Source organism: Quercus lobata, chromosome 2 (genome assembly GCF_001633185.2).
Source record: "Quercus lobata isolate SW786 chromosome 2, ValleyOak3.0 Primary Assembly, whole genome shotgun sequence".
NCBI lineage: Eukaryota > Viridiplantae > Streptophyta > Magnoliopsida > Fagales > Fagaceae > Quercus > Quercus lobata.
Genome location: NC_044905.1, coordinates 79,116,233 through 79,260,411, shown reverse-complemented (window position 1 = coordinate 79,260,411; position 144,179 = coordinate 79,116,233). Strand labels below are relative to the sequence as shown.

The window sequence follows — 144,179 nt, the reverse complement described above, 5'->3', positions numbered from 1 at the left end:
ACAGTTTGGAGAATATTCCATGCAGTATGAGCAACTTCAACATTTGAGATCCTCTTGAATTCTTCTATAGAAACAGCATTAAAAATAGCATTCATGACTTTGCTATTAAAAGAGGCTGCCTTTTTTTGAGAAGTTGACCACTCGCTTACATGAGTAGTCGGTTTCTCCTATCCGTATTCAACGAAATTCCAAACTCTCTCATTAATAGATTTTAGGAATGCTTTCATTCTTACTTTCTAGTAGACATAGTTGTTCTCATCAAAGTGAGGTGGGATCATAAGAGAGTGACTGTGTTCCATGATAATAGGGGCCAAGGATCAACTCTTAGATCAAAGGATTTAAATATAAGAGCTAACTTGCTCTGATACCACTTGTACGTTTTTAAACCTCTTAAAACACAAGTTGTTTAACCTAGTTATTTAGCCAAGTGATTATTTAGATAAATTATTTAGATCTAGGTTAACACAATCAAATCATATCATATAAATAATGTGGAAATATAAAGAACACACGATATAATAATCTAGGAAAACCAAACCGGTAAAAAATCTAGAGAGGATTTAACCTAACTATCCTCAAAGTAAAACAGATCCATTATGAAAGAATTGAAGTTTTTACAATAGAACTTAGACCACTAACATCTTATTGCTACCTCGTGTAGAAAACTTACTACCACGACTACGTGATAACTCCGAGTTCACGGACTACTTTCCTTGATCCACTGCAACCACGAGTACTCCCATTTGTGACTTTGAGACTCTACTCAAAGGTTTCAGATCTTCTTTAAATTCTTTATGTAGCAACTGAAGCGATCAACAAGTTCTTGACATAATCTTGATCTTGATAACCCTAAGTGTGTATAAAGGTGAACACCTCTAGATCTCACAAGAGATTCAACACACATCACTTTAAAGACCTCTAAAACGTAGTTAGAGTTTTTTTCTTTTATACTTGGAGTAAAACATAAAACCCTACACGTCAAACCGGGCTTGGGCTAAGTTGGAAACTTTGCAAAAAAAATAATCTGCACGAGGTTCGATCGATCGAGTTTAATTTTCGATCGATCGAGCCTTGCAGATTTAGTCCAATAAATCCTGACACGTCAAACCGAGCTTGGGCTAAGTTGGAAATTTTGCAAAAAAAATAATCTGCACGAGGTTCGATCGATCGAGTCTAATTTTCGATCGATCGAGCCTTGCAGATTTAGTCTAATAAATCCTGCAATCATTTGATTCCAACTTTACAAATAAACACACTTTGAATAGCTTAAATCTAGACTCTAAATTTTGATCATGATTTGCCAACATATTACAAATTGAAGTTCTAATACATTTAGTTCTTAAAGTCTTAGAACCTAACACATAAGACGAGATTAAATCAATACACACGTAGAATACTTCAAAATTCTTTTTGTTGTTTGGTGTTGGGGAATCATTATTGGAACAATCCCAAAATCTCTAAGAGGCCTTGGAGTGGCCAAGGAAACTTGGTTTTACAATTGGTGGCTCAAGTCATGGATGATGGAACCGGTGACTAGTAAGGAGAAAAGATTCATGTAATTAGTTGCTAGAAGGAGCAAGGAGTTTTGAGTACATAGCCATTATTAGCGTGGAGGGTTTTGTAAGTAATATGTATCGCGACTATTCTTTTTAATACATTGGTTGGTGCTATTGGCATCAGAGAGTTTGGGGGGCTTGTATTGTGACTGTGATTAGCTTCTTTTGCTTGTTTATCCATGCACGTGTTGATTGGCTAATAAATTAAACAATTGGAATTAAATTTATAATTAACTGAAAATTGACATAAGCCGTAAAATCAGGGTCTAAATGGGAAACTCTCAACGTGTGTTTACCTCTTGAAGCACATATACTGCATATTGCAGTACTTATATGGATTTGTGCTGTATGTAATGAAGTAATGGTGTTTTCTTAATACAAGCTACAAGTTGTCTCCCAACCACAAGTTTGGTGATTGCAATTAGTTGAAGTGCGCATTTCCAACTAGGTTTAGTCGCCTAGTTTTCTTTCTTGCACTTAGGCCTGGACTTAGCCACTGCAAAGCTAGTTGATCTTGACGTACGGATTTCCAAAGAAAGATTGTAAATCCGATTCCCATCTTAAAGAAAATTAATTTGCAACCAGCTACTAATTAGCTATATATGAACAAATCAAATCAAGTTTGAACATAAATCCTAAAGCAAAACTTTTTTTTCTCTTCTTTATTGCTAAACTAGCTAAAATTTATTGGAACCAATTATTTTTGGTAGAATATATTAGGGTTTTGCATTGAAAGTATGTACTGTCAGACCGAACCATGTAAACGTTTATTCCACTTTCTCTCGTTACGTCATTCGGAAAATCCTCTTTCTGTTTAACAAACTCCACCAAAATGCTTGTAGAAGAAAGAACTCCGAAGCTGTGACAAGAGGACAAAGTTGATAAAAGGATGATAAATAGTTCAATCTCCCTGCTCCTGCTGACCCCAGAAAAGGGACTGAGAGAAGTAGTTGTGTTCGTCATCTATAAATGACTTGTGGGCCTTTACAGCACCCCAAGTAAAACTATTCACTCGCACACTCCTCTTAGGTGCTTCAATATAATTCAGTTAAAGTGCTCGTAGGGGTCCCCTCATGCCACCCAACTACAAAGACAAGACTAGACTTGCAGTTGAGCTAGTGCCATGCATATCAAAAGATGGATCATTGCTTTACACAGTTCAAATCCATAAGAACAGCCCTCTCATCCTTGAGCAGAATCCTTCCCAGATATGGAAAAAACCACTTTAATTTCCCTGGGGAGAGAATGAAAAGCTTTGAGGGTCCATTATAGCACCATCTACCGCCATTCCCACCACCAACAAAACGACTGCAAGAACAGCAAAATTAAGAAGCTGATTTAACAGATTTAAACACTAAACAGTCCTTTCAATTTGATGATTTTCTTGATATGACCTTATGATCAGGGTCTTTGAGCAAAAGGGTAATGAATTAAATTGAAAGATGTTGGTGCATTTTAATTTTATTTGATAAATAAAGTAATAATTATGTTATTTATTTAGATAGAAGTGGGTTGGTAAAAGAAAATGTGTAAGAGTTTCAATTTGTTAACGGAGAGATAGTGACTTGTGTTGTAACTCTCAATCTTTAATTTTAGAAAGAACATTGCTACAATCACAAATTTTTTACAACATTTTTTATAATCACAAATCTTTAATCTTTAATAAACAATTTGTAAAAAAATTTGTAAAATAGTTTGTGACTTTAACATTTTCCTAAAATAGAAACTCTTACCATGTCATAATTGGTTATGAGGCTTTGTTTTGTTTTGTTTATGAGTGTCGCTTTGTTTTGTGCCGCAAATTATTTTGTGAGAAGCTTTCTTTCAGTGGTGCGACAACAATTTATATTTGATTTGAGTAATTTGTAAGTGGTGTGGTAATTTGTTATTTGGTTTGGCTTTGTATTGGCTTGTTGGCTGGAGTTAGAGAGAAATCTCTTTTAGGGTATTGTGCAAATATAAATAAAATTTTCCTTTTGTTTTAGGTGCAGGCCTTATCATTGTATTTGTGAAAGATAACAATTTTTTTTTTTTTGGGTGTATTGGTGTTTTGGGTTATGTGAGTGTCTTCACTCTATCTTTGTATTTTCCCAAAATTTATAGTAAAATTTTCACTTCATTGTCTGTGGAAGTAAGCTATTAGATCAAACCAGGTAAATTCTTAGGATTATTTTTTGGGTTTCCTTCATTCTTTTTATCTAGTTGGAGATCTTTCTCAAACCCATAATATTTTTTAGAATCAATTTTGATATTTGAGTTTCCACTTTTATCCACTCAAAAGAAAAAAAAAAGATATCCTTTTTCGCGTACTTTTTATCTATTCAAACTTACAAACAATAAGGATCCTCGTAAATTTTCTACACTACGTTGTATTGCCTCACACGAATAGAATATTGATGAGATTCACACAATAGTGTTTGTTTTATGAACAGAACACATTATATCCAAAATCTACATGCACTAATGGAAATTGATGGGAAAGAAAGTAATCTTCGTTTGTGTGTTTGATGTTCTCTACAACGCCACGATAAATAATAATAAGAAGAAGAAAGAAAGAAGAGGGTATGTGAAAAAATAGTCATTCCCCCTTTGGGCCCTTTCTATAGATAAGACCAAGGGATACTACTCTTGGTAAGGGGTAGAAAACCAAGGGAAACAACTTTCGAAAATGGGTTGAGCCAATGAGGTTAAGTTCCACCCACACTAGCTCTACCATACTATAGTTAATATTTTTCAATGGTTAAAAAGACCAAAAAAAAAAAAAAAATGTCGAGTTAATTTGAGAATGTAATAATGTGGCTTCATTAGTGTCTATTTCCTTCTAAATTTCACAAGATTATCAGTCATAGACCTAATGATATTTCTGATCAAGAGTGAGATTGGCCCTAACAAGACCTCGATGGTACATGTGATATTATTTATTGACATCACATGATGTGAGATCTATAAATCTATACCAAGAGACCACTATTTTATTCAAAAAAAAAAAAAAAAAAAATTCAAGAAAGTGATTAATTCCAATTTTCAATGACAGTTCTAACCCACTTTAATTCATGTATATATCTGGGGATCTAAGTTTGATTCGAGGGGGTCTCCTTGTCATCAGTCCATTTTCCCAATTGGGTTCCTGCTAATACCAACTAATATTTTTGATAGCTCGGAGAGCCACTCATGACCTATTTCGACAATAGCCTCACTCATTTTATGAGAGAGAAAGGGATATGTAATCAATCCACTAATGATATTTCTGGTGGTCATATTGATGGTAGAACGAAATTTCGTATCATCGTGTCAAATGGATAATAATCACAGCTGCTCTTTTTGAAGAATATCTGCTATACTACAGTTAAGTCCACCAAGTAGTAAATCAAGTGAAACAGATCTATACCACACAATGAGGAAGCTCATCACTCCTTCAAATAATTTTGGGTTAGCACAGACATGAAAATCTTTTTAGAGTTTAATATATAGCCAAATGACATCATACGAGGAAAAAACAAAAAAAAGCACTTATCTTGATATTTTCTTATAGAAAATTTTGATTTAGAATCTAAGATTTTCTTAGCGCTCACCCTTGTCGTGATGATCATATCACAACTATAAGTTCTTGTAGGGTAAAGAGGGTAAGGGTTAGGGTTCAGGGTTCAAATTTTCAAGAGAGAGTTTCACACCTATACATTTAGATTATGCTAAAGTATAATTTCAATATCAGGTTAAAAAAAAAAAAAATTGACGGATTAATTTGTAGTTATCATAACCAATTAATAGGAAGGGAAATTTAAATCCACCCCTCATACCCCAAATGGGGCAGGTTTTACCCGTCTCACATATTAAATGAGATGGACTGCCCAAATTAGGTTTAAGGTAGGGACAAGGATTGGGGACCCGACCTCATTTGTATATAAAAATCAAAGATATTTTTATAAATTCTTTAAAGGTTTTATTTTGTAAGACACACAGACATGTATATTGAATTTAAATTTATGATGTCATATTGGTGTTATATTTTAAATTTATATTTTTATGTATAAGATTTAACTTACTTGAATTGTTTTGTTTTGTTTTTTTTAAAGAAATTCGATAGTAAGGAAGAGGATTTGAATTTGAGATGTCTTCTTTGGAAAAATCCAAGAGATGCCAATTGAATTACAAGACTCTTGGTATATTGTTATGCTTTTCAATGGTTTTGTAATGTTAAAACTTGATTTTTGGTGTTTTATGAGTTTTAATTTAATGTATGATATATTTTTTAATCAAATTTTAATAAATTATAGAAAAAAAAAAGAGTGGATCGAAGCTGGTGGAAAAAAAAAAAAAATGGCCCCATAATAAGTCTCCAAAATCCAAAAATAATAAATCAAAGTAATAAAAAGCACACATGAAATTGGTGATGAAATAGAAACTTTTTTTTAAAAAAATTTTCAAAATAAAAAGCATTAGGGAATACACAATCCATAGGAAATTCATTACAGAAGAATCAATTACAATAATCTAGACCTAAAAATATTTGTATAATGGGCTTTCTATGCAACCTCAACAAACAACCCTGGTCCCATAACTTTTGATTCTGAATCCTTCCATAGAACTTCTTCCATGAACGAACTCCTTTGCATCAATTGGAATTTTGGTACTTTAAATAAATCTCTACAGATTTTCTACCAATAAAATCATTGGCAGAGGTTTGAGATTTCTGTACTTTGGATGAACAACACACACAGTGTATTAAAACTTAAGGACAATCTCATAGGAAAGGCAAATAGAGAGACATCATTAGAGAGAAACTCCTAGGGAGAGGTTTTTTTTTGTCAGTTTAGGGTCAAGGAATTAAATCTCTCTCAACAGGTTTAGAGTGGTTGCATGTTTTTAAATTTGTCGATTGTACTTAAAACTTCTTATTCTGATACCGTATTAAATTATCAATTGTCCCAAAAGTTTAAGCTATTGAGATATGGTAAATTTAATAATTTAACCACATACTTTTAACAAATGCCTCTCCCAAAAAATATCATGCAACATGGGTCCTTCTAATATAGGAAAATTTAGGAGAAAATGGCATTTGCCCCTTTCGCCAAAACTTTTCAGCAAAATGCCCCATATCTGAAACTATTTAAGAAAATGTCCCTATATTGAAACTCGATTTTCTAAAAATAAATTTTCAATTTATAACTTGATTTTTAGACAATCGAGTTATAGCGAATTGAAAATTAAAAAAAAAAAAAAAAAATTTCTGGAACTCGAGCTCCATGTGAAGTACTTGAGTTCATGGAACTTGAGTTCCTTGAAAAAATTCAAGTGGAACTTGAGTTCCCAAAAAAAAAAAAAAAAAAAATTCTAAGTCCATGCTTGCTATAACTTGATGTTCCAAAAATCGAGTTTTACATTTGAAACTCGATTTTTAGAAAATTGAGTTTCAAAATAGGAATATTTCTCTAATTAGTTTCAGATATGGGGCATTTTGTTGGAAAGTTTGTGAGAAAGGGGTAAAAGCCCATTTTGGCCGGAAAATTTAGGATAAAACGTTAGGCCAAAATGGGGTTTTACCCTTTTCTCACAAACTTTCTAGTAAAATGCCCCCGGTTTGAAACTATTTAAAGATATGGGGGGCAATTTCAAAACAGGGGTATTTCCTTAAATAGTTTCAGATAGAGGACATTTTGTTAGAAAGTTTGTGAGAAATGAGCATTTTGCCATTTTGGCCTAAAACGTTAGGTCATCAAATTTAGTTTGCTAGTTTTGCAATCTCAGTTGAATGAACATATATAGTGTTTGAGTTTCAGTTAAGATAACTTTTGGAAGCATAGTTAAACTATGAACCCTGAAAAATTGTTTTCAGTTGTAATTCATTTGTTGGTTGGGGCTTTGTTGGTAGCTTTTATTGCCAATTATGGGCCCCTGCCAATTTAAGGTTTTACTATTGATCGTGTGTTTTTCTAAATTTATATAACGATGTTTACTGAATTTAACATAAAAATGTAGTTCAATAGTACTAGGGATGGCCATACCTATTTGGTAATGAATATCCAACCCTACCCGATCCAAATGTTTCGGGTAATACCCGGTTCTTAATGGGTAGAGCTTAACCGGGTAGGGTATGGATATTACTCGAATTGTTCGGGTAGGGTATGGATATTATCCATACCCGACCCTTAAAAAAAAAAAAAAAAAACCTAAACCTCTCTCACCGTCACTCAGTCTCACACTCTCTCTGCCTCTCCTCAGCCCTCACTGTCACTCTCTCTCTCTCAGAGCTTTCCAGTCTCCGCCTCTCCTCACCGTCACTCTCTCCAGTCTCCTTCTCTCCCAAACTCAACCGTTAGAAGTGGTTGTGAAGTTTCCCGCGTTGCCTAACCATACAAAAACATTCAGATGAATCCAATAATGCCCCAACATGCGAGTCCTCACCCAAATCCACGCTCGCCTCCTTCTCCTAAATCATAGCCTTCTGTGCTTTCTCACCCTTCGGTGACATCGATTATGAGCGCCGAGTTTCTCTCAGATCCCAAACCCAAACATATTCTCTTCGAATTCCATGATTAGGGATTGTTCCCAAATCCAAATGCCATCAAGGGAACCCATTAATCAATTCAAAAGATTGGTTAAAAGAGGGTACCCTTGTCCAAACTCGTTTACCTTAGCCTTTATTTCTCAAGAGGATCGGCAGGTTCGTATGTGTATTTTGTGATCTGGGTTTGGCTCCAACCCGTTTGTTCAGACCGCATTGGTGAATTTCTATGCAAAATGCGAAGACATTGGGTTTGCTAATAAAGTGTTTGATGAAATTTTTGTGAGGAACTTGGTTTTCTGGACTGTGCAGTGCGATCATAAGTGGGTGTGCAAAGGTTCGATTGGTCAATGAGGCTTTGGATCTATTAAGAGAAATGCTGAAGATGGGTGTTGAACCTGATAAGGGATTGTTAGCGTGATTTCAGCTTGTGCCATAACAGGGTCTCTAGATATTGGTAAGTGAGTTCATGCATATATGGAGAAGTAGATGATTGATACTGATCTTGAACTTAAGAGCAAAAAAGGTTTTTCATGAAATACTGGTGAAAGATATAAAAAAAAAAAAATAAATGGGTTTTGGGTAGGGTATGTATATCTATGGATAATATATTCGGGTAAGATTCGGGTATGGATATTAACGGGTATTAATAATCGGGTATCCATGGGTAAACTTTTCGGGTCAGGTATGGGTATACCCGATCCATACCCTACCCATGGCCATCCCTAAATAGTACTATGAAACAGAAACAGTGAATTGTTAATGAATTATTTTCTAAGATAAAGGTACAAATTTAATTCGCCTGTACATATAAAAGTTTTGAATTTCCACCAGCCGTGTGTTGAAAATGAAACATTATTTTTAGAGAGAATTTCAACTTATAGCGTCTACTAATGATGATAGCTCTTTATCATCAACTAGACCAAGACATTAATAAGTTTTTTGTGTAGGCGGAGATGGAACCCATTATGTTAAAAATAAAACCTAGAGCAAATGTTGAAAAAAAAAAAAACAACTTTATTATTATTATTATTATTATATAAAAAGTAACAACAACACCAACTTTTTTATTATTGTAAAAAGGGTGTTGTTAATGGGTGCTGTACAGCACCCGTTAATGTGATAAAATTTGAAATAAATTATTCAAGTTTTTTTTAGAGATGTGGAAAAAATTGAATATATATTAAATGTGTGTCAGTTTAAATGGAGAAAGTCAAATAATTTTGTGATAAACTACAGCTGAAAAGTAAAATTTGGCCAATTTCCTATGCAGTGAGATTTGTGATAGATCATAAATGAACCACAGCTAGTTCATTAACAGGTGCTGACTGACACCTATTAACAAAGTCCTTGTAAAAAAAAGTAACAACAATAACATTTTATTATTATTATTAGGGTCATGCTAACGAGTGCCCTTAAGGCATTTATTAAGAATCCAGTTAAAGAAAATTTTTATGAAAAAAGAAAAAAAAGTAATTAATGTTTTGATAGCTTTTTTCATTTTTCATAAAAGTGACGTTAAAACTTTCCTAAAATGGATTGTTAACTAATGCCCTAAGGTCACTCATTAGCATTTCTCTTATTATTATATATAAAAAAGGGTAACAACAACAACTCTAGGTTTCATGAGATCATTAATTAGGGTAGAGACCCTAATTTCCAAACATTTATAAGTGCATACTTTGTCATAAATATCGATCCTTGTCTACTCACATAAAGGCAGTGAACGGGTTATCATCTACCTTTAATAAGTAGCACGGGTGCAACTCGTACTGCCCCATAATGTACTCTGATTGTTCAAATAATATTCTTTTATTTTCCTTTAGCTTCTCCATGGCAAGCTAGAACTACTGCATGCACAAAGTTGCTATAGTAGGAGACATATGTGACATCTAAAGTGGCATAGAGGCTTTCCTAATTATTATCTTCTTTTTGTTAGTCAATTTTTCACGCTAAGTCTTTTTTTTTGGGTATCAAATAATTGAACAGCTTTACACCATATATTGTTGGAGTTGAGCATAAGCATGACCTAGAGGCAATCTTGCTGCTTGCAATATTAAATGTCCCTTATTTCATGGGTTAATTTAAGGAGTCATCAAGAATTAGGGTATGGTTTCTGAAATAGATATAAACCTAGACATTGTAACAAACAATATGCATTACGAAAATGCTAGTTATTTTATGATGAATTGATGATTAAGTTTTCATCCAATATATATATATATATATATATATATATTGATTGGCTTTAATACTCTAGAGAGATTGTGTTCAGAACCGGCTCCATGTATTTTGAGAATTAAGGTAAAAACTTTAAGTAGTGTCTTTTTTTTAATATTATATTTAAATATTGATTAAACAATATTATCAATATTTATCTAATTTTTTTCTAATGAGCTTTGGATTATACTAATGAATTTCCTTGGAAGAAGACTCCCTGTTAGTACATTTTAAATTAAATATGTTGAAACTCAAAATAATTGAAGATGAATAAAGAGATAAGTTATAATTTGTTAAAGAAAGAGTTACTTGTATGTAAGTTAGATTAAATAAATTAAGAGAAGTTTTCTAAATTAATAAATAACATGTAGGTTATGTGAAGGGTTGGAAGACTATATATACAGTTATGCTATGGACTAATTTCATATCAAGAGTGAATGAAGAAAATAGTTAAAAGTAAAGAGTATTGTGTGAGCGAGTGAATTCAATAATATTCCTAAATACTTGAGAGATTTCGGGCCAAAGAAAAGTGTTCTTTTGGTGGAGTTTTGGACTTGAACACTTTGTGTAGAAGCTGTTCTAGCCATACAACATTTGTTGGGCTGTTGTATCTTGGGGGAGACAAGTCAGAGAAGGTCTGCACCGGTTACAAAATTTAGCCAACCAAGGGCTTGAATCTTCTTAAAGAAAGCGAGTGTCACGCCTCAGTCCAAATAGTGTTGTGTAATTTTTCTCATTGATTAATAATATTTAGAAGTACTATTCAGTTTCTCATTGTGTTGTTTCCATTATTATTGTGTTTGTACCAACACTTCCTATTTTCTAATGGTGCTCTGTTTGAGGAGGAAGGGGAAGCTGGTATTGGAGTTGTGGTTTGCAATCATCGAGGTGAAGTTATGGCCTCTCTCTCTGAAAAAATACAAAAACCCTCCTCAGTGGTTACTTTGGAAATGTTGGCAACAAGAAGAATAGTACTATTTACTCAAGAATTTGGTATTGGTAAGTCTATTTTTGAAGGTGACTTGGAGATTGTCATAAATGCCCTACAGAGAGGTGATATGTTTAACTTCGCTTTTGGTCACTTGATAAAAGACAATATGTCCTTTATAAACTCTTTTTTGAGTTGGTCTTTTGCTCGTACTTATAGGTAAGGCAATGGAGTAACTCATGCTTTAGTTAGAAGAGTTAAGTTTTCTTTTTATTTTTTAGTCTGGATGAAGTCTGTTCCTCCAGATATTAATAATCTTGTATTAGCTGATTTTCTAGGTTATTTTCAATAAGATGATAAGCACGTTTCTAAAAAAAAAAAAAAGTGTTGGCAATTAGCTAGGTAATGAACATTTGATTTATTAATGAATATGTTCGGAAAATTATTGATTTGGATTTTAATTTTGAACCCTAAATGTCTTCATTAAAAATATTAAGAAGAGTCAGTTGAGTTATAAGACACTTAGCATAAATTTCTACACTCTAAAACTATTGCAAATAGAGTAAAATGCATGATCAAAGTGAACATCATTCAAATAAATAATATTTAAAAAAAAAAAAATTCATTGATTAAAATTTTTACATTGTGAAAAAAATATTCTCTTGGCCAATAGAGTAATCTTAAATTTTTTTTGTCCATCTAAAAGGTCTTTTTTTCGCAATATTATTATAAGAAAATATTTATATAATGTTATTCTATTTTTTGGGATAAATTCAGACCTTGATTGTGCCTAACAAATTTTAAACTGAGTTGAATTAATTAATCAATTATGTTCATATGATTCCAATCTTGATTAAACAATGCGCTCCATATCACAGATAATAAGCAACATAAATAAATGATACAAGCGATACGGTGACCAAGAGAGAAAAGCTCTCTGATGGCTCAACAACCAACTACAAAGAAAAACAAATCTATTAACATAAAATGGAAGTTTTACAATATATTTAACTCTAAATTTATTACTATCTAATGTAGTACTTATTAATGTGACTCCACACAACTCGAACTCCTTGGACTCTTCCATCTATAGTAATTATCGAATATGAACACTTGTTCATGTCTTCAAGAACCCTATTAAAAATTCTCTCCAACATCTTGTTTGTGTACTGGATGCAACAAATTCAATTGGATTATCGGATCTTCAGTAATCTTCAACTTGATATCTAGATGATGCTTTGAGAAAGATTGGTTAACACTAACCCTAGTTGTGTAGTCTATGGCTCTCAAAATTTTCTTTTCAGCATCCCTCAGGTTTTCTTTTATAGCTTGACTTTGGAGGCACGAAACCCTAGAATCTTGGACATGGATTGTGCTGGATCTAGATTCTATCAACATGATTCTTAATCCATCAAGATAAGTGGCATGTATTGTATTTCTCGTTTGATCAACATGTATCAAGACAAACGTACAAGACATGTATTCAAATTTCAAATACACTTGAAACACACTCACAAGTCACTTCTTTTGTTCACAGTGTGCAGGCCCTGATCATGTGTATAAATTATGTCTACCCTTCAAAGAATATTCTTATATTAAGTTTTTACATGTATATCACTCGCTACAATTTTCACTAACATGAATTATTAAAATTATAGATCATGACAGAGAGGAGACACCAATTTTATATATTGTATTTAATTTATGTTAAGATGGTTGTGTGTGTATAATAATAATAATAATAATAATAATAATAATAATAATTGTATAGACTGGATTTTTAGACCTCCAACTTATGAACAGCTGAAGATGGCCCAATTAGCCCAACATAATGTATTTGTTAGAGAGTGGATCTTACAAGAGAGAACATTTCAACAAATCAAATATGGGTCTTAATTAAAAAGGGTTAAACCAGTTAGAAAAACACCACAATGTGAGAATGACACTCCTTGATCAAGTCTGAGGATGAGTTGTTCTTATATTGACTCAAGCTTTTTCTAAGTACAAGGTGTTTGTTCTTTTTTCTCAGAGATTACATGCTCCATTTTTCATGAAGTCCATTCCCTTATATAGTCTTACTCTTTTCGATTCCAACCTTCCACTTGTTGATTATGTAGGTGATCTCTCGAATGCTTGTCCCATTAGAACCCTCCTGGAAACTTTGTATGTAGCCATAAGACTAAACATCACTATCCAGGCATCATTTCCACATAAATGTGGCCAATTGGTTAGGTGCAGAATATTTAATGCGGCGGTAGCAACATTCTTCTCAAATATTTCTTAGTTTAGTATTAACTCCTTTCTTTGAAACTTATCCTCAGAAGTATGGTTGCCTTTTGCATGATATTCTCTAGGCGGCTGGGTTCCAACCTTCCACAACACTTCCTGAAGAAGTTTGACTCCTTGGGAGGCACCACTTGTTCGTTATTATCTGTCATTGTCCTCGACCCATTAACCCACATACTTGTTTTACTGTTCGACCATCTTCGAGCTCCCTTATATCCTCAGGCATGACCCACAGCCCAATACTTCTACTCGGTTCTTTTATCCCCATAATAATTGTAAGGACTCAATTTGTAACGACCACAAAATGATATTGGGTTCGCAATTTAAAAGGCACAAACAATATAATTTGTAGAGCGTGGGCTTGAAAGGCTAGGCCTTGGTCGCCAGACGGTGGTTAGTCATGGTGTTCATACAGAACTAAACCATGTTCGCTCAAGAAGTCTATCTCCTCGATACGGTCTGGGAGGCTCTGGTTTTTGACCTTTTTTCCCAGCCTCTATTTCTGGACTGCTTATTTTTCCTTTTATATTAGCTTTCACTCCCCTTTCAACGTCCATGTGTAGGTTCAACTTTTCAGGGCTGATACTTGTCCCATCAGTCTATACCCAGAGTGGTTGGGGGTGGTTGTAAAAGCTGAAAAGTATTGCTCTGTCTAGCGCAGAGTATTTCATGGCAGTAATGGCAGCCTTTCTTTTGTCCTTTGTCGCCATACTGTCCAGGGCTCCTTTATCTATCAATGCAGATGTGTTCGGCTCTTCCCAAAACTGTTCCTATGCCGTTCTTGTCATTTCTTTTAGGTATGCCGTGGGGATGCCGAGGATAGAATCATCCTTGGCTATGTATCAAAGCTACTTGGACTTTCATTGTGTGTCCTCGGCAATTACTCTCCTCAGCTCGGGCCTTGCGCCCTAATGTAAAGTGGGCCAGGGTCACAAATTCTCTGGCCCCACAATAATAATAATAATAATAATAATAATAAGAATAATAATAATAATAATAATAATAATAATGTCATTTTTATTAATATTACACAACTTGGATTTTTTATTTTTTTATTTTATTTTTATTTTTATGAGAAACATACAAAACTTGGACTTATTAGCGTCCAAATTAAAATATGTCATTTTCCTTACAATCCAGAAATAACACTCACAACAGTATTAGTTAAGTGGGTGATTATCTGAATCATTTTATTTATTTCGTGACTCCTCGAGTACAACTAAAACCTATAAAAATTTAACATCCTAACAAATTAGGGATTCATATTTAACTTAAAAAAATTAATAAGGACGAACATCCCAATTTGATTAAGAATATATATAAAAAGAACATAATATATATAATCAACCTAAGTACATTTCACAAGATTAAATCAATTGTACCTCCGGGTTAGTTAATGCACGCACATACATAATCAATTCACTTTCAAGTTCAATTGCTTCAGTGAATGCTAAACTCATAGTTCAACAGAAATATCTAGGGTTCATATCCCCTATTCACAACTATTTTTGTATCAAAAACTACTTCAATTACTTTATCTCAATATGTGTATAAATAAATCTTTGACAACTCCACACCCTTTAAACAAAATTACTATCTCTTTATTTTTATAAACTTGAGTTTTTTTATTTTTAAATAAAATATCAAATATACCTTAACTTATATTTTTAAGATACTCATTAATAAAATTGATTGGCATTGAAAAACAAAATTTGTACTAAATATTTTAAATAAGTGATATTATAGGGGTTTTTAATAAAAATTTAAGTGAGCATTTGGTTTCAGCTGAAACCAATGTTCACGTTTTCATTTCCGCGTTTCTGTCTTTTTTTTTTTTTTTTTTTTTTTTTCAGCGCATGAACAATAAATTTACTGTGCAGAGACAAAAATTATTGTTTATGTACTGTAGCAGTACTGTTTACGTACTGTAGCAGCACTGTTCACGCATTAAAAATATTAAAAATGGGTCCCACGGTACTTTTCACACATTTAAAAATTATTTTGCTACAATGTTTTCAGTTTTCAGTTTCAGGAACAATAAGCTTAATCTAAACGGACCCTAAATGTTATTTAAATATGATAAAAACTTCGTGGTTTAGGGATAATAATTTAGTATTTTGGAAGCAATACTCCCTTCTATCATATAATAATGAACATCCATGATTTACACCTATAAATAATTTTAAATCTTTATCCCTCCTGATCTTTCTTTTGGGAAAACCTAAGTTAAAATTTTCCCTCAACAATTCACTTGGTGTAAGAAAAATGAAAAATGAACATGAGTTCAGGCATACATCAAATCTAACATAAACGTCATGGCATGCGTTTATATTGTTATGGATGGCTTGGAAAGATGGCGAGTTGGCGACAGAGTATCTTTATACACTCCAAGAAAGTTTGCAGCAAAAAAAGGGAATATATATATATATATATATATATATATATATATAGACACACACATATCTGACTCTCTCTCTCTCTGAGAAAGTCAGACATGACTCAAATGTCTGAAAGAGATTTGAGAGGTTTACATTAAAATATGTATCTGATCAATGCTTGATCTCCTCATCAGTATAGAGTGTGAGAGAAATGCTTTTCCTTTTTAATTTTTCTCTCGTAACAGGACAAGTATGTTTTAAGAACTCATGGGCAGGGACGGAGCCACACTAGGGTCCATGAGGGCCTTGGTCCCGTGAGTTGGAGGAAAAAAAATTGTATATATATTACAGTCTAATTTGAATTGGGCATAAAGAAAATAAAAGTTGACTATCCTTCACAGATCAACCCAAACAACCACATATTATCAGCTCAAAAAAAAATTTACAAAAATTTATTACAAAAATAAAATAAAATAATTGACAACAAATCATCAGTTTTATACTTTGCCTCCCTTCCTTCCCTACTCGAAATTCTGACTTTATCACTGCTCATGGGTACACTAGATGGAGGCTAATACATTATCTTTGAATGGCTTTTGGTTTTTTCTTTTCCAACCTTGTAAAAATCATGCTTAATACTGATGATGCTTGCAAATCAGTAGACTGAATGCTCTGAGGTTCAACGGCGGTTGGATGACATGAAGAGAAAGAAAAAGACTATTGAATGTGATATTCGCCATAGTCAATTGGACGGGAGAAAAATTGATTGAGTGTGGTTGTGCCTATTCTTTAATCTATACTATATAAGAAGATTTTCCTATTTGAACTAGACTTTTATATGATTCAAAAATACCCTTAGACTCTAGGTTAAGCAAGGACTTAGGGACAACCTGGTAAAAATATAACTCAAACTCCATTTAAAATGTATACAAAATAGGATACTCTCCTACTAATCCGTGTTTTCAAAACAAACTTATCCAAAAATTTGATAAAAAAAAAAAAAAAAAATCTCAATCCACTTTGAAAAACAGTCTAAATAGATTAATCTCTCTAAATGAGAGCTTTAAGGCTTTTTTTTTTTTTTTTTTTGGTTGTGTCATAATCTAAAAATTGAAATGAATGAAAAATTATGACACTAGACAAAAAAAAAAAAAAAAAGAACCTCATTGCATACACAAAACGCGTGTGATAAGATTAATATGTAATATGATGATGTGACATATTGGAATTACAAGGATAAAACCTGGGTTTTATACTACATCCTTATAGAATTTAATCTCATAATTATATACATACTTCTTGCATTCTTGGTTTAAATAAGAGGTTCAAAACTGTTGGTGTCATCCAGTGGCGGAGCCAAGATTTTAGTTTAGAGGGGGCAAGATTGAAAAAAAAATACTAAAAACAAAAGTAATATAAAAATATTAATAGATAATAAAAACAAAATAAATAAAGAATTGTAACTACAAGTATATATTTCATATTATTAAAACAAAGAAACAAAAATGATCAATCATAATTACTAACAATCAAAGTGAGAAATTAATTTAAATACATAAAATTTAGACATAATTTGATTGCTTAAAATAAATTAAAAAAATAAATCAATCTACAAAAGTTAACTAGGGAACCTATTAATTGAATTGTCATACAAAAATAACTTTTTCATAATAAATTTTACGATTGTTAAAATAGTGGACTGTGACTTGTGAAGGAAATAAAGTAGTGGGTTTATTAATATAAGTTGTTCATCATTTACAGTTAACTATTTTCATAATTGTAAAATTTATTGTGAAAAATGTTATGTGTATAGCATTATAATTATAATAAGAAAAGAAAAGAAAAATTAGAATAAGAAAGAAAAGTACTGTAAATAGTAGAATGGATGGGACAAGATCAAGACTACTTGAAATAAATACTACTTAAGAATAGTAAAATAGGTGAAAGTGTGATGGCAGGAGAGAATTGAGGAGCATTTTTTTCTTTTCTTTCTTTCAGGTGTCAGGGCTGTTTCATAATGGTAGGAGTGCTTTTTCCATTTTTTTTCACTGACAGAGAGCAAACTACTTAAATACACTTAGTATAGCAGGTACCAAGACATTTTTTAGAGGAGTCAGGGGGGGCAGTTGCCCCCTCTCGCCCCCCCCTGGCTCCGCCCCTGGTGTCATCAACGGGCCAAATTCATTTGAAATAATTTATATTTTTTAAAACGAATATTATATGGGTGAGGTTCTGTTAATTCAATTGGTGTGTATTCAATTAATTGTGTATATATATATATATATATATATATAATATACATAGATTTTTATTTTTATTTTTTATTTTAAGTTAGTACACGTTTTTAAAGTTTTAGTACAAAATGAGAACTTTCATATAATATACATAGATTTTTTTTATTTTTTTATTTTATTTTTATGGGACATAGACTTGACTTTTATTATATATATAAATAATAAAATTTAAATCTATGTATATTATATGATAGTTCTCATTTTGTACTTATACAAAATGAGAACTTTCATATAATAACATAGATTAATGTTTTTTTTTTTTGGTGGGACATAGATTTAAATTTTATTATATATATATATATATATAAATAATACAATTTAAATCTATATATATATATATATATATATTATATGATAGTTCTCATTTTGTTCTTAAAAGAAAAGGTAAAACTCTAAAAACTTGCACTAACTATATAGTACTCCTAACTACCAATAGATAGGGTTGAAGTTGAAACTTAAAACTTAAAACTTAAAACTATCCCAAACAAGTATTTGTGAAAACTCACATCTCTCTCATATCAAGGCAATAAAAAATGTTTAAAAAAAAATAATGATAAAGAGGAAAAAGAAGAATCTTCTAATAGAAATTTTAATTGTTTACGGAAAAGCTACACCTAGCTACCGTAAGAACTGAGGAAGAGAACAACTAATTAGCTGACCGTCCAACAAGTTATGAGCGTATGCAAGTACGTCATCCTCTTTTCCTTGAGCGTATGCAAGTACCTCAAACGATGTCAAAGGAAAAGAGAATCCGTCACTATTCTTTGTCAGCATCAAATAATTAATCAATGTAAATGTTATTAAATTATTTCAATTTCAATTGAAACTTGTCAAAATTTAATATGTTATGGAAAGGTCTAAAACGATTTGCGGAAAAAATTATTAAAATATCTAGGAATAATTTTACCAATTTGACTACAGAAGTCCTATGAGATAACAATAAATGTAATTGGTTCTATAAAACATTATAAATAAATGATGATATATTATATTATCATATATATTGTATAATATAATTAGTTGTAACCTTAGGTTATAACCTTATTCAATATTTTTTTATTAGAGATGAATTTCGACAAATCCACCGTTGGATTATATCTTTTTTTTATATCCTCCATACTTGCAAAATTTCTAGAAAATTAAAGATCAATAACTAAGTCATTAATAAATTGCTTAAATTGCAAGTTTTTGTAATTTCAAAATTATGCATAAAATATAAGCTTATAGATTATATAATAAATAATATCTGATTGACACAAAATTCGATATATGTATTATGAGCATAAAAAATATGCAATTCAACGGTTAGATTTTCAAAATATGTTGTAATATTTATTTTATTGAGTAACGTTGTAGTCTTAGGTTATAACTAATTTTGTAGTTAAACTTTATCCTTATAAGTTATAGTTACGTCAAATAGCTATTCTCACTAATTAATAAACTAATTTTATATTATTTGATAGAAAATATATTTCCTCAAATTAAGGGATAAATTTAATAACTGTTTAATTTAAGTAAAACTTTATCATTTAAATTTCATCAAAATTAAATTCTATTCAATTAAAAGTCTATTATAAAAAATTTCTAAACTTAAATATCACACAATAGCCCACGTTTTCTTTCTACAATTTTGACTATGGATAAAACTTTATCATTTAAGTTTTAGAAATTTAAATTATACTCCAATTAAAAGTCTATCATCAACATTTAAGAACAATTAATTAGTAAATTAATTATATTATTTGTTAGAATATATTTTCTCAAATTAAATTATAATATTTAGTAACTATTTAATTTAGATAAAACTTTATCATTAAAATTTCAACAAATTTAAATTCTATTCAGACTAAAAGTCTATTATCAAAAATTTCTAAACTTAAATCCCACACAACTCATTATTTTATTTTTGTTTTTTTCCTTAGGTTGCATCTTATTAAATTAATATTTTATTAGGATATTAAGCCACAAGGCTATTAACTAAGGGATAAGATTTAACAATTAAACTTTTTGAGAGGAGAAATAATTTAATTTAGATAAAAGGTTGTCTCTAAGTTTTAGATATTTAAATTCTACCCCAACTAAAAGTCTATATTTCTCTAAAAAAAAAAAAAAAAAACTAAAAGTTTACTCCAACCCTATAATTAAATCATATACAATACACCCCATGTTTTTGTATTTTTTTTTCACTTTTTTTTTTTTTCCTGTGATGGATGCAACTTACACTTATGTTTTAATATAATAAATTTATTTTACTTATTATTCTTTGCTTCTAAATTTACGTGCAGGATATTATGCCAAATGAAGTTTACCATAAAGAAGCAAAGCAATGGATACTTATATAAGTTTTTGGTTCTCTTATGTAAGTTCTTAATTTTTTTTTAATTCTCAATTTCTGAACTCTTTTGTATATGTTTTGATTTTGGGTTTTGGTTATTGTATTTAATTTTTGAGTGTGTTGATTTTTTTTAATTCAACAACCTCTCAATGGTAAAAACTACTTTTAATGCTTTTTTCCCTCATCATAATTATCATAATTATTAATATTTTTTATAACAAAACCGTAATGCACTTACAAAATTCATGACCAAAACCTTCAATTAGTTTTAATAATAATAATTCTATGACAAAAAAATTTCCCACAACTAGCATATGTAGCTAATTGTAAGTGGTATAAAAAATGTGGTGGGTTCATATGAAAGTGAAAGGCGGTCTCCTACATAGAATAATTGTGAGAAATTGTGAGATAAAAGTCATGGTATTAAAATAAATCTTTTAGTAATGGATCTGGTTAACGGATGGACATTTGTTAATGAATTATTTTATGAAAATTTTAATACCACTTTCATGGGAAATATAATAAGCTGTCAAAAAAGTATAAAAAATGTGGTGGGTTCATATGAAAGTGAAATCCTACATAGAATAATTGTGAGAAATTGTGAGATAAAAGTCATGGTATTTAAATCTTTTAGTAATGGATCTGGTTAACGGATGGACATTTGTTAATGAATTATTTTATGAAAATTTTAATACCACTTTCATGGGAAATATAATAAGCTGTCAAAAAAGTCAATTATTTTTTCTTTTCCCATAAAAAATTCTTGAAAATGTTTTTTTAACTAATAACCTTAAAGCATTCGTTAACTTTTTCCTTAATATATATATATATATATATATATAAACCTATTACAAGCTTTTTTGTTTTTTTTTTTTTTTGTTTTGAGAAAGAAAAACCTTACAAATTGATGTGTTATACTAATCATGAAAAAGTAATTCAAGTATTTATTTAATATGTTACACAAATTATCCTGCCATTGCCTCCCATATATTTGTGAAATGACCATCACTCCAAGAGTGTGAGGTGGTCAAATTTATAATATCTTTAACATTATACATAAAATAATAAAATTCAAACATTGCCTCTTTCGGTGTTCTTTATCTCTTGCTTCGGTGCTCTTCCTTATCCTTGCAAAAGGATAAAATAATGGTTTTGGTGCAACTTGTGATCATCAGTTTACTGTTGTAAGTGCCATATATTATATCTCTCACACACTATAAGTGACTTGAAGAAAACGTAAATATACACATATGGACCATAATACATACCCTTGCGTACACGAGTTTGACACTTTCTTTACAATCTCTGAGTTGAAGAACAACAAATATATTGTATAAAAAAGAAAAATAATAATAATGAGGTTGCCACTCAAGGTATTCATGGCCGACATGTGCTTAAATTTAATAACTTTATATATACTATCATTTTCTCAGTAGAATATATGTTTTGCTCTTCCCAACCCAAATCCTCATCCTTGTGGAAGTTTGATGTATTTAATGATTTTTGGCATTTCTTTCTTCCTTCTAGACTTATCTCATTGTATATATCATGTGGGCATAATGTTGGTGGGTCTTAATTAGAATACACAATTTCCATAGCTGGTATGCTTTGAATTTTACAATGATTTTAATATTCTCTCTCACAAAGTTGGAGTGGGTTTATTTAATTGAAATAATTAAGATACTATAATTAGGCAAAAGTGTAGGGTATATGAAAACACAACTGGTTCTAGTTCTTCATCAAAAAGGAAAAAAAAAAAAAATACACAACTGGTTAATTATTAGGTGTGCCACGTGCATGACATGAAGGAAATTTGAACATATCAGCAACAGACAATCTCCATGTCTTCTTCTTGACACTTACGCTGTTCGACTTCGTTACATGGTGGGATTGATAATGATCATAATAACAATAATTGTTTTACACCTGGATGCAAGATATATTCCTACATAATTGAAAAGGACATAAAAGAGCTTTCTCATCGGATTATGCAGGAAAAAAAAATACAGTTGAACTCACCAAAAACAGACCGAGTTAGGTCAAGACCAACAATAGACCAACACAGGTCAAGAACAAAAGCTCCATCACCGTCGAGCAATCCTTTGAGCGACACTCAGTAAGAGCAAATCCACCAACAAATTACATTTTCTCTTTATAATACTCTCCATGGTTGCAAAATTTTAGAATCAGTAAGGATCAATAACTATTTAAATTTCAAGATTTCAAAACTTTAAAATTATATACAAAACATGAGATTATTAATCCAACAGTAAATAACACTTAATTCACATAGAATTTGGTATTCATGTTACTAACAAAATGAACATGTAACCCAACTAATGGTGAGATTCTTAAAATTAGATTATTCAATAAATAGTTATTAATGGTGTAATATTGATAATTAGTTATATCAAGTGTAACTTGATAGGGATACACTTATATATAGCTAAATTTAGTGTCAATTATATGTTGTTTATTTATTTATTTTTATAAATTCATGTACTAATATAATTTTAATCTTTGGAAAACTTGAAACATAAATTTTTTTTATAGATAAAATAGTTATTTATCTCTATTTAGTTAGAAGTTTTGCAAGTATGGAAGGTAGAAGGAGAAAATCTAATCCAATAAGAAATTGGCAAAATTAATATACGTTGAATAGAAATTATTGAGTGGTATAATATTGACAAAAATCACAGTAGTGTATATCTTTGGTCTTGTTAAAAAGTTATGAAAATTAGTACACACTTCTAAAAAAAAGACTACTTATTAATATACAATAATTCATCGGTTTGCATGCACAAATTTATTGTAATTAAAAGTACATTTTTCATTTTTCCATTTGTGCACAAAATTTGACTTTATTTTTTCACATTTTTATTAACCAATGCCCGAAATGCACATATTAAGGAATGGTTAAAATTCAATTATAAGTTTTGATGCTCATTTTTTTGTAAAGAAATTTCTATTCGTTAATAATCATTGATTTATCCACACATAGTTATTGTGGTGGTATGTAATTCTCTTGATATTTGTAAACAGTTTGAGTTTACTATGTGAAAACGTATTTAAATCCTACCTACAACAAAAGGGCCGGAAACTTGTTGGCGTTTAGGTTTGATAATAAATAGTAATTATCATGAAGCAAATGTCATAAACTTCAAATCCTATTTTATTTATAGAAAATATTAAGTACTAAATACATCTTAACTTTTTTTTTTTTAAGAAACAAACACACACATAGGAGAGAGAGAGAGAGAGAGGAGTTCTAACACAAAAACACACCACAATTTCACTCAAAAACCATAGTAAATACACCTTGTGTCCTCATTAATAAGAACTTTGAAAAAAAAATTCCCCTAATCTCCTATGCTATTTCAAGACCTCTTTAAATATATTCATTTTTGAAAGTCAATGGACACCATGTTTATAACTTTTCTAATTTACCTTTAATTTATTTAAGAAGCTAGTCAATACCCCTATTTCATGAGAATCTATATATATTATTAAAACCAAAGTTTAGAGAACATTCAATTAGATTCCAAATCAAAATTCAATTGAGGGCTAATTTTGTGCCATGTGTATTTGTATCAACTTAAATTTTTAAATTTTTGTGCTAAGTGAGTTAATGAGTGCAAAATACTAAGAGTTTAACATTAATGAACTATAATTTTTTTTTTTTTAAAATTACATATACTCAATAAAAATCAGCACAAAATAAAGGCCACTGCACGTTCTATTTTTATTAAAAATTAGAAAACAATTATCATAAGTAGTATTAAAGCTAGGTAAGAATTTTAACATGTGTGTAGACACTTCGTTTTGTACCCGTTTATAAATTTTGGTCATCGGCCCCAAAGATGAGCTTAAAATATGTCAACCAAGGCTAATTAAAGAATTCACGATAATTTGGAAGTAATCATAACTCAAAAGTGCTCAAATCGCTTTGAAAACGATGTTGAAAAATAACATTTGCTCACTGTTTTGATCATAACGTTTGATCCATAAAGAAATTTTGAGTAAGGTTTGTTTCATTGGAAAGTAGACATCTCGGGCTTCAAATTGAACACAAATTTTGCCTAATGTGGATTTGTATTGAGTGAGGTATGACTATTTCAAGTTGGATCATCAAAGCTGTCAGGAATTAGGGTATGCGTATGCATGAATCAAGTGTGTGTGCACACACTCGAAAGATCTGTACACACACTCGTTTTTTGGACAGTGGAACTTCATTTTTAATGGCCCAAAACATCATTCTTTGATGTGGGCCAGCCCCGAGACCCTTGGGAACATCCAAAGACCTCTAAAAAGCTCTAAAAACCATAATTTTAACTTATAAATACTCACCTTATATCTCTATTTAAAACTCTAGCTAGAAACTTTGCTTTCTAAACCCTATTTTCTCTCTTCAAAACCCTAGGACAGTAGCTAGCATGTTTTTTCTAGAGATTCAAATTTTTTTCCTAGCACAAAACTTAGGCAAAAACTTATTCTTAATTGGATTTCTCAAAACCTTTTGTTCTTGAGTTGTGATTACTAACTATTGTTATGTTCTTTAATTATTCTTGTTCCCTCAATCTAATCTTTGTGTTGTAGGCACTGAGGGGTCAGTTAAATAATCTCAAACTCATAATCATAAGTAAGTTGAGTGTTCTTCCCATGAATTCTTTCCTTGTTTAATAGGATTCACATGAGTTTCTAAACATAATTTTTATATTTGTTGATCTTAATTCTTTTGATATGTGTTAATATGATTTTGGGCTAATTATAATATGTTTTTGTTGTTCTTGTTTTATTATTTTGGTTTTATGTAAAGTTTAACATGTTTATTTATTTTATGTTAGTTTAGTATACTTATTTGATTTTGTTTCATATTTATTCATTTATATTGATGTTTGTTTTATTTGCTTCATGTTAGTTTAGTGTTTATGGTTTCTAACATGCTTATTTGATCTCACATGCTATATCTTTGTTTCATTAAATCTATAAAAATGTGATTTATCGTTTCTATGCTAAAGGATGTGTATGCATCATTGAGTATATGTGTGCATGGTTTCGACCATGCGTACACATAGTTGAGTATGCGTAAGCACCCTGAACTCATATTTGACAAAAATATTGTTTTTATTGTTTTAATAATTTTTTACATGTTCTTTGATTCTGTTTAGTTTAGTTAATTGTGTTTAATTATTTTCCATGTTTGTTTGAGTCTTTTTGCCATTTTTTGTTTATCTATGATATTTTTCCTTTTGTGTTTGTTTATTTGTTATCTTTTCCTTTTTAAATATATTTGTTTGATTGTGTTTTATTTGTTTCCTTTTATATTGTGATGTGGTCTTTAACATGTGTGTGTTATTTCATTTATGTGTATGATGTATGTTTAGGTTAAGGATTAGGACTCTTTTAGTAAATTATTTATTTAAATATGGCTTAGTAACATATAATGGAGGCCGGCTTACAAGCCGGACGATCTTAGGTGCCTAACACTTTCCCAAGCTGTATCCAAATTTTGGACCCATAATCTAGTATGCAGACCTATGTATATAAGTGAATGGCCCAAATGGCCCAATATGGTTCCTAAACCTAATCTAGGTGGTGACTCCATTTTTCACCCTCCGCCACGGTCCACTCTAAGGTCGAGGCGTACTCCCTTGTGCCTACAATGTGACTAATTACGTTTACTTTTTTTTTTTTTAAATAATAATAATTTGACTAGTAATTTATATTTTTATGATAAAAAATGTGTTTAATTTTAAATGAATTCATGTAGTTATACGCTAGTTTAAATCAAGGAAGATGGTTTGGATTCTTGTACCTTTTTATTTGAAAAATAATGCATTCAGTGATGTTTCCTTAAAATATCATTTAAGGAAGCATTAAATTCAACTTAATGCAAGAGAGATAATGGGTTAGGAGCAAGTTATACTTGGTGTAACTCTTTATTTATATTAGTAAGTTACTTGTGCAATGCACAAATAATGTTGTAATGTTTTATATAAGATGGTTTTGGATAATGTTGTATATTTATTATAGCATAATTGTTATAGAAATTTATTAGTAATGAGTTCATCATAAAAAGAAACAATTATAAATTGCACACATATCCACACACACATATCCATTATAATTATTTAATTGAAGTAATGAGAAAGAAACAAAAAAACAACTTTGGAGGAATAATATAGAATAAAAGTTGATATAGAATGTGTCTTTCTTCTTCTCTTTAATTCTAAAACAAAATACACATTACAAACACCTACGGTCAATCACATCATTTATAAAACCTACAAATCCACAACGTCTGGTCTTAACATCAAAATCGTAATTGCCGTTGGCATTCAATAAAAAATGCAAACCCCCCTTCATTAGTTGTAGCCAATTCATACTTGTTAGGATTAGATAAACAACAATGTTAGAGATAGGTATGTGTCATTGAAAGATTGAAAGTAAATGACATTGTTGTTAGTTTATGTTTATTTTACGTAGGATGACATAAAGAGCTATGAGTAGGTATATATAAAGGGACATATTTATCTCACTATAACTACTATACAATTACAAATTACTTTAGTTACAAGATTCAAATTGAAGTTGTTAATGCAACTAACAAAACAACTTTTATGATATTTGATTGAGATGCTAAGAAAATCCTATATAAATTTACAAGAGATCTTATTAAAAAAAAAAACGGTGGTATAACTTATTTAAACTGTTAAATTATTGGAAAACTATTGATCATAATATATATTAAATTTCTCATAAGCAAATTGATAATGGGAAGTTAAACACTCAGTGGAAATATTAATATCCTACTAATATAATTTTATTATGATCCAAAATATGTAAAGAAGTTGAGGTGGAAAGTTAAATGAAAAATTACTCTGACAATGCGCCATATGACAAAATTGTATAATTTCCCACGTAAGGTTTTTACTTTCTTATATAATTCTTTAAAAAAAATTAAAATACTTATATATATATATATGTATATATATTACACAATCCAATATAAAGTTGATAGAAACATATGAAAATGGACTCTCTCCTAAACCAGCCCTAGTTGAATACTAGATATTGACATTGGGAAATCATAACGTAATTTTATTTGAATTTGTTTGGTAATACTTACTAGTTTGGTTTAGTCCAAATTGCAAAATATCAAAGTCATTGAAGGTTAAAACTATCTCATATTTAATATAAAAAAATCATAATTTTATATAGTATTATAAAATAATGCTATAAATATAAGGTTGAAAATAATAATAAATAGGACAAGACTTAGATACAGTACTTAAGAATTAACATCTCCCCATGCACAAAGTGCTTGAGGGTCTAGGGGAGAAAGGGATCGAGCTGTGAGGTTAGCAGCATGTTGTAATTATTTCTAAAAAAGGAAAAAAAAAAAAAAGAACTGTTCCTAAATAAGGCAAGAATTTTTTCTCACAAGATGAAAATGTATTTTTTAATTAAGTTGTCACATGACTGAATTTTAAGATGGTAACCTGATGAACTTTAGATACTGGACATAAGTTTCTTTATAATAAATAATATACCATTGAAGTAAAATTAGGCACTTGTGATAATTAGGTAGCTAGAGTAAATTTATTATAATAAAAAAAGGTTAGTAAGTAATGTAACATGGGTATCAATAAGTTAATATCTTATTGTATATATATAGAGTTGGGTTCAAGTTACGTCTAGTGTAACTCTAAGCAATGTTACACCACCTAATAACTTGTTATAGAATTTATATTTTGAAAATCCTACCATTGAATTACATGTTCTATATGTTCTTAATATTTATGCCAATTGTTATGTTAATTGCATATTATTTACCATTCAATCAATAAATTTATCTTTTATGCATTATTTTAAACTACAAAAACTTGAATTTAAACAATTGATTGATGACATAACTATTAATTTTTTATCACCTTGAAATTTTGCAAACATAGAGAATATACGCAGATAATGTAATCTAGTAGTGGATTTGTCAAAATTCACATTCAATTAAAAAATATTGAGTGATATAATATTGCTTATAGTTACACTAGGTGTAACTTGAACCTAATTCATATATATATATATATAAAAGTTAAAATATTGTTTCTTTTTTAAAATTTTGCATGAATTTCATTTTTTGTCCATAAATTCTAAAAAACTTATTTTTCGTCCTTAACCTTATTAAAGAGTTTTGTTTTATAAGTTTAAGGACAAAAAGAACTTTTTTTTCATCTATAGTTTAAAGATAAAGATCTGTTTTTTAGAAATTTAGAGATAGAATTGTAGCATTCAATAATTTAAAGGGTTTAAAAAAAAAAAAATCATTTAAAGGGGAAAGGGCTGAAAAATGAAAGTCGGGTGGGAGCAATATTTTAGAAAATTTTTTTTTGAGTGTACTGCCTGAAATGTACGTATAAACAATTTTGAGTATAAAAACATACCCTATCGTGGCGCTAGATTCTCTGAATGAGCTGAAACAGGAAAGCAACAGAGACCACTAGACAGTTTTTTATGAAGAAAATGGCTTAATAAAAATTGTCCCAGATACCCACTGGTCGTCATTAATGACGCTAATTGCAGAGAGAGCTAGCATTTAAAGTCAACCATGATCGAGTCTCTCAGAACATGTTAATCTCCATTACTAACTTTTATTATACTAGACCCGTCCACATGCAATATCAATCACTGGCTGACCTGACCACCACTTCTTTGGTCCACCAATTCTGGCTTTATTCACACGCACACACCTATATATATGCGATCTAATTAATTTCAGTCCATAACCAAGTAATGTAAAGGTTCAGGCTTTAACTTTAAGAGCCCATATTTAAAGAGAAGTGGGGTTTGGGATTTGAGAATCTTTACTACTGTTGTTCTTTTTGTTTCCCAATAAAAGATTATTGGGAAACATGGAACAAGAAAAAAGCAGTGTGGTCACGATGAAGAAGAATAGTAGGAAGGGTTCTATAAGCTCCATGTTCATGCATGCCGATGGTGTGGACTTGTTGTTGATGATTTTTGGGTTCTTTGGGTCCGTTGGTGATGGGCTTATTACGCCTTTGGTGTTATTTATCGCTAGCCACTTGATGAACAATATTGGCACTGGTTCTTCAGCAGTTTCTTTAGCAGACAGCTTTTCGAATAGCATCAATAAGGTCCCCTCTCTCTCTCTCTCTCTCTCTCTCTCTCACTCTCATACACACACGTGGATACACGCATGCACACAACAGAAAAAAAAAATCTAACTGGGTTTGGTTTTTGTGGGTGACAGAATGCATTGGCTCTAGTGTACTTGGCTTGTGGGTCATTTGTAGCTTGTTTCCTAGGTGGGTTTCACTGTGATAATTATTTTTTTGTTTGAATTTATCATAGATTAAATTGTGATTGGTTATGAATTTTTTTTTTTTCAGAGGGGTATTGTTGGACAAGAACAGGTGAGAGACAAGCTGCAAGAATGAGAGCTAGATATTTGAAAGCAGTGCTAAGGCAAGATGTGGGTTACTTTGATTTGCATGTGACAAGCACATCGGAGGTCATCACAAGTGTCTCTAATGACAGCCTTGTAATCCAAGATGTTCTAGGCGAAAAGGTCTTCGATTAAATTCCAAGTCATACTATAATTTTTATAAACTTATTTTAAGACTAAGACTTAGTGTTTTTATTATTATTTATATTATTAGGTTCCGAACTTTGTGATGAATGCGTCTATGTTCTTTGGAAGCTACATAGCAGCGTTCTTATTGCTATGGAGATTAGCTATTGTGGGGTTTCCTTTTATTGTGCTTTTGGTAATACCTGGTTTGATGTATGGGAGGACTCTAACTGGACTGGCTAGGAAGATCAGGAAAGAGTATAATCAAGCTGGTACAGTAGCTGAGCAAGCAGTATCTTCTATTAGAACCGTCTATGCCTTTGTTGGTGAAAGCAAGACAATAGAAACATTCTCGTCAGCTTTACAAGGGTCAGTTGAGTTGGGATTAAGGCAAGGCTTGGCTAAAGGCTTGGCCATAGGAAGCAACGGTGTTGTTTTTGCTATTTGGTCTTTCATGGCTTACTATGGTAGCAGACTTGTTATGTACCATAACGCCAAAGGTGGAACTGTTTTCGTTGTTGGCGCTGCCATTGCTGTTGGTGGATTGTAAGAATACACGAGCTTTTCAGCTTATTTGTTTATTTACACCTTTTTAAAACTTTACATTTTAATACGATTCAACTTTAAGTATAATTTAACTTCTTAACTTATCTATTTATGTATAACTTTCTAAAATTTTATGTTTTTTAATCCAAACTGTACAAATGCATGGTAAATATGACACCAAATTATATGATTTTTTTCTTCAATTTTTAATTTAAGTGTAACATATTTTGTTTGTGATTGTCTTGTTGAATAGGGCATTTGGTTCTGGATTATCCAACGTGAAGTACTTTTCTGAAGCATCTGCAGCAGGAGAACGAATAATGGAAGTAATAAAAAGGGTCCCTAAGATTGATTCTGACAACATGGAAGGTGAAATTATAGAAAACGTTTCAGGCAACGTGGAATTCAAGCATGTAGAATTTTCATACCCTTCAAGGCCAGAGAGCATTATCTTCAAAGACTTCTGCTTAGAGATTCCAGCAGGAAAAACTGTGGCCTTAGTGGGTGGGAGTGGCTCAGGAAAATCCACTGTGATATCACTGCTGCAGAGGTTTTATGACCCACTTTCCGGAGATATACTTCTTGATGGGGTTGCCATTAATAAGTTGCAGCTCAAGTGGCTAAGGTCACAGATGGGCTTGGTGAGCCAAGAGCCTGCACTGTTTGCAACCACAATTAAGGAAAACATACTCTTTGGTAAAGAAAATGCTACAATAGAAGAGATTGAAGAGGCTGCCAAAGCTTCTAATGCTCATAATTTCATTAGTCAGCTGCCTCAGGGATATGATACACAGGTTAGTTCTGCTTATTTGTCAGAGCTTACCCATTTTGACATTAATATCATCATTATTAATGCCTTCTTCTTACCATTCTTCAGAGCTTGCCCATTTTGACATTACTTATTTATTTTTCTGTTTGTTGGTAGTTATCAACATATAAGTTATAACATCTAGAATTATTATTTGGTGCCCCACTGTGCATATACTCTTTGACAAATGTAATTTAAAGTTTTAAACCAATTTTATCTAATAGAGAAAATACACCATGCATCGGATATATGTTTCCCCCCTCTCACATGGAGGTGGACGCCACACACTTCCATGTGAGAGGGAGGAAACATGCATCTACCATCTCTATTTAAAGTCGATAACTCATGAGCACCAAGATATCCTAAGTAAATCTGTAAAGAAAATATTAAAGTTATCCTTATTTATCTCTTTTTTATTATTAAAAAAAATTTAAAAACTATGAATATGAGTGATGTCTCATCAATAACAACTCAATGAAGTTTTAAATTATTTTTCGTGTGTTAAAATTGACTAATGATGCTAGAGATGCTTATAATTGTTATTGCATAGTATTTACAATGACATATCACTAGTCACAAAAGGCATTATTTTAGATAATTATTTATTATGTTATTGAAATCCAACCATTACATTTTTGTCAATTTATGAAATTTATGTAGTAAAATCTATAATATTTTCAACTATTTCAAAACTAACCAATCAATTTACGCTTTTTTTAATAAAATTTATAATGGATTTTGATTGTTTCATATCCAGTAGTGTCCACACTTTTTTACATTATATCCATATTATTTTATATCATGCGTAAAATGTGAATATTTGATACGAAAATGTAGAGATCATGTGAAATAATATTTACCTTTATAATACGCAAGGCTTCTCTTTTGTGGAAAAGAGTGCAAGATGGGACATAGGACATTATGGTGTCCCCTCAAGTGCTCAAAACCACTTGAAGGAAGCCAAACCATTTGTAATTGCATTCTATATGGGATAAACAAACAAACAAATAAACAAACAAAATGATGTAATTCATGTAAAAGACTATTTTCAGTCTTTCGTACCTTAGAACTTCAAAATAATTATGACCACTCATGAAAAGGCTGGTAATTACAAGGATAAAAATGACCTAACAACAGATCATATGCAAGAATGTTTTCACTCACACGAATGGGTGTGACATTGAGAGGGAAAGAATATGATCCAGGAATCGTTGAAAATTACAGTAAAAATAAAGGATCCTAATCCAAAAGAAAAAATAGAATAGCTAAAAGGAAGACATAGAACATGTTAGTGGATTTAATTATTTGTGGACTATTATTCCTCCACTTGCTTTATGAGTAGTATTACATCATAGAGTGGCATGAGAGACTTCCTCAATGTTTCCTACAATGATTGTCTTCCTAATAAATAAATTGTTTACCGTTGAGTAAGTGGAACTGATACTATACTACCTAACTCAAGTTTTTATTAATAGAGTTGGCAAAACATCACAAATATTTATTATTAAATCCAAGATACAAAAATTTTCATAATTCTTTTAAGTAGTTATTGATGTAAGTTCTTGTAATTTACATTAAAAAAAATGGTATATGTGATGTGAGCTTATATGAAAGTTACTTAACTGCAATCATAACTTAGTATATTAACAAAATGTTCAAGTATATTAGTCTAATGGTACTAACACTCTTTGTAATATACGGTAATTGGGGTTTGAACCTGCCTCACCTCTTTCCCTATTTACCTAGTTAGTGCCTGTTTGCTTTTAACATATCAATGAATCAACAAAGTGCTCATAAGGAACATCTAGAAATAAAAACTTGTTGATTTAATATATAAGTTGCGTCAAGAGTTGTGTCTTTAATATTACTTCATATCTATGGTGTTTCCTCAGTATAACTAATGAAAAATGATAAACACATGGACAGGTTGGTGAGAGGGGTGTTCAAATGTCAGGAGGACAAAAGCAAAGAATAGCCATTGCACGAGCAATAATCAAGAAACCAAGAATCCTACTCCTAGACGAGGCCACAAGTGCACTAGACTCAGAATCCGAACGAGTTGTCCAAGAAGCTCTTGACAAGGCCTCAGTTGGGCGCACCACAATTGTCATTGCTCACCGATTATCCACCATTCGAAATGCTGATGTGATTGCTGTTGTCCAAAATGGCCAAGTCATGGAAACAGGTTCACACAACGAGTTAATCGAAAACGAACATGGCCTTTACAACGCACTTGTACACCTTCAACAGAGAGAACCAGAAGAGAACACTCATGCTTCATCTTCTATATCAAACATGGACATCAACAACACAAGCAGTCGTAGACTCTCAGTAGTGAGTAGGTCTAGTTCAGCTAACTCAATAGCTGGGCTAAGCCGTGGTGGTTCACTAGGTGATCAAGAAGATGGAATAGTAGAAGAAAAAAAATTCCCAGTTCCATCTTTTCGAAGATTGTTGGCTTTGAATCTCCCAGAGTGGAAACAAGCTAGCTTAGGTTGTTTAGCTGCTACAGTGTTTGGTGCGGTTCAACCATTGTATGCATTTGCAATGGGGTCAATGATATCGGTGTATTTTTTGACGAGTCATCAGGAGATTAAGGATAAGACAAGGATTTACTCATTGTGTTTTCTTGGGTTGGCTGTGTTATCGATGGTTGTTAATATTACACAGCATTATAATTTTGCTTACATGGGAGAGTACTTGACCAAGAGGATCAGGGAAAGGATGCTTTCAAAGATTCTCACTTTTGAAGTTGGTTGGTTTGATCAGGATGAGAATTCTAGCGGTGCCATTTGCTCTAGACTTGCCAAAGATGCCAATGTGGTACGTACGCTTCTCTACTATATAAAAATTATGTGGTTTTGATGATGACAGAAACTAATCTTGACAAAAAATGATTAATTAAAATATAATTAACAAATTAGCAAACACTAGGGAATGATGCCAGCAACTAATCTTGACACAAAAAATGATTAATAAAAAAAAAAAAAAAAAAACACTAGTGAATGCTGCCAATAACTAATCTTGAAAAAAAAAAAAAAAAAAAGTAAAAAAAAGAAAAGAAAAGAGAAATTAATAGTTAATAAACAAACACTAGTGAATGATGTGTTTGGAAGTTCTGGACATGATTATAAAATCCTCTTTATGCATCATGGGGCATGGAATTCTTAACAAAAATCTTATCCATCTATTTTGAAAGGTGTTGATTATATTTTATCATATTGTTAATCTTTAAACAAAAAATTGATTATTACAATTTTTTTTTTTTTAATTTTTGATGAAATGATAAAATACAATCCATTCATTTTAAATAAAAAAATAAATTGATAGAATTTTGGGACACCCTATGAAGTATGAACATCTTAATCCCCTCTATTCCCTTTTAAACACTATATAGGAGAGAGGTTGTTGTAGAACAATATATGAGCATGAGCTTTGCTAATATTCTTTGTATAGTTTCCAAAAATAAAAGAATTTGCCAAGTTATTGAGATAGTGAGCTCTTGCGGTTGTGATGCTCCTTTGTTCTACCATATAAGAACCAAATTGCACGAGAGTCCAAAAGTTTAGCCCTAATTATTAGCTGTATAAATTATAAAGTATCTGATATTCCAACTTTAAGTCTACTCTAATGTGAAAGTTTGGAAGCCGTCTTTAGGTTAAGTGGAGGTTAGGTTTTATCAAAAAAAAAAAAAAAAAAAAAGTGGAGGTTAGGTGGGAGGTCATGTGGCTCGTTAAAATTATGTTCTCCTTAAGAGAGAATCATTGCTTTTTACTTTTCTTTTTTTCCTTTTTTTTTTTTTTTTTAAAAAAAAATTTTCTTTTTAGAATTGATAAGGAATCATTGGTAAAATTGTAATGAAATGTAATGGGGAGCTTGTTTGTATTCCTGCCGACAATGGACAAAGTCACAAAGCATTAACAATAATCATTGGACAATAACAGCAGTCTAAGTAGTCACTTCAATAATTGGAACAGTTGCTTTTGCCTTAATTATTTATTTAGCTTTGTCAATGCATTGTTTTCAAGAGAAATTAAAAACTATTACTCTATTACTACAACTAATTTAACTTCTAATCTTTAATTCTATATGACGTTAAAGACAAATTTTGATCTTGTCATGACATAAGTTCGAATATACATTGCATCATAACTGTGCATCGATCCATAACAGAAAACATTAAACTAAGCTAGTTCCCTAATCATGATCTTAATTATTAATAGGCTAGCATTAGTTGAGATTTAGATGGTCCAAGAATGACACGTTTGCTGATTTGTTACTGTATGAAATATGAATAACAGCTCATATTTAGCCAATGACCGTGTTAGTCTAATGACACCTCTTTAGGTATTAGTACCTAAGAGTTGTTGAGGATCTTAAGTTCGAGACTGGGGGTTAGGGTATACTTAGTACTATATATATATATATATATATATTTCTAAACCAAGCTAAAAATAAAATAAAATAATAACAGCTCATATTTATTCTCCCGAAAATAAATAAATAAAAGAATACATCTCATAAAGCTAGCTATATTGGTTGAGTTGGTTGTACACTTGTAGTGTTTTTGACACAATATCATAAGTCTAGCCCTATATCGACTAGAGAAAGACTCTATCCATTTGAATCGAATACATTTCATAGTTCATTTAAACATTATTTTTATTTTAAAAGTGTATGTAGTGTCAAATTATCAAAAGTTTTAAATGATGTCGTATTTTGTACATTATTATTAGACACTGAAATAAACTCTTAACAATGAGATGGAGAAGATCCTCAACAAGTAAAGACTAGACATCACCCTAATAAAACCAATTGAAGACAATCATTATAGAACTTGCATATATTGTAACTCTTATATAGCAATTTTTTAGCATACCGAATGCTAATGCGTGGACTATTCTGGCAGGTGAGATCTTTAGTGGGTGACAGAGCAGCCCTTGTTGTACAAACCATCTCAGCTATAGTTGTAGCCTTCACAATGGGCTTGGTCATTGCATGGAGGCTCGCTATTGTCATGATAGCAGTCCAACCACTCATCATAATATGCTTCTACACAAGGCGTGTACTACTCAAAAACATGTCTCAAAAGGCCATTAAAGCCCAAGATGAAAGCAGCAAACTCGCTGCTGAAGCTGTTACCAACCTCAGAACTGTCACTGCCTTCTCTTCCCAAGAAAGAATTCTTCAAATGCTTGAAAAAGCCCAAGAAGGCCCACGCCGCGAGAGCATAAGACAATCATGGTTTGCTGGCATTGGGCTAGCTTTGTCTCAAAGCCTCTCAACTGCTAGTTGGGCTTTAGACTTTTGGTATGGTGGGAAGCTTATAGCCAAAAGTTACATCTCAGCTAAAGCTCTCTTTGAGACCTTTATGATTTTGGTAAGTACAGGCCGTGTTATTGCTGATGCTGGAAGTATGACTACAGACCTTGCAAAGGGTTCTGATTCTGTTGGGTCAGTCTTTGCTGTTTTGGACCGATACACAAGAATTGAGCCTGAAGACTCAGAAGGTTTCCAGCCTGAAAAAATAACAGGCCATGTTGAAATTCGTGATGTGTACTTTGCATACCCAGCTAGGCCTGATGTGATCATATTCCAAGGCTTCTCAATCAACATAGAAGCTGGGAAATCAACAGCATTGGTGGGACAAAGTGGGTCTGGAAAATCAACCATCATAGGATTAATTGAGAGATTCTACGACCCATATAAAGGTATGGTGAAAATTGATGGTAAAGATATAAGGTCATACCATTTAAGGTCACTAAGGAAACACATTGCACTTGTTAGCCAAGAACCAACACTATTTTCTGGCACAATTAGGCAAAACATTGCTTATGGAGCATCCGATAAAGTTGATGAAACAGAAATCATTGAGGCAGCTAAGTTAGCCAATGCTCATGATTTTATCTCAGGATTAAAAGAAGGGTATGAAACATCATGCGGGGATAGAGGTGTGCAATTATCTGGGGGTCAGAAGCAACGTATTGCAATAGCCAGGGCTATACTGAAAAACCCATCAGTGTTATTGCTAGACGAGGCAACTAGTGCACTCGATAGTCAATCAGAGAAAGTAGTGCAGGATGCACTGGAGAAAGTCATGGTTGGGAGGACTAGTGTGGTTGTGGCACACAGGTTAAGCACCATCCAAAACTGTGATATGATTGCTGTGTTGGATAAAGGAAAAGTGGTGGAGAAAGGGACCCACTCATCTTTGTTAGCAAAGGGACCCAACGGAGCTTACTACTCACTAGTTAGTCTCCAAAGGAGAGCACCCCAGAATAGCAACTCATTCAACTAATTAATATTAAGTTGTTTGGAAGTGAATGGGGATTGAAACTAAAGATTTTGGTTGCCATGAAAATAGATTGGATTGGTGAAATTGACACTACCATATCGAATGGCACTCCATGTTGCATGAGCTTTGAGCTTTTTATTTTTAGTAATGATCTAATCTTTAATCAAGTGTAAAGGTATAGACCTTGCCCGCAGAAGGGGACTATTAACTATTAATTATTTTCCTTTCCAAAATGAAAACCTTGCTTCTAGTTAATTTATTCTGCAATGATTTATATCCATATATATATACACAATCTTTGTTTCTTTTTTCGTTAACTTGGAAGCTACTATCTTGAATAAATTAAATTAAAACCTGATTAAATTATGTAAGTTTAATTAATCAATAGAATACTATCTTGAATAAATTAAACTAACTCCACTATCTCGAGTCATATAGCTAGTGAATTAAACTATGTCCATATTCTGGCAGTCTAATATATATATATATATATATATATATATATATTAGACTGCCAGAATGGAAAAAGCCAAATTTTGAATGTTTGAGTGGTATGTAGATTTTTTTTTAATATTTAATTCTAACAAGTAGTCTTGCAATTTTAGAAAGTGTGAAACCTAATTCAGAATATATGAGATAGGAGCAATAGAAAATGGAAGCAGAGAAGATAGGAACAATAAATCTACGTGGAAAAATTAAGACTATATCTATGAGTATTTTTTATTTTTATTTTTAATTTTAATATAACTAGTTTTGTATTGATATTTTATTTTTTGTTTAGTAAAAATTGTAGTGCTTCTTCCAACCACATAAAGAAAGTTATCAACATAAAGAGCTAGCTTTGTGCGGTATTGTTTTTTCATATTAACTATTTTGCGTGCTTGTATGAAAAAATATATATATATATATATATATATGAATATGATTATTCTTGTTAAAGAATGGAGATGACAATAAATTTATTTATAAAGGAATTTATTATGTCATGATATGTTAAATAACTTATACATTGCAAAATGAACTTTACATGTCAATAGAAAAAACCTTTCATATGCTCAAGTGAATCATTTAAAAGCTTAGGAAAACCATTGTTATAGCAATCTTCTAATTTCTATCTGACTTAGAAATGGGTCTTCAAATTCAAATTATATCATATCAAAATATTAAAATTGTGTTATTCATTCAAAAACAAAAACACTAATATCAACAAAGGGAGAAAAAAAGAACATAAAGAAAGATAATATCACAAATCATTAAATTAAAATATTGAAAATATTAATATTAATATTTTAATTTATATTTTTTAATAAATTCAGATTTAAAATAGATACTCTAAACCCAAACTTGTATTTCCTATTTGGTGCATCGAAATGGACAGACCAAACTAACTGAAATAGACCGAAATGGACCAAAAAAGACCGACGTGGACCGTACTGGACCAACTGGGCACTGAATGGATTGAAGTGGACCGAATTGGAACTAAATGGACCGAAGTAACAGAAATGGACTGAACGGACTGAAGTGGACCAAATTAACCGAAGTGGACAGAATGGACCGAATTGATCAAATTGGACAGTGGACCAAATTGGACCGCAATTTACCAAATGGACTGAAGTGGACCAAAATGGATTGAAGTGGACTAAATCATTGGCCACATCACCATTTTTTTTTTTCTAATTTTTTGATAATATTAAATATACAAAAAATAAATATATCTTCCAGTTTTATATATTAATTTTTTGATATTATATGTAAGCATCTTCATAGGTCTTGAGGATGTATTTTCGATCAATAGTAAAAATTAATAGTTTATCTAAAACTTTTTAAATGTACAAAACTAAACTTTGAACTTTTGAAAAGTAACAAATTAAATCTCGTTGAAATTGGGGTAACAATGTTTTGAAAATTCAATAAGTAGGGGTGGGAAACTTGAATCCTAAATCTCTTTATTGAATCTCTGTTTAAAGGAAACACCCAAAATGTGTCAACCAATTTAGCTACAATATCACAACTTAAGGCAACACTCATGGCAAGTGTTGTCCACATCCTAATGGCCTAGACCCAAGTGGGTTCATATAAGTAGACATTAACATCAAAATGGGAGGGAAAAAGAAGAAGAAGAAGAAGAAGAAGAAGAAGCCATGTGGAAAGACAGCAATAAAGAGAGATAGAGAGAAACACCCTCCACTACTGACGCCTCATTCCGTTGCATCGGCGGCCACCCCATCTGTAAGTTTTACTTCTTTTTTCTATTTGTTTCTCTAAATTTTGGATATTGATTTGGTTAGAAAAATTTAACCAAAAACAAATATGATTCCTATTTCCAATAGCAAGATTTCACTCCCAAAATCCTTTTTTTTTTTTTTTTCCCCTAGTGCTTATACTATAGTTTCTTGCATCTCTTATCTAATAAATAATTCATGCAACTTTGCTACATCCCCTGAAACTCTTTTTCTTTCATGGGAGATATGTTCTTTTTAAGTTTCTTTGTTTCTTGGTTAGTGTTTTGAGATTAGAGAATTTCATGGTGATATGTGCTAACTGGAGTTCTCTTGATTCTACATGCTCTACAACCAATAAGGGGAAGTAGCTAGTGTTCTCACAACTACTGCAACCTTTGGGTATCAAGAAGGTTACTAGTGGTAGTAGTTAGCAAAAGGCCGAAGTAACAGTTTTTACAAGACAACAGGGAGCTAATGCTAATCCCAATGCCAATCCAACTGGGGATAAGTGTTACAGGTGTGGTGAACCAAGGCATCGGTCTCACTCATGTCCTAAGCTAGCCATTGTGAATTTAGTAGAGCAAGTGGAGGAGAAGGCTGAATTAGAGAATGAAGATGTAGGAATTGAAAGTGCAGATCCCTATTCGTTTACCCCTAATGAGATCCAAGACGATGAAGAGGGTGTGCCCTTAGGGAGGTCCCTAGTCATTCAGAGGCTATTGCTCACACCAAGAAGGGAGTTGGACAATCAGTGACAAGAGATCTTTCGGGCACGATGTACCATCAACAAGAGGGTTTGTGACCTCATTATTGATAGTGGTAGTGTGGAGAATATCACTTCCAAGAGTTTGGTTGCCAAATTGGGGTTGAAGACAGAGAAACACCCCTCTTTATACAAAATAGGTTGGATTAAGAAAGGTATGTAAACTCTTATTACTCATTAATGTCGAATTAATTTTTCTATGGGTAAGAATTATGTAGATGAGGTGCTATGTGATGTTGTTGAGATGGATACATGTCATTTAATTTTGGGAAGGCCATGGGTGTGGGATGTAGATGTTACTCATAGATGTAGAGACAACGTGTATGTATTCTTTAAGAATAACAGGAAAATTTTCCTTGGTCCTATCAAGGAGGGCGGTGTACCCAAAGCTTCTAAAGTGGAGGGGAAGTCGTTGCTTCTTCTGGGTAACAATGAGGATGCATTTGACAAGGAAGCTAGGGAATCAAAGCAGGTATTTGCAGTTGTGGTGACTGATGGTAGACCCAAAGTAGTGCTTGAAATACCAGTAGTAGTGCAACCATTACTTAAGGATTTTGGGGAACTATTTCCAGATGAGCTGCTTTTAGGATTGCCATTGATGTGTGACATTCAACACCAAATTGATTTGGTAGCCAGCCTACCAAACTTGCCACATTACCAGATGAATTCGCAGGAGAGCCATATCATGCAAGGTCAGGTGGATGAATTGCTTAGTAAAGGACAGATTAGAGAAAGCATGAGTCCACGTGCAATACTTGCCCTATTGACACCCAAGAAAGATGGAAGCTGGCGCATGTGTGTGGATAGTCAAGCCATCAACAAGATTATAGTCATGTATTGATTCCCTATCCCTCGATTGGATGATATGTTTGACATGCTAAGTGGGTCCGAGTGTTACACCAAATTGGATCTGAAGAGTGGGTACAGCCAGATTCATAACTGAATCGGTGATGAGTGGAAGACAACTTTCATGACAAAAGAGGAGCTTTATGAGCGGATGGTTATGCCATTTGGCTTATCAAATGCTCCTAGCATATTCATGCAACCTATGAATAAGGTTTTGAAACTATTTATTAGGAAGTTTATAGTTGTCTATTTTGATGATATCCTAATATACAGTAAGACAGAAGCTACTCATTACAATCATGTGCATGAGGTGCTAAAGGTTTTATTGGCCAACAAGTTGTATGTCAACTTGAAGAAGTGCAGTTTCTTCACAAATAGGTTGTTGTTTTTCTGGTATGTAGTAAGTGTTGAGGGGATCCATGTCGATGAGGAAAAGGTCCGTACTATTTAGGAGTGTCCAACCCCAAAGGCAATGAGTGATGTGCGGAGTTTTCATGGCCTAGCAACCTTTTATCGGAGGTTTGTTCGGAATTTTAGTAGCATTGTAGCCCTTATCACAGCATGCTTGAAGAAGAGGAAATTCTTTTGGGGTGAGGCAGCAGAACAGAGCTTTGCACTGATCAAGGAAAAACTGAGTACCACCCCAATTTTAGCCCTGCCTAATTTTGAAGCATTGTTTCAAGTGGAGTGTGATGCATAAGTTGTTGGAATTAGTGCTATATAATCTCAGGAAGGTATACCAGTGGCTTTCTTTAGTGAAAAAATTTCTAAGTCATGAAGCAAGTGGTCTACATATGAGTTGGAGTTATATGCTTTGGTGTGGACTTTAAAGCACTGAGAGCACTACTTAGTACTGAGAGAGTTTATGTTGTATATAGATCATCAGGCTCTACAATTTATTAATAATCAGACTATCTTTAACAGAATGCATGCCAGGTGGGTTGCATACATACAACACTCTTCATTCTCCTTAAAGCACAAATCCGATGTTACTAACAAGGTAGCAGATGCACTTAGTTGACGAGCTTCTTTGCTGGTCACATTGTGTATAGAGGTTACCAGGTTTGATTATCTGAAGGAGCTATATAAGGAAGATGAGGATTTTGAAAATGTTTGGAGTCAATGTTAGCAGACTCAATTTTTGTGGATGGCATACACCTGCAAGATAGTTTTCTCTTTCAAAGGAATTAGCTATGTATTCCTCAAAGTTCTTTAAGGGAGCAAGTTGTTCGGGAGTTGCAAGGTGGAGGTTTGGGTGGTCATATAGGGTGAGACAAGACAATAGCACTTGTGGAGGAGTGATACTATTGGCCCAAGCTCAAACGAGATGTTGGCAATCATGTGAGGAAGTGCCCTATATGCTAGACAGTTAAGGGGCAATCTCAAAACACTGGTTTGTACGTGTCACTACCAGTTCCCTAGGCACCTTGGGAGGATCTGTCTATAGACTTTATACTGGGTCTCCCTCGAACCTTGCAACAAGGTATGGATTTTGTTTTTGTTGTGGTTGACAAGTATTCGAAGATGTCTTATTTCATAGCCTGTAGAAAGACCTCAGATGCCATTCAAGTAGCCAATTTGTTCTTCAAAGAGGTAGTGTGTTTTTATGGAGTGCCCAAGTCCATCACCTCTGACCATGTACCAAGTTCCTCAGTCACTTTGGAAGACTCTGTCGAGGCAGTTTGACTCATCCCTTAATTACAGTAGCACTAGTCATCCTCAGACTGATGGTCAGATAGAAGTTGTCAACCGAACCTTAGGTAATATGATCTAGTGTATTTATGGAAAGAAGCCTAAATAGTGGGATCTTGCCTTGTCTCAAGCCGAGTTTGCTTACAATAGCACTATTAGCAGTAGCACGGGTAAGTCCTCTTTTGCCATTGTCTATTGCATGCCTCCAAAACATGCTTTGGACTTGATACCCTTACTTGAGCTTCTAAGAGTGAGCTAAGCTGCAAGAGATATGGTTAACTGCATTCAGACTATACAAGAAGAAGTTAGGCAGTAACTTGAAGCTTCGAATGCTAAGTACAAGGAAGTTGTTGATAAGAAGAGCATGAGAAGATATTTAATGTTGGAGATTTGATACTGGTCTACCTTTGGAAGGAGCGGTTTCCTATTGGTACTTACAATAAATTGATGGACAAGAAGTATGGGCCATTTCAGATTACTAAGAAGATCAACAGCAATGCCTATGTGGTTGCTTTTCCACCAGACATAAAGATTTCTTTTACCTTTAATATTGCTGACTTGTATGATTACTATCCTCCTGATGAGACTTATAATGGTAACTCGAGGTCGAGTTCTTTCCAGGTGGGGGAGATTGATGTAGAATAAATAGCACATGTCTTCCTAGTACAGCAAGGGCTCCGAAAGTCACAGCATAAGATCAAGGGGGGTGCCAATAGATGCCATCAAGGCGACAACGTCAAAATTGCATGATATTTGTCAAGTTGAAGGGAAACGACATTCTGATCCAGACTCAAAAGCATTGAGCATCACCTAAATTTAGACAAATTCCTTCGTTAAGGCCCCAAAAAGAGTGTTTTTGCTATTTATAGTAATATTTGTTTTTCCTTAATAAATTTTAGTTTAAAAGTCAGAATAAGGTCCCATCTATTTTGAGACGACCCTTAAGGTCAGTAGGTTCAATTTCCGCCATTATTTCAATTTTGCTATTTTTGGCAAAATCACTATTTTGCCACCTAATTATGTGATTAGCGTGAATTAGGGTTTTTGGGCATTACCCTAGCCGCCTTAGGGTTTCTTTTACTATTTAAACATATTGTAACCTGTAGGGCAATTCAGTTTTCAAATTTACAAAAATACAAACTTTGTCTATTTCTCTTTGGTGGATTTCAAAACCCTATCACCTTGTGAATTCAAGGAACCCCTCATGGATTCGAGGTTTTCATTTAGAAGCTAACGTATTTATTTTATTTTTCCATTCAGAAAGCAACTTTTTTGTTTTCTTGTAGCTTCCACTACATCATAAAACTTGAAACATAAACATTTTTATAGATAAAATAGTTAATTATTAGTATTTAGTTGGAAGATTTGCAAGTATGGAAGGTAGAAGGAGAAAATTTAATCAAATAAGAAATTGTTCAAAATTAATATATGTTGAATAGAAATTATTGAGTGGTATAATATTGACAAAAATCACAGTAGTGTATATCTATGGTCTTGTTAAAAAGTGATGAAATATAGTACACACTTCTAAAAAAAAGACTACTTATTAATATACAATAATTTATTGGTTTGCATAATTAAAAGTACATTTTCCATTTGTGTACAATTTCACTTTATTTTTTCACGGTTTTATTAAAAAATGCCCAAAATGCACATATTAAGGAATGATTGAAATTCAAGTTGTGATGGACATTTTTTGTAAAGAAAACTCTATTTGTTAATAATCATTAATTTATCAACACATAGTTATTGTGGTAGTATGTGACTCTCTTGATATTTGTAAATAGTTTCAGTTTACTATGTGAAAAATGTATAAAAAGCATCATTATCTAAGTATAAATGCATTCAAATCCTGCCTACAAGAAAAGGGAACCTTTTTTTTTTTTTTTTTTTTTTTTTTTTTTTTTTTTAAGGATATGAATGATGAAATTTTATTAATGATACAAAAAAGATATTACATCATGGATAAGTGTGGGCACAATGAGCTTTGGAGGGGAGTACACCTCGGCAAATTGGATCGAGGTGGAGAAAAGAAACGGAGTCCCTACCTAGATTAGGTCTAGGAACCATATATATAATGCCTTTACAGGGAAGGATTGATCTTTATGAGTTTAGAGTTTAGGTATAGGGATGGGAGGGTGTTAGGCACCCAACCCCACCCGACCTGTGGGTCAGCTTCCACTTATTATGTCTTACATCTTAATCTCAATAAAGGCATATTCAATATTTCATCTTAAACTCACACACACACACACTAACATTCATCTGACTATCAACATGGCATCAATCATCCCAAAAACCCTAACATATATCTATCATGACAACTCACACCAAGCCTAGCATACATCTATCATGCTTTTCATCTCATATTTCATCCAAGGTAGCATCACAAAGGCAGAAACATAAGCATGTCAAGATCGAGCAATCATGTTATCATATCTAAAACAAATCTAGGTTACACATCCAATGTATACCATATTCATCACATCCATAACCAAATGCATGTTCATGTGAATGCATGACTTACCTCATTTACCTCACTGTAGCACAACACCTATACATCAATGCATGATCATATGAATGCATGTTCATGGTATATCAAAGATTTAAATGAAAGGAAACCCTAATCTAAAATGTGAAGAACAAACAAACACATAAATAGAGAAACAGAGAATTAAGAAGCATATTATATAAAACAGAATAAAGAAATAGAAGTAGAAAAGGTTGAATTAGGGTTTCTAGGCTTGAGTATGCGTATGCAGCCCAGTCGTATGCATACACATACTCAAAGTATGTGTTTGCTTGCAGGAAGCATGCATACGCATACATGCCCAAAACCCTAACCCAGAAACAACAAGAACAAAAACAGAGCAGAAACTAAAAACAATAAATCTAACAACCTAACATGCTTTAAATGATAAAACAAAGAAAACCTAAGCTAAGCAGGCATATTATAACATAAATAAACAAGAAAAAACAAAGAAGACAGAAAGACTAAAACAAGAAAAAGCAAAGAAATGCAAAAGAAAGTTTATAACTTATACCTCAAAACAAAATCTCTTTGGCTTGATTTTGACCGTTCCCTTCAGTCAAATCTATTCACAATCAAAGAAAATTGATTAGTAAACTTCAAAACCCAATCTTGCACACGTATAGTGATTTCTAGAAACTATACAAGGCAAGTTTTTTGCATTTATGTTGAGGTTTGGAATGAATCCCACATTGTTTGGGGATCATTCCAAACCCCTTTTTTCACACTATAAGTAGGCTTACATGGTATATTTTCAAAACACACAGAAATCCCACGGGAAAACACTAAGATTAACTAAAAATAGTGAATTAAAGAGGGAGTTTTTCGCAAAATATCCTTAAGTCAATTTTATTTTGATTAGGACCTTTTCTGGCCTAGATCTTTTGAGTTTAAGATTACTAATCACTTTCTTATTGGTTTGTGAATAGATTTGACTGAGGGGTGCCGTCAAAAATCAAGCTTGAAGAGCTTTTTTGAGGTATTAGTCTAAACTTTTCTTTTTTTGCTTTTAATTCTTATGTTTGTCTTGTTTTCTTGTTATAACATGTTTTGATATGCTTTTCTAGTCTAGGTTTACGTTTTTGTATGTTTAAAATGCATGTTAGGGTGTTAGATTTAGTATTTTAAGCTTGGTTGTGTTTTTAGGGTTTTCTCGGCCCGAACTTGCGTACGCATAATTTTGCCTGTGCACGCAGGCTTAATTATGCACACGCAGGCTTGTTCATGCGTGCTCAGGCCGCTACCTAGAAATCCTAATTTTTATTTTGTTTGTTTCGTTTTTGCTTTCACATGTTTGTTTGTTAACTTCTTTTCCCATGCTTTTATGCTTTCAATGTCTATGTTTCACATGTTTGTTTGCTTGTTTACTATTACATGTAGAATTTGGGTTTATTTTGTTTTTTCCTTATTTCAATGCCATAATCATGCATTCACATGCTCATGCATAATGCCATAGGTGATGAGTTGCTGCAAGGTAAGTAAAAGGTAAGTCATGCATTTGTAATGTTCATGCATTTATGATATGCTTTAATGGTAGAGATGAACATGCTTGTTTGGTTGAGTGTTTCCAAAGTATACATGCAATGCTTTTAATGATGATATGATGTGTTTACTGCCTATATCCTTGCTATGATTTGATGATCCATATTTTGTTGTTTGATGATGATGATATGTTATGCCATGATTAGATGAATGCTAGGATGATGTGATGAAATGTATGTTAGGGTATGCTATGATGTGATATGATTTGTGATGAAGCATGCTAGATGTATATTAGGAGATGCCATGCTAGGTGAATGTTAGGATCTATGGTGTGAGATGCATGATTAGATGTATAGTAGGCTTTTGTTTGCAAGCATGATAGATGTATGGTTGGGGATGTTTGATGCCATGTTGATTGTTAGATGTATACTAGTGTGTGTGTGAGTTAGATACAATTATTGAGTGTGCCTTTAATAGGGTTAAGACATAAGACATAATGATGGGAAGCTAACCTTAGGGTTGGGCGGTTTTGGGTGCCTAACACCTTCCCAAGATCATACCTTAACTCCAAACTTATATTTCTAGTGGTAAGATCAAAAGGTCCTTCCTTGAAAGGATGCTATATATATGGTCCTATGCCATTGCAAAAACTAGGTGGCGACTTCTAAAAAACAACCCCTTGCGTGCAGACCCGCAAAAGGTATGCATACCTAAAATAATTGGTTCCACAGATGATGGGGGGATGAAAATTTTACAAAGAGCTTGATGTACAATAATAGAATCGCCTTGAAGGATGAACTCTCAAATACTGATGTCCTTGGCAAATAGGAGACCTGTTTCAAAAGCTTTTGTTCCTGCCTCCATAGCACCCAAGGGGGCATAGATCTTCTTGCTCAAAGCTGCTTCCACCCAACCTTCATCATCCTAGATAATAAAACCAATGCCCACGGCTCTTTGTGTTGAGAATATGACCCCATCGAAATTTACTTTGAACAAGTTTGCCGGTTGGGTGACCATGAGCTCCTCAACTCAATCGACAATGCTAGCAAGCATGTTGCCTTGATAGCTTCGGTGTATTCAACCAAATATCGGGCTGCCCAATTAATAATCTCACTCCCCGATCTCCATTTGCCACACTTCTCACCTCATTCCGGTTACACCACAAAGCCCAAGCTATAGTGACAACCTTGGCTACTTTGGCTTCCTCCACTTTATCATGCATAAGCACAAGAAAAGGGAACTTGTTGGTGTATACTAATTATCATAAATCATATGTCATAAACTTCAAATCCTATCATATTTATAGAAAATGACAAAACTTAGGTATAGTACCTTAAGTGTTGTTCCTTAGATTCTCCTCTTAAGATTCAGATATGTGGCTATTTTAACTAAAAAATATACTTCCATTCCATGAGAAAAAATCCACATGGCAAAATCTTAAGAGGAGAAACTAAGGAATAGCACCTAAGTATTGTATCTAAGTCTTGCCCTATAGAAAATATTAAGTACTAAATACACCTTAACTTGTGTCCTCATTAATAAGAACTTTGGAAAAAAAAAATTCCCCCAGTCTCCTATGCCATTTAAAGACAGCCTTTAAATATATTCATTTTTGAAAAGTAAACGGACACAATGTGTATAGCTTTTTTAATTTACCTTTAATTTATTTAAGAAGCCAGTCAATACCCCTACATGAGAATCTTTATATATAATTAAAGCTAAAGTTTAGGGAACATTGTATTAGATTCCAAATTAGAATTCAATTGAGGGCTGATTTTGTGCCATGTTGCAACTTAAATTTTTTTAATCTTTGCGTCAAGTGAGTTAATGAGTGCAAAATACTAAGAGTCTAACATTGATGAACTATAAAATAAAAAAACCATTCACATATACTCAATAAAAATCACCACTCAATAAAGACCACTGCACGTTCTTTCTTATTAAAATTTAGAAAAAGAAAATGATCATAAGTAATATTAAATCCATTCAGAGTGTTCTTCGGGTATATGAAAAAGCTTCTGGGCAATAGATAAATTTAGAGAAGACTACTTTATTTTTCAGTGAGTCGGTGTTTGAGGGATGAAAAATTCCATTAAAGGTCTATTTGGGGTGCCAGAGATAAAACAATATAAGACATACTTAGGGTTACCAGCAGTGGTGGGAAAAAACAAGAATACGATTTTGAATTACATAAAGGCAGAATGTGAGGAAGACTTCAGGGGTGGAAGGAAAAACTTTTATCTCAAGCAAGGAAAAGGAGGTTCTTTTAAAAGCGGTGGTTCAAGCCATTCTAGCTTTTACGATGGGGTGTTTTAAATTACCTTTGGGACTTCGTTGAGACATTGAGATGTTGATCAAGAAATTTTGGTGGGGATAACGGGGAGACCATCGAAAAATCCATTGGAAGAATTGGGAAACTTTGTGCCAACCTAAAATAGATGGGGGTATGGGATTTCAGGTGCTTAGTAAGTTCAATGATGCTATGTTAGCAGAACAAGTATGGCAACTTCTCCATGACACTGGCTCTCTTTTTTATCGTGCTTTTAAGGTAAAATACTTTCCCAATGGTAATATATTTGATGCTAAGCAATCATCGAATTCTTTCACTTGGAAAAGTATACTAAAGGCAAGGAAGGTGATTTCTTTGGGGGCAACATGAAGGGGGGTTAGAGTCCAGGAATTACAAGAGGTAGGTGTATTTCATCTTCCCCAGGAATTACAAGAGATAGTGAAACCTGTGTGGCTGAACTTATTGATCAAGAGATAGGTTGGTTGTCACGCCTCAAACCCAAAAGGATCCAAAGCATGAAAAATTGAGCCTTCAAGAGAGACTATACGAGATTTTTTTTTTCTTTCCATTTGATAAAGTAAATAAATATATTGATCTCTCCACAATATAATTTAGAGTTCTATGACACATTTACAAGCAATACAAACTACAAATCATGTGTCTCCAGATATACATAACAATCCAAAGTTCCAAATAAAATAAACACAAAGTCACGATCCTCTCTAAGATACGTAACCTCAAATAAAAATCTAGGCTTACCACGCTTAAGGCTAACAAACCTCAAGAACCCAATCTCCAGTAGAATTAGTTATGGCCTCAATAAATTTAGTAAGTTGAGTCACCACCAATTTATAGCACAAATCTCCCACTTAGCATAGTACTTCAATCACCACAATAAACTAAGCTCCATGCCCGACATATAGCTAATTTATCTATAAAATTGTTGGAGAGTGGGATGAGCTAAAGCCTAGTAAGTAGTATAATTAATGGGGGTGAAAGAAATGCAAGTTTCTTGATGATGAGCATTTTACAAAGCATGCTATAATTTGGGAATTTCAATTTGATTTCTAAAAAATTGTTTTCAATAATGACATGAAAAGAATGCTTGAAACAACATAGCATAAAGCTTCTTCGATATATCTCAACATGAAACTACATACTTGATAGTTTTTAGACCCCTTAAACAATTGATTATACCTAGGTAATTAGCCAAGTTGTTACTTAGTCCAATTAAACAGATCTAAGTTATCACAATATAAAAGATCAAATCATGCAAAGCAGCGGAAAATAAATAACACAAGATATGATCACCTAGGAAACCAAACTGGTAAAAACCTGGGGAGGATTTGACCTAGCTATCCTCAAGGTAAACTTGAATCCACTATCTTGAAAGAATCGAAGTTCATACAATAAGACTTACAAGCCCCTACGCTCGACTTCTTATTGCTACCAACTAGTAGAACTTACTGACATGACCACGTGCAAGCTCCGAATCCACGTACTCCTTCTTTCTTGGATTCACCACCAGCTACAAGCACACCCGCTTGTGTTTTCTTTAAGCTTTAATGGCAGCAACTGAATTGATCATCAAGGCGTAGATAAATCTTCTCCTTGAAAACCCTAAGTTTGTGTAAAGGAAAGCTCCTCTAGATCTCACAAGAGATTTACACAAATCGCAAATATGAGCAACACTAAAATGTGGCTAGGGTTTTCCTTTTATACATAGGACAAATAAGAAACCCTAAAAACGTTTTAAAACAACTAGGACTAAGTTGGACGAATATGTAGAAAAGCATTCTGCCCGAGCTTCGATCGATCAAGCCAGGCCGAAAGGCACAATCCTTTCCTACTTTAACTCGATTCCAACTTTACATTGACACATAACTTTGAGCTAGCTTTAAACACTTCTAAACACATTGTTTTGATCATGGTTTGCCAACAATACAAATTAGAGTTCTAAATACATAAAATCCTAAACTTTAGAACCTAACAAAGCATGGTATAATTTGGGAATTTCAATTTGATTTCTAAAAAATTGTTTTCAATAATGACACAAAAAGAATGCTTGAAACAACATAGCACAAAGCTTCTTCGATATATCTCAACATGAAACTACATACTATATACTGTGAGCAATAATAAAACTGTTCCAAAACCAAATAACCTCACCTAAGGCCACATGAAAAAGGTGCAACAAAGATAGAAATGTCACCAAGACATACCACCATAGACAAGTCAGAGCCCAAACACACTAGCATGACATGTACCTCTTTTGGCATGTGGTCTATCGGCCCTGCCTAGCCTCATCCACACCCTCAAGGATTTACCTATCCCCCAATGGGCAGTAGAGGATAACGCGCCATGTACCTCTTTTGCATGTGATCTCTTGGCCTTGCCTACCCTCACCCACACACTCAAGGATTTACCTCTTCTCCCCATGGGCAACAGGGAATGACGACGTCACATAGTACCCTTTTTGCATATGGTCTTTTGGCTTTATAGGCAGCAGCCTTACCCACACACTTAAGGATTTACCCGTGTCATGCAAAGTAGGAGTCTCCAACCTGGCTTGTTGTCACAAAGACAAGGTAATCACATATCATAAAGACAGGGAAATCACCAATATCATAGCACAATGACAAACCCACATCAAAAGCTCACAAATTAAATGTATTCAAAATACATAATTTAATTCCAAGTAGTTTCGTAAAATATTTCAACAACCAAATATCCACAATATTCTCAAAATCCTCAAAACCATTTCTTGTAAAAAATGTTTTGCATCAATTTCTAAAATAATACAAGTTAAGAAAAAGTGTCTTTAATATTTCAAATAATACCATAAATCCATGAAATCCATTATCAAAAGAATTCAAAGATGCTTTTCTTTTCCATGTCAAATGCTCACGCATTTCCCCATATGCAAATGTTAAAAAATATGCATTTTTCATATATAATCATATATAGTAGAGTCATAACACAACACTTTTTAGGAAAACATAGTTCCACAAATAATTTTCCAAAATGTGTTTAACCCAAAATGACGTTTCATGCAATATGAGTATGTTTCTAAAAAAATTCCCATTAAGAAGCCACTTACCTCGGAAAGCCGACCAATTTTACCTCAACCGAGCATTACATAATCAACCAATCCAATCACTAGGTCCATTACCAAGACTCCCCAAACCTAAAAATATAAGGATTAAGCCAATTAATAACAAGGCCTATTGCAAAGTTTACCATCACATTTGTCTCCAAAATCGAAAAGGATCCCCTAAATCAAATCAAAGTCACTAAAACCTAGCTTACAACCTAGGACAAGTACCCATTCCCAAATGGGAACCAAACAAGCATACAAACTCATAGTGCCACAACATAAAACCAAAGCATTTTAATTCTCTAATGCAAGCAATGTGCACATATAAACATAACATAAAACACATCAATTCAAAATAGAGGTAGCATATCTCATGAGTTTTCCTTTTGAGCACTAAATGATTAATCCAAATCATTATTAAAATTAACTAAGTAAAATATATGTCGAAGAAAGCACATGAATTTACAAGCCAATCCATTCAACAAAGATTTGAACTGCATTCCACAAAATCTCAGCGTTTTCATCGTACTTTCAGATTCAATACATAGCAGGCTAGCCATTTTGTCAAAATTGTTTGGTCCATCAAAAGTTATCCGATTAACTTGAAATTAAATAGGGATAAGCTCTTTTATGTGTAGTATGTAATGTAACATAAAAAATTTAACTCAAAATAATTTTTCTATAATTTATTAAAAATCATGTGTTGCAGCTGACTCAAATCTATCCTTGACAACTTTAGAATCCAAAAGAAAATTGCTATAGTCTTAATACTAGCTCAAATACTTTAAGACTTCAAGACCGCAACCATTGTTACTCCATATAACCCTCAAATCATTTCATACATGGGTATCACCCTTTCACATATGGTCATAAGAATCATGATTTATAATCAATAGAATAGCAAAGTCCATTTGTGGCATCCACCAATTAAAAGGTTACTAAAGTACAAAACGTGTATCAAAGGAAAATGGGAACAACAATCATTAAACGTGCAATCAAAAGGATTGTTATATAAATAGATTAAGATCTACCAAAGTAACTTAGCATAGCCAAAAACAAATGAACTAATAGCTAGAATTAATTTTAGGAGTAGAAGTAGAACTGTGAAGAGGTTTCTTACCAAAATCTTTAACCTAAAAGCTTCCACCACAAAAAGAATAATGAAAGGAGCCATGGATTTTTGTGAGCAATGAGAGATGAAAGACCCCTTATTTTCATTGTGTGAAGCTAAGTGTCCAATTTGGTAATGAAGTGAAATGTGAAAATCAAAGAGAGAGAGGAGATGGTTCAGCCAACTAGCAGAAAAAAGAGAGAGAGAAGAGGGGCTAGAAGGGTGAGAGGGAGATAACATGTGGATATAAGGGGTGGGGGGTTTCTGGACCACTCAATACAAAGATCTTAGGAATAGATTTACAAAACTACCCTCACTTAAAATTATATTACCAAAACCCTTTTTATTTATATATTTTATTTTATAAAGTTTGGGGTTTTATAGTGGTGGGATTCCAGAAATACAGATTCATGTTTTCTACCCATTGAAGCTCAAGGTATTAAATCAATCCCTCTTTGCGTTTTTTGCCAGAGTGATGTTTTAATATGGCCTTTGGAGAGAGATGGGATTTATTCAGTAAAGACGGGATATAAACTCGTGTGAAAATTCAAGGGTAGAGTTGGCCTTGGTTTCAAATTCTGAGGAAAAGAAAAGGTTTTGGGAAGGTTTTTGGAAACTCAAGGTACCTGGAAAAGTAAAACATTTCCTTTGGAAGGCTTGCAATAATAGCTTACTGATTGTTCTATTTTGACCCCTATAATTCAGATTCGTTTAACCTCATTAATTAGCCAAGTAGTTACTTAGGTTAATTATTCAAATCTAGGTTAAACTCATGCAATCATATTACTCAGTGCAGAAAAAGAAATAAGACAGCAATATAATGACCCAGAAAAATCAATGAAACCAACAATTTTAAGGTAAAAAACCTGAATAAGATTTAACCTATCTATCCTTAAGGTAAAAAAACTCATTATGATAGAATGGAAGTTTACAATAGATTTTCTCCCTAAAATCTAAAGCTACCTCTTGTAGAACCTACTCACACAACCATATGTAGCTTAGACTCCACAGACTCTTCTATTGAAATTTACCGAACACAAATATCCACGTTTGTGACTTTGAGATCCCACTCAAAGGTTTCCGATCACCATTAGTAGTATATCTTTATGCAACAACTTGGGGGAAAATGAGCATTTGTCCCTAATTTACAAATTATGCAGCAAAATGCCCCTGTATGGAAACTATCTAGCAAAATGCCCCTATTTTTGAAACTCGATTTTAACAAAATCAAGTTACTGGTGGAACTCACATTAGCAATGTCGAGTTCTATGCACATTTTTCCGCTTAATTTTTTTTTTTGAAAATTTAAGTGAAACTTGACATTACTCGATTTTGAGGATATCGAGTTTTGCACATAACTCAATTTTTAAAAAAAAATCAAGTTTCAAAAACAAGGGCATTTTTGAAAAATAGTTTTAAAATAGGGGTATTTTGCTGCATAATTTGTAAATTAGGGGCAAATGCCCATTTTGCCCTAGCAACTTATTTCTGCCAGTTCTTGATTATAGATCTCGTTCCAGTAGATGCTTGTAGAGTTAAAATGTTACAGAAACCTCACAGATCTCACAAGAGTAACTCAAAAGACTTCCAAGAGCTTCTTAAACATAATTAGGGTTTTCCTTTTATACCTAGTAGTGTTGAATTGAAACCCTAAATGTTTTTCTCGGGCTTTGGGCCTGATTTAAATTTGTAGAATACAACTTTTGATCGGTCAAAAATGACTTTCGATCGGTCGAGCTTCACAGAATTTGAACTCTCCTTTCTATAGCTTGATAGTTCTTGAATCTTGACTTGAACAATCTTGAGCAATGTCTAACACCTAATCTAGACATGTTTTTGTTTTTGGTTTCCCAACATATATAAATTTAGAATCTAAACATTTAATCCTAAATATTTAGAACGTAACAATCTCCCCCTTTGGCAATCCATAACAAAACACACATAAACATGAATTGCTCAATTTAAAAACTAACCCAATTACAAGATGTTGCCCTATTACAATTCAATTCAAGAACCTAGGCAATAGTTGATGAAGAATTAACCTGTACATTCCTGAAACGTTAAAAACAAACTATAAATGCATGTGTGGAAAATACAGTATAAAAGAAAAACTTGATTTCACAAAACAAAAATAAGAATCAGATATCAAATGAAAAACATCATCAATATCATCAATGTATCAACACTATCATGTTTATGAAACAAGAACAAAAGATAAAAACATATACATCAAAAAAAAATTTCAACCTCATCTAAATCTCATCTCTCTCCCTAGCTACAAAAGCTACAAAATCTACTCTCCCCCTAAGTACAATGGCTCTCTTCACATCTACTTCCACTTTTTGTTACATATTGCCAAAGGCAACCATCAAGAATCAAAGGGTGGAGGAGGTGGAAAAGCCCTCGTATACTTAGAAAAATCTACTCTCAAAGTAGCAACCTTAGTAATAAGCTCATCCAAAAGCTGTCCAAGAGCTGCTTAAGTCATCATAAATGTCTCCATTATAGCACGAAGAGATAGAGGAGGAGGAACAGTAGGCTCAACATCTCTAGTGTTAACATATTCCTCATCAACATCATCCTCAGCAACAGCAGTTGTAGGATCAAAATGGATCTCCTTAGTAGGCATATCTCCAGCGGTAGACTCTACTGGTGGTCTCTTTGATGAACCAGCACTTGGCTCAATAGTCTTCTTTTGTGTACTCTAGAGAAGGAAAATGTTTAAACTCCAAAAAGTTTAGAATTATATGGATAAAGGTTGGAAAGTATAGACTTTGTTTCCTAGATTTGCTTCTATGCACCTCAACAATGGTTTGAATAAAAAGAGAAGGAAAACGGATAGAACCATTAGTGATAAGGGCATATAAAAAGACACACCTATCAATAGGAATTGTATACACATGGGAGGTAGGAAAGATGTTGTGACATACTATCCTAAAGAGAATATAATTAAGCTCAGTCAACTCATGAGAGTTAAGTTTTGGCTCAGTTCCCCAAGTGACAGTTCTTCCACAAAGAAGTGTCATGACATCATCTATAGGAGGAATCTCAGAGTATGGATAGGTAGGTCTATGCACAAGAAGCACATGAAGAGCTTCAGATACTATTTGCTTAGTTATCTGAAATCCTCACCTTGAATCCAAGTAGTCAAGTAATGACCACCAAATGAATCAGAAAGAGTAGAGAGATTCGAGTAGAATTCTCTAATCAAAGCAGCTGGAGGAGGTACAAGGTCAGAACACAAGGACAACAATTTCCTAGACTCTAGATTATGATACATAGAACGATCTAACTCATCTAGATTGGTCTGTCTTTCACTCCAAACAAACCTAGACTTAACCAAGGATTCAAACTTTTGAGCATTTTGAAAAATATGAAATCTAGTTTGGTCTAAAACCTCAACCGGTTTAGAAGAGAACTCGGAGACTCTTTTGACTTTGGTTTTAAACTTTCTAGCATTCTTAGGAACCATGATTAAGATCTAAAGAGAGAGAGGAAACACAAAACAAAACACAAAAACCAAGGGCAGACAATATTAGAGAGATAAACACAAAAAATATGCAATCTTCAAAATCTACATGATGCATGATGCATAGACTTAAATGATGCACGAACTAATGCATTGAAATGTTCAATTTTCTCATAATTTTGAAAAATTGACCTAGAAATTCAAGTTTTATGAAAAATCCCCAAATTTTGGAAAACAAAAACCCTAATTTTTCAAAAACTTATAAATTGAGCAATTGATCATCACAACAAGTATAAAACATGTTATAAACAATCAATCAATCAACAACAATGGTCAATTTTAGCTAATTTTACCCAATTGAACAAAATTTCCAATTTCCTCAAGAACACATGAACCCTAATTTCTAAAATTTTCACAAATCATGAAAATTTTGAAATTAGACCATAGAAATCATGTGAACAACATGCATACACAAAAACCCATTAATCATTTTGAATCAGCACTCCCAAAAATATTAAAAACCCTAAAATCCTTGAAGCTTTTGACTTGAAAAAGACAAAACAAAAAAAAAATTTCTAAGAAGTGGGATCGAGAGCAATTGAAGATAATAGAAGAGAGGACAAAACTGATTTGTCAAACCCTTAAGAATTTGAAAATTTGAATTTAGATCGATCGAGAGGAATCGACCAACGATTGAAGAGACTGTTAAATAGATTTCGACTTATCGAGTAGGAATTGAATATGAATCGAGTGAGGTAGTAAGTTTTGGCCTAAAAATTTGACTTTTTTGATCCGTCAAGAATTAGCTTTGATAAATCGAATAAGCTGAAAAACTTGAAATTTTTTGTAGAAAAACAACTGAAAATCAATTTTCATGATATGAAATGCACATAAATGATTCCAGAAGTTTTCAAAAAAATATTACACTTAAGTTTTTAGAAATTTTCTCTTCAAATTCTACCCAACCTAAAGAAAAAGTATTATACATAACTCAATGAGTAATCTTAGATGGCCATATTAGTTAACACACAATCGTATGTACTAAGTTTAGCATAGATTTGCGTGTAGTGTGTGCAACTAGTAAGTGTACAAAGTACAGAAAATATGATATGTGGATAGTAATCAAACAAATTTTCTACATCATCAATCACATTGGTTTGAAAGTGACTATCACCTAAAGAGTTACATCATATAAGTCTCACATCTCCTAGAAAACACGCTTGCAATCTTGTAAAAGCATTTTAATTCTTTTTGCTTTTTCTTTTGATTTTTTTTTTCCCTTTTGAGCATAGTCAAAGATATCATGCATGGGCATAAGGAGATAGAAAAGAAAATACCCTTGTTAGAAATTCTTTATTAATTTTTTTTATTAACACATCATTTTATCTTGTTATGCAAGTCCTACACCTTTCTGAGCACGACTTTTATGATTTGCACACAGGTGTTCATGATTGGTAAGAAATAGTGGTGAAATAGTTATTTATGTCTTTCTCCAAGGATTTTTTTTAGCCCTTATGATCAAAAGAATGTGACATCAAAATCAAGATTGTTTGTTTAAATATTATAAAAAAACTCACACAATTAAGCATTAAATAGCACAAACTAGCAAACAGTAAAAATTAGCTCATCAAAGCTAAACAAGGTATACAGTCATGAAATACAAATTTCATTGGCCAATCTTAATTACACACTTAGTAGTGTGCAATAAATTTTTTTTTTATATTTTTTATTTTTTATTTTAAAAACTTAACTGTTAGGACATATGTAGATCATGTTAAGAATATATGTTATTTAGAATTGGTTAATCCTTTGACAAAATGCACTTTACTTGTAATTTGGTAGATTTAGGATGTGTTTAATACTTTAAGAACAAGAGTTCAAGTTCAAGTATTGAAGCCATGCAAATCTGTTCAAGAATTAAGTGAAGAATTGTTGTATTTTAAAGCTCGACAGATGTATCTATTAAGATTTAAAATGTGATACTCGACAGATAGGCTCGACAGCTGTATCTATTAAGAATCACAAAAATCAGTTTTTCGGATCTGACTTCACGCATATCCATGTGTATGTGTTTATGTTTCTTTTCTCACAACCTTAAACATATATAAGGATTATTTTAAAGGTTGTCTTACTTGATGCAAGTAGAGGCAAAGGTTGTTGCACTTGTTGTTGCAAGCATATTGTGACTGGAGACATATATCCTAGTTCATCTTTCTCTTGAAGAAACTACTGTATTTGTACGCCGTAGGATTGTGAAATTTTAAAATACTCACAAGTGTACGAATCGTACCGAAGTATAGTTGGACAAGAACGAGGTCGAACCCACAGGGACTTGTATGAACGTAGGAAAATTAATTAAACCTTAACCAAATTAATCCTAATCTAGTTTAAATAAAAATTGGTTGGTTACAATAAAATAAACTAAGCAAATAATAAAATTAAGCAAATAGTTAAACTAAGCCAAATATATAAAGCAATGAAAAGATGTAAACAATCAAGGGAAAGGAATTAAGGTTTTGGAATCCGCCTTGTAAGTCATATCAGTATATATTTATGATCATTAATTTTTCCCAACTCACTACAACATAATCTAGAAATCAATCTTGCTATCATGGAAAATATCATCATTAAAACTTATGTTTAAGAATCTAAAGCACGTTTTTCTTCGCTTCTTAAGTATAAAACCAAATCATCAATTGTATATGTAGCCAAACAAATCACAAGATATATCCAATTCTAAAAATCAAATCATAAATTCTATCCATTGATAGACAAATCACAAGTGATATCCAATTTTATAATCAAGAATTAATAAACCAAGCATTCAATTAATTAAGACAAATCATAAATCATGAGAAAAACATGATTGAACTCATATCTAGAATTCCATCTTAGTCAATTGATATGAAACAAGAACAATTTAAATCATTAAAGAACAACTATTGTGGGAAAAATCAAATCACATAAATATTATTGATAATCGTTAATAAGGTTTCATCCTCAACCCTAATTATAAATTTAGCTACTCATAGTAATTGAAAGAAAACACAAAAATAAAATACTAAACATTAAATTAGACAAATAAAATAAAACTAACTGTCATAGAAGAAAACCAAAGAAGTAGCCACACTCTCTATACATTCAGCCCTCAGCCCTAGCACTAGCCTCCGCCTCCCTGAATTTTGCCCTAAAGAGTCTTTAAATAGGTCAAGGAATTCTATTACAAGTTGAATTCCCGTTTGGAGAAAATCCTAGATTTTTAGGCTTCACTTAACCGACTATTTTGGCCCAATTAAATTCAAAATTTGGACTTTTGGTAAACTACAAAGTTGTAGCCCTTTAAGTTAACTTTTTAACCCAACTTGAATCATCTCGATTGGACATCTGAGCCGAAAGTTATGCCAAAAATACTAATTGATGTGCAATCTGGAATCCTAATCCGAATTGGACTTGGATTTGGTGCAAATTTCCTTTGATTCCTTACTCCAATTAGACTTAAATTTAATTGGGTTGGTCTTTTCTTGAATTCATGCCTGGCTGGATGTAAGTTGGCTTGAATCAATTGGTCTAGCCCCACTTTGCATGTAAAGCCTTTGTTACCTACAACACAAAGATATTATATAATCAGTCACAAAATAACATAAAAGTAAGGCTGAATATGTAGATATGTGAGTACTTTATTGTATATATTTCATGCACATCACTACTGTATTTATACGCCGTAGGGTTTTGTAATCAAGAAACTTCTTGATCTTTATCACGTGAATGAACTGAAGAACTTTGCAACCAACATCCTTCTCAAGTTGGTGTGTTAGTCACGTACTTGGATTCGTGTATCGATTAGTTAGTCACGTACTAGGAGTCGTGCATTGAAAAGGAGAGATTGTCACTACAGAACAAGTCCAATTGGGTATTGGGGTAAGGGTTGAACTGTATGTTGGTATAAGGTACTGAGATTCCTTTACTTGTAACCGCTTGTTTTGATAATAATGGATTCTCTGGAGTGGTGATCTTAAAATCACCCGGTAGTGTTTTTGCCTTAGAGGTTTTCCCTATTTGTAAATAAATCATCATGTCAAATTTAATTTTCATTGCATTTAGTTATTTGGTGATTTGTTTGTGTTACCACATGTTATTGCATGTTAATTGAATTAATTAATTAACTTGGCTAATTAGTTTATTAATTTATCACAAGGGGTCAATACATTCTTGGCCTATCAAGTGGTATTAGAGCAGACACACTCTGATTAGAGTTAATCTTTGCTATGTGACCCGTTGACCTCTGTTGTCGTGGATAGAGGACAATCTTTAATTATACCTCCGTTATTTAATGGCATTAACTATGCATACTGGAAAGTACACATGAGAGCTTTCTTGCAGTCATTAGATGAAAAAGTGTGACAAGCTATGGAGATAGGTTGGACCAAGCCAAAGGAAGCACCGACTGATTGGGATGATGCTAAGATTAAAGTGGCAAACTTCAACAGTAGGGCATTGAATGCTTTATTCACTGTGGTCACGAATGAGGAATTCAAGAAGATATCCTCTACTGAAACTGCAAAGGAGACATGAACCATCCTTTAGACAACCTATGAAGGAACCAAGGCTGTCAAGGATTCAAAGCTTTAGAGGCTTACCATGAGCTTTGAAGAGATTAAGATGGAGAAGGATAAGTCATTCGATGAGTTCTATGCCAAGCTCAGAAAACATAGTAAACTCTGCCTTTAATCTTGGGAAACCATTCTTGTACCAAAGATTGTTAGAAAGGTGCTCAGATCTTTTCCAGAGAGATTCTATGCCATGATCACCGCCATTGAAGAATCAAAGGACATTGATCAAATTCATTTGACAGAGCTGGTTGGCAACTTGCAAACCTATGAATTGGGTTTGACTAGAATTGGGAAATCGAGTAAGAGCAAGAGCATGGGACTGAAGGTCAAAAACAGTGACACCGATGAGTCTTCTGATGATGAAGATTTTAAGATGAAATCCTATATCATAAGGTAGTTCAAAAAGTTCATGAAAAATGCCAATGCGAAAGGATTTGACAAAAACCGTAAGCAATCCAGTTCTTCACAATTCAAGAGCCAAGATAGAGGGAAGAAGAATGCTAGGGATGGCGGTCAGTACATTGTTCCCTCTGAACTAAAGTGTTTCAGATGTCAAGGTTTTGGACATATGAAACAAGAATGTCCAACTTATCTCAAGACCATTGGGAAAAGCAAGGCCCTTGCTACTACCTTGAGTGACACTGAGCCTAAAGATGATTCAGATGATAATGATGACAAGGGAATCTTGAATGCCTTCACTGCGACAGTTGATCCTACTGATGGGGGTTTAGAAACAGTAGATGTTGAAAAGGACTTGGTGGATTCTAAGTTCAAGAAAATAGACGATCAAGATGATATCCATACAGCCTATGAAAAATTGTATAGGGTTTTTGAGAAGCATGAGAAACTATATAGATTAGCCACCAAGAAGCTCAGTGATGTGGAGCTTGAACGAGAAGAAATCTCTATGAAGTTTGATGAAGCCAATTAGACCATTGGAGTTCTGAGATTTGAGAACAATTTCTTGGCTGAGAAGACCAAGAAGCTTGAAGCGGAGCTGTTTCAAGTCAGAGCTCAGCTGGAGAAAACTTTAAGTGCAAAGCTTGATGAGATGCTCAGCCTTCGAAAATTTGCTTCTAATCGAACCGGTTTGGGGTATGATTTCTCTTCCTCTAATATTGCTTCTTCTAGTACTACTGTATTTGTTTCTCCTACTAATAATGTTGAATTTGAGAACAACGATGTGAAAACTGTTTTAGCTAGTGAGAACATAGACAAAGGTAAATCTATCTTAGAAGCACCCCCTAAAAGCTTGATAAAAAAGAGACTAAAAACCCTAGGACTAAGAAGAGCAATAATCAAAAGTCTAAGTAGAAGAAGCAACATCTCTGTCATCACTGTGGAGCTACTGGATATACTCGGCCTAATTGCTATAAGTGGTTAGCCACTAAACAGAGCAACAGTATGATCTAATCTGAAAAACAGAATCGGTTTTCATCCTCCTTTGCTCCTTTTGGAGATCTTCTCAAAGCTCTCATGTTCCTTTCAAACTTGAACGATTTCAATTCTTCCCCTTCACTGCCAAATCAAGGGTTCGTTAAACGGAAAGGTTCTTCCAAGGTATGGAAGGAAAAAAGGATCTAAGTGATTTAGTCACTTTTCTCTCTCTCTCTCTCTTTGGTTATGCATTACTTGTGTGTTTTGCTTTCTTGTTTTTGAGTTAGTCTAGTTTTTCTGCTTTGCTTTGTTTAACATGTTTTTGTTTGTTTGTTGTCAATTTTGCTTTGTTTTTCATAAAAAAAAAAAAAAAAAAAAAAACAGTGTGTGTTTTGTGTACATTGGTACTTGTGTACCTTGGATGGTCATTGAAACAAAATTTTTTGAACTTTGTATCTTTTGCATCTTAGATGAGCATCTCTTTGCACAACTAAGGAAGTGAGTTTTGTGGCTTGTGTTTGTGATGGGTAAGATTAAGTAATCTCTTGTACTTAACACTCATATAACTCTTTTTTACAGGAATGACTAAAAATCCTAAGAGAAAGGCATAAGTAACCATCTCACCACTATTGCCCCCCAATCATGAAATGACATCTGTATACTTTGGCAAAGCAAAAGTGCAATGTCAATAGCTTAACATAATTGGGTATTTCTTTTTTCTCTCTCTTATATGCTCATGCATGATATGCTTAGCAAAAGAAAAATATGCAAAGAACGATAAAAGTAAAAAGAATCAAAATGCTTTGTATGATTGCAAGCATGTCTTTTAAGAGATGTGTGACTTATAGGATATACCTCGAAGGTGATAGTCCCCATCAAGCATTTATGATTGTGTGTGAGTTAAATTAATTTTCTCATGTCTTAAATCGTTATAACATGCAGACACTTATACAATTTTGCGATGTTTTTCACACACAACATGCAAACTCTTTGCTACCTTTGGTACATGTGCAGGTACAATGTGATTTGGCAATCATAAGGAATACACGTGTTAATGTATGCTCACTAAAATGTCTTGACTTGTTTTTGAAATATAAAATTGGTTAGACTTGTTTAGTGTGTGTGTGTGTTTTGGATCTAAATGCTTGACATTTTTCTTGTTGAGAGATGTTTTTGAGAGCTTAAAATGTTGATTGGATCTTTGGTTGAGTAGTATGCTTGATTGCATTCATTTTTGTGATTTTCGCTTCTTTGAAAAACTATTTTTGCACATCTCAACAACTTCTCGACAACTATGCTATCTATCAAGATCTTTGATCTTCCTTTCTCGACAGAAGTTAACACAATCTCGATCCATCGAAGCTTTTGAGAATTTGTCTCGATAGCTTCTTGACAGATTCTCGATCCATTGAGAAACTTTCTGTCTGCTCGACAGCTGTTTGATCCATCAAGGTCTCTTTGCTATGGACAACTCTCGATAGCACCTTGGCAGATAAATCTGTCAAGAATTAGTGCTCAACAGCTCTCGATACCTCTCGATCCATCGAGCTTCATGTTTTCTATATATAGCCTCAACGCAATTCTTCTCTCTCTCCCAAATACTTCTCACTGAAACTCTTCATCTTCCCCACTTGGATTTAGGCCTAATCCTTGCTTTTTCCCTCTAGTATGATCTCTTTTCTCTCATTAATCATGCATTTCATACTTTTTGACCTAAGTTTTTGGGGTTTTTGAAAATTTTTGGGGTTTTTCAAAATTGATGAAGTTTTTATGAAATTTTTAGGTTGGGGTTTTTTTTTTAAATGATCCTATATGCTGAAGCATTGCATCACATTTGCATTTTCACAATGTTTTATGCATTATAGATGTGTGTTTTCTATGTTGAATTCTTGTGTGTTGGTAGGATTGGATTGGGCTGAGCCTATGATGCTTTTATTGATTGCATGTCACATGTTCATGCATACGTACCTTTCTTTTCTATCTTATTGATATTGATATTGTTTGGTACTCTTTTGCTTCTCTCTCTCTCTCTCTCTCTCTCTCTCTCGGTTAGTCTATGCGTGGCACCCAAGCGCAAGTCTGCTCCGTCTCGGAACCATTTTCGTTTCGGGGCATCGTCTTCTTCTGATCCTACTCCTTCTCATGTCAGGTTTCGTGATGATAAAGCCTGTCAGGACTCTTTGGAGAACTTTTCTCGATGCGACATTCATTCGGAACGCTAAGTCATCCTTTCAGATTTTTCCAATATTGACTTACCCACTGTCATTCACAGTAGGGGTTGGGAGTCCTTTTGTGACATCCTGGTCAGCTATCCCTCCATAATCATACAGAAGTTTTACTTTAATATGCACGGATTTGATTACTCCATACCTCATTTCATCACTCGTATTCGAGGTACGCGTATTGTAGTCTCTCTTATATCCGAGGTGCTACAGGTTCCAAGGGTAGAGTTTGCTGACTACCCCAGCTGTCCTTGTCTTCGGACTATGTCCAAAGACAAACTCATGTCTCTTTTCTGTGAGACACCCTTATCTTGGGGTGAATGTCAAAACACCCCTTACTCGAGCTTTGCAAAAAGGTCTAAGGTTCCTGAATATGGTGATGACATTTGTTTTACATCCTTTGTCTCACTATTATTCGATTACTGAGTATCGTGCTCGATTTTTATTATCCCTACTTGAAGGGCTTACCATAGATTTTCCCTCTCATTTCATACTCTCCCTTATAAATGTCTATAAGGATACGGAGACCTGTGATAAGCTTATTTTCCCTTCTGCTATCACGTGGATTCTTCGCCATGTGTCTGTCTCCTATCCCAACTGTCCTCACTTCTCTACTATGTGTGCCATTAGCGTGGCGACCATTAGACAGAGCGAGGCCCAGCTTCGACCGAGACGACGACTCCTCCGGCTTCTTCTGCTCCATCCACATCCGCTCCTTCTACTTCTGCAGGTGGTGTGACCTTCGATGCAGTCATGGCACAGCTTCAGTGCATGGATACTCACCTTGATACACTCACTACTGAGATGTATTAGGTGAACACCCATGTTGGTCATATTGCACGACAACACGCTCGCCTTGGTGGCTTCGTAGAGTTTCCCTCTCCTTCTCCAAAGGCATCTAAGGACGAGGATGATGATGGTGACTCCGGTAGTGATGATGATGCTACTACAGATGAGGATGATAGCTCTTCTAGTGACGATGAGATGACTGCTTCTTAGTGACTTGCCCTTTGTCATTCGTGACAAAAAGGGGGAGTAGTTTTGGGTATGAGTGTAGTCATGTACTTAGGGGGAGAGTTAGTATAGGAGATATTTTTTGTTAGGGGGAGTGTTTATCTTTTATAAGGGATGTAGTGAGGACTTTTTGTATCTTTTCTTTTCTTTCTTTTAGATACATTCTTCTTACATTGTGATAGCAAACCTTGTACTCATGATTGATATATATATATATATATATATTTAGAGGTTGTTATTACATTCTTTCACCTATCTTTTCATGTGTTGTTTCTTTTCTCTGCTTATACACATGCTTCTTATTAATTGTATGCAATCTTTTATATTTTTGTCTCACACTAAGATGTCGTGATGAATTTTGTTTAAAGTGTTTCAAAAATACGGGTTGTCAAAGTCTATCTTGCCATGAACTCTCTTCTTGCAAATTTTTTCAAGAGTTTGTGTTGGGATTAGATTTTATTGTATTTAACAAGTGAGTATGAGTTGAGTGATTTATGATTTCTTTCATATTTTCATTTGTTTGTTGTGGTTTTGTCATGGATTGCCAAATGGGGAGATTGTTAGGACATATATGGATCATGTTAAGAACATATGTCATTTGGCTAATCCTTTGACAAAACGCACTTTACTTCAAGAACAAGAGTTCAAGTTCAAGTATTGAAGCCATGCAAATCTGTTTAAGAATCAAGTGAAGAAGTGCTATATTTTAAAGCTCGACAGATGTATCTATCGAGATTTAAAATGTGATGCTTGACAGATAGGTTCGACAACTGTATCTATCGAGAATTACAAAAATCAATTTTTCAGATTTGATTTCACGCATATCCATGTGTATGTGTTTAGGTTTTCTTTCCTCACAACTCTAAACATATAAAAGGATTGTTTTAAGGGTCATGTCACTTGATGCAAGTAGAGGCAAAGGTTGTTGCACTTGTTGTTGCAAGCATATTGTGACTAGAGACATATGCCCTAGTTCATCTTTCTCTTGAAGAAGTTGTTGCGTTTGTACGCCATAGGGTTTTGTAACCAAGGAGCTTCTTGATCTTCATCATGTGGATGAACTGAAAAACTTTGCAGCCAACATCCTTCTCAAGTTGGTGTGTTAGTCACGTACTTGGATCCGTGCATCGATTGGTTAGTCACGTACTGGGAGCCATGCATTGAAAAGGAGAGATTGTCACTATAGAACAAGTCCAGTTGGGGATTGGGGTAAGGGTTCAACTATAGGTTAGTATAAGGTATTGAGATTCTTTTACTTGTAACCACTTGTTTTGATAATAGTGGATTCATGGGAGTGGTGACCTTAAATTCACCCAGTGGGGTTTATGCCTTGGAGGTTTTCCCCATTTGTAGACAAATCACTGTGTCAAATTTAATTTTATTTAGTTATTTGGTGATTTGTTTGTGCTACCATGTGTTATTGCATGTTAATTGAATTAATTAATTAACTTGGCTAATTAATTGATTAATTTATCACAAGGGGTCAATACATTTTTGGCCTATCATTAACAACATCCTAATCAACCCTAGAATGAAATTCAGAAAATAAAATCCTAAGCAAAAACATTTTGCCCAAAGGATGGAGAAATTAAGCACGAGGACCATGGAGTTCCTAAAAACCTAGAGGCATGTGATAACACTAATCACTTGACAAAGGGGTTCAAATCTACTTCTATCAAGGGGTTTGGTAAAAATGTCAACATTCTAATGCTCAGTAGGGATATACGCAAGAGCAACAATTTTTATTTCCATAAGATCCCTAATAAAGTGATATCTAATCTCTATGTGTTTAGTTCTAGAGTGTTGAACCGGATTCTTGGAGATATCAATAGCACTAGAGTTATCACAATACACAACCATAGTTTCCTGTGATATGTCATAATCACTTAACAGTTTTTTCATGCATAGAAGCTATGAGCAACAACTTCCTGCAGTAATATATTTAGCTTCTACAGTAGACCAAGACTAAATTTTGCTTCTTACTCATCCAAGCAAATAAATTCATTCCAACATAAAAACACCCTCCAGTAGTTCTTTTTCTATCATCGCCATTTCTAGCTTAATCAACATTAGAATATCCAGCAAGGGATACATTTGATTCTTTGCTATAAAACAAACCAAAATCACTAGTCCCATTCACATATTTGATTTTTTTTTTTTTTAACAGCAGTTAAATGTGACATTTCTAGCACACTCTCCAATGCTAAAAGATATATCAGGTTGACTAGCAGTAAGAAACAACATACAACCAATCATACTTCTATATAAAGCAATGTCAATAGGCTAACTTGATGGATCAATCCCCAATTTTGTGTCGGTGGTCATTGGTTCTCTAGCATGAGTTGCATTTTCTAGTCCAAATATCTTTACGAGATTTTTGGCATATTTTTCTTGGTTGATGTAGATTCCTTTTTCAGTTTGCTTCTCTTGAAGTCCTAGGAAGTAGGTAAGTTCGGCCGCCATACTTATCTCAAACTTTTTTTTTTTTTCATTTCATTAGCAAAAGACTTGCAAAGATTCTCATTAGTAGAGCCAAAGACAATGTCATCCACATAGACTTGTGCTACAACAAAATGTTTCTTATCCTTTCGAATAAAAAGAGTATTATCTACATTTCCTCTTTTAAATTCATTCTCTGTAAGATAAGAAGTCAGTCTATCATACCAAGATCGAGGAGCTTGTTTAAGACCATACAATGCTTTCTTCAGTTTGTAGGGTCTGTGTGGATTCACAAATCCTTTAGGTTGCTCCACATACACTTCTACTTGCAACATCCCATTCAAAAATGCACTATTTACATCCATCTGATAGAGTTTGAAGTTCAAGTGAAATGCAATGGCCAAGAGAATTTAGATAGACTCAAGTCTAGCTACAGGTGCAAAAGTCTCATCAAATTCCACTCCTTCTACTTGAGTGTACCCTTGAGCAACAAGTCTCTTATAACTGTGCCATGTTCATCAGACTTGTTCTTGAAAATCCATTTAGTGCCAATTACATTAACTCCTTGTGGTCTAGGAACCAATTCCCACACATCATTCCGAATGAATTGATGAAGTTCTTCATGCTTTGATACCACTTGTTTGTTCTGTTTAGACCCCTATAAATCAGGTTCGTTTAACCTAATTAATTAGCCAAGTAGTTACTTAGGTTAATTATTCAGATCTAGGTTAAACTAATGCAATCATATTACTCAGTGTGGAAAAATAAATAAGACAGCAATATGATAACTCAGGAAAACCAATGAAACCAGCAGTTTCAAGGTAAAAACTTGGGGAGGATTTAACCTCGCCATCCTTAAGGTAAACAAATTCACTATGATATAATGAAAGTTTACAATGGATTTTCTCCCTAAAATCTAAAGCTACCTCTTGTAGAACTTACTCACACGACCACGTGCAACTCTAACTCTACGGACTCTTCTATTTGAATTTGTCAAACACAAACACCCACATTTGCGACTTTGAGATCACATTCAATGGTTTTAGATTACCATTAGTAGTAGATCTTTATGAAGAAACTTGTTTCCACCGGTTCTTGATTGTAGTTCTTATTTCGGTAGATGCTTGTAGAGTTAGAAGGTTACAGAATTCTCACAAATCTCATAGGAGTAACTCACAAGACTTCCAAAAGCTTCTAAAACTTAATTAGGGTTTTCCTTTTATACCTAGTAGTGTTGGACTAAAACCCTAAACGTTTTTCACCGGCTTTAGGCCTAATTTAAAATATGCAGAATACAACTTTCAATCGGTTTAACCTTTCTTTCGATCAATTGAGCTTCATAGAATTTGAAATCTTCTTTCTACAGCTTGACAGTTCTTAAATCTTGACTTGAACAATCTTGAGCAATGTCTAACACCTAATCTAGACAAGTTTTTGTTCTTGGTTTGCCAACATACATAAATTTAGAATCTAAACATTTAATCCTAAATATTTAGAGCCTAACACTTAACAGCAAAAGCAAATTTGCTTAAATGAAGAGTACTCTCTAGTCCTGTATGTCACCAGTGTGGGGGCAAGTATGAGGACACAATGCATGCATTGTGGGAGTGCAAAGCGGTAATTTCGGTTTGGTGCTTAAACTTCAGATAGGTGAATAGGTTCGAAGCTTCACAGGGTTTGTTCTCGGACTTGGTTGGATTAATGCTATCAAAACCTTGTGTCCCAAAGCTCTTCGCTAGTGTTGCATGGTTCTTATGGTCTCATGGGAATAAGACTAGGCTGAATGAACAAACTCTTCCTCTAGAAAAAAATGCAAGAATTAGTTCATAATGTTCTGCAGAATTTTAAGGGACATCCGAAGCCACCACGGGGTAAGTCTCTTGGAAAGAAAAAAGTTTGGGTACTGCCTAGGACAAGGGAGCTCAAAACTAATTTTGATGATGCTATGTTTCCTAAGAGCAATGAAGCGGGGATTGTGGTGGTTATTCGACATGCTTCAGGAAAGAAGGGAGATATGTTGTTCTCCTCCTTTGGTCATTTAGTTAGGGATATGTTGTTCTCCTCCTTTTATCCTTTTTTTTTTTTTTTCCTTTACTTGTTTGGATGAAGTGTATTCCATCAGATTTAAATTTTGTGTTTTTTGCTGATTTTCAAGTGCGTTAATGTTATCAAAGAAGTTTTGTCTATAAAAAAAAAAAAAAAAAAAAGTTAGGTAAGAATTTTAATATGTAAATAATTACGTTTACTTTTTTTTTTTTAATTTAAATAATTTGACTAATAGTTTATATTTTTATTATAAAAAATGTGTTTAATTTTAAATGTATCCATGTGTATGCATGGGTTACACGCTAGTTTAAATCAAGGAGGGACAGTTCGGATTCTTGTACCTTTTTTATTTGAAAAATAATGCATTTAGTGATGCTTCCTTAAATGATATCATTTAAGGAAGCATTAAATTCACCTTAATGCAAGAGAAATAACAAGTTAGGAGCAAGTTATACTCTTTATTTATATTGCACAATCCAATATAAAGATGATAGGAACGTATGTATAATTGTATTTTTTTTTTATAACTTTTTTTTAAGCTTAATAAACCATTGAAAATGGACTCTCCCAAACCAGCAAATGTTGAATGCTAGATATTGGCAATGGGAAATCATAACGTAATTTTTTTAATAATACTTATTAGTTTGGGTTAGTCCAAGATTGCCAAATATCAAAATCATTGAAGATTAAAACTATCTCATATTTAATATTAAAAAAAAATTCATAATTTTATATAGTACTATAAAATAATGCTATAAATATAAGGTTTGAAAAGAATAATAAATAGAGCAGGACTTAGGTACAATACTTAAGTATTGTTCCTAATTTTGCCATGTGGCTTTTTTCTTATATGATGAAAGTGTATTTTTTTAAATTAAATTGCCACATGGCTGAATTTTAAGAGAGTAACATAAAAAAATCTAAAGTATTGTACATAAGTTTTGTCATAATATATAATCAAAGTAAAATTAGGCACGCGTGATAATTTATTATAATAAAAAAAGTTAGGTAGTAATGTAACATTATAAAAAATTGTTTCTTTTTAAAATTTTGCGTAAATTTAATTTTGTTAGGTTCTAAAGTGTAGGACTTTATGTATTTAAAACTCTAATTTGTATTGTTGGCAAACCATGATCAAAACAATATGGTTAGAAGTGTTTAAAGCTAGCTCAAAGTTGTATGTCGATGTAAAGTTGGAATCGAGTGTTAAGCAGAAAGCACTGTGGCTTTCGGCCTAGCTCGATCGATCGAAGCTTAGGCTCGACCGATCGAAGCTCGGGCAGATTACTTTTCTGCAGAATTTTCCAACTCAGCCCTAGTTGTTTTAAAACGTTATTAGGGTTTCTTATTTGTCCTAAGTATAAAAGGCAAACCCTAGCCACGTTTTAGTGTTGCTCATATTGCGGTTTGTGTAAATCTCTTGTGAGATCTAGAGGAGTTTTCCTTTATACAAACTTAGGGTTTTCAAGGAGGAGATATTCTCTTGTGATGATCAAAACAGTTGTTGCCATTAAAGCTTAAAGAATACACAGCGGGGGTGCTTGTAGCTGGTGGGAATCCAAGAAAGAAGGAGTCCGTGGATTCGGAGCTTGCACGTGGTCGTGTCAGTAAGTTCTACTGGTTGGTAGCATTAGAAAGTCAAGCGGGGGTGCTTGTAAGTCCTTTTGTATGAACTTCGATTCTTTCTAATAGTGGATTCAAGTTTACCTTGAGGATAGCTAGGTTAAATCCTCCCCAGGTTTTTACCGGTTTGGTTTCCTGGGTGATCATATCGTGTGTTATTTATTTTCCTCTGCTTTGCATGATTTGATCTTTATTATTGTGATAACTTAGACTTGTTTAATTGGACTAAGTAACAACTTGGCTAATTACGTAGGTTTAATCAATTGTTTAAGGGGTCTAAAAACTGTCAAGTGGTATCAGAGCAGGTAGCTCTTTTGTTTTTGATCCTTTGATCTTTGAGCTGATCCTTGACCCCTGTTGTCATGGAACACGGACACTCTCTAGTTATTCTTCCTCACTTTGATGGAAATAATTATGCTTACTGGAAAGTAAGGATGAAAGCTTTCCTGAAATCCATTGATGAGAGGGTGTGGAACTCCGTTGAATACGGATGGGAGAAGCCCACTACTCCTGTTAGTGAGTGGCAAACTTCTCAGAAAGAAGTAGTTTCGTTTAATAGCAAGGCTATGAATGCGATTTTTAATGCTGTTTCTATGGAGGAATTTAAGAGAATATCGAATGTTGAGATCGCTCATACTGCTTGGAATATCCTCCAAACTGTGCATGAAGGCACAAAGGCTGTCAAAATAAATAAATTGTAGCAATTAACTTCTAAACTTGAAAGTATTAGGATGTCTGATGATGAATCTTTTGATGAATTCTATGCAAAACTGAATGATATTGTTAATTCTGCTTTTAACTTGGGTGAAATTTATTATCAACCTAAAATTGTTAGGAAGATTCTTAGATCTTTGACTGAAGACTTTAGACCTAAGGTGACTGCCATTACTGAAATCAAGGATGTGGACTCCATCCCTGTTGATGAGCTTGTAGGATCGAGTTGGATCTACCCAAAACTACCAAATCCAAATCAATGGCTCTTAAGTCAGTTGATGATGTTGATAGTGGTGGATTTGATGATGAGCTCTTTGCTATAGAGATTGCCTATCTTGCCAAGAACTTTAGAAACTTTCTCAGGAATAACAATAGAAAGGCAAGAGGCACAAACACTGCTGAACCTAGAAATTTTAGGAAGCATGATCCCACTAAGGTTATTAACAATGATAAACCTAGAGAAAGAGTAGGTCAATCTTCCAATAATTCGTTGGGCTCTCAATGTTTTGGATGTCAAGGGTATGGACACATGAAATCTGAATGTCCAACCTATTTGAAATCTATGGGTAAGGCTATGGCTGTAACCCTTAGTGATAGTGAAGTTTCTGATCATGATTCTGATTGTGATGAGAATGGAAACTTCATTGCTTTCACTGCTACTGTTGTAGTTGATGAGAGCATATCTGTTGAAGAGAACCCTTCTGATGGGGAACTCTCTGAAGATGCAGATCTTCAAGAGGCCTATAACAAACTTTGCAAAGTTGCTGCAAAGGATGCTATGAATGTTGAACTTGGCCTAAAGAAAATTGAATCTCTTGAGCTTGAAAAGAAAAATTTGCTTGTTAAATTGCTTGATGCTAATGATCTTTTGAACAATGTGAAAACTGAAAACATGCTTTTGCTTGATAAAGTTAAATCTTTGTAACTTGATTTATCTGTTGCTAGATCTGCTAGTTCTAAACTTGATCAAATGCTGAGTGTTCAAAAGTCATCTTCTGACAAAACTGGTTTAGGTTATGTTGATAGCATCTGTGTGTCCGCTCCCCATTCCACTAAGTTTGTTCCTTCATCTTCTTCTTCTGAACCTTCTGTGAGTGAGATAGTAAGTGAAACTGTCAAACCCCCTGTGAGTAAGGTTGCTAAACCCTTAGAAGGTTCATCATCTAGGAAGATTAGGGTTGATCTGAAAGAATCTAAGCCTAAGAAGCCTACCCTATCTAAGGACAAGATACATGATAAACCTGTATGGGTTTGTCACTTTTGTGGAAAGACTGGACACATACATCCAAATTGCTACAAGCTGCAAGATGCAAAGAGAGCAAACAAACCAAAAGTACCTGTGCCTCAAGCACTTGATCCTATGGTACTTATTGGTGATTTGGTAAAGGTTTTAAACCTTTATTCCAATCCTGGAGTTGGTAATCATTCTCAAGTGAATAAGAACTCCAATGCTCGTGGTGCATCTAAAAAGTTTTGGATGCAAAAGACTCGACCTAACTGAGTCTTTCTGACATGGTCCTTGTGCTTCATTGCTCTACCCTTTGTGACCATTGTTCTTTGGTTGTTTTTTTTGTCTCTAGGATTTGCATTGCATAACATTCATGCATTTCATTTTAGGTGTTTTTATTTTTTATTAAAATAAAAAAAAAAAAGGAAAAGGAAACACATTTTGTTTTTTCACTATTCTTCTTGGTTTTTGAGAACAAGGTTGGTCATTTTATTTTCACATAACATGTTTTTTGTACCTTGTTTAGCTTTGATGAGCTTATTTATTGCACTCTACTAGTTGAAGATTTGTAGTGCATGTTGTGTGGGAAAGATGTGTATGGTTTTTGATTCCTATGTCTTAATCTTGAAGTCACTTGTTTTTAAATGTTGGACTTGAACTTTTAGAGAAAGGCATAAATAACCATCTCACCACTGTTCACTAGCCAATCATGAACACTTTAGTGCATATCGTAAGATTTTGTACTCGAGAAAGTGTAGCACATGCACAAAAAGAACATAAGGTGAAGCCTCGATAAAAGTGCTTAATTCTTAAAATCTAATTGGTGTGTACTATTAGGCGTGATGCCAAACTCACATAAACTTAAAATTGGAATGTATATTATGAGGCATAAATACAAGAAACTTACATGATTGCAAGCTTATGATCTAGGAGATGTGGGAGTTATATGATGTAACTCTTTAGGTGATAGTCTCTTTTAAATTCTTTGTGATGAATTTTGTAGACTCTGTGATTGATTGCTATTCACATATCACCTCACATGTATCTCATGTCTTTGCTAGTCGCACACACTACACGAGTTACTCGTTGCTAAACATTGTACATGTTATTGTGTGTTTTTGGTCTGACCAACCAAGTTTTTGCAATCACTTTGAATTATGTGCAAACTAAATTTGTTGCTTGAAAATTTGTGGAGAATGCAAAAAAAATTTTGGGAATATTGGGCTTAAAATTCTTGTTTGGAAAATCATATCGTCTCATACTAATGCATTTTTGTTCTTAAATTTTTAATGCTTTGAGCTAAATCAACTTGTTTTTCAAAAATTGTGTTTTTCCAGAAAAATTTGGTGAGCCTCTGCCTGATTCGATCGGTCCATTCTGTTTTTCGACCGATCGAAATTTTTAAAATTTTAAAATTTTTGAGAGAGGGAGCCTTTGTCTGTTTCGACCGGTTGAGGCTAATTTTCGACCGATCGAAACTCGTGTATTAGGTTTTTAAAAAAAGCAGAATAGGACTTTTTCAAAGTCACTATTCAAACTTTTTCAAGCTTCTCTCTCTCTCCGCGTTGGCTCTTGGCTCCACCATCAAATTTTTGTCGTTTTCCTTCAAGATTTTTGCAAGGTTTTTGTCCTTAGAAGCCGGTAAGACCCTTTCGCCCTTCTTTTTCAAGTTTCTTTCTTGTTTTCATGCATTCTCATGGGTATTTTCGGCATCTTCAAAATTATTGGGGTTTTTGATGATTCAAGCCAATTCTTGTGTAATTGATCAATGGGTTTTTGTGCCATGATGTTATATTGATGTTCCCTATAGTTTAATTTGATCAATTTTGTGGTTTTTGAAAAATTGAAAATTCTAGGGGTTTGAATTTGATTCGAATTGGGGATTTTGTCAAATTGGCTTAAATTGATGAAATTGGCTTCTCCAATTGATGTAATTGGTCATTATTGTTGTTATTATATCATGTGTAATGATCAATTCGTCAATTTTTTTTAAAAAATTGATCAAGTGGTTTCTATATTTTGGGTTTTTGTGTTAAAAACCTTTATGTGCAAGCCAATTTTGTAATTTGAATCTTTTTGACTTGATTCACTGCATTAGCACGTGCATCATGTCATTTAAACTTGTTCATGCATCATATAGATTTTGATTCTATTTTTTGTTTTTGTGCTAACTTGTAGCCTGCCCTTGGTTTTGTTTTATGGTTTTGTTCTTTCGCTCTGTGTTTTGATCCTTATCTTAGCACCATGCCTAGGAAAACTAGAGCTCATAGGACCACTTCCACTTCCTCTGAGTCTCCACCTAGAGTAGAGCTGTTTAAGAATGATAAGTGTAGAGAAGCCTATTACACCTTGAACTGTAGGCGTAAGATCTGGTCTGAGCGTGCTGTTGTGTTAGATGCGCTTGATCTGGCCATTAGGGCCAATTTTGAGTCTAGGGGTTGGTTGCCTCTCGTACAGATAGATCATCCACCTCCGACCGCCTTGATTAGAGAGTTCTACTCGAACCTCTCTTGTCACATCTATGATTCCAACACCCTAGTTAGGAGTTGGATACGGGGTGTAGAATTCACCATTACCCCTCGAGTGGTGGCTGAGACTATTGGGGTGCCGGTTGTTCGGGATGCTGTCTATCCCTATGATGAGTCACCCTCTTTAGATGTTGTCATGTCTTACATCACTGGGTCATCTATCCAGTGGGGTTCTGATCCTCGGATCACGTCCACTGAGCTTACCGAGATTTCCTATCTCTTCTTTAGGATTGCGTGTCATTCCTTGTGGCCTATCTCTCACTTCCACACCATCCCTTTAGAGCGATGTGTGTTTTTGTACACCTTTGCTTCTGGAGCGTCTATCAGTTTTCCTTACTTGTTCCTTCGTTCTTTGAACGAGGTTCATAGGAGTTCTGCCGTAGGGCATGCGCTGATTCATCCTATTTTCATTCATAGGATTCTGCTCTATTTAGGTCTAGATGGTTTTCCGTCCAGTGAGCCTGTTCATGTGATAGCTCCTATAGGTGCCACCTTTCTTCGTCAGAGGGCTGCTCAGTTGAGGGTCCCTCCTTCTTGTCCTAGAGGTGCGTCATCTATTAGTGTTCCCCCTCCTCCCTCTTCTACAGGTACGGCTGCTGCTGAGCCTTCAGGTGCTGCTGTTGATGCTGATGCTGCTGTTCCTCCATCGACTGTTACGGGTGATTCAGACATTCGTCACACGTTGGATCATGTCTTGACCGTTCAGGCGGCTCAAGGACAGATTTTGGTGGACGTACTTGATGAGATTCGTGCCTTACGTGCGGAGTTGGCACAGTTTAGACCACCTCCCTTTTGATGATGGATATCTTGTTTGCCCTTTGGCATTCCGTCACAAAAAGGGGGAGTACTTGTAGGTTTTTGTTTTTAGGGGGAGATTTTTTGATTTTGGTTGGAGCTTGTGGAGTTTTAGATTGTATCTAGGTGCTTCACTGTGTACTTAACATTTTTAGCTCTTTCCTTTTTTTTTTGGGATATTCATGTTAGGGGGAGTTTTATGTTTTTGTTGGTACTTTATTTGTTTCTTGTTTCAAACTGCTTATTGATTTATATTTATGAGTTATTCATTGATATATGTCTTTATTTGTGTGTTGTTTGAAATCAAGAAGTTATTTTGTTTACTTGTATTATTTCCACACATGCAGTTATGCATTTTGTTTAGTGTTTTAGGAAATATACAGGTTGATTCAATTGAGCTGCTGTCTACACTTGCAACTAATGGATAGTAGTTAGGATTGAATTTTGTTTATGAGCATTATTTTGTAAAGGGCTTTTCATTTTGTAAACTTTGAGCTTCTAAGTTATGTTTTGTCACGGATTGCCAAAGGGGGAGTTTGTTAGGTTCTAAAGTGTAGGACTTTATGTATTTAGAACTCTAATTTGTATTGTTGGCAAACCATGATCAAAACAATGTGGTTAGAAGTGTTTAGAGCTAGCTCAAAGTTGTATGTCGATGTAAAGTTGGAATCGAGTGTTAAGAAGAAAGCACTGTGGCTTTCGGCCTGGCTCGATCGATCGAAGCTTAGGCTCGACCAATCGAAGCTCGGGCAGATTGCTTTTTTGCAGAATTTTCCAACTCAGCCCTAGTTGTTTTAAAACGTTTTTAGGGTTTCTTATTTGTCTTAAGTATAAAAGGCAAACCCTAGCCACGTTTTAGTGTTGCTCATATTGCGGTTTGTGTAAATCTCTTGTAAGATCTAGAGGAGCTTTCCTTTACACAAACTTAGGGTTTCAAGGAGGAGATATTCTCTACACCTTGATGATCAAAACAGTTGCTGCCATTAAAGCTTAAAGAATACACAAGCGGGGGTGCTTGTAGCTGGTGGGAATCCAAGAAAGAAGGAGTCTGTGGATTCGGAGTTTGCACATGGTCGTGTCAGTAAGTTCTACTGGTTGGTAGCATTAGGAAGTCAAGCGGGGGTGCTTGTAAGTCCTTTTGTATGAACTTTGATTCTTTCTGATAGTGGATTCAAGTTTACCTTGAGGATAACTAGGTTAAATCCTCTCCAGATTTTTACCAGTTTGGTTTCCTGGGTGATCATATCGTGTGTTATTTATTTTCCGCTGCTTTGCATGATTTGATCTTTATTATTGTGATAACCTAGACTTGTTTAATTGGACTAAGTAACAACTTGGCTAATTACCTAGGTTTAATCAATTGTTTAAGGGGTCTAAAAACTGTCAAATTTTTTTCCATAAATTTTAAAAAACTTATTTTTCATCCATAACCTTATTAAAGAGCTTTGTTTTATAAGTTTAAGGACAAAAAAAGGAACTTTTTATCCCTATAGTTTAGAGACATAGACAAGTTTTTTAGAAATTTAGATATAATTGTAGCATTTTAAAGTAGTTTTAAAGTTAGATAAGAATTTTAACATGTGACTAATTATGTATACTTTTTTAAAAATATTTGACTAATAATTTATATTTTTATGATAAAAAATGAGTTTAATTTTAAATGCATCATGTGTATGCATGGTGTTAGGGGCATATTTTATGTAATTGGCTAATCTTTTGATAAAATGCACTTTACTTGTAATTGGGTATATCTAGGATGGGTTTAACACTTCAAGAAACATGTTGTTCAAGTCAAGTGTTAAAGCCATGAAGACTTGACCAAGAAACAAGTAAAGAAGAGTTGTTCATTAAAGCTCGACAGTAATCTCAACAGAAAGACTTCTATCCAGATTTAAAGTCGAAGCTCAACACAAGCAATTTCTGTCGAGACTTATGAAATCAGAAATTCTAGATTTGATTTTCGACCCATACTTGTATATTTGTATAAGGTTTCATTTCTCACAACCCTGACATATATAAAGATTATTTTAAAGGCCGTTGCACATGCAAAAAGTGACCTAGTGCCTTGTTCTCTCAAAAAGAAGTGATTGCGTCTTTGCACCATTGGGTTTTGTAACAAGGAGCTTCCTGATCTTCATCGTTGATGAACTGGAGAAATTTGCAGCCAACATCTTCTTTAAGTTGTTGGGGTTAGTCACGTAATTGGATCTGTGCATCATTGGTTAGTCACGTATTGGGATTCGTGTATTGAACTAGAAGATTGCCACTACAATACAAGTACTAGTAAGTTACCCGTGCAATGCATGGATAATATTGTAATATTTTATGTAAGATGGTTTTGGAGAATGTTGTATATGTATTATAGAATAATTATTATATAACTTTATTAGCAACGAGTTCATCATAACAAGCAACAATTATAAATTGCACACACATATCCATTATAATTATTCAATTGAAGTAATGAAAAAAAAAAAAAAAAAAACTTTGGAGGAATATTATACAATAAAAGTTGATATAGAATGTGTCTTTCTCTTTCTCTTTCTCCTTAATTCTAAAACAAAAAATAAATTCCAAACACTCACAATCAATCACATCATTTACAAAACCCATAAATCCACAACGTTTGACCTTAACATCAAAATCGATTTTGTTGTTGGCACTCAATATAAAATGCAACCCCCCCCCCCCCTTTCTTGGTTGTAGCCAATTCATACAGGTTATGATTAGATGAAACAACAATATTACAGCTAGGTAAGTGTTGTCGAAAGATTGAAGATAAATGACATCGGTTTTTGTCTGTGTGTATTTGATATAGAATGTGTCTATGGGTAAGTATATATAAAGTGACATATTTATCTCACTATAACTATTATACAATTACAAATTACTTTAGATACATGATTCAAATTGAAGTTGTTGATGCAACAAACAAAACATTTTTTGTGGTATTTGATCAAGATGCTAAGAAAATCCTAAATAAATTTGTAAGAGATTTTACTAAAATTTTTTTTTTGAGGTACTATTTATTTAAATTATTAAATTATTGAAAAACTATTGATTATAATATATATTCAATTCCTCATTTGCAAACTGATAGTGGAAGGTGTTAAATACTCAGTGGAAATATTAATATCCTACTAATAATATTTTACTATAATCCAACATATGTAAAGAAGGTGAGGTGGAAAGTTAAATGAAAAATTACTCTAACAAAACGCCACATGGCAGAACTACATAATCTCTCACATGAAGTTTTTGCTTTCTTATATAATTTTTTATTATAAAAAAACATTTAAAATACTTATATATATATATATATATATATATAAATTAGTACATAACTATAGATAATTGATATGTGTATTTATTCGTTAACGCATTCAATGAACTAAAAATTTGACATAAATGCAAATTAACTTTGATGATGTGGATGCCTAAATGAGAAAGTCTTAGCAAAACTTCATGCTCTCCCATGTGAGGTCTCTAGTTATATATAACACACATGCGACTTGACCACCACTTCTTTGGTCCACCAATTCTGGCTTTATTCACACGCACCCAGCTATATATATGCGACCTTATTAATAGTTCATAAACAAGTAATGCAAAGGTTCAGGCTTTAACTTTAAAAGCCCTTATTTATATATCTTGGAACTAATTAAAGAGAAGTGGTTTGGGATTTGAGAATCTTTACTACTACTGTTCTTTTTGTTTTCCAATAAAAGATTATTGGGAAACATGGAACAAGAAAAAAGCAGTGTGGTCACGATGAAGAAGAATAATAGGAAGGGTTCTATAAGCTCCATGTTCATGCATACCGATGGTGTGGACTTCTTGTTGATGATTTTTGGGTTCATTGGGTCCGTTGGTGATGGGCTTATTTCGCTTTTGGTGTTGTTTATCACTAGCTGCTTGATGAACAATATTGGCACTGGTTCTTCAGCAGTTTCTTTATCAGACAGCTTTTTGAATAGCATCAATGAGGTACACTCTCTCTCTCTCTCTCTCTCATACACACACGTGGATACATGCATGCACACAACAAAGAAACAAAATCTAACTGGGTTTGGTTTTTGTGGGTGACAGAATGCATTGTGTTGGGTTCTAAGACTTTAGGTTTAAATGTATTAGAACTTCAATTTGTAATGTTGGCAAACCATGATCAAAACGTTTAGTCTTGTTTTAGACTTGCTCAAAGTATGTGTTTATTGTAAAGATGGAATCAAGTGTACTGTAAGATTTGCTGTGTAAATCTGCCTGGCTCGATCGATCGAGAATTAGACTCGATTGATTGAAGCTCGTGCAGATTTTTTTTTCTATAGAATTTTTCCAACTCAGCCCAAGCCCGTTTCACATATAGAGTTTTATGTTTTGTCTTAAGTATAAAAAGAAAAACCCTAGCCACGTTTTGAGGTTGCTCTTTATGCTATGTGTGTGTGAATCTCTTGTGAGATCAAGAGGTGTTTGCCTTCATACATGCTTAGGGTTTCCAATCTCAAGATTGATGTCGAGAGCTTAGTGATTAATTCAGTTGCTGATTCAAGAGCTTAAAGATATACAAGCGGGAGTGGTTGTGCTAGCTGTGAATCTAAGAGAGAAGTAGTCAGTGGACTTGGAGCTGTCACGTGGTCATGATAGTAAGTTTCCTACTCGAGGTAGCAATAGGATGTTAATAGTCTAAATCACTATTATGTAAACTTCAATTCTCTATAGTGGATTTGTTTACCTTGAGGATAGCTAGGTTAAATCCTCCCCAGGTTTTTTACCGGTTTGGTTTTCCTGGGTTATCATATCGTTGTGTTCTTTATTTTCCACACTTATTAATGATATGATTTATATGTGTTAACCTAGTTCTGCATAATTTACCTAAGTTAATCACTTAGCTAAATAACTAGGTTAATTTGGTTGTGTTTAAGGGGTCTAAAAATGTACACATTGGCTCTAGTGTACTTGGCTTGTGGGTCATTTGTAGCTTGTTTCCTAGGTGGGTTTCACTGTGATAATTTTTTTTTTTTGTTTGAATTTATCATAGATTAAATTGTGATTGGTTATGAAAATTTTTGATTTTCTTGTTTTTTTGTTTTTCTGAGGGGTATTGTTAGACAAGAACAGGTGAGAGACAAGCTGCAAGAATGAGAGCTAGATATTTGAAAGTAGTGCTAAGGCAAGATGTGGGTTACTTTGATTTGCATGTGACAAGCACATCCGAGGTCATCACATGTGTCTCTAATGAAAGCCTTGTAATCCAAGATGTTCTAGGTGAAAAGGTCTTTTGAAAGTTCAAATATGTGTATAAACACCCTTGAACGTTTAGACCCCCAATTTACAAATTAACCAATTCAAGTTTTATGTCAAACAACTAGTGTGCGGAAAATGAACATAAGCTATAATATGGAATTGGATAAACTATCTAAACCAAATTAAAATCACAACCCACAGCAGATAATAAAAGGCAAAGATAAAAGGGAAGGAAGATGCAAACACAAAGATAACACGCGATGTGTTATCGAACAGGAAACCGAAGCCCTCGGCGTAAAACCTCTCCGCCGCCCTCCAAGCGGTCAATAATCCACTAGAAAATGTAGTTGGGATACATGAACAGCAATAGACCCTCCAACCCTAATCTACCCGATGTACCTAAGCCCTCCAAGCTTCTTGCTCCAACGAGGTTGCGCCGAACCTTTTTCTTTTCTAGCTTACCGGATTCCGCTACTTGACCATAGCATCCGCCATCCTTGGCATCTTCCAATACTTCCCAAAGCTCCAAAAACACTCAACACTCTAAATGTGCGTGGGCAGTGTTTGGATAGAAATCTCCTCTCAATAGGTCTGACAATGAGAGAGGGAATGAGAAGAGACTACAAAGATTTCTCTCTAAGAATGAGTAGCTCTCTCTAATTAAGTGGGTGTTTTGAAGAAACCTCTCTTAGAGTTTTTCTTTCTAAATGGCCACACATATTTTGTGGGAATGAGGGCTATTTATATTGGTGTGAGAATGGAATGCGAAGAGTCAGTTTTTCCAAAACAGGGCTGGCTGGCGACTTGACCTCGCGACTTGACTGAGTCGCGAGTTCAAGCTGCGAGCTAACTGAGTGGCCAGTCTGGATTTTTGTCCTGTAGTGCTCCAACTGGCATGACTGTTCAGCTCCCCTGCATGCTCTGCACGTGTGCAACTTTTGGCGGCTTGCAAGCCGCGAGCCTCTCGTGAGTCCAGCCGCGAGTCCCTACTTCACTGCACAGTCTTGAGCATTTCTTCACACTCTTTCACACACTACCCTTACATGATTTCCACCTAAATACAGGGTTTCTAAGTGCTGTATTACAAGCAAATATGTCACGGAATAAAGTCAACACATGGTTGATTAAATTCAACCTTACAATCTCCCCCTTTGGCTATTCCGTGACAAAAAACCCTAAAATAGACTCTAGACTTAAACGTGAGTTTGGAAACAATGGCAAAACTCACTCACACCTAAATCTAGAAACTGTGAAGCTTTTGAATCATATGAACATGAATCTCCTGAAACACAACAATACACCATGATCATTGTATGCAGAAAAGCATGAAATGCATATGAAGTAGGCATGATGTGATCAAGCAAAGATGGACTTAAGAAACAAACCATGGCTTGATCAAACAAGTAATCACTACAAGGTAGTGATCACAATGCTCATTCACACTTGGAATGAACACTTGAACATACAAGCTAACAAGAACAATGCAAGTTACTTGTATGCCCAACACTCAACCAATGCATAATACACTAAGTATATGCATCTAGGAACAATCCTACAAGGGCACAAGAGTGACAGTACTTAACCAGAGAATGCATGACATTTGGATAGAAGTACTGATTTAGCAAAATCATAGAGGCTGCATAAAGTATGGTACAAACCATGAAGCCTACAAGCATGCATAAAACATAAGCCTAAAAGCTTACATAAGTAACATGGGTACAAACCACAAAATACTGAATATAAACTTAAACAATATAAACTAAAAGTGCTTAAAGTTTCTCCCCTTCAAAGTGATGATAGGCTGTGATGCACTTGGAACATATATACTTGTAACCTGAAACACTTGCACAAAACATATTAGACTCTCAAGGTAAAGCAAGTAATAAAAGGACAAGTATAATGTAACAAGTAAATTGTGATCAAGTAAACATGATGTGAAACATGTGAGCAACTTAATCATACACCAAAACAGTTATATAGAAATTACTACAATGATCACATAGCAAAGCAAATGATCATCCGAGCATGCATTCAATGGAGCACAATAACATAGGGATATATGCATGTCCAAAACAAAAACATGATGCGATGAGAACCACAAAGCATAACTCAAAGCACCATAAAGCCAACAATAAAACAAACAAAACAAAGTTTTCTTATGATCTCAATGTCTTCTCCCCCTTGGTATATGCATCTCCCCTATGGAATAACTCTCCCCCTACAAATGTGCATGAGAAATAGAATTTCTCCCCCTAAGGATGTGCACAGGAGTCATATAGAAATGACAAAACACTCCAGTATACTCTCTAGAGTATACTCTCCCCCTTTTTGTCAAGAATAGACAAAGGGTCAAGGAGAAATGAGGGCAAGAGATGAAGGAACGAACAAAGATAATGATGCATGAGGGGTAAGAGATGAATGAGAAAATGAAGCTCAAATCAAAGACAAAGTAAAATGCTACAAAGCATAAGGTAGACATGACATGCTAGGATGAATAAGTAAGGTCTAGACCAATGCATGACAAGGGTAGCAAAGGTGTGTGCAAGAGGTGGCTGTGTGCAATGCCTGACCAATGCATGAAAAATGCACATATGGGGCAAGGTGTGTTAAATACACAACCAATGAACCAAACATGTTCCTAATAAGGAAACATGAGAAACCCCAAAGTTTGGTACTCATCGGAGTCCAAACAAGCGAGAAAATGTCTAAGAGGCATTTTATCAAACACCTAGCATGCACACTATGAACAATAATGTGAAACAATGCATGAACAACATGAAATCCACCCTTAATACATGTTCTTTCTGCCACAAGGGGCTAACATCCAATGCAAATCAGTAAAAGAAAACAATCCCATGAAGAAATTTGACAAAAAATAAAGTTTTCCCATCTCAAAATCATAAACAAATGCGAACAATTCAAAGGGAAAAACACAAAAACAAGTAAAATAGAGTTCAAGATAGAAAACCCATACCTGTTACTTGAAGATTTTTGAGTTGAAAAGAGGCAACAATGGAGTTTGAAAAATGGGTGCACGGAGTGTTTGGGAAGGAAACAGTTGAGAAAGAAGATGAACAGTCATAAAAGTTCGAGGGAAAACTGAAAAAGATTTAAAAACTGCCCCTATTTTTGCCAAACACGCGTTTTTCGCGACTGAAGAGAGTCGCCACAAAGGCACCAGTTCAAGCCGCCAAAACACTCAAAGATAAAAATTTGAAAAATTTTTCTAAGTGTTTTTCGCGACTGGAAAGTCTACCCACGAGAAAGTCGTGAGCTGAGCTGCGAAAATCTCTGAGTAACCCTCGCGACTGGACCTTCCACTCGTGAACAAGTCACCAAAAATGACCCGTGAATAAGTCGCCAAAATAGGGCAAAACTAAATTTTTGAAATTTTCAAATTTTGAGAACAAAATACTTTCCAAAAACACCTAAAACTCTGAAAAATATTTTTGTGCTTAAATTAGCAAAGATTGAGCATGTGAAAACACATTTCATCAAGTACAATCACACAAATGATTATGGCATTTATCAAACATAAACTTGTGTGTTATGTGTGGATATCAACAATGAGATAGTCCTTAGTCTAGTGTGAAGCTTCAATGATCAATTCAACCAAGGCATACACAATTAGCACTAGATCATGTGAACTATCTCAATTATAGAAATATGTATATATGACCTCCCACAAAACTTGTTAACATATCTTGGAGCTTTACATTTGACTCCACTTTCAATCATAACAATTGATCTTTTTGATCTTTTGAGACAATCACCTTTCATTGTGAGAGTGATATTTGATATTTCACTTTAATGAACTAGCCTTTGGCTTTTAGAATAAACAATAACTTTAATTTTAGGTCGCTTACCCTTTTTCCTAGTCGAATACTAGAGTGTGCGACAGGCTTTTGCAGCTCAATATCTCTTTTCATTTGGAGATTTATATTTGGTGAGCTCTTTTTAGCAAAAACAAAAATAAAGAGTGGGAAGATATATAGACACAAGTCTATGCATGTCTTAAGATCATCATAACCATTCACTAATCATTCATGACAAGTTTGAAGATCTATTTACAACAATCACATAGATTTCAAGATTTCTCCCACAGTGATATGAGTGCAAAGAAACAAACAATGCTCAAAAATGCACAAAGCCATTAGCACAAAGGTATAAGACAAAACAAGTTTTGAGACAAAAGCTCAACAATGTCAATCAAACTTTTTGATTTTCTAATTTTTATGTGATTTTTGGATTTTTGACACTAGAAGAAAAAGATTGATCAAAAACAAAAAAAACAAAATCAAAAGTATGCACAAGTAGACAAGCAAACAACCAAACATCGTCGCAAAGCATAGGAAGTATTAATGCATGGACATGTTGTAATGCTTATGCATGAGTACCCTTTTTCACCCACACGTCACTTACGTTTGGGGTGATTTCCTTATAGGATTGGGTACGGGAGTTAGGGCTTTCAAACCTTCGTGAAAAGCTTTCCAAGCAGTTGGTGAAGGCACCAATCATCTTCATCACGTTCATCATTCCGGGATCACCATTTTGATCTCTAGATTGTTCACCTGCCCAATTTCTTCTATCATTTCTAGGTCCTCGTGACCTTTGAGGAGTTGCACTATTCTTTGCTCTCAGCTTTTGGCAATTTGGTCGAGTATGCCCTTGAAGTCCGCAATGATGACACACATAAGTTGATCTAGGACCTCTTTGTGGTCGTGGCCAAGACTTGGCACGAGATTCAGACCTGCCCACAGATTCATTACGGGAATTCAACATCCGTTTGTTCCTCACATTTCTTTTCTCCTCAATCTTGGACTTCTCAGTAGTAGGACCAACATCAGCTGATTCTTTGACCTTTATAAACTTCACTTCTTTAGTGACATTTCCAGATGAGCTACTTCCTCCGGTATATCCCAACCCGGATTTGTCTGAAAAGCTCTTTTGAGATGAAATAACATCATCTAGCTTCTTGGTGGTGACCCTCTCAATTTTGGCATTTGCTTGCACAACCTCTTGCTCAAGAAATCTCACTTTTGTGTAAGCTTCTGATAGCTCACCATTCAGTGTTTCTATCTCACATTTGGCCTCCCTATATCAGATTAGGAGACTTTTATAATCCTCATCTGCCTTCTTCATTTTTCTCACAGCTGCCTTGGCCACCCTTGTGTACTTACCTGACTTCTCCAGGAGTGAGTTATAATTCTCTTGAAGATTGGCTGTGTTATCATCTTCTTCAACATCTGATTCTTCAACAATTCCCAGTGATTCTTCATCACTATGTTCTCCAAGGTCTCGTACAAGCAAATTCAACTCGTCTGAAGACTCAACATGAGTAATAGTCATAAAAGCTGAGTAGTTCCCCTCTCCATCACAACTTTCTTCAGATTCTGAGTCGGATGAATCCGAGTCACTCAATGTCGTGGCATACACTTTGCCTTTCGATTTCAAATAATTCGGACATTCTTTCTTAAAGTGTCCATGCCCGTTACATTCGAAACAAGTGACACCTTGTGTAGGTTAGGATTCTTTTCCATCTTTCTTTTTGAATTCCCTTTTCTCCCTTCCTGAACTTTGGAATTTTCCTTTATCACCAAATTTGCCATTATTTTTGAATTTCAAGAATTTTCTGAAATTTTTAACAAGGTATGCAACATCTTTGTCAACCACATCTTCTCCCGATGAGTCATGATCTTCCACCTTCTCATTAATGGTCTTAAGAGTAAGAGATTTACTCTTCCGTTGATTGGGCAGCGACATCTCATAAGTCTGAAGAGAAAAAACCAGCTCCTGGACTTTGATGTCATCAAGGTCCTTGCTCTCTTCAATCGCTGTCACTTTAGCACGAAAACTTTCCGGCGAAGATCGAAGGATCTTCCTTACAATTTTAGAGTCCTCCGTTTTCTCTCCCAAATTGAACTTGCTGACAATTACTTCATTCAGCTTGCTATAGAAAGAGTCAAAGGACTTATCCTCACTCATTTTTAACTCCTCAAACCGAGTGGTTAGCATCTGCAGCTTGGTGTCTTTTACCTTCTTCGTGTCTTCGTACGTGGTCTCCAATATCTCCCATGCTTTTTTAGCAACGGTAATATGAGAGATCTTGTGAAATTCATCTGGAGACACACCACAGAAAATAGCATTGAGTGCTTTACTGTTAGCATTGGATGCAGCAAGTGCTGCCTTATCCCATGTGGATTTGGCTTCCTTAGGCCTGGTCCAACCTATCTCAACAACATCCCAAATAGATTCATCAATAGAACACAGAAAAGCTCTCATGCGAACCTTCCAAAAAGCATAATTACTACCATCAAAATATGGAGGTGCATTTAGGGATTGAGACCGATCCATCTCAAAAGGGGTCAAGGATCACACAATGGTAATGAAACCACTAGAGGTGTACCCGCTCTAATACCAATTGAAAGTTCAAATATGTGTATAAACACCCTTGAACGTTTAGACCCCCAATTTACAAAGGGTCTATTGCTGATCATGTATCCCAACTACATTTTCTAGTGGATTATTGACCGCTTGGAGGACGGCGGAGAGGTTTTACGCCGAGGGCTTCGGTTTCCTCTTCGATAACACATCGCGTGTTATCTTTGTGTTTGCATCTTCCTTCCCTTTTATCTTTGCCTTTTATTATCTGCTGTGGGTTGTGATTTTAATTTGGCTTAGATAGTTTATCCAATTCCATATTATAGCTTATGTTCATTTTCCGCACACTAGTTGTTTGACATAAAGCTTGAATTGGTTAATTTGTAAATTGGGGGTCTAAACATTCAAGGGTGTTTATACACATATTTGAACTTTCATCTTTGATTAAATTCCAAGTCCTACTACAATTTTTATAAACTTATTTTAAGACTAAGACTTGGTGTTTTTTTTTTTAATATTACTAGTCGCTAACCCGTGCGATGCACGAGATTGTTTTAAATCAAATGTTAACATGTTCAGGTTTAAATATTTCTCTAATTTTAATTATTGAAAGCTAAATTAACTCTAATATAAGATGAAACATGTAATTATGATGAAACTATCAAAATATTACACATAAAATCATTAAAATGAGATAAATACAAATATTATGAAGTAATATATTACAATAATCATAATGTGCTCTTACATTTGGTTGAATAAGCATTACAAAAGAACCAGTAAATAGAATAAATATACAATTGTGCTTACATCTTCAAGCTTTATCCAATGCTTTTCAAGAATCTATTTCCTCCTTTTCTTATGCTCTTCTCTTTTCTCAACTTCTTCAAGCTACTTTATTTTTCGCCAAATTAGTATCAAGTATAACACCAAATTATACCAATTCATCAAAGATTTACAATGTATAACCAAACACTCTTAATGTCAATAAATTTCATAATAACCCCACCCCAACTATTGAATTATTAAAAAAGTTCAATATGTCTATAATCTTCATGAAAATAAGTATTCCATTGGTTTTCGTCATGAAATTCATAAATAAATAACAAAATAGATTATTCACACACAAAAAGGTATTATCTTTTTGTGAAACATTTTTAAATTGTACTATATGGTTTTATTCAAACATTAAGAATACAAAAGCCACAAATCTAGATATTTATGGCATTTAGTTCAAGTGCCAAACCAAAACTAAAGGCATGCCTAAGTGCAGTTCACAAAGGCTTTGTGGCATTGCACAATGTAGGGATGTGTGATTAAATAATGCATATATATTTGTATGCTTCAATAAGTTGCAAGGGTACCAAACAATAGTGATTTATGAACAACACACTTGGTTGCATTCTAGTAGCAGTAGTAGCAGAGTAGTATTGGCAGTTGTAGCTCTGACAAACTATAAGTACAATACACATTCACACACCAGACATTTAAAACATTAAATACAAGGCCCTACAGATGGCACAATAGCCCACATATTTGGTATGAAAAATGCATCTATATGGAGAAAATGTCATCTGATAATTCACCTATTTTTAACTTCCAAACTATGCATTGGAAGATGGAAATTAGGTATTACAGCTGCTTGTGGAGACCTCCACTTTGCGTTCCTACCTCATAGCAATAGAGAAAATGAAATTAGCAAAATTAGCAAAACAGAGTTTTTGGCAAGAAGACTTGGCCCCTTTCTCAAGTTTCATGCCAGCACTTGTTAGCATTAGAGTTCAGCAAAGGGACAACCCTCCATACAAATATAAATCAATCTATAAAGATCAATTATATGTCTAAAAGACTAAGTAAAAAAGTAACAAACCAAGAGAAATTAATTGCAAAAATAAATCAAATGTATACAAGACTATGTAGCTGAGCAGATATTGTATTTCATTTGATTCTCAAAACAAAAGCTTAACACAGCGGTCATTCTAGTTCCCTAACGACAACCCCGCCATGCTCCCCCCCCCCCCCCCAAAAAAAAAAACCCAAAGAAATAGGCAGTTGAAGGCTCAATTGTAGCAGGAGTTGTAGTAGCAATCACAACAGTAGTCATCAGAGTCTCAAATTTATCAGATTTCCCCAGCACAATTTCAATCTAAATTCAGGGGAATAGAAAGTCAAAAACCTAAAAGAAAGAGATCATAAATAATCATAATTTTTTAAAGCAAATTTAACAAACTAAACCAAGATACCCAAATGCACACCACCCCTTCCCCCAAAGAAAAAGAAAAAAACCACCTTGGCCTTTTGAACACCACGACCCTTGTTCTCGTCTTTCATGCCAACAGTAGATGTCAAAACTTTTGTTCAATTTTGTAAACAAAAATCATCACTATTATCATGTACATGGAATGATTATTAGCATTGGGACAATGGGATTCTTACTCTTTTCAGTAGCCAGTCCATTGTTCTTCAAAATCTCAGAGATTGTGACAACTGTAGTGATTGCTGTAATGAAATAAAATATGTGAAGAATTTTAGCAAGTATGATAATTCTTAACCCAAAAAAGAACATACAAAATTGAAATAGATGGTGAGAAAAAGCATTGAATTAGAAAGTATACAAAGTTGCACAATGTGAATTATAAAAGTTCCACGATTACCCTATCCTCGGTTTTTCTGTGAAGCAAAGGCACATAGTCAAACATATCAAATTCATTGATCTTGGATAAAGAAGAAAACTCAAGGCATTATAAAAAGTTGCAATTGCTAATTATTCATGAAATCTTCAACCCATAGTTGATTATATATAGCACAAGAAAATCATATTTCAATTAAATTTTGTGTTTTCTTTCTTTTCCCTCAATTATTCAACAAATGGAAAAGAAAAGAAAAGAAAAAAAAAAACACATATTTTTCTTGTTGGGGTATAAAACTGAGGAAAATGTAATACAAAGAAATTTTGAAGAAAATGTACCCATTCCTAAAGCAGAAAGCTCGACCTCATCGTGCTATTGAATGTATCTTTGCAACAAAGAAAAAACAAAGCTATCTTGTTGTAAAATAAATAAAAATGTGTTAGTCTTTTTCTTTCACCACATTTTCTTTCCATGTGACCAAACAAAGTGTTAAAGATTGATCAAATCCGGACTTTTTCATTTCCTCCATTATGTCATCTCATAAGTCTTAAACCAATTGCATTCTAATCTATAATCTTGGGATCCAATTCAACAATCTTACAATTATTCAATCTTCCTCTAAATATTTACTCAGAATTTTGTCTCCAAGATTGGATAAAAGAAAACCAAAAGAAAAAAAACTCATCTTCGATAAATGAAAACTCATCATTTGCTTAATTACTTGGAAAAAATAGAAAGAAAACTAAACTAATGTTCCTTCTTTAATTCTCGCTTCCTTCGTTTTCTCAACAACCAAACAAATCAAGAAAGAATCACATAACAGATCTACATTCTACAACCACATATCCATTCCATGAATTCAATTCTACTGAAAGAAACAAACAAAAAAACACATTCTTTATCCTCAAAGAGAAAATTAAACAAAAGCATAAGAACATCGAATCACAAATTGAAACAAAGAAGAGAGAGAGAGAGAGAGAGAGAGAGAGATAATACCTTAGCGAGATTGACGTAGAAGAAGAGTGGTTTCTTGGTGTTGGAAACCTGAATTCGGTTCTTCTTCTAAGGCTCAGTGGGTGCAGTTGATTGAATTTGCTAAAATATGAAAGAGAGAGCATTGCAGCCAATAATTGAAAATAGCACTACCAGCTCCAAACCCATCAATCTATGCTAATCATTCAAAAGAAACACTCCCAAACGTAGCCTTAAATCATATTTAACAGCCAAAACCAATAGAACAAAACCCAAAATCAAAACCACAAATTTACTCCAAATAAAGAGAATAGGTAAGGGGGAAAACCTAAAATTAAAAATGAAAGTTCAAATAATGTATAAAACACCCTTGAACATTTAGACCCCCAATTACAAAATAACCAATTCAAGTTTTATAACAAACAACTAGTGTGCAGAAAATGAACAAAAGCTATAAACATAATTGGTAAACAATCTAAGCCAATTAAAATCACAATCACAGCAGATAATAAAAGGCAAAGATAAAAGGGAAGGAAGATGCAAACACAAGGACAATACTCGATGTGTTATCGAAGAGGAAACCGAAGCTCTCGTCATAAAACCTCTCCGTCGCCCTCCAAGCGGTAAGTAATCCAATAGAAAATGTAGTTGGGATATATGAACAGTAATAGACCCTCCAAGCCTAATCTACCTAGTGTACCTAAGCCCTCTAAGCTTCTTGCTCCAACGAGGTTGCGTTGAACCTATTTCTTTTCTAGCTTCTCGGATTCCGCTATTTGACCATAGCATCAACCAATGTAGATTGGTTCCTTCCTAACTGCTTCCCAGAACACCAAACAGCCCTCTCATAGTAATGGATATGGTGAGAATAGGTTTTGATAAAAGACCTCTCAAAGGTTTAACAATGGAGAGGAAGAGAGTTGAGGAATTTGAAGAGACTCTTATGTAAAGATTGTAGATGAATCAATCTTGTTTTACTCTAGGGTTTCTCTCTCAAAGTTCTCTCTGGAAGCTTTCTTTTTTATGTGGGTATAAGGGGTATTTATACTGGGGTGAGAATGGAATGTGAAGAGTCAGGTTTTTCAAAACAAGGCTTGGCCTCGTGGCTTGACTGAGTCGCGAGATCCAGCCGCGCAATAACAGAATGGCCAGTTATCCTATTTTGTCCTGTAGTGCTCCAGCTAGCATGACGCTTTAACTTCTGGCATGCTTGGCACGTGTGCTACTTCTGGCGGCTTGAAGCCGCGAGTCACCCGCGAGATCAAGTCGCGAGTCTTTGTTTCCTTGCACACTCTTGTGCATTTCAACACTCTATCTCACTCACTACCCTTACAACAATCCCACCTAAATACAGGGTTACTAAATGCTGAAATACAAGCAAATTTGGCACGGAATAAAACCAACAAGATGGTTGATTAAATTTAACGTTACAAAAATAAAAACATCACTAACCATTCTTTAAAATGCCAAGAGATGAAGCCCATGTAGAATTTGATCTTCCATAGGGTTTCCCTAGGTTCAACGAAGCCAACATCATTCAAATCCTCAGTAGGTTGCCTTTCCGTGGTGGCGGCGATTCGTGGTGGCGGCAATCTGTGGCGGCGGCGACGACAGTGGGAGAATCTGAGTTTTGGGTTTTGATTTTGGAGGAAGGAAATGGTGAGTTTTGGGTTTAGGGGAAGGAGAAGTTAGCATTTGAGAAGAGAAGAGAGAAGTATCGGGTTTTGTAAGGTTTTGTAACGTGTATTTGGTTAGGAAAAATTACATTTATTTTAAATCAAATTTAAAAAATAGAAAAAAAAAAATGTTGACGTGGAAAATTGTGGAAGCTTCAAATGCTTTAGTTTTATATATATATATATATATATATATATATATAGATTAGGTTCCGAACTTAGTGATGAATGCGTCTATGTTCTTTGGAAGCTACATAGCAGCGTTCTTATTGCTATGGAGATTAGCTATTGTGGGGTTTCCTTTTATTGTGCTTTTGGTAATACCTGGTTTGATGTATGGGAGGACTCTAACTGATAAGGGAAGAGTATAATCAAGCTGGTACAGTAGCAGAGCAAGCAGTATCTTCTATTAGAACCGTCTATGCCTTTGTTGGTGAAAGCAAGATAATAGAAACATTCTCTTCAGCTTTACAAAGGTCAGTTGAGTTGGGATTAAGGCAAGGCTTGGCCATTGGAAGCAACGGTGTTGTATTTGCTATTTGGTCTTTCATGGCTTACTATGGTAGTAGACTTGTTATGTACCATAACGCCAAAGGTGGAACTGTTTTCGTTGTTGGCACTGCCATTGCCATGGGTGGATTGTAAGAATACACGCACCATTTAACTTATTTGTTTATATATAGCTTTTGAAAGTTTTACATTTTAATATGATTTAACTTACGTATAACTCAACTTTTTAACTTGTCTATGTATAACTTTTTAAAATTTTATGTTTACAATTCAAACTATACAAATGCATAGTAAATATGACACCAAATTATATGATTTTTTCTTTAATTTTTAATTTAAGTGTGACATATTTTGTTTGTGATTGTCTTGTTGAATAGGGCATTTTGGTGATGGATTATCCAACTTGAAGTACTTTGCTGAAGCATCTGCAACAGGAGAACGAATAATGAAAGTGACAAAAAGGGTCCCTAAGATTGATTCCGACAACATGGAAGGTGAAATTATAGAGAATGTTTCAGGAAACGAGGAATTCAAACATGTAGAATTCTCATACCCTTCAAGGCCCGAGAGCATTATCTTCAAAGACTTCTGCTTAGAGATTCCAGCAGGAAAAACTGTGGCCTTATTGGGTGGGAATGGCTCAGGAATAGGGATGGCAATTTTTGCCTGACCTGCGGGTACCCGGCCCAGCCTGACCCTAATGGGCCGGGTTTTACCCGGTCCGATTAGGAATAGGGTCGGGTATGGGTTTTTTTTTTTTTAAAAAAAAACCCGAAGCGGGTTTGGGTTGAGTCCAAGAAACCCGGCTCGAATATAACCCGGTTACTTGAAATTACAAAAAAAACCCCTTATATATATATAGCTACAACTAACCCTATGTCCCTCATTTTTTCAACAGCAGCTCATGCCTCCCTCAATCCCTCCTCACCCTCACTCCCTCATTTCAGCTCACTCACTCTTAGTTACTACCTCATGCACACGGCCTCACTTACTCTCAGTCACTGCCTCATGCCTCGCCTCCCCACCACCATTGAAATCAACTTAACAACAAATTCAAATGAACTCCCACTGAGTCAATTAAACCCACCACTCTGAAATTGGCTGAAATGGGTTTCGGTCAGATCGGTCAAACCGTTTGTGTGTGTGTGTGTGTGTGTGTGTGTGTGAGAGAGAGAGAGAGAGAGAGAGAGAGAGAGAGAGAGAGAATCGTTGATGAAGATTGAGTCTAGATGGCAGTAGATGGTAGTGGCAAGCAATGGTCACAATTAATGGGTGTTAACCGACAAAGAGCTTGAAATGTGAAATGGAGAGAAGAGAAAGAAAAGCTGGCCATGGAGTGAAGAGAAAGAAAAGTCTGGCCATGGAGTTTTGATTTTGAACGGTGGGGAACAACGAGTTGCGAGTTGGGAAGAGAAAGAAAAGTGGGGAACGATAGTGAACAGCAAGTTTTGATTGGGCTTCAAATTTTTTTTTTTTGGTTGGGCCACGGATGGGCCCAAATTTGGCAGGGTTTAACGGGGCCTAGCTGGGACAAGTCTGGGCCCTCCAAAAAAAAAAAAACGGCTTAGTAAACAAGCTAGGTCCGGGTCGAGGGTTTGGGCCTGCAGGTCGGGTCCAAGTATGGAAAAACCCGACCCGAACCTGACCCCGACCCGTTGCCATTCCTACTCAGGAAAATCCACTATGATATCACTGCTGCAAAGGTTTTATGAACCATTTTCCGAAGAAATACTTCTTGATGGGGTTGCCATTAATAAGTCACAAGTCAAGTGGCTAAGGTCATAGATGGGTTTGGTGAACCAAGAGCCTACACTGTTTGCAACCACAATTAAGGAAAACATACTCTTTGGTAAGGAAAATGCTACAATGGAAGAGATTGAAGAGGCTACCAAAGTTTCTAATGCTCATAATTTCATTAGTCAGCTGACTCAGGGATATGATACACAGGTTAGTTCTGCTTATTTGTCAGAGCTTACCCATTTTGACATTATCATCATCATTATTAATGTCTTCTTCTATACCAATTGCCAGAGCTTGCCCATTTTGACATTATTTATTTATTTTTCTATTTGTTGGTAGTTATCAACATATAAGTCATAACATCTAGAATTATTATTTGGTGCCCCACTAGCACTATATGCATATACTATTTGACAAATGTAATTTAAGGTTTTAAACCAATCTTATCTAGAGGAAGTGGTATTCCATGCATCAGATGCATGTTTCCTCCTTCTCACATGGAGGTAGACCCTACACGTGTGGGGTTCACCTCCATGTGAGAGGGAAGAAATATGCATCCGATGCATAGCATATTTTCTCTATCCAAAAGGCACAACTCATGAGCACCAAAATATCCCAAATAAATCTGTAAAGAAAATATTAAAGTTATCATTATTATTATTTTTTTATTAAAAGAATTTAAAAACTGTGAATATGAGTGATGTCTCATCAATAACATACTAAATGAGGCTTTAAATTATTTTTCGTGTGTTAAAATTGACTAATGATGCTAGAGATGCTTATAATTCTTATTGCATAGTATTTACAATGACGCATCACTAGTCACAAAAGGCATTATTTTAGACAAATATTTATCATATTATTGAAATCCAACCATTACATTTTCGTTAATTTATGAAATTTATATAATAAAATTTGTAATATCTTCAACTATTTTCAAAACTAACTGTTCGGTTCTAAATATTTAGTATAAATGTTTAGATTCTAAATTTATGTATGTTGGCAAATCGAGAACAAAAATGTGTCTAAATTAGGTGTTAGACATTGCTTAAGATTGTTCAAGTCAAGATTCAAGAACTGTTAAGTTGCAGAAAGAAGTGTTCAGATTATGTGAAGCTCGATTGATCAAAAGAAAGGTTCGATCGATAAAACATCATATTCTGCAAATTTTAAATCAGGCCCAAAGCCCATGAAAACGTTTAGGGTTTGAGTTAAACACTACTTAGTATAAAAGGAAAACTCTAACTACATTTTAGAAGTTCTTGGAAGTCTTGTGAGTTACTCCTGTGAGATTTGTGAGGTTTTTGTAGTCTTCTAACTTAACAAGTATCTACCGGAATGAGATTTACAATCAAGAACTAGTGGAAACAAGTTGCTGCATAAAGATCTACTACTAATGGTTATCTAAAACCTTTGAGTAAGATCTCAAAGTCACAAAATGTGGGTGTTTGTGTTTAGCAAATTCAAATGAAAGGGTCCATGGAGTTAAAACAACACATGGTCATGTGAGTAAGTTTTACAAGAGCTAGTTTTAGATTTTAGGGAGAAAATCTATTATATGCTTCCATTCTATCATAGTGAATTTGTTTACCTTGAGGATAGTTAGGTCAAATTCTCCCCAGGTTTTTTACTTTGAAACTGCTGGTTTTATTGGTTTTTTTAGGTCATCATATTGTTTACCTTCTTTACTTTTCTGCACTAAGTAATATGATTGTATGTGTTTAACCTAGATCTGAATAAAAAACTTAAGTATCAATTTGGTTAATTAATTAGGTTAAACAATTTGAGTTTAAAGGGGTTTAAACAAACAAACACTAACCAATCAATTTACGCTTTTTGTAATAAAATTTATAATGAGTTTTGATTGTTTCATATCCAGTAGTGTCCACACTTTTTTACGTTATATCCAAATTATTTTATATCATGTGTAAAATGTGAATATTTTATATGAAAATGTAGAGATCATGTGAAACAATATTTACCTTTATATTAGGCAAAGCTTCCCTTTTGTGGACAAGAGCGCAAGATGGGTCATAGGACATTGTGGTGTCCTCTCAAGTGCTCAAAACCACTTAGGGGAAGCCAAACTACTTGTAATTGCGTTCTATATATATATGGGACAAACAAACCAACAAACTGATGTAATTCATGTGAAATATTATATTCAGTCTTTCGTGCCTAAGAACTTTAAAATAATTATGACCACTCATGAAAAAGGCTGGCAATTAAATTGATAAAAATGACCTAACAACGGATCATATACAAGAATGTTTTCACTCACACGAGTGGGTGTGACATTGAAAGGGAATGAATATGAGCCAGGAATCGTTGAAAATTACAATAAAAATAAACGATCAAAAGCAGGATCCTAATCCAAAAGAAAAGACAGAATAGCTAAAAGGAAGACATAGAACATGTTAGTGGATTTAATTATTTGTGGACTATTCTTCCTCCACTTGCTTTATGAGTAGTATTACATCATAGAGTGGCATGAGAGACTTCCTCAATGTTTCCTACAATGATTGTTTTCCTAATAAACAGTTTACCGTTTAGTATGTGGAACTAGTACCATACCATTACTACCTAACACAAGTTTTTATTAATAGAGTTGGCAAAACATCACAAATATTTATTAATAAATCCAAGATACAAAAATTTTCATTATCCTTTTAAGTAGTTGTTGATGTAACTTCTTGTAATTGACACCAAAAAAAAAAAAAAAAAAAAAGGGTATATGTGAGCTTATATGAAAGTGATTTAACTGCAATCATAACTTAGTATATCAGTCTAATGGTACTAACACTCTTTGGAATATACGGTATTTGGGGTTTGAACTTGCCTCATCTCTTTCCCTATTTACCTAGTGTTAGGACATATGTGAATCATGTTAGGAACATAAGTCAATATAGAATTGACTAATTCTTTGACAAAACGCACTTTACTTGTAATTTGGTAGATCTAGGATATGTTTAATGCTTCAAAGAACAAGAGATCTGAAAGTTCAAATATGTGTAAAAACACTCTTGAACGTTTAGACCCCCAAATTACAACTTAACCAATTCAAGCATTATGTCAAACAATTAGTGTGCGGAAAATTAACATAAGCTATAATATGGAATTGGAAAAACTATCTAAACCAAATTAAAATCACAACCCACAGCAGATAATAAAAGGCAAAGATAAAAGGGAAGGAAGATGCAAACACAAAGACAACACGCAATGTGTTATCGAAGAGGAAACCGAAGCCCTCGGCGAAAAACCTTTCCACGGCCATCCAAGCGGTAAACAATCCACTAAAAAATGTAGTTGGGATACATGGACAGCAATAGACCCACCAAGCCTAATCTACCCAGTGCACCTAAGCCCTCCAAGCTTCTTGCTCCAACGAGGTTGCGCCGAACCTTTTTCTTTTCTAACTTCCCGGATTCTGCTACTAGACCATAGCATCAACCAATGAAGATTGGTTCCTTCCTAACTGCTTCCCAGAACACCAAACAGCCCTCTCACAGTAATGGATATGGTGAGAACAAGGTTTTGGTAAAAAACCTCTCAAGGGTTTGGCAATGGAGAGGAAGAGAGTTGAGGAATTTGAAGAGGCACTTATGTAAAGATTGTAGATGAATCAATCTTGTTTTACTCTAGGGTTTCTCTCTCAAAATTCTCTCTGGAAGCTCTCTTTCTTTTGTGGGTATAAGGGGTATATATACTAGTGTGAGAGAGGAATGTGAAACGTCAGGTTTTTCAAAACAGGGCTGGCTCACGGCTTGGCCTCGTGACTTGACTGAGTCGCGAGATCCAGTCGTGAGATAACTGTATGGCCAGTTGTCCTATTTTGTCCTGTAGTGCTCCAGCTAGCATGACTATTCACCTTCTGGCATGCTTGGCACGTGTGCTGTGTCTGGCGGCTTGCAGCCGCGAGTCACCCGCGAGGCCAAGCCGCGAGTCTCTGTTTTCTTGCACACTCTTGAGCAAACTTCACTCTATTTCACTCACTACCCTTACAACAAGTCCACCTAAATACAGGATTACTAAATGCTGAAATACAAGCAAATTTGGCACGGAATAAAGCCAATTAGATGGTTGAATAAATTCAACCTTACAATCTCCCCCTTTGGCTATTCCGTGACAAAACCCTAAAACAGACTCTAAACTTAACATGTGAGTTGGGAACAGTTGAGCAAAACTCACTCACACCTAACTCTAGAAGCTGTGAAGCACTTGAATCATATGAACATAAGACTCTGAAACACAACAATACACCATGATCATTGTAAGCAGAAAATCGTGAAATGCATATGAAACAGGCAATATGTGATCAAGCAAAGATGGAGTTAAGAAACAAACCATGGCCTGATCAACCAAGTAATCACTACAAGGTAGTGACCACAATGCTCATTCACACTTGGAATGAACACTAGGACATACAAGCTAACAAGCTCAATGCAAGTCTCTTGCATGCCAAACACTCAACCAATGCATAATACACTAAGTATATGCATCTAGGAATAATCCTACAAGGGCACAAGAGTGAAAGTACTTAAAAGAAAATACAATACATTTATATAGAAGTACTGATTTAAACAAAGTATAAAAGGCTACATAAAGCATGGTACACACCATAAAGTCTACAAACTATGCATAAAACATAACCCTAAAAGCTTACAAAAGCAACATGGGTACAAGCCACAAAATACTGAATATAAACTTAAACAATATAAACTAAAAATGCTTAAAGTTCTCCCCTTCAAAGTGATGAGAAACTGTGATGCACTTTGAGCATATATACTTGTAACCTGAAATACTTGCACAAAACACATTAGACCCTCAAGGTAAAGCAAGTAATAAAAGGACAAGTATAATGTAACAAGTAAATTGTGATCAAGTAAACATGATGTGAAACATGTGAGGAACTTGATCATACACCAAAACAGTCATATAGAAATGACTACAATGATCACATAGTAAAGCAAATGATCATCCGAACATGCATTCAATGGAGCACAATAGCATAGGAATATATGCATGTCCAAAACAAAAACATGATGCAATACAAGAAAACAAACATAAAGAGAAACAAACAAAACAAAGTTTTCTTATTAACTCAATATCTTCTCCCCCTTGGTATATGCATCTCCCCTATGGAATATCTCTCCCCCTACAAATGTGCATGAGAAATAGAATTTCTCCTCCTAAGGATGTGTACAAGAGTCATATAGAAATGACAAAATACTCCGGTATACTCTCTAGAGCATACTCTCCCCCTAAGGATGTGCACAAGAGTTATATAGAAATGACAAAACACTCCGGTATACTCTCTAGAGCATACTCTCCCTTTTTTTGTCAGGAATAGACAAAGGGTCAAGAAGAAACGAGGGCAAGACATGAAGGTACGAACAATGCTAATGATGCATGAGGGGTGCGAGATGAATGAGAAAATGAAGCTCAAACCTAAGACAATGTAAAATGCTACAGAGCATAAGGTAGACATGACATGCTAGGATGAAGAAGCAAGGTCTAGACTAATGCATGACAAGGGTAGCAAATGTGTGTGCAAGAGGTGGCTAAGTGCAATGCATGACCAATGCATGAAAAATGCACATGTGGGGTAAGGTGTGTTAAATACACAACCAATGAACCAAACATGTTCCTAATAAGGAAACATGAGAAACCCCAAAGTTTGGTACTCATCAGAGTCCAAATAAGCAAGAAAATGTCTAAAAGGCATTTTATCAAACACCTAGCATGCACACTATGAACAATAATGTGAAACAATGCATGAACATTATGAAATCTATCCTTAATACATGTTCTTTCTGCCACAAGGGGCCAACAACCAATGCAAATCAAACAAAAGAAACCAATCCCATGAAGAAATTTGACAAAAATTAAGTTTTTCCAACCCCTATGATAAAAATCCCAACCAAGAGTACAAAACTCTCCAAAACATAGTCCAAGGATCAAAATTAATGAAAAATTTATAATTACCTTAGAAATGTTAATGGAATGAAAAACCATTCAAATTGGTTGGGTTTTGATGTAAAAATATTGAAAAAAGGGTTTAAGAGAGAACGGGAGAGGTTTAAAACAAGTTTCCCACAAAAAGCCCTTTAAAAAGCTATTTCTGGGCGTTTCGCGACTGGGCGAGTCGCGAGGTTCAGTCGTGAAAATTTTTGTGAGTCACGAGTGAGTCGCAAGAAAGCCGCAAGTCGCGAGGTTCAGTCGCGAAAATTTTAGCGAGTCGCTAGTGAGCCGCGAGTGAGTCGCTAAAAGCTTCTGGATGAACTTGCGACTGGGGTTTCGCAACTAGCGAGTCACCAGCTGAGCCGCGAAAAACTCTGACACCCTGTTTTTCAATACAGAACATGGTTAAACAATGAAAAACAAAGTAAACACTAAACATGAACACAAAGAGTGATAAAAATCACTTCAAAAAACATATAAAATGATCAAAAATCTTTTTGGATTGAACCATATATGATTGAGCACACACACATCACATTTAGACAAGTACAATCTAACAAATGAATAAGACATTCATTGAACATTAGGCATGTGTGTTGTGTGTGTGTATCAAATGTGGAATAGTCCTTAGTCTAGAGTGAAGTTTCAATGATCAATTCAATCAAGTCATACACAACTAGTACTAAGTCAAGTGGTCTATCTCAATTATAGAAATGAACATATATGACCTCCCACAAGAAAACGATTACATACGATGAAGCTTTTTATTTGGCTTCTTTACATTTCATAACATTTGATTATTTTGAATCAAAACATCTCATTTTGAGATAGATGCCTGAAATTTGTGATATTTCAATTTGATGAACAAGCCTTTGGCTTTTTGGGCATCATACAATTTCATATAAGTCGTTTTCCCTTTTTCTTAGTTGAATACTAGTATGTGCGACAGCTTTTGCAGCTCATTATCTCTTTTCATTTTGAGATTTACATATATTAAGCTCTTTAAGCAATAAAAATAAAATAGTGGGAAGAGATATAAGCACAAGTCTACACATGTATCAAAACCAACATGACTATTAACTAATCATTCATGACAATGTTGAAAATCGATTTACAACAATCACACAAAGATGTCAAGATTTTTCCACAAAGATATAAGTGCAAAAATAACAAGTTAAGCTCGTAAATGCACAAAGCCATTTGTACAAAGGTACAAGGCCAAACTCACATGTGATATGTGCTCAAACATATACGATCAAACTTTTTGAATTTTTTTCACTTTTTATGTGGTTTTGGATTTTTTACTCACACAAAGCAGAAACATAAAAGTAAGATTAAGAACAAAACAATGCATACAAATAAATGCAAGATGCACAAAATGCATGATGATATGACATTTAATGCATGAAGGGTCCTACAAAGATCGAAAGAATTAGATCAAGGACCAAAAAGAGCACAAGCTTCAACCATATAAACCCTTCCTCATCCAAACGGAACGATTGTTTGGAATGAGTGTCTCAAGAGAAGCGAGATGAGGGTTGGAAGAATGAGAACCAGAGATGCACATAGTCAAGGAGTTAAGAGCATTAAACATTTTCTTTAACAACATGCTATTTTCACTCAAAACCGATTTACTCTTTTTAGCACAACTTCCAAAAAGCTCAAGTTTCTCTTTTCTTTTGATTCTCTTAAGAGCTTGAAACTTAGAACAATGAGGTCTTAGATGACCAAAGGTACCACAATGGTGACAAAAAATGTATTTAGGTCCATTAGGCTTTTTGGGAAGGGATCTAGCAACAAAGGTTTGTTCTCTTTTTAACTTGGGGCATTGGGGTCTTATATGACCGATCACACCACAATGGTGGCAAGTAGGAACAAATTTAAATCCACTCAATTCCCTATATTGGGACCTAAACAGAGGCTTAGGCTTAAGAGCCTTTCTCTCCACTTTTTGATTTCTTTTGTGTGGAGGAATGTACACCGATTTGTCATTTGAGGTAGAACACACAATAGGCACAAAATCGGGTACCACAACATGATTGCAACATATATTTTCTTCCATTTTAGCAACAGGTTCAGCAATCAAACACTTGGCATGCATCTTAAGAGATTCATTTTCAGATTTAAGATCATCAACAAGTTTGTTAGACAAAACAAGTTTAGCATCCAAGTCCTTATTTAAACATTCAAACTCTTTCAGCTTTTCAAGAGAAATTTCAACAAGATTCTTATATTTCTCAACCAATTTGTTGGATTCATTGAGTTTAGCAATCAAATCATCCTTTTCACAAACTAACTTGCTCAAATTCTTTTGAAACTTCTTAGCTTCTTTCTTCAAGAGTTTGTCAACAATACCCATATATTCAAGTAACATGTCATCACAATTATGAGGATTAACACTCATAGAGGCATTTTCACAAACACATGGCATGTTACAATTAACAATATCCATAGAAGCATACAAAGCATTATCCATGGCAAAATACACAAGGGGTCAAGGATCACACTTAGGTAATAAAACCAAAACAAGTGTACTCGCTCTGATACCAAATGAAAGTTCAAATATGTGTAAAAACACCCTTGAACGTTTAGACCCCCAAATTACAACTTAATCAATTTAAGCATTATGTCAAACAACTAGTGTGCGGAAAATTAACATAAGCTATAATATAGAATTGGAAAAACTATCTAAGCCAAATTAAAATCACAACCTACAGCAGATAATAAAATGCAAAGATAAAAGGGAAGGAAGATGCAAACACAAAGACAACACGCAATGTGTTATCGAAGAGGAAACTGAAGCCCTCGGCGTAAAACCTCTCCGCTGCCCTCCAAGCGGTAAATAATCCACTAGAAAATGTAGTTGGGATACATGGACAACAATAGACCCTCCAAGCCTAATCTATCCAGTGCACCTAAGCTCTCCAAGCTTCTTGCTCCAACAAGGTTGCGCCGAACCTTTTTCTTTTCTAGCTTCCCAGATTCCGCTACTAGACCATAGCATCAACCAATGAAAATTGGTTCCTTCCTAACTGCTTCCCAGAACACCAAACAGCCTTCTCACAGTAATGGATATGGTGAGAACAAGGTTTTGGTAAAAAGCCTCTCAAGGGTTTGGCAATGGAGAGGAAGAGAGTTGAGGAATTTGAAGAGGCACTTATGTAAAGATTGTAGATGAATCAATCTTGTTTTACTCTAGTGTTTCTCTCTCAAAATTCTCTCTGGAAGCTCTCTTTCTTTTGTGGGTATAAGGGGTATATATACTAGGGTGAGAGAGGAATGTGAAACGTCAGGTTTTTCAAAACAGGGCTGGCTCACGGCTTGGCCTCGCGACTTGACTGAGTCGCGAGATCCAGTCGCGAGATAACCGTATGGTTAGTTGTCCTATTTTGTCATGTAGTGCTCCAGCTAGCATGACTGTTCACCTTCTGGCATGCTTGGCACGTGTGCTGTGTCTGGCGGCTTGCAGCCGCGAGTCACCCGCGAGGCCAAGCTGCGATTCTCTGTTTTCTTGCACACTCTTGAGTAAACTTCACTCTATCTCACTCACTACCCTTACAACAAGCCCACCTAAATACGGGGTTACTAAATGCTGAAATACAAGCAAATTTGGCACGGAATAAATCCAATTAGATGGTTGAATAAATTCAACCTTACAAGATTAAGTCTAAGTGTTAAAACCATACAAATCCACCTTTTAAATCTCGATAAATGCTATCTTGAGTAAACTTCACTCTATCTCACTCACTACCCTTACAACAAGCCCACCTAAATACGGGGTTACTAAATGCTGAAATACAAGCAAATTTGGCACGGAATAAAGCCAATTAGATGGTTGAATAAATTCAACCTTACAAGATTAAGTCTAAGTGTTAAAACCATACAAATCTGTCCAAAAATCAAGTGAAGAAATGCTAGATTTTAAAGCTCGACAGATAGCATTTATCGAGATTTAAAAGGTGGCTTTGCCTGATACTCGACAGCTGCTCGATAGATACCCTATCTATTAAGATTTATGAAAATCAAATTTTCAGTTCTGATTTTCATCCAATCCATGTATAGATGTTTGAGCTTTCTTTTCTCACAACCCTAAACATATCTAAGGATTATTTTAAGGGCCGTCATAGCTGATGCATATCAATGCAAAAGTTTTTCACAAGCATATTGTGAACCAGAGACATATACCCTAGTTCATCTTTTTCTTTAAGAAGCTGCTACATTTGCATGCTGTAGGATTTTGTAACCAACAAGTTTCGTGATCTTCATCATGGTGATGAACTGAAGAACTTTGTAGCCAACATCCTTCTCAAGTTGGTATTAGTCGCGTACTTGGATCCGTACATCGAATTAGTTAGTCACGTATTGGGAGCCGTGTATTGAAATGAGAGATTGTCACTACAGAATAAGTCCAATTGGGTATTGGAGTAAATGTTCAACTGTAGGTTGATATAAAGTACTGAGATTTCATTACTTATAACTGCTTGTTGTGATAATAGTGGATTCTCGAGAGTGGTGACTTTAAAATCACACAGCGGGGTTTTTGCCATGTATATTTTCCCCATTTGTAAACAAATCACCGTGTCAACTTTATTTTCCACTGCATATTAACTTACTTGGTGATTTGTTTGTGCTATCGCATTTATTGCATGCTAATTGAATTAATTAATTAACTTGACTAATTAATTAATTGGTTAATTCATCATAAGAGGTTAATACATTCTTGGCCTATCACCTAGTAATTAGTGCCTGTCTGCATTTAACATATCAATGAATCAACAAAGTGCTCGTGAGGAAAATCTAGAAATAAAAACTTGTTGATTTAAGATATAAGTTGTGACAAGAGAGTTGTCTTTAATATTACTCCATATCTATGGTGTTTCCTCATTATAGCTAATGAAAAATGATAAAACACAAGAACAGGTTGTTGAGAGAGGTGTTCAAATGTCAGGAGGACAAAAGCAAAGAATAGCCATTGCACGAGCAATAATCAAGAAACCAAGAATCCTACTCCTAGACGAGGCCACAAGTGCACTAGACTTAGAATCCGAACGAGTTGTCCAAGAAGCTCTTGACAAAGCCTCCGTTGGGTGCACCACAATTGTCATTGCTCACCGATTATCCACCATTCGAAATGTTGATGTGATTGCTGTTGTCAAAAATGGCCAAGTCATGGAAACGTTACAGGTTCACACAACGAGTTAATCGAAAACGAGCATGGTCTTTACACCTCATTTGTAAACCTTCAACAGAGAGAACTAGAAGAGAACACTCATGCTTCATCTTCTATATCAAACATGAACATCAATAACACAAGCAGTCGTAGACTCTCTGTAGTGAGTAGGTCAAGTTCAGCTAACTCAATAGCTGGGCTAAGCCGTGGTGGTTCACTAGGTGATCAAGAAGATGGAATAGTAGAAGATAAAAAAATTCCCAGTTCCATCTTTTCGAAGATTGTTGGCTTTGAATCTCCCAGAGTGGAAGCAAGCTAGCTTAGGTTGTTTAGCTGCTACATTGTTTGGTGCGGTTCAATCATTGTATGCATTTGCAATGGGGTCAATCGTATCGGTGTATTTTTTGACAAGTCATCAGGAGATTAAGGATAAGACAAGGATTTACTTATTGTGTTTTCTTGGGTTGGCTGTGTTCTTGATGGTTGTCAATATTACACAGCATTATAATTTTGCTTACATGGGAGAGTACTTGACCAAGAGGACTCAGAAGGGTACCAGCCTGAAAAAATAACAGGCCTCGTTGAAATTCGTGATGTGTATTTTGCATACCCAGCTAGGCCTGATGTGATCATATTCCAAGGCTTCTCAATCAACATAGAAGCTGAGAAATCAACAGCATTGGTGGGACAAAGTGGGTCTGGAAAATCAACCATCATAGGATTAATTGAGAGATTCTATGACCCAGTTAAAGGTATGGTGAAAATTGTTGGTAAAGATATAAGGTCATACCATTTGAGGTCACTAAGGAAACACATTGCACTTGTTAGCCAAGAACCAACACTATTTTCTGGCACAATTAGGCAAAACATTGCTTATGGAGCATCGGATAAAGTTGATGAAACAGAAATCACTGAGGCCGCTAAGTTAGCCAATGCTCATGATTTTATCTCAGGGTTAAAAGAAGGGTATGAAACATCATGTGGGGACAGAGGTGTGCAATTATCTGGGGGTCAGAAACAACGTATTGCAATAGCCAGGGCTATACTGAAAAACCCATCAGTGTTATTGCTAGACGAGGCAACTAGTGCACTTGATAGTCAATCAGAGAAAGTAGTGCAAGATGCACTGGAAAGAGTCATGGTTGGGGGGACTAGTGTGGTTGTGGCACACAGGTTAAGCACCATCCAAAATTGTAATATGATTGCTGTGTTGGATAAAGGAAAAGTGGGGGAGAAAGGAACCCACTCATCTTTGTTAGCAAAGGGACCAAATGGAGCTTACTACTCACTTGTTAGTCTCCAAAGGAGAGCACCCCAGAATAGCAACTCATTCAACTAATTAATAATAAGTTGTTGTGAGTGAATGGGGATTGAAAATAAAGATTTTGGTTGCCATGAAAGTCGATTGGATTGGTGAAATTGACACCAAATAGAATGGCACTCCATGTTGCATGAGCTTTGAGCTTTTATTTTTAATAATGATCTAATCTTTAATCAAGTGTAAAGGTATAGACCTTGCCAGCAGATGGGAACTATTAATTATTAATTATTTTCCTTTTCAAAATGAAAACTTTGCATCTAGTTAATTTATTCTGCAATGATTTATATCCATGTATCCAATCTTTGTTCTCTTCTCGTTAATTTGGAAATACTGCACAAACTATCAAAACATTCACCACTTAGTACGTTTAATTAATCAATAGAATACTATCTTGAATAAATTAAACCAACTCCACTAACACGAGTCAAAACTTACTCAATATATAGATAGTGAATTCCTATGCCATTTTTTGGATGATTGTTATCTATGAAACTAGCAGAATGGAAATAGTCAAATTATGAATGTTTGAGTGGTATGTAGATTTTTTTTTTAAGAAAAATTAATTAATTCTAACAAGTAGTCTTGCCAAGTAGTCTTGCCATTTTATTAATAATATTACTTTTTGTTATCTATCTTTTTTTTTAATAAATTCGGATTTAGAATAGATACTCTCAACCCAAACTTGAATTTTCCCATTTGGTGCATCAAAATTGACCGAAATTGACCAAAAAAACCGAAATAGATGGAAGTGGACTGAAATAGACTAAAATAGAACTGACTAAAGAGTACCAAATTGACCGAAATGGACCAACTGGACATTGGATGAACCGAAGTTGAGTGAATTAGACCGAAGAGGACCAAAATGTACCAATGTGGATTGAATGGATTGGAGTGGACCGAAATAGATAAAATGGACACCAAATGGATTGAATAGGATTGAAATGTACCAAATGGATTGAAGTGGACCAAATTGGCCAAAATGGATTAAATGGACTAAACTGGATCAAATTGGACGAAAATGGACCAAGTGGATCAAACTGGATTGAATAGGATCGAAGTGAACCGAATCATTGACCACATCACCATTTTTTTTATTGATTTATTCTTACAATTTTTTGATAATATTAAATATATAAAAAAATTAATATATCTACAATTTTTTGATATCATATGTCGGCATCTTCTTGGTCAGTGTTTTGAGATTTGAGAATTTCGTGGCGGATTAGTTCGGAAATGAAGAGACTAGAAGACGATGGTGGCTCCTCACAATCCAAGCAGCCGTCTTGTTCTTTGAGTGGAGACTCGAAAGTTTCTTTCTATGTACGCTTTAATTTCTCTTTTGTTGTTTTTAACATTTTTATTTTTAGGTAGAAATAGAATTGTTTGATTCCTTAGGTTCTGTTTGGTTCACTCAATAAAAAGTTTCTGTTTTTGGTTTGCTAAAAAATGTTTCATGGGAGGGTAGTGTTTTGCCCCATTAAAAAAAAAAAAAAAAAAAAAAAAATCTCTAATGCTTTTTCTTGGTGATTTTTTGCATGATGGAATTTGCTGAATTTTTGTGAGGGAAGAGAGATATGGGTTATATTTCTATACTATTGTTTGAATTTGAAATATGCTCTTGGCTGGTTTTGTAATGGTTTCTGCTTGTTGTAATTGGATTTTTATTTTTAGGCAAGTTTTCATGTGAAAGATTGGAATTTTTTTTCCTTTTGTGGGATTTTTTTTTTTTTTTTGGTTGATTACAACAATGGGGGGAGGGATTCAAATCTTAGCTCTCCAGCAGACAATGCCACTAATGAGAAATTTGAACCATGGGTATCAGCAAGTTTTAAACTTTTGTACTCTCATAGAGATCACATTGATGGTATGAATATGTTCTGTTTATTGAATAACGGTGCTATAGATGTTCAATAGTCTGGGGTGAATTGTTAATGCTAAATATATATATATATATATATATATATTGTTGATTTGAAGAGATGGGCAATCCCAAGTCCCATCGAGTGGTCTTGGTGATACCTCTCGGGAACTAACAATGAATGTTGCCAAAACCTATCTCAAGGAAGTGAAGGAAACGTTTCAAGACCAAAAAGAGAAATATGAAGAGTTTCTTAAGCTCATGGATGATTTTGAAGCTCAAAGGTACAGTAATTGCATGTATGAATTTTTTGTCTTGGATTAATGGAACATTGCATCTAAAACCTAACGGATTATGCCATTGTTTGTTCTTACAGAACTGATACTGTTGGCTTCATTTCCAAAGTGAAAGAATTATTTGAAGGGCATGCTAACTTGATTTCTGGGTTTAACACCTTTTTGCGAAAGGGGTATGGAATAACCTTTGAGGATGATGAGGCTGCTCCACCAAAGAAACAGCCGTCTGGTTCTTCACCTGAAGACTTGTAAGTTTATTTCTCCGTACTCTTTTCTCTTTTTTTGTTTTTACAGTTGTTCCTTTGTTCTGTTTGATTTGCTAGAAAATGTTTCGTGCGAGGGTAGATTTTTTTCTTTTTTTAAATTTTAAACGTCTCTAATGTTTTTGCTTGGTGATTTTTTATATGATGGAATTTTCTGAATTTTTTTGAGGGAAAAGAAATATGGGTTATATTTCTGTTCTATTGTTTGAATTTGAATCATGCTCTTGGCTGGTTTTGTAATGGGTTCTGCTTGTTGTAATTGGATTTTTATTTTAGACAAGTTTTCATGTGAGAATTTTTTAAGTGGTTTGTGACAAATGAAATATTAGAGCGTTTTATTTTTGTGATTAGTTTGTGTAGAATTCATCACCAACTTTAGTTTGGACGGTGAAACATTTTTCATGTGTTATTTGTTTGCATATTAGGGACAATAGCTTAGGCTAGGCGAAGAGAAGTTCAAGAAGCAAATGTGTTGCCTTTGTTGACTTTTCTTTTACCAAGTTTTTCTACATTTTCAACACGAAGGTTTGTAGGAGTTAATGGCTTGTTTTTTTAATATAAAGGCCTTCTACGGATTTTATCCAGCATCCAAAAAGAAGAGTGTAGTAGTCCAATAAGTGTCGTTTCTACAAAGAGTAGTATTTAACAAGTGTAAGGGAAATAGCAAGAGAGAAATAGTGAAAGTAGCATGCGTAGCAAAGTGTGTGTACTGTATTAAGCATCAATAAAACTTCTATTTTAATAATAACTCATTTGAGTATTCTATTTGAGTGTGGTGAGATTTATCACAAAGTATTTGACAAGATACTTTCTCTTTTAGTGTCAAATTTATTTTGACAAAGCTTCTGAAGTGGCAATTCTCTACAGTTTGCCGTTGAAATTGACCGAGTGTCATGCTATCAGCAGAAAGTAATAAACTTTTGAGGGCACATTTATAGGTTGTGATTTATCAAACAACTTTGCTATAGAGTCTGGGATGAATTGTGGTTGTACTAATATTTTGAACATATACATATACATACATACATATATATATACATATATATATATATATATTTGTGGATTTGAATCTGTGGGCAATCCCAACTCCCAGTAGATGGTGGTGATGGTGGTGGTACTCTTGAGGAAACTAACAATATATGATGCCTGGACCTATCTCAAGGAAGTGAAAGAAACGTTTCAAGACCAAAGAGAAAAATATGACATGTTCCTAAAGGTCATGAAAGATTTTAATGCTCAAAGGTACACTCATTGCATTTATGAAGTTTCTTCTTGGATTAATGGAACATTGCGTCTAAAACCTAATGGATCGTGCCATTGTTTTTACTTGCAGAATTGACACTGTCGGCATCACGATCAGATTGAAGGAATTATTTAAAGGGCATAATAGCTTTGATTTCTGGGTTTAACATCTTCTTGCCAAAGGGACATGAAATAGCCCTTGACGATTATGAGGCTCTTCCACAAGAGAAGACGGTTAAATGTCAGGAAGCTATCAGCTTTGTGGACAAGATAAAGGTGAAAATATTGTTTCGTTCTGTTGAATTTCAACTGCAAATGTTGGTTCCTTGCGGTTTAATGAGGACCTTTGTTCCTACAGATACGCTTTCAAAATGATGAACATGTTTATAAAGCATTCTTAGACATTTGGAATAAGTACTGGAATGAGCACAGGGACATAAATGAGGTCTACAATGAGGTAAATATATGCTATGGTTCTGTTTGTTTTGCTGCTCTTTTTTTGGAAAGTTTGCTTGTTAATGTAATTTTCAGTATTCTAGAAGGTTTTTGTCTTACAATTTCAGATTTACTCTCTTTTCAATGGTCATGCGGATTTGCTTGATGAGTTCAGAAGATTTCTTCTGGAAGCTGCATATCTTTCAGCAGAGGATTTTGGTTTGTGAACTGTGAACTAGATAAAGGTGCATATATTGTTTTGCTCTGTTGAATTTCAACAGCAAATGCTGGTTTCTTGCGCTTTAGTGATGAATTTATTTTCTACAGAAACACTTTAATCAAAACGATAGACATTATAAAGCATTCGTAGACATTTTAAAAATGTACAGGAGGGAGCACAAGTTCAAAACTAAGGTCTACAATATGTTATGGCTCTGTTTGTTCACTGCTCTTGTTTTATTGGAAAGTTTCTTGTTCATGTAATTTTCTGTATTTTTAGTGGCCTTGATTTTTTTAGTTTTCCTAGTGGTTTTGTTTACAATTGTTAGGTTGCCACTCTTCTCTATGATGATCACCCGGATTTGCTAGATGAGTTCACTATATTTCTCCCAAAAGCAGCATGATTTTAGCATGCAATATTCCATATCTACGAAATTGAATTGAGTGCTCCAATGAGTGGAAAAACTGAATTGGCATGCCCACATACATGTGGAAGCTACTAGTAAAATATTTCACCATTGTCATTTCCATTTATGTTTTATTTTTTATATCATCATATTAGAGCTATCTCATTAGAACAAGTAAAATATTTCCTTCCCAATTTCGAATTGGATTTGCCTCTTCACATGGGTTTGCCTCACCCTGAAAAGGAGACGAGATGAAGACAAGACACTCATGATCCGATCCTGTCTTGTTGCCATTCCTATTCTCAAAAGGCCAAACACTATGTTACAACAAACAAAGAAAAAGACTTTGAGACGTCACCCCCAAGTGTTTCACATTTTAAAGAATTATTTGGCACAAAGATCACGGAGAGAGAGAGAGAGAATATTTTCCATACTTGTGTACCCACATATGGGCTTTTGGGATCAATAACTTCATTGAAATTTAAAAGAGAACAAAGTTTACATATATATTGGGTATAGGCACAAGTTACAACTAGGTATAGATACAAGTTACAACTCGAGCAGTTTGTGGGGGAACAAGAATTTGTAACTTTGGCCCTTTCTGAAAGAACCACCCATATGGCCAGGTTGATTGGCGAAGTTGATTAAATCCTGTGGGGTACCCGGAATGGTACACTTAATTTGCAAATGACTTGAATAACCTTAAATATTGAATAGCCTTAATTGATTTGCATTAAAAAATTAACTCACAATATGCATCCCATGGAACCTTATCTTTGATTAAAGATACAATTAGAATTAGGCAAAGAAAGGATATAAAAAGAGAGGGTTGCAGATCATAGCAATTTTGCAAAACTTCCATTCTAACGATCTTAACAAATTTATAATACCATAAAGCAATACAAACACATATAAAGAATCCCTCCAATTATAAAATTCCAGCTATTCTATGTCAGGTAACACAACTTATACCAGTCTGAACTCTGAATTGTGGCAGCCCCCTCTAGTCATGAAAAAGGTGCTTAGTTTAGCCCTTAAGCATTTACTATTACGCTTGTGTTTAGAGAAAAATCTAGACAGTAATGGACTATGCGTCGATTCATATTATCATAGATTACACAACATTCACAAAGGACAAGATAAGGGATAAAGAAATTTCATTTTGTTCTTTATTCTTTAATGTGGTGAGATGTAAAATGTCAATCATTTTAAGTGAATAAAAACATATGAGATTCTAAACAAATGACCATATGATAAGTAGCTTTTTTTTATAAAAAAAAAATATGTATAACAAGGAGAGACAATGATTTGTCTAAGAGTGAGAATCATAACCTAAGAAGACAAGCTAATCTGACAGCTTTCAATTACATTCTGTAGTACATTCTGTAGTTCAATTAGTTAGATTCTGAGTCTTTGTCAGGTGACTGATCCTCCATTTGCAGGGTCAAATTTGGAGATGCTCTGCTTTTATATTGCTGGACTATCAAAACTGATGCTGTTGTTGAGAAATCAGTTGAAGTCAACAAACTTCCTACAGGCCCCAGTTCTGGGCAATCACTCCTGCTTAAATCCAAGGCTGCTTCACATTCAGGCATTCGACCAACCAAAAACAGATTGCAGCACTTTAGCTCACTGAGCACAGCAATTGTATCTGCAGCATTTCTGACCAATTTCTCTTCATATTTGATGGAGTCATCGTTGGCCATATTCTGCTTGAATTTAGCAAGGAACTCCTCATCTGATGACCTCAATTCGGTGCTAGAAGAGGAGTCTATATTCACTCTGACAATTTCTCCCATGCTTTCAGGTTCCACTATGAAACGAATGACCATTAGTCTTATACCAGGGTGTTCAGCCATGCGAACCCCATAAGCAAGGGCTTCACGGTCATCACAGCCCCCAAAGAAGGGGACCATAATGAAATAAGAAACATTACTCGCTGCTACTTGAGTGGTTCCACCAAGTCCACGATCAACCAAAATCCCTACTGAGCACCGTGCATGTTCAAGAACCTTAAGATTAACCAAGACAAAGTCATTTCGGGTAGTCTCGAGTGAACCATCCACTCTTTGGTGCTTATGGAATGGAAGAATTATAATTGCAGCTCTATTTGTCTCAGCAGTGTTACAGATGTCTTCATGCATGTCTGACATTGATGAGATTGCTTTCATTGACCGGATGGACACATGACTTAATTGCCTGTAACCCTCAAACGCCACAACAACATGGTTAGAATCTGATTGCTGGCTCTTATTCCAGGAGGGCAACCCATGTTTTCTTGCCTTATGTACCATTATTATAGCTGAGGACCTCTCAGAGAGTTCCATGAGGTGCAGTGCATCCACAGAAAGTCCTTCACGCTTCTCAGATCCTCTTGAGGCCTCAAGGAGGTTAATAATTGATGGAATGTTTCTTGCACTGTGGTAGCAGGTCAAAATCCTAAGTTGGGTATTTGGATTCTTCCTTTCAATTGTTCTATTCTTGTAATCAGCCATTCTTTTCCTTTTTTCTGGCTTATATATAGCCATGACAATAGGTGTGGTGATGAAGGTAGTGAACAGGGCCATTAGAACCATAATGGCAAAAGTCTGGTCGTTCAATACCTGCAAATGGAAAAGGCAAAGCTGTTAGAACCATAAGATCTTGATTCCCACCATAAACTGAATGAACACTGACATTACCTTTCTATCTTTACCAATGTTGAGAACAATGAGTTCAACCAAGCCTTTAGTGTTCATTAGGAATCCCAATGTGAGAGCTTCACGGAGAGGTGCTTTGCAAAGAAGAGTCACCAAAAGAGTGCCAAATATCTTCCCAAAACAGGCAGTAAATATGACTAAAACCAGAAGACCCCATGATTGAAGCCCCTGAATTGTGGCTATATTTGTCCTCAATCCACTTGAAACAAAGTACAGTGGCAGGAAGAGACCAGATACAAGATCCTCAACTTTTTCCACAAGAGTGCCTGCAAATGGCCCATCCTTTGGAATGAGAACTCCAATCACGAAAGCACCGAACATGGCATGAATTCCAATAGCATCAGTAACAAGCCCAGCAGCCAGAACAACAGCCAATGTAGCACAAATGTAAGTCTCTTTTACTGGCTCACCTTCATGGCATCTCTGGGCTATCCATTTGAAGATTGGGGGAACAATCAAAATTGCACAAACAAAAAAAACGCAGCCAGATAAGAAGATCCAAAGCGGGACAAGGGAAGATTTGCCAGTGCCAGAGAGTGCAATGGCAAGAGCAAGTAGAATCCAAGCAGCCACATCATTGACTGCTGCAGCTGACATAGCCATTTTTCCAACATCAGTGGTTAAAAGTTTCAGTTCAGCCAGAATACGAGCTAAGACAGGGAAGGCAGTTATGGAGAGGGCCACACCCATGAAGACAAGAAACGCATTTCCATTTACACCTGTAGATATTGTTTCTTTTAGGACGTATGAGGAACCAATTCCTAATGCAAAAGGAAGGCTGATTCCTGCAAGAGCAATGCCCAATGCTTTTTTTCCAGTCTGACGAAGAGATTTAGGATCTAACTCAAGTCCTGCCAGAAATAGAAATAATAGAAGACCAATGTTTGCTAGAGTATCTAAGACTGGGAGACTTTTTTGTGGGAAAATTGCTTGCATATAGCTTTTGCTTCGTCCCAGAGCTGATGGCCCAAGTAATATTCCTCCCTTTCAAATAGCAACACAAGGTAAACTCACTAAAATGTAAACAAATTTAAGCAATGGTAGCTATTTCTGTCTGGCTGAGTAATTTTAAATGTGAAAATGTCAATTTGGTGAAATCCATAGATCAGGCTCCATAACTCCAACATTTTACGTTATTCAGTGATCTGACCTACGTAAAACAGTTATTTCTCTTTCTTTTCTTTTTTTAATCTTTTTCAAAAGCAACCACCATTCCTCTGTTCTGAAAAGTAAACATTCCAAGGGGAAAAACAAATAAAAAACAGTAGATGGATAGATAGATAAATACATGCGCAAACAAGAATGCAGGTGTATTGAACCAAGTGATTGTTTAAACTCAAAAATAAAACTTCTTTTGCATTTTACAAGGTATTGCGACTGTAACTGACAAATTTGTGGCACCTAAACCACATCATGAGAACTCCAAGTTTACACCATAAACTGGAAAACTTTTAACCCACATAGGTTTTCTTATTAGCTTTTTAAACTTCAAATGTTGAGTGGAAAATTTTAGTAAAGGACCTATGCACTACTCTTTAATATCTGCCTTGAGGGATTAAAGTGATAGTGGGTGCACAAAAGTATGTCATATCAGGCAAGAGAAACTGATATTTAATTAAATTTAATGCAAGTATGGGAAGAAGAAATGAACTTACAATTATCTCTGCAATAACTCGTGGCTGTCTTAATGGCTTTAGGATGAAAGCCAGACCCCTTGTAACTACAAGTACAAGGCATATCTGCAAAATGACAAGAGGCAGTGTAAATTGAAGAGGATCATCTCCCTGAAATATTCCATTTGATGTAGGTTTCATTGGAGATGGACATATCAGTCTTGCTGTAGCGTTGGAAACCATTTCGCTTTAACGAAGTCCACAAAAATTAGTTTACTTCAGAGCCTGCAAAGAGAGATATCTTATCAGACTCAAACTAAAACCTGATTGAGATTAGACTTGAGTTTGCATGGTATTCCTTGTTTACCACCACAAGAAATCCACTAGCATCCTCTACATCAAACCAAACAACTTTGAACCTGCACACACACACAGAGTCACACACACATGGTGGAGACCCACCTTCCATCTCTAATGATGATGTCTAATAATCCAACTTTAAAGATAATAATGTTCTCTAAAGGTGATATCTTTGAGCCTAATAATTCCGCTTAAAAGATATTCATGATCTCTAAAAGGTGACATCTTTACTCTTATCATTACACAGTCAATGTGGACTCCGTTCATGCACCAAACTACAGTAGAATGAGTACCCATTTGGGTACTAATGAAAAGGCAGCGTCTTGCTTCTTCTTCTTTTTTTTTTTTTTTGTTAGATGCACGTTCTGTGGCTATGTTGTGTTTCCAATGGGTCCCGTGCACTGTTCGCGGGACCCACAAACCTTTTTTTTCAACAAAACTTTCATTAAAAATTAGTCCCATAGCATTATTCTCACATTTAAAAATTATTTTGTTACAGTGTTTTCAATTTTTCAGTTTTTAGTTTTCAGCAAAATAAGCGGTATCCAGACACACCAATCTCCCAGAAAGAATAAATGACAAGAATAAATCACCAGTTTTTAGTTTGCATGGGGTTCTCAAAGAAGAGGTGTATATGGCCCAGCCTCAAGGCTATGTTGATCCTGCCTTTCCTCAGCGTGTCTGCCTCCTTCACAAAGCTCTTTATGGTCTCAAACAAGCCCCTAGAGCTTGGTTTGAGAGGTTTACTTCCCAATTGCTGCACATTGGCTTTTGTGCTTCTACTATAGATGGTAATCTCTTTATTTTAAGGCATGACTCTTCAATTGTATTTTTGTTGCTATATGTGGATGATATAATAATCACAGGCAACAAATCCAGTTTTGTCTCTTCTATTATCAAGCTGTTGGGGATGGATTTTGATCTCAAAGATCTTGGTTTACTCCATTACTTCCTTGGCTTGCAAATTGACTACACTTCTTCTGGATTATTTGTTCATCAGACCAAATATGCCTCTGATCTCCTTAAGAAGTTTGGCATGACTGATTGTAAGCCATGTAAAACTCCTTCCTCACCTAACTCTCATCTTCTACCCAATGATAGTCCAGTGTTATCTGATCCTACATCCTATAGGAGCTTGGTTGGTGCCTTACAGTATCTTACCTTTACAAGACCTGATCTCTCATTTGCTATCCAACAAGCATGTCAACATATGAGTACTCCTACTCAAAATCATCTTCAGGCAGCTAAACGTATTCTTAGATACCTTCAAGGCACATTGCACTTTGGAATTGCATTCACTTCTGGTCCTATTTCCTTATCTGCTTATAGTGATTCTGATTGGGCTGGGGACCCTGCGGATAGGAGATCCCTCACTGGTATGGTGTTGTTCTTTGGCAATTAGAACTAGAAGTGATGGATTTGTATTTGATATTACTATATATGTTCAAATTTGGGATGCAATGCAAGACATAAATATCTGACGTCATGTTAAAGGACTATATATGGAAGCTTCTACTCACATGTCCTTTAATGTAAGGCAAAAATTCAAAACTAACTCTCTAAATTTCAATTTTTTTTTCATTTCAATCCTCTAACTTTCAATTTTCTTATTTCTGTCCTTTAACTTTAAATTTTTGTTAATGCAGGGTTCCGTTAAACCCCAGTTATGTCCTGCCGTTAATTGAGCCAAAACGACATCGTTTTGATTTTTTTTTTTAATAAATTTCGGAATTAAAAAAAAAAACTGATATTAAAAAAAAAAAACATTTAATCCACAATTCCATCAACAGTTAAGATTCACGACACGTCATCATCTCCATCTACCCACTTCGCTTGCTCTTCCTTCAAAGACCTACCTGACCTCTGATTAGATGGTTCCGTTTTCTTTTTATAAGGGCTAAAATCATTTATTTTGGCTTTTTGACCCCCTATTGTAGGGTGGATCTCGAAAGATATGAAAGATCTCCCTCCAAGCCGTACATACGACTTTCATCGAATACGGCTTTCCGCAGAATCCTATATGTATCTATGAGATCGAGTATGGAATTCTGTTTACTCACTTTAAATTGAGTATCCGTTTCCCTCCCTTTCCTGCTAGGATTGGAAATTGTTGCCTGTGATTATTATATCATCCACATATAGTAAGAGAAATACAATTGAAGAGCCATGCCTAAAATAAAGAGATTACCATCTGCAATAGAAGCACAAAAGCCAATGTGCAGCAATTGGGAAGTAAACCTCTCAAACCAAGCTCTAGGGGCTTGTTTGAGACCATAAAGAGCTTTGTGAAGGAGGCAGACATGCTGAGGAAATGCAGGATCAACATAGCCTTAAGGTTGGGCCATATACACCTCTTCTTTGAGAACCCCATGCAAAAATGCATTACTGACATCTAACTGCCTTAATTCCCAACCAAATTGGACAGCCAAAGCTAGGAGAATCCTCACAGTAGCAGGCTTCACTACAGGACTGAAAGTCTCATCATAATCCATGCCATATTGTTGAAGATATCCCCTTGCAACCAATCTAGCTTTATATCTTGCTATAGAGCCATCACTATGCCGTTTCAACTTATAAACCCACTTGCAAGTGACCACATTTTTATGAGGAGGAAGAGGGACTAAAGACCATGTAGCTTGCTTCTGTAAAGACTGAAACTTAGCATCCATAGCAGCTACCCATTGAGAGTGTTTAGAAGCAATAGTGAAAGAAGGAGGTTCTGTGATGGTGTAATCAGCTTGAACCTGCATAACTCTAGGCTTATAGATACCATGCTTTGACCTTGTGAGCATTGGATGAGAATTAATGGAGACAGGAACAATGGCATTAGACTCAGATACACTAGGAACAGTTTGTGAGGAAGATAAAGGAGGAACAGGAGCAATAATAGACAAGGAAGTAGGAATAGAGGAAGGAACAACCAAAGGTGAAGGAACAACAGGAATAGGAATTGATGAAGAAAGAAAAGAGGGAAGAAGAGAAGATGTGAGGTCAGGAGGTGTGGAAATAGCAACAGACTCAGTAGAAGAAGTGTGGACAGATTCATCAACAATTTGTGTAGGTGTAGAAAACCAATTAGATAGAGATGAGGAGAAGGGAAGATGAAGATCAATAAAACTAGAATCATGAGCAAAAGGAAAGAGAAACTCATTAAACAAAACATGACAAGCAATGTATATTCTATTAGAGGTTGGATCAAGGCATATATAACCTTTAGAAAGTGGAGGATAGACTAAAAAGACACAAGGTTTAGATCTAGGCTGCAACTTATTTTGGTTAAAAGGTCTAAGGTATGGATAGCAGGCACAACCAAATGCCTTAAGAGCATGAAGAGATGGGGGTTTTGAATAAACTTTCTCCCAAGGTGAGTGAAAACCTAAGACTGAAGAAGGCATTCTATTTATAAGATAAGTTGCAGCAGAGAAAGTATAGGACCAATAATTGAGAGGAAGATGAGACTGGTATAGAATAGTAAGACCAGTTTCAACTATATGCCTGTGCTTCCTCTCTGAAACACCATTTTGCTCAGGAGTGTGAGGGCAGGAAGATTGGTGGAGAATACCAGAAATTGAATAAAAGGATTTAAAATCATTGTTAATGTACTCAGAGCCATTATCAGTCCTAAGAATCTTAAGTTTAGAACTGAACTGAGTTTCAACCATGGATTTAAAGTGTTTGAAGAGAGAAAGGACTTCATTCTTATGTTTGAGAAGAAATAACCAAGTAAACCATGAGTAATCATCAACAAAAATTACATAGTAATTGAAACTAAGTAGAGAAGTGAGTGGAGAAGGACCCCAAACATCACCATGCACAAGTTCAAGAAGTGAAGTGGAAACAAGAGGTGTTTTATTCAAATGAAACCTGTGCATTTTAGCACTTATACAGAATTCACAAGATGAACAAACATCATCAATCTGAGACAAAGAAATAGAAGGAAATACAGGTTTTAAAGTAGAAAGTAAAATCTTAGAGCTTGGATGCCCAAGTCTATGATGCCATAGCAGAATATGATGTGGTTTGACAATGACAAAAGCAGGACTGTGGACAGAATTGAGGCAAGAAGTTGAAGACAGATCATGATTAGATGGAATAGGGTAAACTCCATCTTTACTCAACCCTGCGTAGAGGATCTTCCCCATGGGTAAATCCTGAATTAAGAACTTATGTGCATCAAAATTACAAAAAGCATTATTTTGAAGGCAAAGTTTATGAACAGAAAGAAGATTGGAAGCAAGGTCAGGCACTCTTAGAATGTTATCAAGCCTAAAGTTATGAGTTAAGGTTCAAAGCTTACCATTACCAATGTGAGTCACTAGTAGTTCTTGGCCATTGCCAACTGTGACAGTCTCTGATCCTTGAACTGGTTGCTACATGAGGGAGAGTTGTGACAGGTTAGGAGTCACATGGTCTGAGCAACCTGTTTCAGTAAGCCAAGCATTAGAAGCTTGAACTTGAGCTGCATTAGCCACCATAGAAGCAAGTTTTGCAGGTGAATGCCTCCCTTGATATGTGAAATCCATTCTATGGTTACAATCAAGAGCTGAGTGTTCATTCTTGCCATAGATCTGATAGATAGGCCTGCTTGATTGACCTAGATTCTGGTTAGATGATTGCTTAGTTTGATTATAGGTCTGAAACTGAGGGGAAAATCCTGAATTGAAATTCTGAAACTGACTGGGATTGGAATAACTACCACCACCATAGTGAGAACCTCCTCCAGAATTATGATTATGACCTCGACCTCTTCCTCTCTAATTATTATTCCTACCACCTCTTCCTTGTTGAAACCCTTGTGAGTAAAATTTTGCAGCCATAGCCATAGAAGCTGAATCAACTGTATTAGATCTCTTTTTAATCACTCTCTCTTCAGCATTGAGTAAAACATTCAATTCCTCAACTGATAATACATCACTTCTAGTTCTAATTACTGAACTAAATGAATCATATTCAGAAGGAAGACCATCAAGAATGATGTGAAGGAGCTCTTCTTTATCCACAAACATAGAAACAACAGCCAATCTATCTCTGGCTTGCTTAATTTTCTGAAAATATCCATCAATGGAATCAACACCTTTCTTGATTGCATTTAGCTCATTTCGTAGGCTCATCACATGAGACCTTGAGACAGATGAAAATCTTTTCTCTAACACTTTCCAAACTCCTTTAGCAGATTTCTGCCCAACTGTAAGAGCAAGAATTGTAGGAGAAAGTGAAGAATTCAAGAAGGTGAACATGGCTTGTTCACGATTCTTCCAAGCTATGAAAGCTGGATTAACCTCAGCAGTGAAATTACCAGATGAATCTTTAAGAAATCTATCTGGAGCACTGATTGAGTCATCAAGAACATCAATCATAGAGTAGGTATCAAGAATTACCTCTATTTGGTGTTTCCATACAATATAGTTTCCATAATTAAGCTTCACAGTCATCATGGATGACATGTTTGATAACAGCAACAGTGAAGTATTCACTGGTAAGCTCGCAGTAGCCATAATAGGTAGAGTAGTTGAAGCAGATGCTAAAGAAGACGAACCAAAAGGAGCAGAAGCCATTCAGACAAATCAAGGCTCTGATACCATGAAAACTTCTCTCAAATCTAGAATTTCTATCACAGAAAACTTGAGAAGAAGAAACAGAGAAAAGAAAGAGAAACAGAGAGAGAATAAAAGTTGAAAAATTCTTTAGAAATTATCTCATTGAATACAATTCACGATACAATTACAATGGAGGCTACAATCTATATTTATACATACAGAGTGAGGGAGAGAGAGAGCGAGTGAGATTGATAACTGCCTCACATGTGCTCTAACAGACTCACACACGTCCTCTAACAGACTCACACACATGCACTATTCTCTAACAGACTCACACACGGGTATCCCAGAACTAACCAACTGATAATTTTACAAATATACTAAAAACGGTGCCGTTTCCTTTAATGAGGGAACAACTACATCATACACAAAACGGCATCGTTCCTTTTAATGAGAAACGGTGACGTTTTGTTTTAACTTTCCTTTATGTTTTCCCAGCCTTATACACGACAGCGTTTTGATGGAAGTAGCCATTGGAGTTTCTTCTTCTTCCTCATGATTTGAATGTGCTGGACTTCCAGTACTGCTATGGCTTTCATTTCAGGAGCATGTGATCAAATATAAACACATCAATGCATAATCTAATTATATCCTTAACTTAATCCTACTTTAGATCAATTTGGCTGAGATTAAAATATACAATTTTATTTTTCTTGACTTCAATCAAACTCAAACTTAATTATAAATTTTGATTAAAAAAAATGAATAAATAAATATACCAAGAAAATAAATAAAATGGTTCATAGATTTTCATTTAATAATCTCTAAACAAAACTAGTCCCTAGAAATATCTAGATTAATATATAAAATTTTATTTTTCTTGACTTCAAACAAGCTGAAACTCAATTATAAGTTTTGATAATATAATAATATGTAAATGAATAAATAAACTAGGAAAAATGTCCAAATATATACTGCTTCTATAAGGCTTTCATCACACAATTTTTTCCTGATAAAATTGACCCACTTAAGTCAATGTTCCACTAAATTCTTGTTTAATAATCTCTAAACAAAACCAGTCCCCAGAAAATGCATGTGTTTTCCACTTTTCCTTACTGTGCACAAACACATTATTCAATATATCTACATATCTAAACCAGAACTCAGGTTCAACAAAAGAACAAACAAAAAAACATTCTCCATTAATCTAAACGCAACCCATCAAAACATTAGATTTTTAGACAACAAAAAACAGACCCCAACTGATCAAAACGAATAAAGAAGCCAATGGAGTATAATGGTTACCTGCCCATGACCAGAACTCGCTAACACAATGGATCAGATTCGAACCAGAGCTTTAAGTTGAGTGGAGAAAAGGTATTTGTCGGGTCCAAAAGTTTTTTTTTCTCTCTGTGTACTATGAAGTCATAGAAAAAAAAGTAGTGTGAGTTAAGGCTTGGGTGGCATTTTGTAAGAGAAAATTAAGGAAGAAGAGTTCTTATTATAGGAGTGAACTTTGTCAACTCCTTGGTCGGTTTATATGTCTGCACAGATATCCTAGGCCCACCAACTCATGTTAGAGTCAAATTCGGACACAATGACTATAGGTGTTACATAACTATGGATATTTGATTAGATTTTTTTAACAATATCAACTTCAATCCGAGAAGGACTATATTTGACATCAATAGTGTTAGGTTCTAAAGACTTAGGATTTTATGTATTTAGAACTCTAATGTGTATTGTTGGCAAACCATGATCAAAACAAGATGTTTAGTTGTGTTTAGACTTGCTCAAAGTTGGTTCATTTATGTAAAGTTGGAACAAGTTGATGCAGAAATTATTATTGCTTCTCGGCTTGGTTCGATTGATCGAAGCTAAAGGCTCGATCAATCAAAAATCGAGTCAGATGTGTTTTCTGCAGAATTCCAACTCAACCCTAGTTTATTTTAAAACGTTTAGGTTTTTGTAATTTGCCCTAGGTATAAAAAGCAAACCCTACCCACGTTTTAGTGTTGCTCATATTGCTGTTTGTGTAAATCTCTTATGAGATTTGTGAAGAGCTTTCCTTTACACAAGTTTAGGATTATCAAGAAGGAGATTTCTTCAAGAGCTTGATGATCATTCAATTGCTGCCATAAGAACTTAAAGAAATACAAGCGGGTGTGCTTGTACTTGCTGGAGAATCCAAGAAAGAAGAAGTCCATGGTTTCGGAGATTGCACATGGTCATGTCAGTAAGTTTCTACTAGTGGGTAGCAATAGGATGTTAGTGGTCTAAGTCCTGTTGAACAACTTCAATTCTTTCATAGTGGATTCAGGTTTACCTTGAGGAAAGTTAGGTTAAATTCTCCCCAGGTTTTTACCGGTTTGGTTTCCTGGGTGATAATATCATTGTGTTATTTTTCTTTCCGCTGCTTTGCATGATATGATTGTTTGATTGTGATAACCTAGATTTGGAATTTGGACTAAGTAACAATTTGGCTAATTACCTAGGTTAATCCAATTGTATTTTTAAGGGGTCTAAAAACTATCAAGTGGTATCAGAGCAAGTTGCTCTCTTATTGTTGATCTTTTGATCACTAAGCTGATCCTTGACCTCTGTAGTCATGGAACACGAATATTCTCTTATTATTCCTCCTCACTTTGATGAGAGAGTCTGGAACTCCGTTGAATACGGATGGGAGAAGCCCACTACTCCTGTTAGTGAGTGGCAAACTTCTCAAAAAGAAGCAGCCGCGTTCAATAGCAAAGCTATGAATGCTATCTTTAACGCTATTTCTATGGAGAAATTTAAGAGAATTTCAAATGTTGAGGTTGCTCATACTACTTGGAATATCCTCCAGACTATGCATGAAGGCACAAAGGCTGTCAAAATCAACAAATTGCAACAGTCAACTTCTAAATTTGAAAGCATTAAGATGTCTAATGATGAATCTTTTGATGAATTCTATGTTAAATTTAATGATATTGTTAATTCTGCATATAATTTAGGTGAAATCTATGATCAACCTAAAATTGTTAGGAAGATTCTTAAATCTTTAACTGAAGATTTTAGACCCAAAGTGACTGCCATCACTGAGAGCAAGGATGTGGACTCCATCCCTGTTGATGAACTTGTAGGATCTCTTCAATCCTATGAGTTGGACCTACCTAAGACTAGCAAATCTCAATCAATGGCTCTTAAGTCAGTTGATGATGTTGATGTTGGTGGATTTGATGATGAGCTCTCTGCTACAGAGATTGCTTACCTTGCCAAGAACTTTAGGAATTTCCTTAGAAACAACAACAGAAGGGCAAGAGATAAGAACACTGCTGAACCTAGAAACTTTAGGAAGAATGATCCCACTAAGGTTAACAACACTAATAAACCTAGAGAAAAATTAGGTCAATCTTCAAATAATTCTATGGGTCCTCAGTGTTTTGGATGTCAAGGGTATGGTCACATAAAATTTGAATGTCCTGCCTACTTGAAGTCTAAGGGTAAGGCTATGGCTGTAACCTTTAGTGATGGTGAAATTTCTGATGATGAGTCTGGTTGTGACGAGGATGGAAACTTCATTGCTTTCACTGCTATTGCTGTAGTCAATGAAAGCATATCTGCTGAAGAGAACCCTTCTGATGGGAAACTCTCTGAGGACGCAGATCTTCAAGAAGCCTACAATAAACTTTGCAAAGTTGCTGCAAAGGATGCTATGAATGTTGAATTAGGCTTGAAGAAAATTGCATCTCTTGAGCTTGATAAAAAAAAAAAATTGCTTGTTAAATTGTTTGATGCTATTGAACTTTTGAATAATGTGAAAACTGAGAACATGGTTTTAATTGATAAAGTTAAGAATTTGGAACATGAGCTTTCTATTGGTAGAGAACAATCTAATAGTTCTGCTAGTTCCAAACTTGATCATATGCTGAGTGTTCAAAAGTCTCCTTCTGACAAAACAGAGTTAGGTTTTGTAGAAAGCATCAATGTGTCTGCACCCAATTCCACTATCTTTGTTCCTTCATCTTCTTCTGAATCCCCTGTGAGTGAAGTTGTCAAACCCTTAGAAGTTACACCTCCTAGGAAGATTAGGGTTGATTTGAAAAAGTCTAAACCTAAACAGCCTACTCTTTCTAAGGACAAGTCACATGATAAGCCTACATGGGTTTGTCATTTTTGTGGAAAGTCTAGACACATTCGTCCAAACTGTTACAAGCTGCAAGCTACTAAGAGAGCAAACAAACCAAAAGTACTTGTGTCTCAAGCAGAAGATCCTATGGTACTCATTGGTGAATTGGTAAAGGCTCTAAACCTTTATTCCAATCCTAGAGTTGGTAATCATTCCCATGTGAATAAAAACTCCAATGCTCGTAGTGCATCTAAAAAGTTTTAGATGCAAAAGGCTCAATCTAATTGAGTCCTTCTGACATGGTCCTTGTGCTTCATTGCTATTCTTTGTGACTATTATTCTTTGGTTTTTGTTTCCTTTGTTTCCAGGATTTGCATTGTATAACATTCATGCATTTCATTCTAGGTTTTTTTTTTTTTTTTTTAAAAGGAGAAAAAGGAACCAAATTATGTTTTGTACTATTTTCTTGGTTTTTGAAAACAAGGTTGGTCAATTTATTTTCACATAACATGTCTTTTGTGCCTTGTTTTTAGCCTTGATAAGCTTACTCTTTACTAGTTGAAACTTTGTAGTGCATGTTGTGTAGGAAAGATATTTATAGTTTTGATCATTTTGTCTTGATCTTGAAGTCACATGTCTTTGATTGTCGGACTTGAACCTTTAGAGAAAAGTATAAATAACCATCTCACCACTGTTCACTAGCCAATCATGAACACCTTAGTGCATATCGTAAGATTTTGTGCTCGAGAAAGTGTAGCACATGCACAAAAAGAACATAAGGTGTAGCCTTGGTTTAAATGTTAAAATTGGTGTGTACATTATTAGACTTAATGTTAAATCAATCAAATAAAATTGGTGTGTACATTATCCCAGCTAATTTAATAAGTTTTTGAATAATTAAAATTTGTATGTACAATATGAGGCAAAATCAAGAAACTTACATGATTGCAAGCTTATGATCTAGGAGATGAGAGAGTTATATGATGTAACTTTTTTGGTAATAGTCTCTTTCGGTAATAGTCTCTTTCAAATTCTATGTGATGAATTTTGTAGATTTTGTGTTTAATTGCTATACACATATCACCTTACATGTATCTCAAGTTTTTACTAGTTGCACATACTACACAAGTTACTCTTTGCTAAACATTGTACATGTTACTGTGTGTGTCTTTGGTCTGACCAACCAAGTTTGCAAACACTTTGAGTTTTTGTGCAAAACAGATTTGATGCTTAAGAATTTATGGAGAATGTTTGATAATCTTACTTTTGGGAAAATTGGGTTTAAAACTTTGTTTTTGAAATACATGTCATCACATACTCATGCATTTTGTTAATCAATTTCAATGCTTTGAGGTATTTCTAAAATGTGTCTTTGTTATTTTCAAAACTATGTTTTTTTCTCAAAAATTTTGTGAGCCTCTGTCTGTTTCAATTGATCCAATTTGTTTTTCGATCAATCGAAAGTGTTTTAAAATGTTTAAAAAAGCCTCTGTCTGTTTCGATTGATCCAAACTGTTTTTAGATCAATCAAAATTGTTTTGATATTGTTTGAAAAATTTTAAAGAAACCTCTATCTATTTCGATCAATCGAAACTGATTTTCGATCAATCTAAACTCATGAATCAGGTCTTTTAAAAAATCATATTCGACTTGTTCAAACCACTTTTTCAAAAACTTTTCAAAACTTTTTCTCTCTCTTCGACTCAGCAAGGCTCCACAACAAATTTTTTGTCGTTTTCCTCCTAATTTCTTGCAAGGTTTCTCTCTCCATAAGCCGGTATGTCCATATTACCCTTTCTTTTGCATTGTTTTTCATGCATTATTTCATGATTTATGGGTATATTTTCGGACTATGCATAAATTGGTTTTTTTTTATTTATTAATCAAGCCTTATTTTGTGAAATTGATCAATGGGTTTTGTTGCTATTATGATATATTCATGATCTATGATGGTTAATTTGATCAATTTGGGGTTTTGTGATAAATTAAAAATTCTAGGGCTTGTATTGAACCCGAATTAGGGATTTTGTTAAAATTAGGTTTAATTGATGAAATTGGCTTGTTGTTTTGATGTAATTGATCATCTTTATCCGTTTTCTCTCATGTGTAATGATCAATTCGTCAATTTATTACAAATTGAGCAAGTTGTTTTTCAAATTTTGGGGTTTTTGTTAGAAACTTTATGCTCAAGCCAATTTTGTGCATTTGAACTTAACTTGGACTTAGTCTTATTGCATTAGAGCATGCATCATGACATTTAAACTGTTCATGCATCATATAGATTTTTGTTCTATATATATTTTTTTTGGTGCTAACTTGCAATCTGCTCTTGGTTTTTTGCTTTTTTTTTTTTGTGTCTTGGTCCTTATCCTAGCACCATGCCTAAGAAGACTAGAGCTCATAGGACCCCTTCCACTTCCTCTGAGTCTCCCTCTAGGAGTGAGTTGTTTAGGAATGACAAAAGCAGAGAGGTCTATGAGAAACTAAATTGTAAGCGTAAAATTTGGGCTGAGCGTTCTATTGTGTTAGATGAGGTAGATCCTGCCATTAGGGCAAACCTTAAGAGTAGAGGTTGGCTGTCCTTATTAGAGGTAGATCATCCACCCCCGATCGCCCTGATTAGAGAGGTCTTCTCGAATCTCTCTTGCCACGTCTATAATTCCAACACCCTTGTTTGGAGTTGGATACGAGGTGTTGAGTTCACCATTACTCCTCGAGTAGTGGCTGATGCTCTTGGGGTTCCGGTCGTTAGGGAGCCTGTCTATCCCTATAAGGAGTCTCCACCCTTAAATGACGTTATGTCATACATCACTGGGTCTTCTATCCAGTGGGGTTCTGATCCTCGGATCACGTCTGCTAAGCTTACTGAGACTGTCTATCTTTTCTTTAGGATAGCGTGTCATTCTTTGTGGCCTATTTCTCATCTTCACACCATCCCTCTTTGAGTGATGTGTGTTTTTGTACGCTTTTGTTTCTGGTGCGTCTATCAGCTTTCCACATCTGTTTCTTCGTTCTTTGAACGAAGTTCATAGGAGTTCTGCCGTAGCGCATGCTCTTATTCATCCTATTTTCATTCATAGGATTTTGTTGTTTCTTGGTTTAGCTGATTTCCCTGCCGGTGAGCCCGTTCATGTCATTGCTCCCATAGGTGCCACCTTCCTTAGGCAAAGGGCTACTCACTTGAGAGTTGGTCCTACGCGTCCTAGAGGTGCGTCATATGATGTTGTTCCCCCTCCTCCCTCTTTTACAGGTGCTGATACGGCTGAGGCGTTTGGTGCTGCTGCTGCTGATGCTGATGTTCCTCCACCGACTACTTTGGATGATTCAGACATTCGATGTATGTTGGATCATGTCTTGACTGTTCAGGCAGCTCATGGACAGATTTTGGTGGACGTGCTCGATGAGATCCGTGCTTTGTGCACAAAGTTGGCACAGTTTTGATGATCTTCATCGCCACCTCCTTTTGATGATAGATTTTAATTGCCCTTTGACATTCCGTCACAAAAAGGGGGAGTACATATTTGAGCACTTGTAGAGTTTTTGTTTTCAGGGGGAGAGCATTTCTTGTTGGTTGAAGCTTGTGGAGTTTAGATTGTATCTAGGTGCTTCACACTGTATTTTACCTTTTTAGCTCTTGCCATTTTTTTTTGGGCTATTCATGTTATGGGGAGATACTTTTATTGCTTTATATGTTTCTTGTTTCAACTACTTATTGATTTATATTTATGAGTTATTCATTGATATATGTCTTTATTATGTGTTGGTTGAAATCAAGAATTTATTTTGTTTACTTGTATTTTTCACACATGCGGTTATGCATTTTGTTTGAGTGTTTCAAGAAATATACAGGTTGATTAAATTGAGCTGTTGTCTACACTTGCAACTGATGGATAGTAGTTAGGATTTGATTTGTTTTTATGAGTATTATTTTTGTAAAGGGCTTTTCTTTGTAAACTTTGAGCTTTTAGTTGTGTTTTGTCACGGATTGCCAAATGAGGAGTTTGTTAGGTTCTAAAGATTTAGGATTTTATGTATTTAGAACTCTAATGTGTATTGTTGGCAAACCATGATCAAAACAAGATGTTTAGTCGTGTTTAGAATTGCTCAAAGTTGGTTCATTTATGTAAAGTTGGAACAAGCTGATGCAGAAATTATTATTGCTTCTCGACTTGGTTTGATCAATTGAAGTTTAGGCTCGATCAATCGAAAATCAGGTCAAATGCGTTTTCTGCAGAATTCCAACTCAACCCTAGTTTGTTTTAAAACGTTTAGGGTTTTGTAATTTGCCCTAGGTATATAAGGTAAACCCTACTCACGTTTTAGTGTTGCTCATATTGCTGTTTGTGTAAATCTCTTGTGAGATCTGTGAGGAGTTTTCCTTTGCATAAGCTTAGGATTATCAAGAAGGAGATTTCTTCAAGAGCTTGATGATCATTCAGTTGCTGCCATAAGAACTTAAAGAAACACAAGCGGGTGTGCTTATACTTGCTAGAGAATCCAAGAAAGAAAGAGTCCGTGGTTTCGGAGCTTGCACGTGGTCATGTCAGTAAATTTCTACTGGTGGGTAGCAATAAGATGTTAGTGGTCTAAGTCCTGTTGAACAACTTTGATTCTTTCATAGTGGATTCAGGTTTACCTTAAGGATAGCTAGGTTAAATCCTCCCTAAGTTTTACCGGTTTGGTTTCCTGGGTAATCATATCATTGTGTTTTTTTTTTTTTTTTTTTTTTTTTTTTTTTTTTTTTTTTTTTTTTTTTCTGCTGCTTTGCATGATATGATTGTTTGATTGTGATAACCTAGATTTGGAATTTGGACTAAAATAACAACTTGGCTAATTATCTAGGTTAATCCAATTGTGTTTTTAAGGGGTTTAAAAACTATCAAATAGCCAAAGTCCAAACTTAATTGAGAGTGAAATTCTATCTTTCTAACTCTAATAAATCCAACTTAAACTCAAACGTTAATAATATCCTATCAACTTCATAGGAGAGAATTTATCTCCAAAATTGGAGCTTAATCATGAACATTATAAAAGAAGTGCAAACGTCAGTATTTTTTTTTTTTAAAGCAAAGTTGAGGTACGAGCTCTTCTTCTATTATTATCTTCTCCTTTACTTTGGTTTAATTAACTCTTACTCTTTAAGGATCTGGCTTTTGACTTTATTTTACTGTTTGTTATTAGGCACCAGCACTTCAGATTCTTTTGCTTCAGGTACTTGTCCTCTTCTCTATTCATTGAGTTTTGTTTTTCTCTTCTTGTTTTCTTTGCATGTTGATTTTCTTTCACGTTGCTTATACATGCACTGATCTCACAGGAGAGATAAATTTCATAGTGGATTAGTATGAGAATCATTGTATTGAAATAAGAATAAAACCGATAATAAGTGCATGTGGTCTCTATTCCACACAAATTATATCTCCTCCAAACATGACACCCCTTGATGACCTTTTGTTTATTGCATCTGAACTATATTCTCTTTGGAATCGAATATATTCTGATTTTTTTTTTTTTTTTTACTGTTTATGTACTTTGATGATACATTCTTGAAGCTTTCTAAATGGAGAAACTTTTATTTTTTTATTTTTGAAAGAGTTTATCTTAATATTTATTTTAATAAAGATAATTATCACCAAAGAGTCCAACTAGTAGATAATTATCTCTATTTTTATATTTTAATAAAGATAATTATACATTAATTATGAATAGAAAATTTAACTTAATTTAGAATTTGTCACTAAATTTTGACATTTGTTTAATTAATTTTTCGATTATACCAAATTTGAAATATAAGGTACTTTTACTTTAAAAATATATATATAATTAAACATGAAATTTTGAAATTTAAAAAATTAAATCCCTTCAAAATTGGGGCAACACCTTTTTGATAAATAGTTAGGGGTGGGAAACTTCAATTCTAAGTGTTTCATATTAAAACATCTAAAGAGTGTCATTGTGTCAATCAGTTGACTTACAAGGTCTTGACTTAAGCCTTGGGGCAACACCACCATTTAAGGGGGGCAAAGATACCATTCAAGTTTGCTTTCACTCTTATTATTGGAGAGACATGTCAAGCAACTCTACCACGTCCCTGAAACTTTTGCAGTATCTTTTTCTTTCATGGGAGATTAATGCTCTTTATAGTTCTTTACTTCTTTTTCCTTTTTTTGGTTTGTGATTTGAGAATTGAGAATTTAGTGGAGGAAGTTCAGAAATGAAGAGATTAGGAGATGATGGTAGTTGTTCACAATCTAAGCAATTGTCTGGTTCTTTGAATGGAGACTCGTAAGTCTCTTTCTCTGTAAGCTATTTTCTTTTGTTGCTTTTACATTGTTTTTTTGGGGTTAGGAATAGAATTGTTCAATTCGTTAATTAAGTTCTGTTTGGTTTGCTAGAAAATGTTTCGTGTGAAGGTATTTTTTTGCATTTTTTTCTTTCCTCTCTAATTCTTTTGCTTGGTCATTTTTTGTAAGATGAAATTTTCTTGAATATTTGTGAGGGAAGAGAGATATGAATTTTTTGCTCGAATTTGAATCATGCTCTTGGCTTATTTTGTAATGGATCTGCTTGTTGTAATTGGATTGTATTTTTAGGCAACTTATTGTGTGAGAATTTTTCAAGTGAATTGTGACAAATGAAAGCTTGGAAATTTTTTCCTTTTGTGGGATAACTTTTGGTTGAGAATTGGATGATTCCAAGTAAAGGAATGCAGGCAATGACACTAGAGAAAAAGTTAATAAACTTCTGTACTCTCATAGAGATCACATTGATAATAAGAACATGTTGTGTCTATGGAATAACTGTGCTATAGATGTTAATTGATTGGATCAATTGATGTTATGCTAATTATATGTTATATTTATTGTTGATGTGAAGAGATGGGCAATCCCAAGTCCCAGCGAGTGGTCTTGGTGATACCTCTTGGAAACTAACAATAGATGATGGCAAAACCTTTCTCAAGGAAGTGGAGGAAACGTTTCAAGACCAAAAAGAGAAATATCACAAGTTTATTAAGGTCTTAACTGAGTTCAAGTATCGAAGGTACTGTAATCGCATGTATGAAGTTTTTGTCTTGGATTAATGGAACATTGCATCTAAAACCTAACGGATTATGCATTTTTTGTTCTCGCAGAGCTAACGCCGCTGACGTCATTGCCAAAGCAAAGGAATTATTTGAAGGGCATAATAACTTGATTTCTGGGTTTAACATCTTCTTGCCAAAGGGGAAAGAAATACACTTGACAAATCAGAAGGAGAATTAACTTCCAATGGACTCAAGATCATGTTATGTTTCATCATTTTATTCTTTAAATGGCTGCTTTCAGCAACCTATGGTTACTTCCCATGTTAATCAAGATCTTAGTGTTGACCATCCAGAGTTGGATGCTGACAAATAAAGCAACGGAAAATTCCCTGCAATCAAATTTTGATATAACTAGTCATAGACCCACGCATTGCGCATGATAATTTTTTTAGAGTTATCTCATAAATATATATTTTTTATTTTTATTATTATTGTTTTACTATTGTCTATGTAACTTATGTAAAATTCTTATATGATAAAATTATCTAAATCATGTTATGTAATATAATAATATTATATTCTTTATAATACAATTGGATAACATTTAACAATCAAAGAAAACAAAAAAGAAAAAAGAAAAAAACTTAAAACACAAAAAGAAATTGCATCAACTCAAAGTAGAGTTCTTAAAAATACAAAAAATTAATAAACTAAAATAGAGATGCAAGAAAAATAAAAAAAATAAAAATCCACCAAAAAATTAAGAGAGAGAAATAACCTTTTTTGTGAAGGAAAATTATGCATAGAAGCATAGGATAGAAAAGATAATGAAAAATTTATAATAGGAGGATAAGAAGAAGAAGAAACAAAATAAATGAAGATAAAGGGAAAGATGAAGAGTAATATTAGGTAGAGGGTAGTGGGGAGGTGAAATGTGAAAGGAATGAGAAATGTTGGAGAAAGTGTAAATGTCAAAAAAAAAAAAAAAAACGATTTTATAAGGAAATTTTTATTTATTTGTATTTAATTAAAACATCATATTTTTAATTTTTAAAAATTAAAAAAATGAGAAAAAATATTAAAATTTTAATGATATGAAGGATATGGCTAAATTTAAATGGTCAATTGTAGTAGTGCTATTGATGTTAGCTTGAATATATATGTGGGGCCCAATAATCTATGGGCCAGGCCCATTTGCTCGTGGAGAGTCCGAAGGCCCAAGCCGAGGAGAGCTATGGCCTAAGCCCGATAACATAGAGCATAAGACTGTTTTGGAATACAGCCGAGGACAGTTCAATCCTCGGCAGATCCAAAATCCCACCGGAATAAAGGGGTAAAACTGGTATAGGACTAAACCTGAAAAGAGACCTAAAATATCTTGGGAAAGTTACCCTTATGACCCTTCCCAGATAAGACTCTGCACCTAGCAGAGCCGTATTCTTCAGTCTTATCAATCATCCCCAACAATTCTGGGATTAGACTGATGGGACAAATATCAGTCTTGTAAAGATTGACCCTACACGTGGACGAAGGACAGTTAACGCAGACGAGTATAAAAGAAGAAAGTAAGTAAATCTAAGAGGAGGCCCCATTCCACCTCCAAAACAAAGACTCCATGGGGGAAAACATCAGGAGAACACCTGCACATCACAGAAAAACCCACTGTCGGGTAACCGGGGTAAGACCTTAATGACCCTCAGATCAAGTCCGAGGAGTCCAACCCCATAGGATGCGACCCTGCAGAGCTTAAATATTCAAACCCAACTCCTCTTGCTATATGAATTCCTCTAAAAACAAGACCGGAACATCGCCCCGTGCCCAACGGCTAGTTTTTCAAGTCCACTCTCTACAAATCATATTGTGAGGGATCTTTCATGCGCGAGCCCAACATCCTTATTGGGCCGCCAAAGAATCGTGTCCTTACAATTGGCGCCGTCTGTGGGAAAGGCTTGCGCGTTGGCGCAGGTGGCGGTGGAGTCGACTCTCTAGCAAGCAGAGGTTCGTGAGGTTTCCTACGTCTCCGGCAACACACAGCGGTTGCTCCAACATAAACTTCTGCTAGGGGCTACGCCTTGCATTGCCAACGGCGCGGGCAGCTATAGGGGCTTTTGGCCACAAACCAGCTCTCCCCGCCCTAGTCTAGGGGCTTACGTTCGAAACATAAATGAATGTAAAAGAAAAAATTACAAGTTTTGGACAGAACCAAGGCCTTGCATGGTCCTCGGACTCAAGCCTATGGGGAAACCAAGTGCAAAAAAAGAAATCTTACAAGTTTTGGACAGAACCAAGGCCTTGCATGGTCCTCGGACTCAAGCCTATGGGGAAACCAAGTACAAAAAAGAAATCTTACAAGTTTTGGACAGAACCAAGGCCTTGCATAGTCCTCGGACTCAAGCCTATGGGGAAACCAAGTACAAAAAAGAAAATCCACAAGTTTTGGACAGAACCAAGGCCTTGCATGGTCCTCGGACTCAAGCCTATGGGGAAACCAAGTACAAAAAAGAAAACAAGTTTTGGACAGAACCAAGGCCTTGCTGGTCCTCGGACTCAAGCCTATGGGGAAACCAAGTAAAAAAGAAAATCCACAAGTTTTGGACAGAACCAAGGCCTTGCATGGTCCTCGGACTCAAGCCTATGGGGAAACCAAGTACAAAAAAGAAAATCCACAAGTTTTGGACAGAACCAAGGCCTTGCATGGTCCTCGAACTCAAGCCTATGGGGAAACCAAGTACAAAAAAGAAAATCCACAAGTTTTGGACAGAACCAAGGCCTTGCATGCGGACTCAAGCCTATCAAGTACTCCACGGACAGAACCAAGGCTGCATGAGACTCCTATGGGGAAACCAAGTACAAAAAAAATCCACAAGTTTTGGACAGAACCAAGGCCTTGCATGGTCCTCGGACTCAAGCCTATGGGGAAACCAAGTACAAAAAAGAAAAAATCACAAATTTTGGACAGAACCAAGGCCTTGCATGGTCCTCGGACTCAAAGCCTATGGGGAAACCAAGTACAAAAAGAAATCTTACAAGTTTTGGACAGAACAAGGCTTGCATGGTCCTCGGACTCAAGCCTATGGGGAAACCAAGTACAAAAAAGAAAATCCACAAGTTTTGGACAGAACCAAGGCCTTGCATGGTCCTCGGACTCAAGCCTATGGGGAAACCAAGTACAAAAAGGAAATCTTACAAGTTTTGGACAGAACCAAGGCCTTGCATGGTCCTTGGACTCAAGCCTATGGGGAAACCAAGTACAAAAAAGAAAATCAAGTTTTGGACACCAAAGTTTTGGACAGAACCAAGGCCTTGCATGGTCCTCGGACTCAAGCCTATGGGGAAACCAAGTACAAAAAAGAAAATCTTACAAGTTTTGGACAGAACCAAGGCCTTGCATGGTCCTCGGACTCAAGCCTATGGGGAAACCAAGTACAAAAAAGAAAATCCACAAGTTTTGGATAGAACCAAGGCCTTGCATGGTCCTCGGACTCAAGCCTATGGGGAAACCAAGTACAAAAAAGAAAATCCACAGGTTTTGGACAGAACCAAGGCCTTGCATGATCCTCGGACTCAAGCCTATGGGGAAACCAAGTACAAAAAAGAAAATCCACAAGTTTTGGACAGAACCAAGGCCTTGCATAGTCCTCGGACTCAAGCCTATGGGGAAACCAAGTACAAAAAGAAATCTTACAAGTTTTGGACAGAACCAAGGCCTTGCATGGTCCTCGGACTCAAGCCTATGGGGAAACCGAGTACAAAAAAGAAATCTTACAAGTTTTGGACAGAACCAAGGCCTTGCATGGTCCTCGGACTCAAGCCTATGGGGAATCCAAGTACAAAAAAAGAAATCTTACAAGTTTTGGACAAAACCAAGGCCTTGCATGGTCCTCTGACTCAAGCCTATGGGGAAACCAAGTACAAAAAAGAAATCTTACAAGTTTTGGACAGAACCAAGGCCTTGCATGGTCCTCGGACTCAAGCTTATGGGGAAACCAAGTACAAAAAAGAAACCTTACAAGTTTTGGACAGAACCAAGGTCTTGCATGGTCCTCGGACTCAAGCCTATGGGGAAACCAAGTACAAAAAAAAAGAAATCTTACAAGTTTTGGACAGAACCAAGGCCTTGCATGGTCCTCGAACTCAAGCCTATGGGGAAACCAAGTACAAAAAAGAAAATCCACAAGTTTTGGACAGAACAAGGCCTTGCATGGTCCTCAGACTCAAGCCTATGGGGAAACCAAGTACATAAAAGAAAATCCACAAGTTTTGGACAGAACCAAGGCCTCGCGTGGTTCTCGGACTCAAGCCTATGGGGAAACCAAGTACATAAAAGAAAAACTGTTACTTGAACATTAAAATCCATCCGAGGGTAACTCCCCGTTAACAGTTGGGTTGATCCCTAAAACTGCACGGATCCTCCAGTCTACCCTCGGATCCCCAACACCAAAGGGATTGATGTGATATAGTGCAATATATTACCCAAAAACACAATCAAAGTTCCTCGCTACTCAACCACCCTCTCGGACGAATTATTTCGAGTTTATCGTTCTCGGACATTGGTCTAGCATGCATCGCGCAGCACTCAGCGGTTATCCCGGAATCTGCGTTAAGGCATTTTTCTGCCCAGAATATCATTAAGGGCAAGCTTACATTTAATATTCATGCACAAAGTAGTTGTTGCAAAGAAGAAAAGTATGTATAAAGAAATAAACTTATCTTTTATTAAGACAAAGGAACAGTACAGTGTACAATGAAAAGCTGAAACAAGCTTACATTAAAGCTAACTACGTAAGTAAAGAAAAATACAAGAGAGTGAAGATAAAGCCGAGGAGGTAGCACAGAGGAGAGGTTGGCTACTGCTTCGAGACCTTATTCCTCCTCAATGCTTTTGCACGCCCATAACTCAGGCAGCAAAAAAACCCAACTTGAGCCTCACACCTCTGAAGGGAAGATGCGGGGAGCCGGAAGCTGAGGAGCCTTCACCAAAAGTTTGCCTGCGACAAGGTAGAGGCGCTTGTGGCGGAGAATCTTTCTTCTGACACACCAAAATTCTGGCATGAACAGAACCTGCTTCGGATTTTGACTAAAAGAGGGAGAAACACCCTTTCCCCTCTATCGAACTGGAATATTCTCTTGAATTTATGCCTCCTTTGCTCGTACATCACTCTTTTGAGTCTCAGGAGGACACGGCACCTCTGTGGCGGAGAGAGTTCCTTTTCCCCAACCCTCGCCTCAAACATGATGTGCTAAGGGAGGAAACTGAAGGATTTGTGCGTAGGTAAAGCAACTTTCTCTCTTATTTATTTAAAAAGATGAGGTGGTGGCATTTAATTCACGTAGCGTCCCAAAGAACGCTACAGACAAAATGTCTCTGGCTCGATTTCCAACGTCGTCTGCAACCCTAAGGTTAAAGGAGTCTCGAGAAGGCGCACCTCGAACACTGGGACGCCAAAAAGTACCGCGTGATCAAATACTACGGAAATACTTCTTAATTTGTGGGCCCAGTAAATTCGCGGCCCAAGCCCGTTCAGCATATGGGCCCAGGGACAGAACCCAGGCCTTGCATGGTCCTCGGACTCAAGCCTATGAAAAAAAAAAAAAAAAATCAAATCACAAGTTTTGAACAAAACCAAGGCCTTGCATGGTCCTCGGACTCAAGCCTATGGGGAAACCAAGTACAAAAAAGAAAATCATAAGTTTTGGACAGAACCAAGGCCTTGCATGGTCCTCGGACTCAAGCCTATGGGGAAACCAAGTAAAAAAAAAAAAATCACAAGTTTTGGACAGAACCAAGGCCTTGCATGGTCCTCGGACTCAAGCCTATGGGGAAACCAAGTACAAAAAAAAAAAAAAAGTTTTGGACAGAACCAAGGCCTTACAAGTTTTATACAAAACTAAGGCCTTGCATAGTCCTCGGACTCAAGCCTATGGGGAAACCAACTGCTCGGATGGGAAAGTCCCCGGCTCAGATACTGTAAAATGTTAAGGCCGATAAAAGTGTTAGGATGATGGTGGGACACTCCACTATTCGGTAGCCTAAGGGGGCTGTTCATTTTGGCGGATGATATGTCTTTGAATGATTACTTCCTACACCGCATAGAGCATCCAGTTCTAATCCCAGCATTGTTTCGGGCAAGTATCGTTATTCACAGGTACGCATTGCTATGTCAAGCAACTCTATTAAAGTTATGGTGACATCTTTTTATCAGCGAGTATTTTGGCCTTATTTATCATCGATTCAAATGCTATATTATTGTGCCGAACAGCGTTTGCAAATTTAAAAAAAAAAAAGCATAGAGACAGAACATGCGAAATAAAATAACAACAATTTTTATTAATACGAAAAATTATTACAACGTACAAAGAGGGGCTCAAACAAGCCTATACAAAAAGTGAACTGCCTAAGCAACGATAACATCCGCAGTACAGATAAGTAAACAGTCAGGCGTCTTTTAAACTCGTCTTCAAAGTCTCTCCAATCTCTGCCTCAATACTGCTCATATTACGATAAGAACCTTTTTTGGAAAAAGATGAAGGAGAAGGAAATAGTAGGAAGAAATCAATGAAGAAGATGGAGGAGATGAATGAGGAAGATGGAGGACATGAGTAAAGAAGGAGGAGAAGAAGAGAGAAGAGATGAAAAGAAAGAAAAGGAGCAAAAGAGGGAGAAGAGAAAGCACCAGAATGGATCTGGTGCTGGGAAGACTAAGAAAGGGAAGCGGAGAGGGCCACCAGTGAACGAAGAGAGGAAGAAGCAGAGACACTTAGTCCCTGCCTCGGTCCTGACTCCTAACACGCTGGGGCCATATTAGATGAGCTCATAAGAGAGCGGTTGGTTATGATGATGGGAGTTCTCGACTCAGTCACGCCGAAAGTTGGACGTGATGAGTCCCTACTTCGGATTTTGGCTGAAGGGAAGGTGAGACGAATCTTAAGTCTCCGCCACCCTTGCCCTGACCGAGCCATTTCGAGTTTTATTAGAACACGGTGCTTTGAGGAGGGGTATGGTTCCTTCATCACTCGTTATGGTAAACGTATTCTGATTGGGTGTATAACAATTGGGTTAAGTGAACGCTAAGGAAGGATGAGGGTTTCAGATCTCAGAAAGATGGAGGGGTGTCTGCACAAAAGTGATGGCTTCCTACTTGCCTTCTTATAAGAAGGGTAAAACGGAAGGTATTAAATTCATTCAGGTTTCCAAAAGAATCTGAAGAATAAAGATGTGTCCGTTCCACTTCCCCACCTCATCAGATGAGCCGTCGAACGTAAATAAGTCTCGTAAAGGGAATGTCATTAAAGGCGCGTCTTGGACAGCCAAACGGCAGGAGCGAGTCACGAGCAAATTAAAGGGAGCGCCTTGTAAGCCGATATATCTTCTGGGCAGGTGGAGAAACCGTCAGCATTAATGGAGGGCTAAATTAAAGGAGCAGTAATAAAGGCTCGGCATTGCCAAAACCCCCCTTTCCAACCGGGAGGTTGGACAGCCAGGTTTTTAAGGGTTATTGTGGGGCCCAATAATCTATGGGCCAGGCCCATTTGCTCGTAGAGAGTCCGAAGGCCCAAGCCGAGGAGAGCTATGGCCCAAGCCCGATAACATAGAGCACAAGACTGTTTTGGAATACAGCCGAGGACAGTTCAATCCTCGGCAGATCCAAAATCCCACCGGAATAAAGGGGTAAAACTGGTATAGGACTAAACTTGAAAAGAGACCTAAAATATCTTGGGAAAGTTACCCTTATGACCCTTCCCAGATAAGACTCTGCACCTAGCAGAGCCGTATTCTTCAGCCTTATCAATCATCCCCAACAATTCTGGGATTAGACTGATGGGACAAATATCAGTCTTGTAAAGGTTGACCCTACATGTGGACGAAGGACAGTTAACGCAGACGAGTATAAAAGAAGAAAGTAAGTAAATCTAAGAGGAGGCCCCATTCCACCTCCAAAACAAAGACTCCATGGGGGAAAACATCAGGAGAACACCTGCACATCACAGAAAAACCCACTGTCGGGTAACCGGGGTAAGACCTTAATGACCCTCAGATCAAGTCCGAGGAGTCCAACCCCATAGGATGCGACCCTGCAGAGCTTAAATATTCAAACCCAACTCCTCTTTCTATATGAATTCCTCTAAAAACAAGACCGGAACATCGCCCCGTGCCCAACGGCTAGTTTTTCAAGTCCACTCTCTACAAATCATATTGTGAGGGATCTTTCATGCGCGAGCCCAACATCCTTATTGGGCTGCCAAAGAATCGTGTCCTTACAATATATATTGCAACATAAAAAATGATAAACCCTATCCATATAACTAAATTAAAGTTATTTTATGATGTTGAGTTAACAAAACGAATTTGTGGTTACCAAAAAGCTAAGCATTTTTTTTTTTTCAAAAAAAGAATAAACTTGAAAGCTAAACATGAATTGTATTATTTTATTACTTGTCATTTGGGTGAGATTGTAGCCTCGCATAAATTAATGGAGCCTCATTAGACCTATCAACCATTATAGCTCTAAAGAATACCAATAACAAAAGCTTAGCATAAATCAGTATTTACCCTTTGCAAGTCAAGAAGCTACACATACAATTTAACGTACATCATTACTCAACAATGTTTCAACTCAGCACACAACAAAGTAATCGTGCAAATGAACTTTGAAATATCCATTTGGTGTTACAATCGA

At 34.9% G+C, this 144,179-nt stretch overlaps 4 protein-coding genes, 1 long non-coding RNA gene and 2 pseudogenes across 6 annotated transcripts; 5 read left to right on the top strand and 2 right to left on the bottom strand.

Moving 5' to 3' along the window:
- Positions 1-29,306: 29,306 nt before the first annotated feature.
- Positions 29,307-37,958, top strand: LOC115976766 (ABC transporter B family member 15-like). Its single transcript, XM_031098246.1, has 7 exons — positions 29,307-29,657; positions 29,774-29,828; positions 29,913-30,091; positions 30,183-30,640; positions 30,894-31,434; positions 33,375-34,271; positions 36,358-37,958. The coding sequence occupies exons 1-7, from the start codon at positions 29,412-29,414 to the stop codon at positions 37,744-37,746; spliced, it is 3,765 nt and encodes a 1,254-aa protein (XP_030954106.1). The 5' UTR covers positions 29,307-29,411; the 3' UTR covers positions 37,747-37,958.
- A 2,969-nt stretch (positions 37,959-40,927) lies between these two features.
- LOC115971730 lies at positions 40,928-41,569 on the top strand. Its single transcript, XM_031091752.1, has one exon. The coding sequence runs from the start codon at positions 40,928-40,930 to the stop codon at positions 41,567-41,569; it is 642 nt and encodes a 213-aa protein (XP_030947612.1).
- A 40,013-nt stretch (positions 41,570-81,582) lies between these two features.
- Positions 81,583-109,461, top strand: LOC115971722 (annotated as a pseudogene).
- LOC115977714 lies at positions 91,046-93,254 on the bottom strand (annotated as a pseudogene).
- A 1,163-nt stretch (positions 109,462-110,624) lies between the features above and the next one.
- Positions 110,625-112,907, top strand: LOC115976763 (paired amphipathic helix protein Sin3-like 1). The gene is made up of 3 exons (XM_031098245.1): positions 110,625-110,763; positions 111,506-111,585; positions 111,678-112,907. The coding sequence occupies exons 1-3, from the start codon at positions 110,677-110,679 to the stop codon at positions 111,847-111,849; spliced, it is 339 nt and encodes a 112-aa protein (XP_030954105.1). The 5' UTR covers positions 110,625-110,676; the 3' UTR covers positions 111,850-112,907.
- Positions 112,908-112,962: 55 nt separating this feature from the next.
- LOC115976765 lies at positions 112,963-117,935 on the top strand. Its single transcript, XR_004088372.1, has 5 exons — positions 112,963-113,102; positions 113,194-113,378; positions 113,461-113,559; positions 113,666-113,782; positions 115,606-117,935. It is a non-coding gene; the product is annotated as an uncharacterized LOC115976765 (long non-coding RNA).
- Positions 114,999-119,017, bottom strand: LOC115976762 (cation/H(+) antiporter 18-like). Of its 2 annotated transcripts, XM_031098244.1 has the most exons (4): positions 118,843-119,017; positions 118,518-118,760; positions 116,845-117,846; positions 114,999-116,766 (listed from the first exon to the last, which is right to left on the bottom strand). In XM_031098244.1, exons 2-4 carry the CDS (start codon positions 118,716-118,718, stop codon positions 115,558-115,560), a joined length of 2,412 nt encoding a protein of 803 aa, XP_030954104.1. In that variant the 5' UTR covers positions 118,719-118,760; positions 118,843-119,017; the 3' UTR covers positions 114,999-115,557. The 2 variants fall into 2 exon arrangements, with proteins under 2 accessions (XP_030954104.1, XP_030954103.1); XM_031098243.1 differs by lacking the exon at positions 118,843-119,017 and having other exon boundaries at positions 118,518-118,830.
- Positions 119,018-144,179: the final 25,162 nt, after the last annotated feature.

Excerpts from the sequence above, each read along its gene's own strand:
- LOC115976766 (XM_031098246.1), top strand. The coding sequence starts at position 29,412 with ATGGAACAAGAAAAAAGCAGTGTGGTCACGATGAAGAAGAATAGTAGG. Across the intron at positions 29,658-29,773 it reads TTTCGAATAGCATCAATAAG|AATGCATTGGCTCTAGTGTA; the intron begins GTCCCCTCTCTC and ends TGTGGGTGACAG. Across the intron at positions 34,272-36,357 it reads TTGCCAAAGATGCCAATGTG|GTGAGATCTTTAGTGGGTGA; the intron begins GTACGTACGCTT and ends CTATTCTGGCAG.
- LOC115971730 (XM_031091752.1), top strand. The coding sequence starts at position 40,928 with ATGGGTAAGAATTATGTAGATGAGGTGCTATGTGATGTTGTTGAGATG.
- LOC115976763 (XM_031098245.1), top strand. The coding sequence starts at position 110,677 with ATGAAGAGACTAGAAGACGATGGTGGCTCCTCACAATCCAAGCAGCCG. Across the intron at positions 110,764-111,505 it reads ACTCGAAAGTTTCTTTCTAT|GAAGTGAAGGAAACGTTTCA; the intron begins GTACGCTTTAAT and ends ACCTATCTCAAG. Across the intron at positions 111,586-111,677 it reads GATGATTTTGAAGCTCAAAG|AACTGATACTGTTGGCTTCA; the intron begins GTACAGTAATTG and ends TTGTTCTTACAG.
- LOC115976762 (XM_031098244.1), bottom strand. The coding sequence starts at position 118,718 with ATGGTTTCCAACGCTACAGCAAGACTGATATGTCCATCTCCAATGAAA. Across the intron at positions 117,847-118,517 it reads GAGTTATTGCAGAGATAATT|GGAGGAATATTACTTGGGCC; the intron begins GTAAGTTCATTT and ends GCTATTTGAAAG. Across the intron at positions 116,767-116,844 it reads ACATTGGTAAAGATAGAAAG|GTATTGAACGACCAGACTTT; the intron begins GTAATGTCAGTG and ends TTCCATTTGCAG.